Here is a 144,179-nt window from a genome sequence, read left to right as displayed (position 1 = left end):
AAATATATACAATATATATTTAAATATATACACATATACATTTTTTTCATTTTTATTTTATTAAAAAAAATTTTTTTGCATTTATTTTTATTATATACACATATACATTTAAATATATATATATTTAACTGAATATATATTCTTTTTCAGATTTTTTCCATTATAGGTTATTACAAGATAATGAATTTATTTCCCTGGCTATACAGTAAATCCTTGCTGTTTATCTTTTTTTCTGTTAACCCCATACTCTTAATTTATCTTTGGTAACCATAAGTTTGTTTTCTATGGCTATAAACCTGTTTCTGTTTTGGGAATAGGTTCATTTGTATTCGATAAAATTTATTTGTAAAAGAAAGAAGAGGATACAATGAAAGTTTCATTGCTTGCTAGAACCCTGGAATGTCAGTTTAGCCCTGCCACACATACCTGAATGACCTAGGGCACTTGAAGGTAAATATGGTATCCAGGTTGGCCCTGGTCCTAACAACCCAGCATCTCTGGGCTGGGACCTGGGGTTTGTGTTTTAAGCTGATAGGGTGAATGCTGAGAACTGTATTAGAAACAAGCCTCCTCCTCCACTTTGTCTCTTATAGATGAGAAGTCTGAGGACCCCCAGGAGGGTTCACAAGGACCCTCCTGCTTGAGTGGTATGAGCAGCAATCTCCTCCTTTAGCCCAAGGGTATTTCTTACCTTCAGTCCCAGCCCTTCTCCTCCTCTTTGCTCTGTCTGCCTAGAGCTGTTTCTTCCCTTTCTCCCTAATGGAGTGTCCCCTGTTCTTCATTAAGGAGACGCTGGGTATTTTTGTCTCTTTGAGTGCTGCGTTCTATTGCCAGCAAATAACTTCAAATAGAAAAAATGTGCCCCAAATTAAACTGGAAAACAGAAAATAAATAGGAAGTGAGGTGGGTTGAGTATTAGACTGTTTTCTCAGGGAATAGGAAGCGGCGATCCCAGCATCCACTGTTAGGGAGGGTGCCGAGGTGGAAGAAGGATGGTAACAGGACTGGGTCGTGAAAGGACTGGGTGCTGTGGAGACTGGATGACAATGCATGTGATGCACTTTGCACAGAACATCTCTGTTCATGACGTCCAAAGCTACTAGGCAGACCTGATGCTGTGGATTTTTCAATGATCGTGTGGAGAAAGTGTCAAGAGACCCAAAGTCCTCCAGTGATACATCCCAGGCAAGAGCTGTTTGAAAACATGCCATCTGATGTCACTTGTCAATAGGTGCAACTTCAACAGTATCTTTCTATGGCCTTCCCTACTCTGATCCAGCTGTTCACAGCTGAGAGTCACCTTCCAAAAGCTTAACTCAGATCATATGATTCTCCAACTCCAAAACTTTCCAAAGCTCCCCACTGTCTACAAAACATAGTTCAAACCTTCAGCCTTGGAGCCCCCCAGGATAGAGGGCAGAGAGGGTTTTAAAGTTCATTTTCCTCTCCCTTCCTCCCACCCTCTGGTCTCTAGCCACACAGAGCTGCCCCTGGTCCCACCCCCCCAGAAAAGACCTTCTCTTCCTTTCCCCTCAACTGGAAGTCAGGTTCTGAGAGTTAAGTTAATCACATGCCTTCACTCCAGTCACACTTTGTTACTGGTCAGAGTGAGACTTTCCCTTGTTCTATTATTTGCCCCTTTCACGCCCGAGTCCTGTTAACCATCCTTCTTCCACTTCGGCACCCTCTCTAACGCATCTGGTGTATGTCTTTAAATATGCACGTGTCCTTGGAGAATATACAATGTTGTTGTCTATGTGCATGTTTTTAATTTACATAAATGCTATTAATATCATTTCTTACCTTTCCCCCTCAACACTGTTTTAAGGTCTAGGCTCTGTGTGTGTGTGCAACCATCATTTCTAACCCCTGCATGGTCTATCACGGTGGGCATCCTCCATACCTTACCTGCAGATTCCCTGATGTCGGAGGCTTAGGTTACCTCTGACTCCCCACAAGAAACCTCTGGACCCCTTGTCATGCAAGAAGAATTTACAGCTTCTGATTATTGCATAAGCCCTTCATTGTCTAATAAAAGTGGCAGGTACCTAACCCAAGCTGATTTAAACAAAGGACGGGGTGTAGATTTAAATATTCATTACCAGCTGCTGCTAATTAAATGCTACTTTTCATCTTAGAATTTCCACACCCCCACCCTCCCACCTCTAGCGACTCCAAGGGAAGGAGGGCTCCTACAAAGTGGCAGCAGGTAACTGCCAGGACCACAGCCTATGCCCACCTCCTTGTCAGCGGGGCCTGGTTTTGTCCTGTCTTCAGCTCCCTCCCCAGACGCACATGTTTCAGAGAGGTAGACTTCAGGCTCAGGAAGTGCATCTTTCTCTAAGGCAGTGTTTCTCAATCATTTTTTCCCACTATTATCCACCTATACAGACTTCTTAGACATTCTTTCTCCTAATTGTGCCCCCGTGAAATGTTATTACCACAGATGATATATCTGTTTATATAGTATGGCCCTTTGGAGAGCCACAAACCATTGTAATAACTAAGATTTTTTCATCACCCTCCCCTGAACAAATTCTCACCTCAAAGGAGATATTGCTTCAATTGCATGTGTGCAAGCATGCTCAGTTGCTAAGTCATCGCTGACTCTTTGTGACCCTGTAGACTGTAGCCCTCCAGGCTCCTCTATCTGTGGGATTTCCCAGGCAAGAATACTGGAGTAGGTTGCCATTTCCTTCTTCAGGGATCTTCCTAACCCAGGGGTTGAACCCATGTCTCCTGATTTGGCAGATGGGTTTTTTACCACTGAGTCACCAAGGAAGCCATTTGTCCCTATTGAGACTGCATTAACAGAGGCAATTGCCCTGGCCTGTGATTGATTAGAACATGGGCTGGTGAGGCCAATGTAGACAATAAATGTGAAAACCTCAAAAGAAGAAACAGTTTCTTTTCAACCTTTGGTCTTTATCATGGCTGAATGTGATGCCTGGATCTGCAGCAGCCATCTTGTGACTGTAAGGACGAGGTTGATGTGCTTCTGGTGGACAGAAATAGGAGACAGAACCTAGGACATTAATCATATTGTTCAGCTAAAGTAACCATTCCTGAAGGTGCCCTGACCATAAAACTCCCATTATATGAAATAATACATTTTCTCTTTTTAAGCCCATTCAGCTGTTTTGTTGCTATCTGTAATTACAGTTGGAGGCAACCTAACAGATTTTCTTCTCTTTCCTAAACACTCTAGTAAATGTCCTAAGCAGAGGTTCACTGGCATTGGTTGGTCTGGTTAGGCCAAGAGCCCACCTTCAAACCAATCATGTGCCCACCTACCCTTGTGTCTTAGGGGTGCAAAGGAGTCAAATCCCCCAAGGACTGAGAATGGGGACTACTCCTCAGAGGAGGACCAGGAAGGTTTTCCCCAGAGGGATCCTGAATGCTGGGAAGGCAGAAATGATAGCTGGGTTCCACACTCACATTGTTCCTTCTGCGTGAAGCATCTTGCCATCCTCTCCCACTCCCACCCCCACCCCTCACCACCCTACACACTCATTCTAGTGCAACTCACAGCTTCCTTCACTAGAAGCTCTCCCCAGAGCCCATTTGAAGTTATTCCTTCTCCTTTGTTGGTGCCGCATGGGGCATGTATGGTCTACGCATGGTCCTGAGTGGCCAGTCTTCATGGCACATAACCACCTACCCACTTATCATTAATTAGCAATTTCTGTGGCCACCCCTGACCTTGGGGTACCAAGAAAGAGGGAGACATGTTTCCCATCCTCGAGGATGTCAGTCCAGAGAGAGAAGCAAGCCTCATAGGTGATCGTTCAATACACAGTTTTTAGAGCCTTCTCCAAGCCAGTTCCCAGGGTACAGAGGTAAGTAAAATATTCCTTATCCTCAGAGAAAGAGGGAACTCTCCAGTTAGTGGGACAAACAGACTCAGAATAAATTAGTAAAATGTTTAATGGGATGACAGAAGCTACTTCCCATCACTCTGACTAGGAAGAACAATGAGATTCCCTAGACTGCACTGACTTAGATGTCAGACAAGTTGGCACCGTTTCCAGGGGTTGGTGCAGTGGGTGCCTTTGTGCCCTGACCAAGGTGACCCTTCGCCTTACTCCTAGATTGGCCAAGCTCATGTTTGTGTAAAGAGACATGGATCTGATGGGAAGGAGAGGTGGAGAAAGCAACACCTGACCTCCAGGAATCAGGACTAGTGCTGGGTGGGCAGAGGTGGTCTATGCAGGCAGAGGCTAAGATTTTGGAGTAGAAGATGATTTTTTTTGAAGAGTCATCATCTATGGAAGGAAAGAGGAGGAAGCAGGGCAGAGCAGCAGGTCCAGCAGAGCCCTCAGCAACCTGGTGAGGAAATTGGGAGCAAGAATGGCCCTTCAAACTGCCCCAAAGAGGTCCAGGTGTCTGGACCTTTACCCCAGATGCAAGCTGTCCCAGCAAGACTTGACTTCCGTCCAAGAAGCCACCCTGATGGGATTGACACCAAGGCACTCTGCCTTCTTTGGGCCTTTAGCTTCAGTGGCCACTATTAAGAGGGGGAGGTCAGAATGGCCAAAACTAAGGTCTAGAGAGTAGGAGCCCTTGAAAAAATGTTGTTTTGCGTGGATAGTTCTTTGAAATGTGAAGCTAAGTCTTTAAGTTTGAGACTGCCTGAGGGACCTTTGATAGAAAACTCCATAGACAAGGAAAGCACATAATGATTGCTGATGCTCCAGTGCAGTCAAAAAGAATGAGGAGACACTGTGTGTGCTCATGTGACATTTTTTGGTCACGTGGCAAAGGGATGGGTACCGGAAAAACTGAGAAATTAGGAACAACAATATAATCTACCACAACATATTTTTGGTGAATGACAACCCCTCCAACTTCAACTCATGACCCTTCCTCACTGGCCCACCATGCTCAAGATCAACTGCTCTAACCTTCAGCCCTTCACAGCCTTTCAGCCTTTTCAACACACTGAACATTTTACCTGAAATACTCTTTCTTCCCCCGCCCCACTCAGATCTCAACTGAGGAGTTGCTTCCTTAAAGAGTTATTGGATCTGTGCCAAGAGATTTGCATGGACACCAGCCTTGACTCTGGGAACAGGCATGGTTAGGTGAGGCCAGGAATCTACATGTAGCCTGATCTCTCCTTTTCATTCCTGGGAAATCCTGTCTCCTTTTCATTCCTCCATTTTCCCTTCTGCTGAAAACAGATAAAAATACTTTACTGTATCAGGTAAGAATGCTCTCAGCTGCAAACATCAGAAACCCCAAGTAACAGTTGCTTAAACGATACCTGACAAACAAAAAGCCCAAAAGCAGGAAGCTCCAGGGTCAGTTACCCCACACAGTGCTGTGATTAAGGACCCAAGTGCTCATTCACACTCTTTCCACTCTTCTCTCCCCTTCTCACTCTTTCCATTCTATTTCCACTCCATCATCTATCAACCATTTGCCTTTTGTCCACAAGCTGTTGCCTCATGGTGGCAAGATGACTGCCATGGCTCCAAACATTTAGAAGAAAGCTTTGAAAGGAGGACTGGCATCTATGAATTCTGTTCATATGCTTGTCTGTTTTATCAGGAAACAAAATAGCCTTCCCAGAACCCACTCAGCAGCTTACCCTTACAACCCACTGGGCAGACACGGACCACATGGCCACTCTAGTAGGTAAGGAAAGTGGGTATGCCAGCATTAGACTTTTATCTTCAGCCTCCCTAGTGGGAGGCAGCAAAGGAAGAGGAAGTTAGAAATGGTTCCTATAATCAGTCCACAATATATATCTTTCTACTTCAGAGTTTTTGTGAAAACTTAGGTTTGCTGGTAGCACTCTGAAGAGCAGAGTTTACTTTAAAAAAAAAAAACAAAAAACTTTTTGGTCATGCCACACAGCATGTGGCATCTTAGTTCCCTGACCAGGGATTGAATTTGCACCCCTCACAGTGGAAGCTTGGAGTCTTAACCACTGGACTGCCAGAGAAGTCCTGAGGGCACAATCTACATTTGTTGCTATTCCTAACCTCTTAAGAGAAATCAGTAATGGAAGAGAACAATAATACTTTGCATTTGTTCAACAACAGACTTTTCAAAGATGAAGAGAAAAGCTGATATACTAAGCACACCCTTCCCGAGTGGTGCTAGTGGTAAAGACTCTGCCTGCCAACGCAGAAGACTCAAGAGACATGGGTTTGATCCCTGAGTTGGGAAGATCTCCTGCAGGAGGAAAATGACAACCCACTCCAGTATTCTTGCCTGAAAAATTCCATAGACAAACATGGTGGGCTACAGTCCAGGGGGTTGTAAGGAGTTGGACACGAGTAAGCAACCGAACATACACACAAGCAAAGCCCAGGTCCCCAAGACCATGCTGAGTGCCTGACCTGAGAGCCCATCTCCCCTGGTGACCTTTTCAATTAGGCCAAAACAGCCTCTGCTAAACCACCCAGGGTCGCCATGCTGCCAAATCCCACGCTCATTTTCCTGCTGTTACATTTATTTGAACCCACCTCAGCATTCATGTTATTTCATTGACCAGTTGATTGCTCTCTCCTTGATATATGATCCCACCCAGGCTTCTGTAGTCTGTCAGGCCTGGCTGCTTCTCCTCCACCTGCCTTCTAAATGCAGACTGACTCAGGACTCACATGTGAGCTCTTCTCCTTTTACCCCCACCTCCACCCAATCCCCACCCCCTGTGTCCCAGGGCTTCTTAAATCTAGCTTGAATCAGCCTCACCTGGTGGGTTTGTTAACACAGGTCACTGGGTCTCTCTCCTCACAGATTCTATGTGGTCTGGGGTGAAACCTGAGTGTTTGTATTTCTAATTGAGTTCCAGGTGATGGTGATGATGCTGATCCTGGGACCATACCTGGAGAGTCACTTTGTGTCAGCCAGTGTTCAGAGCCTTGGTGCTCATCCTTGGCTGCATATTGGAATCACCTGCGGAGCCTGAAAATACTGCTGCCAGGGTCCCAACCCCACAGAGATTCTGACTTTAGTGGACTGTATTATATCTTGGGCATCTGGAGTGTGTAAATCTCCTTGGGTGCACCCAAATTTGAGAACTGTTGATCTGAATACTACCTAAATGCGGATGACTCCCAGGTTCATTTCCCTTTCCCAGACTTATCCTTGAGTTTCAGCCCAACCAACACAATTACTCATGCAAAATCTCCACTTGGTTGAGTCACAGATGTCTTAGCGTAACACATCCAAAGTGGAAGTCTGAATCTTTACTTCCAAACCTGCTACTTTTCTGTTTCATCCATCTCCGCAGATGGCAACTGTATCTCTCTAATTGCTCAGGCTAAAAATCTTGAAGTTATCCTTAATATCTCTTTCCCCTTCAGGTCCCTGAGTGCAATCTTTCAGCATACCCTGCTGGTTTTACCTTTCATCTTCAGTTCTCCTCTTGCCCCACCTGACTCCTAACACCTTGGTCAGGATGCTATCAGCTCTTCCCTGAGTGGTCTTTGCAGCATCCTACTTCTCTTTACTCCCTCACCAATGCACTCTCCCCATAGCAATCAGAATAATCTCTGAAACTCATAAACTAGACCACGACACATTCCCTATTTAAAGTCCTACAAAATTTCCCTTTCCTTTGACATAAAATACCAGCTCCTGTACCCTTCTCAACCATTCTTTCCCTGGCTTAGGGATTCCAACTATACTGGCCTTCCTTCTCTTCCTTAAACACATGCAGTCATTTCTTGCATTTGTGGTTCCATTCACTTGGAGTTGGATTTTCCTGGGGCTCTGTTTGGCCAGCTTCTCATTATTCAGGGCTAGGCATCATGTCTCCAGAAAGAATAGCCCTGACCCATCAGTTATTCTTTTCCTTTTTAAAGTCTTTTTGGCTTTACTGAGGTATAACTGACAAAAACTGTATATTTAAGGTGCGCAATGTGAGGGTTTCATATAAATATATATTGTGACATGATCACCACAATCAAGTTAATTGTCATTCATTACCACACATAATTGCCTTTTCCCCTCTTTTAATCCTCCCTCTGTACTCCCCCTGACAATCCCATTTGTCCTCTATATCTGTGAGTCTATTTCTGTTTTGTTGTGTTTGTTCAATTGTTTTGCTTTTTAGATTTCACCTATATATGAACTCAAACAGTATTTGTCTTTCTTTGTGTTATTTGTTAGCATAATACCTCAGGGTCCATCTATTTTGTCGCAAACAGCAAGATTTCATTATTTTTTATGGCTGATAATATTACCTTGTGTATATATACTGCATCTTTATCCATTCATCTGTTGATGGACACTTAGATTGTTTCCCTATCTTGGCCATTGTAAATGCTGCTACAATGAACACAGGGGTGCATATATCTTTTGGAATTAATGTTTTGGTTTTCTTTGGGAAAATATCCAAAAGTGGAATTACTAAATCATATGGTAGTTCTATTTTTAATTTTTTTTAATTAAATGCCAAAGTGTTTTCCAGAGTGGCTGTACCCATTTACATTCCCACTAACAGTTCACAAGTGTTCCCTTTTTTCCACCTGCTCACCAACATATATTTGTTTTCCTTTTGGTAACAGTCATTCCGACAGGTGTGAGATGATGTCTCACTGTGGTTTTGACTTGCATTTCCTTGATGATTAGTAATGGTGAGCAGTTTTTCATGTGCTGTTGGTTATCTGTATGTCTTCTTTGAGAAAATGTCCGCTGCCCATTTTTTAAATTTAATTTTTATTTTATATTATATTTTATTTTATATTATAAATTTTATTTTATATTTATTTTATATTTTATATTATATTATATTATCTCTCACAGAGAGTCTGACACAACTGAGTGACTTCACTTTCACTTTTTTAATACAAATATCCATCCTTTTTCAGATTCTTTTCCCATATAGGTCATTACAAAATATTTAGTAGAGTTTCTTGTGCTATACAATAGGTCTTTAGTAAGCTCTCTGCCCCTTTCTCTTTTCCTTATAGGGTCCCTATAATGCAAATATTGTCCTAGAGGTCTCTTAAACTAATCTCATTTTTCTCTTTTTCATTTTTTCTGTTCAGCCTGGTTTTTCTCCACAACTTTGTCTTCCAGGTTGCTGATCTCTTCCTCTGTATTATCTAATCCACTATTGATCTAGTGCATTTTAAAATTTCAATTATTGTATTCTCCAGCTCTGTTTGATTCTTATATTTTATTGCTCTCTATTAAACTTCTCATGGTGTTCATTCATTCTTCTCCTGAGTTCATTAAACAGCTTTATGATAATTAGCTTGAAATGTTAGTCACTCAGTCATGCCCGACTCTTTGCGACCCCATGGACTGCAGCCCACCAGGCTCCTCTGTCCATGGGATTTTCCAAGTAAGAATACTGGAGTGGGTTGCCATTTGCTTCTCCAGGGAATCTTCCTGACCCAGGGATCAAACCTGGGTCTCCTGCACTACAGGCAGATTCTTAACCGACTGAACTACAAGGGAAGTCCTAATTAACTTGAACTCTTTATCAAATAGACTGCTTAGGCACACTTTGCTTTGCTCTTCTCCTGGGATTTTATCCTGTTTCTTCATTTGAAACATATTCTTCTATTGCCTCATCTTTCCTTTTTCTCTAGTTTTATTTCGATGCCTTAGGTAGGTTGGTTACATTTCCCAGTCATGCAGGAGTGGCCTTGTTTGGAGACCTCTTATGCAGCCCAGCAGCATTCTCCGCCTAGTCACCGGAGCTGGATGCTGTGGAGATGCCCCAACATGAGCTGCATGGGCCCTTCTGTTATGGCAGGGCTGACTACTGTGGTCGTGGTGTAGGTAGGGCTATCGTTGGCCTGGTTGGCTGCCAGGCCCTGCCTCATGTGGAGGCTACTGGCCTACTGGTGGGCAGGGCCAAGTCCCTGGGTGGTTGGCTGGGTTACCTGTGGGGTCTCTGCGGCTGTTGTTAGGGAGTTATAAACAGGGCAGTGTCCCTGCATGGCTGGCTGGTCAGAGTGGTGAGCAGGTAAGCCCCTGGCACCAGTAGGCTAGAGAGAGGACTTCAAAATGGTGCTTCCAAGCACCAGGGTCCTCATGGTAGAACGAGCTCCCCAAAATGCCTGCCACCAGTGTCAGTGTCCCCAGGGGGGAGTCTCAGATGCTTCCTGCCTCTCCAGGTGAGACTCTAAGATCAGCCAGTGAGTCTGGTCCAGGCTACTTTCAAATTACTGCCTCTGTACTGGGTCTCAGAGCAGGTGAGATTTTGCATGCACCCTCTCAGAGTGGAGTCCCTGTTTCCTAAAGCCCCGTGACTTCCCTATACACAATCTTTGCATGCGTGCATATCAAGTCACTTCAGTCGTGTCCGACTCTGTGTGACCCTATGGATTATAGCCCACCAGGCTCCTCTGTCCATGGGGATTCTCCAGGCAAGAATACTGGAATGGGTTGCCATGCCCTCCTCCAGGGGATCTTCCTGGTTTGATCCTCCAGGGAGCAAACCAGCATCTCTTAGGTTTCCTGCTTTGGCGGGCAGGTTCTTTACCACTAATGCAATCTGGGAAGTCCCCCACAAGCCCTACTGGCCTTCAAATCAAGACATTATGGGGGGCTCATCTTCCCAGTGCATGGCCTCCAAGTCGGGAGCCCCATAAGGGGCTTGGACCCCTTGCTCCTTTGGGAAAGCACTGCAACTGTGATTATCCTCCTAGTTTTGAGTTGCCTACCAAGAATTGTGGGTCTTAACCATACCAGATCTCTGCCTCTCCCACCTGTCTTGTTGTGGTTCCTTTCTCATATCTTTAGCTATGGGGAATCTTTTCTGCAGGCCTCTAGGTCATTCTCATCGATGGTTACTCTGTAAATATTGGTGCATCTGTTGAAGGAGGTAAGCTCAGGGTCTTCCTACTCCACCTACTTGGCCATACCTTCCCCATCATGCTTTATATCCTTCTTAGGTCCTGTAAGTCTGCACTTGTTTGATTTGTAAATTTACTGGTTCATAGTTTTTCCAACTAGTTTATGAGCTCCATGAGGGCAGGAACCATGTCTGTGTTGTTCAAGACTAAAGCCTCAGTGTCCAGAAGAGGAAATGACACTTAGTGGCTGCTCAAAAAATATTTGGGAAAGGAATACTGAAGGGGAAGATGGGAGGGCAGAGAGAGAGAAATGAGGGGAAGGAGAAAGGAAGGTCTGGCAATTCTCAGAGCCCATGAACTACCCAGGACCATTTCCCATGCTTCCACCCAAGAAATGATCTGAATCAGAGATTATCTCAAGTCTCCATCTTGGTAGCTCAGAATTACTTTTACTAAAGAAACAAAATATACAAGCAAAATGTATAAATGACTGTAAGTTCCTTGAGAGCAGTATCCATAGTTTATATACTCTTTCCACTGGCGTTCTGATGCGTGCACAGACACTGACTCTGAGTGGGAATTCAATACATTTTCCAAGAATGATTTGAAGGCTTCCCTGGTAGCCCAGATGGTAAAGAAGCTGCCTACAATGCAGGAAACCCAGGTTTGATCCCTGGGTTGGGAAGATCCCCTCGAGAAAGGAATGGCAACCCACTCCAGTATTCTTGCATAGAGTATTCCATGGACAGAGGAGCCTGGCAGGCTACAGTCCATGGGTCTGCAAAGAGTTGGACACAACTGAGACTAACACTTACTTACCTAAAGGTACTCTGAGATTGCCTTGTCTTGGTCTCCCCATTGACTGAAGTAAGCAGTTCTGATATCCCCTTCCATAGGACTGCTGCCAATCTTAGAAATTCATCCTGGAAGAAAGAACTGGCAGTCACTTCCCATTGATGGGGATCCTCATCTGCCCTGGCTCCATCTGCAGCCCTGCTGTTCCTAGGTGACTCCAGTTGCACCAGCCTGTCCCAGTAGCTTGAGTGTATCCATAGTTACAAGCACTCTGCAGGAAGATGTCTAACTGCCTTTGCTAGCACATAGTTAATCCCCCGGGGGGCTTCCTCTAATTAAAAAAAAAACCGCAATTGTAGCTGGGCTAAAGCATATGCACATGGTGCTGCTTAAAAGGGACAGATTTACAAGGTGTCAACAACTCCAGAGGGCAGCCCTGCCCCAGCACCAGGTGCTGCAAATCATCAAAATTGGAACCAAATGAGTTGCTGGGGCTCAAGAGACAATACCCAGTAGGTCTGCTGGGTGATTCTGAGAAACTTATAGGAAATATTTGAAACACACTAAATATGCTCCTGCCACAGGGCCTTTGCACTTATGATTTATACTTATGTTGTGGATTTAAGTATTTGCTGTTGCTATTGTTGTTCAGTTGCTCAGTCGTATCCAACTCCTTATGACCCCATGGACTGCAACACACCAGCCTTCTCGGTCCTTCACCATCTCCCAGAAATTGCTCAAACTCATGTCCATTGAGTCGATGATGCCATCCAACCATCTCATAGTCTGTCCTCCCTTTCTCATCCTGCCTTCAATCTTTCCCAGCATCAGGGTCTTTTCCAATGAGTCGGCTCTTTGCATCAGGTGGCCAAAAGCTTGGAGCTTCAGCTTCAGCATCAGCCCTTCCGGTAAATATTCCAGGTTTATTTCCTTTAGGATTGACTGGTTTGATCTCTTTGCTGTCCAAGGGACTCTCAAGAATCTTCTCCAGCACCACAGTTGAAAAGCATCTATTTCTTCAGCACTCACCCTTCTTTATGGTTCAGCTTTCGTATCTATACGTGACTACTGGAAAAACCATAGCTTTGACTATATGGACCTTTGTCCCTATAGCAAAGTAATGTCTCTGCTTTTTAAAACGCTGTCTAGGTTTGTCATAGCTTTTCTTCCAAGGAGAGACCATCTTTTAATTTCAAGGCTGCAGTCACAGTATGGTTTATGATTTTCAATCCATTATATTTTTATCCTAATTGACCCTTAGATTGTCTTATTTTTGGTCATTAGGAACCTCTTCAAGTTGGTTCTTGGGTCATTTGGACATATCTTCATTAGTCTTATATGTAGTAAAACTTCTATGTGTATGACAAAATATTCCAGGCTTTTCTTGTCCTCATTTCTGACCTCAGACCTAGAACAGCCATCTTGCCAAAGAGTCCTGGTTCCTTTTCATGGAAAATGATAGTTTAAAATCTCAGTCAGAATGCTAGGAATGTTCAATACTACTGGGCTGGTCGTTATTTCTAGAACTTGTCAGTGGACAGAGCTATGATATATGTATTAATATGTATAGTAGCTCATGAGTTCATACTGGACCTTTCAATTCTAACTTAAAACTCAGGTTGTTTATTTAACTTCTTTATAATATATTTGTATCTTTTTTTTTTTATGCACTGAGAATGCTAGCTCTTAATGTCACAGAAGATGATAGCAATAGTCCATAATTAGTCATTTTCTTGATCCCATGCTATACACACAACAATCTTAGATTAACAATACTAACACTATTACCATTAATTATAATTACTGGGAAGAGATTTAAAATTTTTGCATAGATGATCTCATTCCCTTTCTCATTTTTAAGTTTACATTGTATAATAAATCTTTTAATAATGTATTCTCCCCTTTTTAACCATCACCTAATCTTGGTTCTGCAAAAAAGTGTATTTTAATGCTCACCACCAGTCTTTATTTTGACATCTCTTTACCATAATAATTTTTATTTCCATATCAAAGTTTCTTATATTTAAAGAAAAGAGAACCAGGATTGCAAAGACAAGGCCTTAAGGAAATTGGCTACTAAAAAGTTAAAAAGAAAACTTAATCATTCAAGAAATGGTTAACCAGCTAAGTCTTGCAATGGTATGGGGAAATGGGCAGTCTCATACCTTGTTAATAGGAATGAAAACTGTTATAGCATCTCTGAAGAAAAATGTGGCAGTACATTATCAGTATTTGCACTTGCATACCCTTTGACTCAGCAATTCTCCAGGAATCAAAGGGAAAAGAAGACTTTAGGCATACACAGATAGCATGTTCATTTTTGCTGTCTGAAGTTCATTGTCTAATAGATTCTTCAGGAAGGACTCATGGAAACAACATCCCCCAAGCTCCTGTGTGTTGATAACAGTTTGTGTCTTTTGTATTTGGAAATCAGTTTTGATGGATATAAAAACCTTATTTATCATTTTCTTTCCTCTTTTTTATCATATCTTAAATATGTTGCTCTATTTCATTTGACCATAAAGTAGTATTTAAAAAAATTATGATGACAAGCCTATGTTCTTTCTTTATGTAATGACTCCTTTTTTTTTTTGCATAGGTATTCAACTTTTCTTTACTTTTCTTTAAAGTCTAGGAATCTTCATGGAACATGTCTTGGTCAGTTGAGGTCAATATTGTCAAGTATTTATGTTCTCTTTCAATACACAATTTCAAAAAACATTTTTTAACTTCAAGAAAGTTTCTTTGAATTTCATGACTGTTTTGAGAGCCCCTTATCAGCCTGTTTCAAAACCAGATGGGGAGAAATCTCCAAATGAAACGGGTAAGAGATGAGAGCAGGGTGACATAAGTAACTTTTTTTCCCAGTGAAGTTTGCGCCCACACTGCAAATTAGTCTCATGTCACTTACTTTTCTTAGATACAGGTAATGGCCCATTGAATCAAACCCAGAAAGGGCAAGCAATCCAGCCAAGGTCACACCGAGAGTTGAGGAGAGCTGCCCTCCCCTCCCCCCCACTGCATCCAAGTCACAGATCAGAGTCATCACATAAAATGAATCAGCGTCAAAATATGAATTCTAGAAGAGCGCTTTGGCAGGGTCATCCTAGACAGATCTGTGACCTTATGATGTTTGTTTCAAACAATCCCTACTTTGCCAAGTTCATCATCCCACTGAACTGCCCAGATGTGCCTTCTGCCACAGTGGGACACAATTCTGAGGTTTTCTATCACCATGGTATGGTTTTGGCTAGATCTACAATATCTACACTTTCATTGACTCCATATTTTTCTTTAGATTACACTTTTCTTTGTGTAAATAAATATCTTAAAATACACGTAAGAAGATATATTTAAAAATTTTTAAATTACATCACAACTATAAATAGAAAAGCAAGCATCTATCCCTTGTTACGTTTCCCTGTTGGCTCAGATGGTAAAGAATCCATCTGCAATGCAGGAGACCCGGTTTGATCCCTGCGTCGGGAAGATCCCCTGGAGAAGGAAATGGCAACCCATTCCAGTATTCTTGCCTGGCGAATTCCATGGACAGAGGAACCTGGTAGGCTACAGTCCATGGGGTCACAAAGAGTGGGACATGACTGAGCAACTAACACTTCCAATTTCATCTCTTGTTAAGACTAGAAAGTATCTATAAAAGTAAACACTCTAACAACTGAATAATGTATTAAATTCTTGCTAGATATTCTTGTCTACCTGAAAAATGTGAACCTGAGACATGTTCTCTCTTTGTTTAAAAAATGATCAGCAAGTGTCAGAGAGGTGCTGGAGACATACTGCCTCCTGAGACTTTCTTTTTTAAAGATATCGGAAGGACTAATGAAGACTTAGAAATGGAATAACACTCCCCCTGTGTGATTCGATGCTTCAGAGTTCTGCCTGAATCCTGCCTAGATCCCCTTGGGTACACCCATGGTGTTGCATCCACACTTGAATGGGAACTGACACAGTGGGGAAAGAACTGGAGAAGGAATTCACTGGTGCCATTAACTCCTTTCCCTGTTTCAGCCAGCTGTTGGTATATAACACCCACCCCAAACCTCAGTTGCTTGAATGACTGATTACTGTAGCTCATGCATTTGTTACATAGCTTAATGTAGAGTTACCTCTTTTGTAGGAGGAAAGACAAATGGCATAAATACAGGGAGAGGTTAGGGACTGGGACCAATAATGCCACCTTCCACAGTAATGAAATTGCTTGCATTATTTTTGTCACTTTTGCCACTTGGAAGATAATGATGTTGTCAGACTATAGTTATCAACTCTTCAGCCTTTTCACCCCGAGGGACTCTTTTTTTTTTTTTTTTTTCTCTACAGGTCCAAATCCTGAAAAATGTTTATGTCTTAATTAAACTGAATTTAATAAGATTAAAGATCTTTTCAGCTTTTTTAAATAGTACTATCTTCTGGGACCTCAATTTTGAAATCACTAGATTAGATTCCCTTTACATATCTAACATTTTCAGTTTTTCCAAGATTCTACAAATTTATTAAGCAATTATTCTATGATTGTATGCTTTAAATTGTCAAGAATCTAGTATTTTGTTGTTGTTACATGCTTCTGGGTTCAAAAACTAGTCAATGAAACTTTATTTTCAAAGAGTCTGTGTTTGTATTTCTAAGATTCAAAGACTTTACGTGCCAGCACATCTTAAAACAATAACTGAAGGGTTTCCCATGCATTTTATATTCTTTGTCCTGTTTCCTCATGCAGGATAAAGTCTGCTTTAGGGAAAGTTCCATATGCACTTGAAAAGAATATGCATTTGTTACTGCTGTTGTGTAAAGTAGTCTATAAAAGCCAGTTAATTATAGTTATTTAATGGTGTTCATTATATACTCTTGTTGATTTTATGTTTACAAATTCTATAGATTACTGACAGAGCTGTGTTGAAGCCTTCAACAATAATTATGCATTTGTCTATTTCATCTTTCAGTTCTGTCTGTATGCTTTCTATATTTTAAAGCTCTTTTTCTGGATACATACATGCACACTTTAGGATTTTTTGTCCTTCTTAGTGAATAGATCTATTTATCATTATTTAATGTTTCTTTTTACCCCTAGTGATTTTCTTGGCTCAGGAATTCACTTTGATATTAATGTAGTCACTCTGTAACTAGTGCTAGTATGGTATATAATTTTCATCCTTTCAATTTTAACCTGCCTATGTAATCATATTTAAAGTAGATTTCTTTTAGACAACATATAGTTGGGTCATTTTTTAAAATCCATTTTGACCATTTTTGATTTTTGATTATTAATAGTAAATTTAGACCACTTATATTTAATGTACTTGTTATTGATATGTTTGGGTTTAAGTTGTTTTATTGTTTTCTGGTTGTTTCCTCTATTTTTCATACCACTGTTCTTCCTTTCCTATTTTTGAGGTGTTATTTGAACATGTTTTAGTATTCCACTTTAATTTACCTATTGTGGTGTGTGTTTACTATCTCTCATTGCATAATTAAGTTTAGAGGCTGCTCCACTGATTGCAGCTGACGTTGATACTTGTCACAATCATTTGGAGTTAATGTTTTATGACTTCAAGGGAAATGTAGACACTTTACCTTCAGATATGTCCACTCTCCTCTCTTTATGTTATAATTGTCTTGTGTATTACATCTACATATATTGAAATTTCCATCAGATAGCGTTCAGGCAAATTTTCACCTATAACTTTCAAATGTATTTTAAAGAATGCAAGAGAAAAAGAATAGTCCCTTATTTTTTACTGATATATTTGCATTTTATGACCCATTATTACCAGTTATGTTGCTCCTTCTTCATTTCTGATCTTCCAAGTTCCCTTCTATCGGGAGAACGTCCTTTAGCAATTCTCTTAGAGTAGGTGGCTTGCTGGCTATGAGTTATCTTTATTTTCTTTCACCTGAGACTGACTTTTTAATTTCACTTTCATTCCTAAAGGGTATTTTTGCTATATACAGAATTCTGAGTTGACAGTTCTTTTCTTTCAGCATTTTAAATATGTTACCCACTTCCTTCTCATTCTCTTGGCTTCTGCTATAAAAATCTTCTCCAAAAATGAAGGGGGAAAGTATTATAGGGGATATCAGACAGTTAATAAAGATGAGTGAGTTAGTGAAAGGCGCTCAGTTGTGTCCAACTCTTTGCGACACCATGGACTACACAGTCCATGGAATTCTCCAGACCAGAATACTAGAGTGGGTAGCTGTTCCCTTCCCCAGGGGCATCTTCCCAAGCCAGGGATCGAACCTAGATCTTCCACATTGCAAGTGGATTCTTCACCATCTAAGCTACCAGGGAAGCCCATAGTGTGCTATTTTTCTTGATCTCGTATTGCTTGTGGTATTTGTCAGCTTTTCAAGTTTTGTGCTTTATTTTCATTTTCTTCTCTCATTCTAAATACACATTTATACCTAAATGTATATTCATAATTTTCTTTTCTTTTTCTTAAAGAGGGTCATCCAAAATGGCATAAACTTCAGACTTCACAAAAACTAGATCCTGTCCTGCTTCCACCCTCTACATTTGCCTTCAATCCCTTCAAGGAAATGTCAAGGTGAGAAAAAAACAACAACAACAGAAAGACACTGTCTGAGTCCCCAGCTAGATTCCTCCTTCTTGGCCCAGTTCAGGAGCTGAAAATTTCTGCATGAGGTGCCTAGGTAGACACCTCTGAGTAACCTCCTGCAGATTTCTGCAGGTCAGAGAACCCAGGTGAGTCAGACACCTGATGGTGGCAGCTGTGAGGCAACAAAAGCCAATAGGCTCAGCTGAAAATCAAAATGAGGAAGGCATAGCAGGAGCAAGCAGCTAGTCCTGACTGCAGGATTAGATATACGAGATGCTCCCTCCATCCAGGGATTGTGTGATGCTCTGTAGATCTAGACATAACCCAGCAGGGAAGAAGAATATTAAATGGAGATTTTAACCTCTGTCTCTGCTCCTCCTCCTTTCTCCTACCTCTGCCCAGCCATCCAGTTTGCCCCACTGTTTCTCCCAGGACAGGCCAAGCACACTCCAGTCCAGCCTCAGGGCCTTTGCACTCCCCATTCCCTCACCCAGATGGACCCTTCTCCTCTGAGTCTTCATAAACCTCACTCCCTCACATCTTCCAGGTCTCTGAATGAAGGTCACCTCATCAGGACACTTTCTCTGACCACCCTCGATAAAATAACACTCCTTCTCCATCATTACTTTTCCTTCCCTCTGCAGAATTTTTCATCAGAGCACTTAATACCACTTATGACATTCTGTCATATATTTGTGTTTTTTGTTTTGTTTTTCATCTCTCTCTCCCACTGGAATGTAGATGAAACTTCATGGTATAAGAAGTTTTTATCTGATATATCATGGCTATATTCTCACCCTGTTTAAAAAAAGAAAATACCTAGTACATAGAGGCCCCTGATAAACATTTGTTGAATAAATAATAATTAATTCTCTCCCACATGTATGAATGGAAGCTATTAATAATAAATTAAGTTTGTGCAAGGAAAAATAAAGTTGTAGTTTCTGGAATTTGTACCTGACTTTTCTATCCTTGGTGTTAAGATAGATTGACTTTTAAGAGTTTTGTTGGGTATAAGATTCTATAATCTGCCCTGGTTTCTAAGTCTCTGTTATAGAGACTGTGATTCTCTGTGTCTGTATCAAAGATCTTGGAAATCCTGGCCTTGGTGGCTCTGGACAGCTCACCCTGAAATATAAAGCTGGATCTTAATGACTCCAAGATGTACAGGATAAACCAAGGGCACCCAGCTTGATTTCACATAGCGGTTCCAGCTTGGAGGGATAATTGGAAAGATTATCACCAGGAAATTGTTTACAGGACAGGCAAACTCCAGACACAGCCATCACCACCCCCAGCCCCTGCCTGGTTTTTATTTCACATAAATGGTTTTCTGAGCAGACAAAAGGGCAGAACCCTGCCTGGTTGGTGGATTTATGAGACAAAAAGGGAATGCCCACAGAGGTCAGGGATGTCCCAGCCATCAGAAGAAGGGTAAAGGTCCTGAGATGATGGCAGTGCTCCCCCTCCCCCAACCAAGGCAATAGGATAGTTCAGTCCCAGGGCCAGCATACGCACAAGCTTTCTGGGACCAGGCAAATGACCTAAACAAGCAAATAGAGCCAGGCAGAGGCCAAGGTAGACAGGATACCTATACCTCTTCTCAAGAGGGCAACTCTGACCAATTTTTTCCCATCAGGCATGTCAGTGTGGCCAGATTTTCTGAGTTCCCTTTAAAAGCCAAAATCCCAAGTTTGTACGTGAAATCTTCCTATTTTAAATGGTGGTAATGGAATCAAAAAAATTTTTAAAGTACCATTTTCTAGTTAATATTTCCACGTAACAAGTAATTCCAAATTGAGTGACGTAAAGCCACCATTTTATTACTTTCATGGATTCTGTGTGTCAAAAGTCTAGACAGGGCACTGTGGGGACAGCTTGACTCTGCTCCACGGTGTCTGTGGCTTCAGCTGGGAAGATTCAAACGGCCAGGGCTACAATCATCTGGAGGCTTCTCTGCTGCTGCCTGGGCAAGGGTGACTCAAAGGCTGGGACTGTCCACTGGAGCAAATGCCTACACGTGGCTTCTCCATGTGGCCCAGGCTTCTCACAGCATGCGCTTGAGTTCCCAGACAGAGTATCCAGAGAGTGAGATCTGCCTGAGATCCAGGTGGAAGCTGCCTTGCATGGTACACTTTAGCCTCACAAAGTTCTCTCTCCTGTAAGAGGATTATACCTTCTGTGCCACTGACATCAGGCCTGGCCACATGACTTACTTTGGCCAAAGATCTGTGAGCTTGAGTGATGTCAAGGCACTTCCGAGCAGGCGCTTTAAGAACCACTGCATGTTTCTACCATAGGTTTTCCCCCCCTCCACCAGGTATCCCAGTAGGATCACCGGGTCCCAGAAAGGACCCAGCTGGGTCCTAGAAGGAAGATGATGTGGAGAGAGCTGCAGCCAATCCTGGGTGTAGGATGCACAAGAAATAAACATTGGTTGTTGTAAACCAGTGAGATGTGACATTTGTTACTGCAGCATAACTTAGAGAAGCTGACTGATACAGAAACATAACCAATGAATTGATAAAAAATTTTCATTCTTTGTTAGAGTATAAATTTTATAAGTAGCATACTTACCTTTTATAAGTAGTATATTGATGCTTTACATTAGTTTCTCATTGTTCTAATAAACAGAAGTATTTCCCCCCAAAATATTTACAAGGATTTATATTTTTAAACAAGCCTGGTAAATATTTCTTGCATCTTCTCCATTCTTTTTCTGAGATTCTGGATCATCTTTGTGTGTGCTTGTGTGCTAAGTCGCTTCAGTAGTGTCTGACTCTTTGTGACCCTACGGACTATAGCCCAGCAGGCTCCTCTGTCCACGGGATTCTCCAGGCAAGAATACTGGGGTGGGTTGCTATTTCCTCCTCCAGGGGATCTCCTCAACCCAGGGACTGAACCTGCACCCCTTATATCTCCTGCATCGACAGGCAGGTTCTTTACCACTGGTGCTATCTTCACCATCATTATTTTGAATTCTTTTTCTGGAAAGTTGCCTATCTCCACTTCCTCTAGTTGTTTTTCTGGAGTTTTATCTTTTTCCTTCACCTGGCAGATAACTCTCTCTGCCTGCTCATTTTGATTAAGTTTCTGTGATCGTGGTTTTTGTTCTGGAGGCTGTGGGATTGTAGTTCTTGCTTTTTCAGTCTGCCCTCTGGTGGATGAGGCTAAGAGGCTAGTGTAAGCTTCCTGATGGGAGAGACTGGCTATGAGAAAAACTGGGTCTTGCTCTGGAGAGCAGGGCAGTGCTCAGTAAAGCATTAATTCAATTGTCTGCTAATGGGTGGGGCTGCACTCCCTCCCTGTTAATTGTTTGGCCTGAGGCAACCCAGTCCTGGAGTCCAAGGCTCTTGTTGTTCAGTTGCTCTTGTTGTTCAGACTCTTTGTGACCCCATGGACTGCAGCAAGCCAGGCTTTCCTGTCCTTCACCACCTCCCAGAGCTTGCTCAAACCCATGTCCACTGAGTCGGTGATGCCATCCAACCATCTCATCTTCTGTCGTTCCCTTCTCCTCCTGCCTTCAACCTTTCCCAGCATCAGGGCCTTTTCTAATGAGTTCAGTTACGGTAGGGCTGATAGCCTGACACTGAAAATGGTGGAGTAGAAGGATGTGCACTCATCTTCTCCTGCAAGACCTTCAAAATTACAGCTCGCTGCTGAACAACAGGAGAATGGTGGATCCCACCTAAAAAAGAAACCCCCACGTCCAAGGGAAAAGGAGAAGCCCCAACAAGATGGTAGGAAGGGCAAAATCAAACTGGGAATCAAACCCCATACCCGTCAGAGACACTTGGAGGGCTCGATTAAAACCTTATGTGCACCAGGAGAACCCACAGACTGAGCCAGACCTGCCTTTGAGTTGCCTCAGTTTGAGTGTCTCTTGCAGAGGTATGGGTCAGCAGTGGCCTGCCACAGGGCAGGGGCTCTGGGGGCAGCAGACCTGGTTATGGCATAAGCCCTCTTGGTGGAGGTTGCTGCTTACCTCACCATGGAGCTGCCAGAACTTACACATGGCCGGGGAAACAGACTCTTGGAGGGCACAAAACCAGGACCCAGGAGAAAGGAGCAGTGACCACACAAGAGACTGACTCAGACTTGCCCATTAGTGTCCAGGAGTCTCCAGCGGAGGCGTGGGTCAGCGGTGGCCTACTGCAGGGTCAGGGGCACTGAGTGGGGCAGTGCACAGGACATTTTGAAGGAGGTCACCATTGTCTTCATTACCTCCACCATAGTTTGGCCTCAGGTCAAACAACAGGAAGGGAATACAGCCCCACCCATCAACAGAAAACTGGATTAAAGATTTACTGAGCATGGCCCTGCCCATCAGAGCAAGACCCAGTTCCCCCCTCAGTCAGTCTCTCCCATCAGGAAGCTTTCATAAGCCTCTTATCCTTCTCCATCAGAGGACAGACAGAATGAAAACCACAATCACAGAAAACTAACCAATCTGATCACAAGGACCACAGCCTTGTCTAACTCAATGAAACTATGAGACATGCTGTGTAGGGACACCCAAGACAGACGGGTCATGGTGGAGAGTTCTGACAAAACGTGGTCCACTGGAGAAGGGAATGACAAACCACTTCAGTATTCTTACCTTGAAACAGTAAAAAAAAAAAAAAAAAAAAGGCAAAAAGATAGGAAACTGAAAGATGATTTCCCAAGTTGGTAGGTGTCCAATATGCTACTGGAGAACAGTGGAGAAATAACTCCAGAAAGAATGAAGACACAGAGTCAAAGCAAAAACAGCATCCAGTTGTGGACATGACTGGTGATGGAAGTAAAGTCCAATGCTATAAAGAACTACATTGCATAGGAACCTAGAATGTTAGGTTCATGAATCAGGGTAAATTGGAAGTGGTCAAACAGGGGATTGCAAGAGTGAACACTGACATTTTAGGAATCAGCAAACTAAAATGGACTAGAATGGGTGAATTTAACTCAGATGACCATTATAATTACTACTGTGGGCAAGAATCCCTTAGAAGAAATGGAGTAGCCCTCATAGTCAACAAAAGTCAACTGAAATGCAGTCCTTGGGTGCAATCTCAAAAATGACAGAATGATCTCTCTTTGTTTCCAAGGCAAACCATTCAATATCACAGTAATCTAACTCTATGCCCCAACCAGTAATGCTGAAAAAGCTGAAGTTGAACGGTTCTATGAAGACATACAAGACCTTCTAGAACTAACACCCAAAAAAAATGTCCTTTTCATTATAGGGGACTGGAATGCAAAAGTAGGAAGTCAAGAGATACCTGGAGTAACAAGCAAATTGGAACTGGGAGTACAAAATGAAGCAGGGCAAAGAATAACAGTTTTGCCAAGAGAACGCACTGGTCATAGCAAACACCCTGTTATAACAACATAAGCGACAGCTCTACACATGGACATCACCAGATGGTCAATACTGAAATCAGATTGATTATATTATTTGCAGCCAAAGATGGAGAAGTTCTATATAGTACAGTCAGCAAAAACAAGACCAGGAGGTGACTGTGGCTCAGATCATGAACTCCTTATTGCCAAATTCAGACTTAAACTGAAGAAAGTAGGGAAAACCACTAGACCATTCAGGTATGACCTAAATCAAATCCCTTATGATTATTCAGTGGAAGTGACAAAGAGACTCAGGGGATTAGATCTGATAAAGTGTGTGAAGAACTATAGACAGAGGTTCATGACATTGTACAGGAGGCAGGGATCAAGACCATCCCCAGAGAAAAGAAATGTAGAAAGGCAAAATAGTTGTCTGAGGAGGACTTACAAATAGCTGAGAAAAGAAGAGAAGCTAAAGACAAAGGAGACAAGGAAAGATATATCCTTCTGAATGCAGAGTTCCAAAGAATAGCAAGGAGAAAGCCTTCCTCAGTGATCAGTGCAAAGAAATAGAGGAAAACAATAGAATGGTAAAGACTAGAGATCTCTTCAAGAAAATTAGAGATACCAAGGGAACATTTCATGTAAAGACGGGTACACTAAAGGATAGAAATGGTATGGATCTAACAGAAGCAGAAGATATTAAGAATAGGTGGCAAGAATACACAGAAGAACCATACAAAAAAGATCTTCATGACCCAAATAACCACAATGGTGTGATCACTCACCTAGAGCCAGACATCCTGGAATGCAAAGTCAAGTGGGCCTTAGGAAACATAACTAAGAACAAAGCTAGTGAAGGTGATGGAATTCCAGTTGAGCTATTTCAAATCCTAAGAGATGATGCTGTGAAAGTGCTGCACTCAATATGCCAGCAAATTTGGAAGACTCAGCAGTGGCCACAGGACTGGAAAAGGTCAGTTTTCATTCTAATCCCAAAGAAAGATAATGCCAAAGAATGTTCAGCCTACCACACAATTGCACTCATCTCACATGCTGGAAAAATAATGCTCAAAATTCTGCAAGCCAGGCATCAACAGTACGTGAACCCTGAACTTCCAGATGTTCAAGTTGGATTAAGAAAAGGCAGAGGAACCAGATGTCAAATTGCCAACATCCACTGGATCATCAAAAAAGCAAGATAATTCCAGAAAAATATCTACTTCTGCTTTATTGACTATACCAAAGCCTTTGACTGTGTGAATCATAACAAACTGTGGAAAATTCTTAAAGAGATGGGAATATCAGACCACCTGACCTGCCTATTGATAAATCTGTATGCAGGTCAAGAAGCAACAGTTAGAACTGGACATGGAACAACAGACTGGTTCCAAATCGGGAAAGGAATACGTTAAGGCTGTATACTGACACCCTCCTAATTTAACTTATATGCAGAGTACATCATGTTAAATGCCGGGCTGGATGAAGCACAAGCTGGAATCAAGATTGCCGGGAGAAATATCAATAACCTCAGATACGCAGATGACACCACCCTTATGGCAGAAAGCAAAGAAGAACTAAAGAGCCTCTTGATGAAAGTGAAAGAGGAGTGTGAAAAATTTGGCTTAAAGCTCAACATTCAGAAAACTAAGATCATGACATCTGGTCCCATCACTTAATGTCAAATAAATGGGGAAACAGTTGAAACAGTGAGGACTTTATTTTTTTGGGCTCCAAAATCACTACAGATGGTGACTGCAGCCATGACATTAAAAGATGCTTGCTCTTTGAAAGAAAAGCTATGACAAAACCTTTTGCCAGCATATTAAGCTAGACAACATATTAAGAAGCAGAGACATTATTTTGCCAACAAAGGTCCGTTTAGTCAGGGCTATTGTTTTTCCTGTAGTCATGTATGGATGTGAGAGTTGGACCATAAAGAAGGCTAAGCACTGAAGAATTGATGCTTTTGAACTGTGGTGTTGGAGAAGACTCTTGAGAGTCCCTTGGACTGCAAAGAGATCTAACCAGCCCATCCTAAAGGAAATCAGTCCTGAATATTCATTGAAAGGACTGATGCTGAAGCTGAAACTCCAATACTTTGGCCACTTGATGCAAAGAACTGACTCACTGGAAAAGACCCTGATGCTGGGAAAGATTGAAGGCAGGAGGAGAAGGAGACAACATAGGATGAGATGGTTGGATTGCATCACCAACTCGACGGACATGAGTTTTAGCAAGCTCTGAGAGTTGGTGACAGACGGGGAGGCCTGGCGTGCTGCAGTCCATAGGGTAACCAAGAGTCAGACACGACTGAGGGACTGAACTGACTGATGGGAGGGCTAATGGCGACCTCCAAGTGGGCTCTCACCAAGGGGCAGGACTGCGGCTGCCATTGCCCTTGTCTCTGTAGTTAACCACCGTGACCCCACGCCTCCGCAGGAGTCCCTCTAATACACACATGTAGGTCTGGTTCATCACCTGAGGGGCCATTGCTCCTTTCCCCTGGGTCCTAGTGCACGAGAGATTTTGTCTGTGCCCTCCAAGAGTGGGGTCTCTATATCTCCCAGTCCTGGGAAGTCCTGCAGGCAAATCTCGCTGGCCTTCAAGGTCAGATTCCCTGGGGATTTCTGTCACTTTGCCAGATCCCCAGGCTGGAAAGCCTGACGTGGGGCTCAGAACTTTCACAGCAGTGGGAGAACTTCTTTGGTATTATTTTTGTCCAGTTTGTGGATCATCCACCTGGCGGGTTTGGGGTTTGATTTTATCGTGATTGCGCCCCTTCTACCGTCTTATTGTGGCTTCTCCTTTGTCTTTGGACATGGGGAATCTTTTTTGGTGGGTTCCAGCATCCTCCTGCTGTTGATGGCTCTTCACTAGCTGCGATTTCAGTGCTCTCACCAGAGATGAGTGTACATCCTTCTACTCCACCATCTTGAACCAATCTTTTATTTTTAAACAAGTTTGAAGAAATGTCATTGTCTTCCACAATGGCCCATCCCTCATTTTAGGATACTAAAGACTGTAAAGTCCCACAATAAGGAAAACTTCATTAACTCAGTGTTTCCCAAAATCACTTTGTGATAGAACCTGCGATTTAATGTGTCATGAGAGTCTGGGACACAGGTTATTCTCAAATTACTTTTTTTCTGTTTGCTATTAGGTAGTAAGCACAAGGTGCTTTACATGTATGATATGATTTAAATGCTATAACAGCCTCTTTGAGAGAGGCAACATTATTCCCACTTTACAGCTGAGAAAGCAAAGGCTTAGAGAGACAAATTGACTTGCTCAGAGGAACCACAGTTAAAAAAAATAGTGGAAGCAGGGCTAGGTATCTAGGTCGGGAAACAAAGACTGAGCTCTTAACCCACCTAACTTCTTCCTGGTCCCAAACTCGGCTCCCAGCTCTAGAGCTATTTGTTGTTGCTTCAGTATCCACTGAATCCTGTCCTCTCCAATTTACTACTGACCATGCCCCTTCATGCTCCTCATAGCCTTCCATCTCCTCACCATCTTTAAGTCTTCTTTGAGGCTTAGCTCATGATCCATCCTCCAGAAATCCTTCCTTGACTACTTTTCTTCATAGTGAACTCTCTCTGACTTTATATGAATAGTTAGTGGAGTAGAACATTTCCGTAAGATGTAAAGTCTCACACACCCTTAGACATCCTGAATCAAAGACTCCAGGGACAGGGTCCACCTGTCTGGGTTTCAGCAAGTCTTCCTAGTAAGATACAGATGTATTTTCAAGTGTAAGAACCACTAATCTAAGTTGACAACTTTGGTTCCTTTCTCCTGACCAGTATTTAGTGTAGGAGGATACATTGGACAAAATTCTGGAGATGTGAGATGAATCTGCTAGGGAGGGGGCTTCCGGGAAATTTCATCACCCTTAATAGGATGAAAGACTCTACTCATTAAGATGTTTTTGGTTTCAAGCCACAGAAAATCCAGCTAACAGGAGCTTAAGTAAACAGGAGTTTTATTACTCTCACTTTCAAAAAATCTAGAGCTAAGTAGTGGCTAGCCTTGGCTTGATAGCTTAGCAATGTCTGTGATTCTCTTGGCCTTTGCCTCTGAACACAGAATGACTGCCACAGATTAGGTGTCACATCATATTCCAGGCAGGAGGAAGAAGTGGGGAAGGCTGCTGCAAGCCATGTCTGTCCCTCCTCTAGGGGAAAGTAGAGATTTCCTAGAAGCCCCCAGGAGGCTTCCATATAGGTCTCACTGGTCAGAATAGGTCATGGAGACACCTCTGGCAGCAAGGGAGATTGGCTAAGTGGGTATTTGGGTTTTCCAACTAAAGAGCCTCTTGATGAAAGTGAAAGAGGAGGGTGAAAAAGTTGGCTTAAAGCTCAATATTCAGAAAACTAAGATCATGGCATCTGGTCCCATCACTTCATGGCAAATAGATGGGGAAATAGTGGCTGACTTTATTTTTCTGGGCTTCAAAATCACTGCAGATGGTGACTGCAGCCATGAAATTAAAAGATGCTTACTCCTTGGAAGGAAAGTTATGACCAACCTAGACAGCATATTAAAAAGCAGAGACATTACTTTGTCAGCAAAGGTCTGTCTAGTCAAGGCTATGGTTTTTCCAGTGGTCATGTATGGATGTGAGAGTTGGACTATAAAGAAAGCTGAGTGCTGAAGAATTGATGCTTTTGAACTGTGGTGTTGGAGAAGACTCTTGAGAGTCCCTTGTACTGCAAGGAGATCCAACCAGTCCATCCTAAAGGAGATCAGTCTTGGGTGTTCATTGGTAGGACTGATGCTGAAGCTGAAACTCCAATACTTTGGCTACCTGATGTGAAGAGCTGACTCACTGGAAGAGACCCTGATGCTGGGAAAGATTGAGAGCAGGAGAAGAAGGGGACGACAGGGGGTGAGATGGTTGGATGGCATCATCGACTCAATGGACATGAGTTTGGATAGACTCTGACAGTTGGTGATGGACAGGAAGGCCTGGCGTGCTGTGGTTCATGGGGTCTCAGAGTCGGACACAACTGAGCGACTGAACTGAACTGAACTGAACCTCCACAGTGAAGGCACGAAATGAAGGGTTGGGGATGATGTGGGATGAGCAAACCTGCAGTGTCCTCCTCACTGAAGTGAGATCTAGCTACTCCGAGCTGAAAAACTTTCTGACAGAAAGTAGTACCAGTTAAGGCAAGGGATTAGACAAAATTCTGGAGATGTGAGATGACTCTGATAGGGAGGGGGCTTCTGGGAAATTTCATCATCCTTAATAAAATGGTCATCCTATTAAAATGGTGAGGAAATCAGGCCCAGGGTCAGTGCACAAACTAATGAGGCTCCACCACATATTTCTCCTGTCTTACTGCCTTTGTTTTCCACAGAATCATTCCTCCTAGAATATCAGAGGAATGCACCCTCGGAACTTACCAAAAGATGCAGACAGGGTAGAGGAATTTGGGTTCTGAGGTAGGAAAGTGAAAGTGAAAATCATTCAGTCATGTCCGACTCTTTGCAACCCCATGGACTATACAGTCCATGGAATTCTCCAGGCCAGAATACTGGAGTGGGTAGTCCTTCCCTTCTCCAAGGGATCTTCCCAACCCAGGGATCGAACCCAGGTCTCCCACACTGCAGGTAGATTCTTTACCAGCTGAGCCACAAGGTGGGAAAGACCTAGGGCTAATTTCTGGCCTGTCATTTCTATGCTGTGTGACCTTAGACAGGTGGCTCCACCTCTCTGTCACTTTCTTCATCTTTAAAATGGAGCTAATGAGAGCCCCTGCCTCCCCTCAGTGAGGTATGAGGATTAAATGAGATCAATGGCATATTAATAAAACAACAAGCTCCATTCCTAGTACTAAGGTAGGTGCTCAGTGAACTGATTTCTATTGTCACTATTACAGATTATTTTAGCACAATCCTGCTGTTGTGGAGTTGAAGACGTTGCTTTTTAAACATCAGGCCACAGAAAATTAGTGGACAGGATTCTTATTACACCTCCTTTGAGGAATGCTTTAATGAAATGCAGAATGAAATTTTTATTAGCATATCAGTCATTCTGTGTAAATGACCATTCATCCTAAGCATGACAGTTGTACCCTTGAGTATAGGGGGAAGGAGGTGCCTACCCCCTCAGCCCCTTTATCAGAAGCTCAAGTCCAGTGTGGGGAGGGGAGGTCAGTGACTATCCCCCTCCCAGGATGGAGGTGGCCAGCATCCTGAACTGCCCTCCACACTTCCTGACATTTGTGGTTTAATCAAGCCCCATTAATCCCTCCAAGTATCAAAGCCCAGCACAGGAACCACAAACTCCCACAGCCTCTGACGGGAATTGTGTGGCTAAAGCCAAGGGGAACTCTTTGAAAGGTAATTAGTGTCCTTTGAATTCAGGGCCCTTTGATTTTGCTTCCTGGCTTTAAATGGTCACAGGAGATTTTGCAGCAAGGAGGAAAAACAAAAAAGCAGCAGCAAAAGCTCCTTCCACTGGGCCTTCTGCCTCCTCTCAAGTTGTGCTGTGGCTTGGGAGAGGATATTTGTGAATATGGTCAGAGGTGGATGAGTTGTCGAAGGGCTGTTTACTCATTCATTCATTCAGGCTCATGCTCTGTGCCAGGCACCATTGCTAAGCATGGGATGTGCAAATTTCATTGGTCATTCATTCATTTTTGATATCTCCATGTCAGACACCAAGCTGGGCCCCATAGTCCTAAGCTTGTTATTCAGTGGAGGGGGCACATCATAAACAGGTAAATAAATAAAAATAATGACTTTGAGAATAGAGTGTGTGCAAGTTCAGTCGCTCAGCCATATCTTACTCTTTTACGACCCCATGGGCTGTTAGCCCACCAGGCTCCTCTGTCCATGGGATTTCTCAGCCAAGATTACTGGAGTGGGTTGCCATTCCCTTCTCCAGGGGATCTTCCTGACCCAGGGATCAAACCTGGGTCTCCAGCATTGGCAGGCAAATTCTTCACCACTGAGCCACCTGGGAAGCCTGAGAATAGAGTACCAACAACTAAATAATGTTCATTCAATGAAGAATGGAAGAAATGTCTTTGCTGTGGGGAGTTAGGTAAGGCCACCTTGAGGAGAGACTTCCCTGGTATCACAAAGAGTCAGTCCCTCTAATTCTTAAACTGGGACACCTTCTTAATACATCTTTTCTTTTGCCATCTTTTAATACATATGTCAGGTGAGTGTATGCTCCTCGGTTTGTCTCATCACAACAAAGATTTGGAGTGATGGACATTAAAGCCCCCTCAGCGTGTCACAGCTCTCGGGTCTTGGACAGACCATATTATAGCTCTCAGGTCTCGAACGGACCGTGTTATAGCTCTTAGATAAATCAGTGTTACAGCTCAGTGTTACAGCTCTATTTATTTAGATAATAGCAGGAAAATCCATCTTTGAGGCGTGAGGGTACATCGATCCAAAGACGCGAAGAGAAGAGCGCTCCATCGCGCGGGAGAAAGAGAGAGAGAGCTTTGGTTCCTCTTTTTATATGTTTCTCTGTCCCTGGGACTGTCCTATGTAAATTGGGCCAGCCAGGAGTGTTGTTTGTTTTAACTGAGGTTCTCACTCCAGTCCTCGGACCTTCTTTTGTTCTATTTTCGTGGGCTTTTCCCTTCCAGGTTTTTTAGCCACCGCCATTCTGGACTCCTTTTCCCTATCTTAACTACCTAACACATATAAGGTTGAAGAGAAGTCTTTATTTCCAGGAAGGAAACAGTCAAAGGGCAATCATTAATTAAAATTTAATTTCCCTGTCAGGGATTAATAAAGAATAGAGGGGAACGTGACAAACTTGAAAGAATCACATTTTATGCCAAGAGAGCAGTTGTCAGTCACTGCTATCCTATTGTTTCATGTGGAAATGTAGGATACTTCAGGTATTTTATGAAATCTTCAAATTTAAAAATATCCATGTAAAGTGTAGTACAAGCCTAAGAAACTAATTTGTAGATCAAAATATTCATGGGAGCATGCATCTGCATCCTCCATACAATAGCCAACCTCTAAGATGACCCCAGTGGTCCCGCCTTCTGGTATTTATTCTCTTGTGTCATCTTTCCTACATTGAATCAGGGCTGGCCTCTACAATCAGTAGAAAATGGTAGACCTGATAGCGTGTGGTTTCTGAAGCTAGCTCACAAAAGCACTGAGATTCCATCTTGTCCTCTTGAATCAATCACTCTGGGGACAGCAGCCAAGCCATGAGGACACTCAAGCCATCCTCTGGAAAGAGGTACTGAGGCTCTCAGCCTATAGCCAGCACCAACTGGACAGCCACATAAGTAAAACTACTTGGAAGAGAGTCCTTCAGCCCTAGTCTAGCTTCTGGTGAGTGAAGCTCCTGCCAATACCTAACTGGACCCTCATGAAAGACCCTAAGACAGAGCTGGCTGGATTGCTCCCAAATTCCTGACCCACAGAAACCATGAGAGATCATAGATGATTATTGTTGTGACTATTGTTGTGTAACCCAAGGGTTGACAAACTTTATCTATAAAGGGCCAGGTAATCCTTCCCGTGTGGCTCAGCTGGTAAAGAATCCGCCTGCAATGCGGGAGGCCTGGTTTTGATCCCTGGATTGGGAAGATCCCCTGGAGGAGGGAAAGGCTACGCACTCCAGTATTCTGGCCTGGAGAATTCCATGGACTGTATAGTTCATGGAGTTGCAAAGAGTCGAACATGACTCCGCAACTTTCACTTTCACTAGTGCAGGAGACCTGGGTTCGATCCCTGGGTCAGGAAGATCCCCCGGAGAAGGGAATGGCAACCCACTCCAGTATTCTTGCCTAGAGAATTCCATGGACAGAGGAAAAACTGGCAGGCTGCAGTCCATGGGGTCACAAAGAGTCAGACATGACTGAGTGACTAACACTTTCACTTTCACAGTAAATATTTCAATCTGTACAGACCGTATAATCTCTGTTAAAACTATTCAAATCTGAAAAAAATAGCCCTAGGTCATACATAAATGAATGAGTGTGGCTGTGTTCCAATAAAACTTGATTTACCAAAACAAGCAGTGGGCCAGATTTGGCCTGAGGACCATGGTTAGTAAATCTTTACTTTAAGCCACTTTGTTTTGCAATTGGTTATGTGGCAGTATACAACTAATCCACTACCTCAATTTGTGAAGTGACCTGAACACCTCGCATTTCGGGAAAAGCACACTGTTGGTGCTTTGGAGGCCAGATTAGAAGCTGCGGGCAGCACAAGCATCGAGGGACAATGGTCCTAGGAAGAGACGACGAGCCCAGGCTCGGACGAGGAGATGACACAGATGGCCTTTGTTCTTCCTGCCAGTCAACATCACAAGAATGATATTATAACCATAATGGAGACCATGCCCTTTCATGCTCCCGGCTCTCTGGTGCTGACCTTGAACTGTCTCAAGAAAAAACAAAGGGCAATGTATGACAAAACCCACTGCAATGTTGTGAAGTAATTAGCCTCCAACTAATAAAAATAATTGAAAAAAAGAAAAAACAAAGGGAACAGATAGGGAAGAAGACTTCTCCCTCCCCAAGTGCTGTGAAGAGTATGCAGAGCTGGCATAGGGCAAGCTCCTAAGCTGGTAATAAGGCTGAACCTTGAACCCAGGACAAAGAAACTCTCATGGAGGGTTCTAGGAACACTGCCTCTTGCCCAGTCTCTCTGCACCTTCCATGTGCCCTCTGCAGCCTGTTCCTCATAGCCTCTCTGAGGACCCAGTTCCCTGCTGGAGTCAAAGCTGGAGCTGGGCACAACCTGGGACCGACCTGAGTCCGAAACGCAAAGGTCTCCATGTGTGGTATGTGGGGCAGTAGCTGGCGCAAGGTGCTCAGGAGCTGGGGAGGCGGGAGAAGAGAGGCAGAGGGCAGGACGATAAAGAAGGGGAGGAGAAAATGGAGAAAAGCGCAGGGGAGAAAGAATCGAATCATCCAGAAGAGGCTGGATAGAAGGCTCAAACAGTGTCACCAGAATCTTGCCTCTCTCTTGATCTGTCTGTGTGAATTCCACTCTCTAGCAACCCAGGCAGCTCCAACTTGTGGATTCTCCAGCCGCACAAAGCAGTGACAGTAGCAATCCCAGCAGCGGTTTGGAATCCACTATAATCGGCTCTCAAGTCACATGCCCGCATACTGTAACCAATCACTGTGTCCAGGAAATGTCCAAGTCAGATTGGCTTGGGTCCAATGCTCCACCCCCAGCCCTCCTGGACTGGAAGAAGAGGAAACCAAAGAAGAAAGGGGAAGTTTTAGGTTCAAGGCAGGATAGAGTCCCAAACCATAATGTCTCTTTTAGAGTTTACTGATTGAAAATTTCCTTTCCATTTCCTTGCTTGTACCAAAGGGGCGATCGTACTGTGAGAGAAGGATGTGCCTGTGGTCACACAACTTGTCAGTGGTGCACTGAATGTTTTGCATATGCCTCTGAAATTCATATGTTGAAGCCCTAATCCCCAGTGTGACAGTATTTGAAGGCGGGGCCTTTGGGAGGAGGTAGGTTTAGGTGAGGTCATGATGGGAGAGACTGCGGGAAGGGAACAGCGCTCTTGTAAGAAGAGAAAGAGACCAGGACACCTCACCACCCCACCGCGTGAAAGTACAGCAAGAAGGCAGCCGTCTGCAAGCCTAGAGCAGAGCCCGCACCACACGCCAAATCTGCTGGTACCTTGATCTTGAACTTTCCAGCTTCCAGAACTGTGAGAGATACAGTAGCCGCCCAGTCTGTGGGGTTTTGTTACTGGAGCCCAAGTGGATTGAGACAGTGGCAAAAGCCAGGCATGATTCAGGGCCTTGGTCTCTGGCAACTGTCTCCTCAGGGGCAAGGCCAAATGAGCCAGGTACGGAGGGAGCCAATGGGGCTCTGAGGCTACCCGGGAAGATTTAAGGCAGGGCTGGGGGTGGGGGTGTTCAGGTCTTTCAGCAAGGGCTTGTAGAATGGTCAGGGTTTCTGTGCAAGACCAGAGAAGAGGACCAGGCTTCCCCCAAAAGGGGTTTTCTCTTTCTCTTCCTCTGGGGACCTAACCATCTGATGGGGAAATGCTGTAGCTCGGGGGACCAGCTGTAGCTACAGAGTGTTACCAGGACATTGTAGGAGAAAGCATTATAGGGAGTGTGGGAGTCCCAGCACTGGCCTCCGTCCAGAAGGCGGAGGTCAAGGAGGCTTCCTGATAGCAGGGATGTTTGAGCTGAATTTTGACAGAAGAACATAAGTTAGCTGCTGCTACAGCTATGTCGCTTCAGTCGTGTCCGACTCTGTGAGACCCCATAGACGGCAGCCCACCAGGCTCCTCTATCCCTGGGATTCTCTAGGCAAGAATACTGGAGTGGCTTGCCATTTCCTTCTCCAAATAAGTTAGCTAGAAAGGCTTTCCCAGTGATGGAATGTCATGTGCAAAGCATAGAAGTACAATTGCTCACCATGTGATTTTTGGTGGTAGTTTAGTCACTAAATCGTGTCTGACCCTTGTGACCCCATGAACTGTAGCATGTCAGGCTCCTCTGGGACTTCCCAGGTAAGAAGGCTGGAGTGGGTTGCCATTCCCTTCTCCAAGGGATCCTCCCAACCCAGGGATCAAACCTGCGTCTCCTGGTGGATTCTTTACCGCTGAGCCACCAGGGAAGCCCCTCACAATGTGGTTGCAGAACAGTAAATAGCTCTGCATGCTGGATGTGCCAGAGAAAGGTAAGTGATGAGGTTGGGGGGGGGGGTATCTGCAGGCCCTGATGGCACAGCCCCATGTCTGAAACTGACCAGAGCCCTGCCTTTATTTCTCTAGCTCTGGGGAGCTGAGGGAGAACATGGGAGGATGTAAGATGGGCAGTGACAACTTGTAAAGAAGCAAGTGACCCTGATCTCAAGAGGGATGGAGGTGGCACAGGTTGTAGGGGCAGAAGGTGGCAAATTCAAACCACCTTGACCCAAAAAGCAGTTCAGGAAGGATCTTGGGGTGACTCATTCTATCAAGTTTTGTGAAACATCTATGGGGAGGTAACCATAAAACTTGTTGTTTTCTTTCTTGAAGACAGCTGGGCAATACGAGTAAAAGTCTAAAACATGCATATTCTTTAACTGGGAAGTTCTACTTCTACGGATTTATCCTAAGAAAATCAGTAAAGGTGAGGGCAAAGATTGAGCTTCAAGGATGTTTATTGCAACACTCTTTAGATAGGAAATAACTGGAAATGAACTGAATATCCAAAAATAGGAGGGTGGTATATCTAATGACTGGAAGTCTGATGATGGATACTTCTTTAGTCATTCGACTTGCTGCTGTGGTAAAGATCAACATTTGCCAGACATCTGTCTGTGAACCAAGGCTGCTCTGTGAAAAAGTAGTTACTAGTCTATGGCAAAATCAGAAAAACAGAGACAACAACAAGATGTTCATTAAACTTTTTTTGTGTGTGTAACATTATCTCCATTCTATTTCTTTGGCTTAATGATGAGAAGGGATATTAACTTTTTTCTTTCTAGGCTGCACATAACAAAAAAATCCAATTAACAGAGGCATAAACATGTAGGGGCGTTGTTGTTTTTTTTATTTGAAAAAGAAATCTAAAAGTAGCAACCACCGGGGAAGTGCTTACCAACACTGGGCAAGTAGGGGTCTCTGTGATTCTCTTACCCTTTCCCTCATGATTCCAAGAAGGCTGCAGTACTCTTGGCAAGGTATTCATGTTTAAAGGTAGGAAGAGTTGGGTATGAGATGGTGTTGTGACATTTTCCCTTCTACACGAAAGCATAAATTTTCCTAGAAGTCTCCAGCATTCGTGTGTGTTCTAAGTTGCTTTAGTCATGTCCAGTTCTTTGAGACCCTATGGACTATAGCCTGCAAGGCTCCTCTGTCCATGGGATTCTCCAGGCAAGAATACTGGAGTGGGTTGCCGTGCCCTCCTCCAAGGGAATCTTCCCAACCCAGGGATTGAACCCACATCTCCTACATCTCCTGTATTGGCAGATGGGTTCTTTACCACTAGTACCACGTGGGAAGCCCCAGAAGACTTCCTCTTATGTTTCATTAGCTCAATTAGGTCCTAGGGTCACCCTTAGTTGCAAGAGGATCTAGGAAATCAAGAATCTGGCAAAAGGAAACGGAATTCCATGTTGGACTTACTAATGATGATTAACTGCCAGGACAGGGTACACAGCCCCCTTAAAGAAAACCAAGAAAAAGGGGGGTTGGGTGGTAGGAAATGACTGCTGAGAGCTAGCCATGCCTGCTGCACTTGATGGAAAGAAAGTTGGCAACCTGAGATCAGGCTTCCCTAATTTTTCAAAGGTGAGATTTACTAGTTCACTAAACACTGAAGACTAGGAACCATGGGAATAGTTTTCAAATCAGATTATCCTGTGTTGCCCAGAATTATTTAGGGGCTTCTGTTAGGGTGAGAAGGTGGGGAGAAGGGTGGAATTGCTAGTCCACAATCATCCTTCAGCCCAGTCATTTCCACTTTTGTCTGAATATTACCGTGAGTATCCACATGAAATTCTACTAGATGTATGTGGAGGTATGTGTGTTTCTTGTGCATAGGTGTGTATGTGTAAATATTGTATATCTTCATATATCTACATATTTATTCATAATCCTACAACTCTGCCACCTTGACCCTTCCCTCCCATCTACATATTTATACATACATACATACATATATATATATATATTTTTTTTTTTTTTGAGAGAGAAAGATCTAGAAAGATACACAACAGGAGTTCTAAACTGGTGACTCCTTAAGCCTCAGTCAGTATTTAAAAATCTCTTTGACTTTTGAGTGTCCTCAGACTGGCTGCATACTCTCGATTACTCCATAGATTCAAACATTGCTAATATTCTTAACATCACAATTCACATATTTATGTGAACTTTCTTTTTTGTTTTTAGGCCACCTGTGCAATATGTGGGATCTTAGTTCCCTGACCAGGGATTGAACCCATGTGCACTGCACTGGGAGCATAGAATCTTAACCACTGGACCACCAGGGAAATCCTTATATTAATTCGCATATAAATTGATTTCACCCTCATATCTTTATACTGATTTTAATACCACTTGATTCAAACATATCTATTCATTTTAATACCCTATGATTCACATTTACATTAACTGCCTGGCCCCTGTGCATTTATTTTGTGACCCCTGAATATACCAGGGCATGAACAATGGCTCTCTCTAGGTCATAGGTTGTTTTTCATTTTTTTCTCTTTTCCTGGTCTGGCCTGTCTAATTTTGCTAAAATAAACAAACACAGCTTTTGTAATAAGGGGAAAAGACGCCATTTTAATTAAAAAGTAATAACAATGTGGCCTGTGATCCTGTGGGCTGTTGGGCCATGCTCCATCAGCCCCTGTGGAGTCTGGCTCCTCTCTGCTGCCCCTGCCTCCCAGCCTGCTTCAAATGTGCTGCCAAGTGAGTGACTGGGGTCCCAGCCTTGCCCTCTGAGTCTCCCCAGAGGTGTGATGGGAGATGGGGGCTGACAGCCTCTGAAGAACAGGCTCTTCCTGGAACAGTTCAGACAACCTATTTGGGGTCTGAGGCTCTTCCAAACATGGAACTCAAGTGTGGGGGACACGGTCCTTGCAAATGCCAACTGCTTTGCTCTTGACTGGGGCTGTTGATAGATATATGGCTTCAAGCTAATGTGGTATTATCACAGCACAGCTCCATTCTCGGCTACTGCGAGTCACCAGGACAACATCTGGTTTGAATCTTTGCTCGTTATGACCTAAAAAAATAAAAGCTGAAATCTAAGCCACCCCTTTAACACTCTGTATCTCGTCTTCCTCATTCCTCTCCTTTTCTCCCCCGCCCCTTCTCCTTTTTCTTGCACTCCAGAAACTTCAAGCCAGGTGTCAGGATTTTGAAATTACCCAATCTGAGTGCCTTTCTCTCCTTTCTTTAGAGATGGAGACATTGAGGCCCAGGAAGGAGCAGTGACAACATCACAAACATTTTCACTGACCTGCTAAGTAGCCTGTGACAAGTAGTTTGAGTCCCTCCGTTTCCTTTTCTTCAAGGCAGGACGGTACTGACACCTCCCAACCCATCCTTTCCAAAGAACCCCCTGCAAGGAGCAGACAGAACGAGCAGGAAACACTGGGTGATCAGCAATATAGTGGCCCCTTCACTCAGGGGCTTATAGTTAGCTAGTGGTTGAATTACGGTTTTCTAGACCTCAAGTCTCCTGATTTCTAATTGCAGCAGCCTCTATAATTTATTTGGGAAGAAGGACTAGGAAGATAGTAACAATAATACCTTTCAAGTGAAGTCGCTTGACTCTTTGTGACCCCATGGACTGTATCCTACCAGGCTCCTCCGTCCATGGAATTTTCCAGGCAAGAGTACTGGAGTGGGTTGCCATTTCCTTCTCCAGGGGATCTTCCCGACCCAGGGATTGAACCCGGGTCTCCCCTACTGCAGGCAGACGCTTTAGCATCTGAGCTACCAGGGAAGCCCTTTTAACATGTTAGTTGTTGCCTCCAGTGCTGTAGGAACAGCACAACATCACTGCAGAGAACAACATTCTGCAGTCAGGTTATGGCCTTGAGCAAGCACATCACTCTATCTCAGTTTCCACATGGGATCGATGGGGTGATAATAGTGCTGACCTCATCAGTTTGATATGAGGATGAAACAAGAGCATGTGTGCAGGTTGTTAGACTACCACGGGGAGCATATACACACAAACGATGGAGTCTTTGCTTTCTCTAACTGATCTCTTTGCCGCTCTGGACATTTGACAGCAGCCCACCTTGCAGTGCCTCGTGTGTGTGTGTGTGTGTGTGTGTGTGTGTGTGTGTGTGTGTGTGTGTGTGTGTGTGTGTGTGTGTGTGTGTGTGTGTGTGTGTGTGTGTGTGTGTGTGTGTGTGGTGTGAATAAAAGAAGCTCCCAGGAATCTTGCTTCCTCTCTCTACTTCTTTCTCCCTGACTTCTCTCTCTTCCCTGATCTTCCTTCCTAGGCAGAAAGGTCATCCCTAAACAACTTATCTAAGATGGTCAAGATCCATCTTCCTACCCATCAGGTCAAGGTTAGGCTTTTCGTGTATTGATGAAACCTAGGAATTCAGAACAACTTGCTTCTCTCTTAATAACTCGGGCTTTCAAGACTCTCCTCTCTTTAAGAGGGAATCTATTTCTGTTTTGAGGGAGAGAATTCCTATTTTGAGAGTCCCAGGCTGAACATCAACATTTTCCCTTGAGCTTCTGCTGTTACAATTCTGACCCCTGAAGGCAAACGAATGCCTCTGTCTGCCTGTGGGGAAGTTTTGGTATAGCGAAAGGAAAAGGGGAAAAGTACTTGGAAATATTTCAACATTTTAATCCTTAAGACACTTTGGCACTTCCTCAGTGCCTGGCTGAATAGAGTTCAATAGTCTTGGCCAATTTATTACTACTGTTATAATTTATTCCCCATAATATCAGGTACTATCATTATACCCACTTTTGAAAATAAGCCCTTTTATTCAAGTATAACTTACATACAGTACGACACATACAAAGTGAACGTACCATGTAACCAACTGTCATCCCTCCCAGTCATTCTCCCTTCCCTGCTCCAAACAGTATCCTTCATCATAACTTCGAACAACATGGATTTGCTTTGCCTGGTTTATATTTATACATAGAATCATGCAGCATGTATCTATTGTGTCTCTCTTCTCTCCTTAAAAATTATGTTGTGAGACTCATCCATCTTGTCACATGAAGTAAAAGCTATTCATTTTTATAGCCCTTTAGCTTTCTACTTAAAAACATACCACAATTTATATATTCATTCCACTGGCAACGGACGTTGAATTGTTCCCAGTTTGGGGCTATTACAGATAATTATACAAACGTTTTTTTGCATATTTTCTGGTGCTCATTTGGACTAATTTCTATAGGGTATAAACCTGAGAGTGAAATTGCTGGCCATAGTGTGTGCATATATCTGGCTTACTAGACACTGTCAGTTTTCAAAAGTGGCTGTACTGATTTTAAACCAATATGTGTAAAAGTTTCAGTTGTTCCACACCCTTGTCTGTACTTGATAGTGTCAGATCTTTTCTTTTTAAACATCTTGGTGAGTGTGTAGAGGTATCTCACCGAGGCTGAAAATTTTGCTTCCCTGATAACCAGTGAGCTTAAGCATCTTCTCATGTGCCTTATTTACCACTTGAATATTCTCTTGTGAAGTGCTTGTTTGTGTGTGCTGTCCTTTTTAAAGCTGATTTTTTTCCTGTGCATTTGCACAGCTCTGGGCATGCACACAGTCTACACATTCACATGACCATCTAGATTCCCTGGAGTATGTCAAAGCTTTTCATAGCCCCTACGGACATTTCATTCTCCAGCTTTCCCTTTAAGGGCTTTTGGTTAGCTGATTGTTTTCCCCAAATGCTATCCATAACCTCAGGCAGCTCCAGAGTTAAACAATTGCCTATAAATATTTTTGAAAAATGCCTCCAAAGAAAAGACTTTTTTGTGTTGGGTGAGCTCCTAGTCAATTCAAATAAAAACAGTCTTGCAAGTGGGGTCTTCCAGGGAAACCCCAGACAGGCCAACTAATGACAATAGCCTGGAATGAGGCTTTGAAAAGAAGTTCCCTGTATTCTGTTCTGTCTAGCGGCTGCTAGGCTGCTGGATTTCAAGTCGACCACAGAGTTCAGTTCAGTTCAGTCACTCAGTCGTGTCCGACTCTTTGCGATCCCATGAACCGCAGCACGCCAGGCCTCCCTGTCCATCACCAACTGTCGGAGTCCACCCAATCCCATGTCCATTGAGTCAGTGATGCTATCCAACCATTTCATCCTCTGTCATCCCCTTCTCCTCCTGCCCTCAATCTTTCCCAGCATCAGGGTCTGTTCCAGTGAGTCAGCTCTTCGCATCAGGTGGCCAAAGTATTGGAGTTTCAGCTTCAACATCAGTCCTACCAGTGAACACCCAGGACTGATCTCCTTTAGGATGGACTGGTTGGATCTCCTTGCAGTCCAAGGGACTCTCAAGAGTCTTCTCCAACTCCACAGTTCAAAAGCATCAATTCTTTGGTGCTCAACTTTCTTCACAGTCCAACTCTCACTTCCATACATGACCACTGGAAAAACCATAGCCTTGACTAGACAGACCTTTGTTGACAAAGTAATGTCTCTGCTTTTTAATATGCTGTCTAGGTTGGTCATAACTTTCCTTCCAAGGAGTAAGCGTCTTTTAATTTCATGGCTGCAATCACCATCTGCAGTGATTTTGGAGCCCAAGAAAATAAAGTCAGCCACTGTTTCCACTGTTTCCCATGTATTTGCCATGAAGTGATGGGACCAGATGCCATGATCTTAGTTTTTTGAATATTGAGCTTTAAGCCAACTTTTTCACTCTCCTCTTTCACTTTCATCAAGAGGCTCTTTAGTTCTTCTTCACTTTCTGCCATAAGGGTGTTGTCATCTGCATATGTGAGTTTATTGATATTTCTCCTGGCAATCTTGATTCCAGCTTGTGCTTCCTCTAGCCCAGCGTTTCTCATGATGTACTCTGCAAATAAATTAAATAAGTAGGGTGACAATATACAGCCTTGACGTACTCCTTTTCCTATTTGGAACCAGTCTGTTGTTCCATGTCCAGTTCTAACTGTTGCTTCCTGACCTGCATACAGATTTCTCAAGAGGCAGGTCAGCTGGTCTGGTATTCCCATCTCTTGAAGAATTTCCCACACTTTATTGTGATCCACACAGTCAAAGGTTTTGGCATAGTCAAGGAAAAATGGGAATAGGGCAGGTTAAAATGCCACAAGTGTCAGTGTTTTTGATAAGATTTTGCCCTATTTTGAATAAATTATTTCTTGATTGCTGCAGGTATTTAGTTTCAGGAATTCTGGAAAACATTGATTTTGACCATTTTTTGGCCTCCTTTTATAGAAGAATTTTTGAAAGCCCTATTCCATCATTTTCACTTTTCTAAACCTTTGGCAGATATCGCCTTATCTTTTGCCCCAATCCTAAAAGGCAGGTATTGTTATCATCATTACCTCCGTTTTACAAATGAGAAATCTGAGGCAGAGAGAGGTAGTCATTGGCCCCAGGCCACACAGACAACTGGCCACTCTCTCACCTCCTTCAGGTCTGTGCTCAAATATCCCTTGTCAGTGAGACTTTCCCTGTCCTCTGTAGCTAAAATATGCCAGCCTCACTCTTATCCAACTTTCCCCCTCCCCATTTCACTATTTTTCCCCCCTTGGGACAGATGATTTTGTTAAATAAGCCAAGAAATTGTTTTGTTTTGGGTTTTTTTTTTGTCTCAACTAATTTGAGTTTTCCTTCCTTGGCAAATTAAGCATTCCTAAGCATTACAGCCTTTGATGAAGACTTGACAACTGAACTCTTCAAAGGTAAGGGCCCCTCCCTTAGCCCCACCAAAACACTTGGTATAGAGTCCAATGAACTGGAGCCATGATCCAAAGCAGGACAACCTGCCTTGTGGCTGCAGTTGACACAAAGATGCTCTAAGATGACAGCTGTGTGCAGGATGGCCACAGGGCCATGGATAAGGCAGAGGGAACACCCTCATTCAGATTGGAAATGACCTCTGCCCCATCTTTCCCATCTTTGCCATCCTGGGGTTTAACCCAGCCATTGGGAAATATCTTTTCTTTTTTCCTTGTTAAGCTGGGCCAGCCCTTTCCACCAGGCCTTGTGAGCAAGGTGGAAACTATGGTGCTTCCGGATAGGCTGAGGTTTGTGGCTGGAGTCTGGACCTCATCCTTGTCATGTCCCTGACAGCCAGTCTCTCTGACCTGCCACACCCACGCCACCTGCCCACCAGGCCAGTCCCGGACTTGCTCTGGCCTGGCCAGCTCAGCAGCTGTGGAGTGCTCCAGACAGTGGAGGGAATGTGAGATGTCATTCAGAGGTCAGCTGATGCAACTGTCCTGGAGAGATGGGTGGATTGAGGCCAGCAAGGGGAGGAGACCCACCCAGGGTCCCATGGACATTCAACAAAACCCCAGGGCTTGGGAGACCAGAGTAACCTGGGTTTTAACCCAGTCTTCGCTTAATTTCAGGGTGATTTGGGGCCAGGACCAACACCTTTGTGGTTCCGTAACCAAAGGTTAGAATGGTTTCTCTTGTATTGGGTTGTGAGTAGGATGAAATGAGGAGCACAACAAACAGCAGGGGTTTGACCCAAACAGTCCCTCAGGTGGTAACTGACCCTGAGAACAGCTCTGGAGCCCTTGTTGTTCAGTCGCTACATCATGTCTGACTCTTTGCAATGAACTGCAGCACGCCAGGCTTCCCTGTCCTTTACTATCTTCCAGACTTTGCTCAAACTCATGCCCATTGAGTCAGTGATGCCATCCTACCATCTCATCCTCTGTTGCCCCATTCTCCTCCTGCCTTCAATCTTTCCCAGCATCAGTCTTTTCCAATGAGTTGGTTCTTCACACCAGGTGGACAAAGTATTGGAACTTCAGCTTCAGCACTAGTCCTTCCAATGAATATTCAGGGTTGATTTTTGTTATGATTGACTGGTTTGATCCCCTTGCTGTCCAAGGGACTCTCAAGAGTCTTCTTCAACACCACAATTCAAAAGCATCAATTCTTCAGCACTCAGGCTTTTTTACAGTCTAACTCTCACATCCATACATGACTACTAGAAAAACCATAGCTTTGACTATATGGACCTTTGTTGCAAAGTGATGTCTCTGCTTTTTAATATGCTCTCTAGGTTTGTCGTAGCTATTTTTCCCAAGGACTTGGAGCCCTAATAAGAGGTAAAGGCTTGCTGTATGTGAGGCTCCACTCTAACTGCTCTACTCCACCAGTTCATTTCACCTTCACAACAACCCTGGGATGTAATACAATTAGTAGCCCATTTTCCAGATGAGGACACTGAAGCCCCAAAAAGTTGAGATGTGATGCACTTCCTAGGATGAGAAGTCTGGACTGTTCCCACCAGGATGGGTTATAGAGGAAACCAGAGCACACCGTTGCTATCTGATTCTAGCCCTGTTCACTGTCACTGAGTCATTTTGCAACTTTGCAAAGTGTAGGTAACTAATGAATGGGCAAACTCTGCCTTGTCTGGTAGAACTGACTTACCTCTGCTTTGTGGAAAAACTAACTTTGCCTCCATTTATAATTCAGTTCTTTTGCTTCATATAAATTTGTGTTTTTTGACTTATCCTTTGTGCCAGTTATAACATCCATCTAGTTCTCTTATCATTTAATGAGTAACATAAAACGTTTAACATGTCATTTTTAGATTTGTATGACAGTCATAACTGTACGTTTTTCTGAAGGTTATCTTTTAACAAGGCCTAAGAAATCAATGCCTGATCCTTATGGAATAGTCCTGGAAATCACCTCTCCTATTCTCCCTTGCTCATCTCCAGTGCTCTAGACTTAGCCCTTTCAAGTGTATTTTCTAGATAATCGTCATACAGGATGCTACTTGTCACTCTTCAGTTTATGAATGAGGAAATTAGGGCTCAGACAGGCAAAGCAATTTAGCCAAGGTTTCACAGCCAAGGGCTTCCCTGGTGCAGGAGACCCAGGTTTGATCCCTGAGTCAGAAAGATCCCCTGGAGAAAGGAATGGCAACCCACTTCAGTATTCTTGCCTGGAGAATCCTATGGACAGAGGAGCCTGGCGGGCTACAGTCCATGGAGTCACAAAGAGTCGGACATGACTGAGCAACTAACACTTTCACTTTTCACTTCGCATGGCTAAGGTCAACAATTTCTCCTTCTAGAGCTGTCTGTGTGTCCTGCCTCCTTGGCTAGACTGTGAATCCAGCTCCAGGTAGAGTCCAAGAGATATATTTGGAAATGGTCTGGTGCATGCGACAGGGGCCAGGTGGTGCTGTGGAAACAGGGCAGCTCCCAGAGCCTGTGGCAGGTCACTCGGTCTCAAGGGAACGAGGCTGAAGTACTACAGCTGGCTGTGCCTTTGGCCCCTCCAGATCCTGAAGAACAACCCTAGCCTATGTGGAGGCCCACTCTGTCCCTTCCTACATCTCCCCTCTGAGAAGACCGCCCATGGTCAAACAGTTTGCAACTGCTTGAGCCTGGACTTGAATCCAGGAAGTCCAACTTTGCATGCTGCAGGCTTCATGCTAGGTCTCCAAGACCTAGACTCAAGCACAAGGTTTTCTTCTCAACCAGTGTGTGACCGTGGGCAAGTTATTTAACCTCTCTCTGAGCTAGTTAACCTCTCATGAAGTAGTTAAGATAATTAGATAATGTAAGCCAAGTGCCAGACACATGGTAAATCCTCAATAAATAGTGCTATTTCCCAAGGCTTCATTATCTCAAATAATGAGTCATCACTTAGAAGCCCCTGCCATGTGCAAGGCACTGTGGGAGGCGCTTTGGTGACATCATCTCCAGGAATCCTCCCAACAACCATTGGGGAGAGACCACTGTACCCACTATCTGACAATTTGAGAAGTCATTTGCCCAAAGTTGCATAGAGTAAGTGGTGAGGTTCAGATATAAACCAAGTTACCTGATTCTAAGACCTGGATACTTTTCCCTACTCTATGCATTCATTAATTCATTCAATTCAACAAGTAGGGAATCTACTATGTATGCAAGGTACCGTTCTAGGAGGTAGAGATACAGCAGGGAACCAAATAGAAACAAATCCCTGTGCTCCCAAAACTGATGTTCTAGCTACAGAAATATAAAGAAAAGCTCTGGCCTTTCAGGGTGAGGCTGGTCACCCATCCCCACCGGCCTGACCAAGGTGGGGCAAGTACCTGAAGGGACTCTGGGGCTGGAGCTGGACATGGCTGGGTAGTGGGTAGGGAGAAGGATCAGGACCAAATTTATGGAAAGATGAATGCGAAGATGTATGCTAAGAGAAGTAGGGAATTGCTTCAGAAACAGCAGAGCAGACCCTCTGTGCCCCCAGGGCTTGGATCCCTGAGGACTATGTCTCTCTGAGGTCAACAATGCCCACAGCTAAAAGCATGTATTTCCATGTATGAAAAATCTGACTATACTGTGGACAAAGCCTGCTTTGGTGTCTCCGATCTAGGGCTCTTCTGAACCTTCAAATAGAAAGAATCAGGATGAAGATGTACACCTTACTCTGCATGGCTGTCTTTGGTGGACCTTTGGGTAGGCCCAGGCGCCCTCTTGTGGCTTCCCTTGTCTGTGCATGGACCCTCCATGTGTTCCTGTGGTTGGAGGGCCTAGGCCATTTCTCTGCTCCTAGTTTGAACCCCTTTACCCTATTCTCAGCCTTTCCTGCCTCCAGCTGAGGCCTGAAAAGCTTAGTCACAGTTTTCTCACACTTTACTGTGTAGACCTTGGAACACAAACTTGGGTGCTTGCAAGCCCTTGTGATGCTATCCGCAGGCACAGCCATGTGCTGGTGTAGTGTGCAGACATACCTTTTGGTGCAAATCCTGACTGTGTCCATGCTTAGAAGCAACTGTACAAACTTGTGCCTTGTGCGTGTGTATTCAATTGCTTCAGTTGTGTCTGTTTGTGACTCTATGGACTGTAGCCCGCCAGGCTCCTCTGTCCACGGGATTCTCCAGGCAAGAATACTGGAGTGGGTTGCCATGCCCTCCTCCAGAGGATCTTCCCAACCTGGGGATTGAACGTATGCGCCTCCTGCATCTACTGCATTGCAGGTGGATTCTTTACCCACTGAACCACCAGGGAAGACCTGCTTAGCCTTACTTTTCTTTTTAAAAATCATAATAGTTTCTACCTTAAAGAGCTATGAGAATTAAATGAGATAATACTCATTGGCCAATTTATCTGTTAAAGCCTCAGTACCATTCCTGTTCTACACACACTCACACACACACACACAAAAATTCTGTGATGACTTGCCATCAGAGTTCTAGGTTAGCTTCAGACAATGAGAGGCAGCAAAGGCACGTTACTGCTTCTCCAGCAGCAGCAGCAGAATCAAGAGTTTTAGGATTTGATTTTGCAGATACCTCTGCAGGCTTTTCTCTGAACACAGCTTCAAGACAGGAGGCAGCTGTGATCACTGCTAGTGGTTTCCTGCGGTTTCTGCTACTTCCAGACTCATTGAAAGCTGTCTCCAGCCTGATCTTTACATTTCAATGCATCCAACAGCTTTGTAAGCCCCCAGTTTTTCATATCAAATCCATTCCCCTGGATGTGGAGTAACTAGGGCCCTCATTCACGGTCCTTGGAGTCAAATATAGCATGGCTACCTTGGAAATCCATTTGGCAGTTTCTTATAACATACACTACTACCATATGACCCAGCAATCGCACTCTAGCAATGTACCCAAGACTAATGAAAACATATGTCCACACCAAGACCTGTGTTGTTGTTGCTGTTCAGTCACTAAGTTGTGTCTGACTCTTTCTGACCCCATGGACTGAAGGACACCAGGCCTCCCTGTCCCTTACTATCTCCCAGAGTTTCCCCAAGTACATGAACATTAATAGGAGCATTATTCACAATTACCCGGAAATGGAAATAACTCAAATGTCCATCACTCAGATAAACTGGTACAGCCATAGAGCAGAATATTATTCAGAAGTAAAAAGGAAGGAACTGACACACAGAACAACAAGATGAACCTCAGACACTACGATGACAGATAAAAACCAGGCAAAAAAGAGTGTATGGAAGGGTGCCATGGAAGGGTGCCAGTCTCTCTCCAGGAAAGAAATTGCCAATCACCTGTGAAGAGTGAAGTTCTCCAGCAGCCCATAGCTGTAGCACCTTTGGGATAATGCTGAGGCCACTCTCTTCATGCAGTTCTCCCAGTGTCAGGTCGCTGAGGGAGTGCAAAGGGGTGCTTGACTGTTTCTGCCCGATGTAGGACTTTATGGGAATCTTTGTTCTGAGCCGGCTGAGATTTACTCAGACCTGCACCAAAGCCTGAGGCTCCTCTTGCATAATTTTCATTTCTTCCCCCTCTTCTTTCACAGGTGTCAGACCTGCATCAAGGAATGAAAATCCTTCTCAGCTACTCCTGCTTTTGCTCCCCTTTCTCTTTCATAAGCCTTCTCTGCAATAAATCTCTAGCACTACTAACTCCATCCTGAGATCTGCTTCCCAGGAACCCTAACTGACATTCTTTTTGATGAAAATTTGAGAGGGGTCAAATTAATCTGTAGAGATAGAAAACAGATCAGTAGTCAAATGAGCAAGAAGTTGGAGAGATCAGTTGCAGAGGGGCATGAGCAAACTTTCTGGAGTAACATGAATGTGCTATATCTTGACTATCATGGTGGTTACACTGGTTTATACATTTTTCAAAACCTATTGAAGTGTACAATTGAATCGGTAATTTTATTGTAGGCAAATTATACTTTCATAAAGATGTTTTTTTTTTAAAAAATCTCTGCATTCTAGAACTATCTAGACCATGTGGTGGTTACAGGATTGTATACATTTGTCAAAACATAGAACTATACACTAAAAAGAAGGATTTGTACTATGGTAAGTTTTGTGGTTGTTGTTGTTTAGTTGCTAAGTTGTGTGCCACTCTTTTGCGAACCCATTGACTGTAGCCACCAGGTTCCTCTGTCCACGGCGTTTTCCAGGCAAGAATACTGGAGAGGGTGGCCATTTCCTTCTCCAGGGGATCTTCCCAAACCAGGGATCAAACCCATATCTCTTGCATTGCAGGTAATTCTTTACCACTGAGCTACCAGAGAAGACCTGTTAGATACAAGTTATACTTTCATGAAAAAAAGAATGAATCAGGAAAGTAATTTTTACTGGTTACCTCCAGTGATTATTACTTTAATGCTTCACTGGAGAACTCACACTTCTGATTTCAAAAATTACTACAAAGCTACTACAGTAATCAAAAGAGTGTAGTACTGGTATAAAGGACAGACACATAGACCAATGGAGCAGAAATAAGAGCCCAGAAATTAACCCTTGCATATATAGTTAAATGACTTTTGACAAGGGTGCCAAGACCATTCACAGGGAAAGGACACTCATTACAACAAATGATGGTGCTAGGAAAATTGGATATCCATATGCAGAATAATGAAGATGAATCCCTATCTCACAACAAACACCAAACTTAACTCAAAATGGACCAAAGCCCTAAATGTGAGATCTAAAACTATAAAACTCTTAGAATAAAACAGGGTAAAAGCTACATGATATTAAATTTGGCAGTGATTTCCTGGATCTGATACCAAAAGCACAGGCAACAGCAAAAAATAAATAAACAAATTGGGCTTCATGAAAATTAAAACTTTGGTACATCTTAAAACTCAATCAACAGAGTAAAAAGCAACCCACAGAATGAAAAATATTTGCAAATTATATATCTGATAAGAGATTATTACCCAAAATACATAAAGAACTTTTCAAACTCTACCAGACATACACACACAAACACACACCACACACACACAAACACACACCACACACACAAAATCTCAATTCAAGATCTATGTGAGGGAAACTACAAACAACTCTGATGAAAGAAATCGAAGAACTAAATAGCGAGATATTCCATATTCACAGATTAGGAAGACTCAATAGTATTAAGATGCCAGGTCTTTCAAACTTGATCTATGGATTCAATGCAGTCCCAATCAAAACCACAACAAGTTATTTCGTGGATATCAACTTATTCCAAAGTTTACGTAGCGAGGCAAAAAACCCAGAATAGTGAACACTATATTGAAGAAGATCAATTACCTGACTTCAAGACTTACTATAAAGCTACGGTAATCAGGACAATGTGGTACTGGTGAAAGAACTGACAAAGAGATCAATGGCACATAGCAGAGAGCCTAGAAATGAACCCAAATATAGTCAGCTGATCTTTCACAAAGGAGTAAAGGTGATATAACGGAAGAATGATAGTCTTTTAACAAACAGTGCTGGAACAGCTAGATACACACATGCAAACAAATGAAAGAATCTGGCACAGGCCTTACATCCTTCACAAAAATTAACTCAAAAGGAATCACAGACCTAAACATAAAATGCAAAACTATAAAACTTCTAGAAGACAATGTAGGAGGTGTTATGTAGATAACCTAGGGTCTGGTGATGACTTTTTAGGTACAACACCAAAGGCACAATTCATGAAAGAAAGAACGAATAAGCGAACTTCATTAAAATTTTAGAAGTCTGCTCTGCTAAACACACAATCAAGAGAATAAAATGACAAGCCATAAACTGGGAAAAAATTTGCAAAAGTCATATCTGACAAAGGACTTTAATCCAAAATAAACCGAATTCTTAACAACAATGAGTTGTTCAACAATAAGAAAACAACCAACGTAATTAAAAATTGGGCCAAAGACCTGAACAGACACCTCATCATAGAAGATATACAAATGGCAAATAAGCATATGGAAAGATACTACACATCATACGTGATCAGGGAAATGCAAATGAAAACAATGAGCTATCACTACACACCTATTAGAATGGCCAAAATTCCAAACACGGACAACGTAAATGCTGGTGAGAATATGAAGCAACACGAACTCATTGCTGGTGGGGATGCGAAATGGTACAGCTATTTTGGAAGACAGTTTGGCAGCTTCTTACAAAACTGAACATACTCTTATCATGCAATCCAGGAATTATGATCCATGGTATTTACCCAAAGAAGCTGAAAACTTACAATCACACAAATGCCTGCACATGTATGTTTATAGAAGCTTTACTTACATTTGCTTAAACTCGGAAACAACCAAGATGTCCTTCAGTAAGTGAATGGGTAAACAGGCGCATCCAGATAGTGGAATGTTATATGTGTGTGCTCAGTTGTTCAGTCACGTCTGACTCTTTGCAACTCTTTACAGACTTTACCCATCAGGCTCCTCTGTCCATAAGATTTTCCCAGCAAGGATACTGGAGTGGGTTGCCATTTATCTAGGAGTGGGATGTAATGCAATGCTAAGAACAAAAACAGACAAACAAACAAACAAACAAACAAACAAAAAAAAAAACCCACAAGCTATCAAGCCATGAAAATACATGGAAGAATTGTAAATGTGTATTACTAAGTGAAAGAGGCCAGTCTGAAAAGACTACATACTGTATGTGTAACATTTTGGAAAAGGCAAACTATGAAGAAGTAAAAAGAATGGTGGTTACCAAGGATTAAGAGGGAGGAAGGGATAAATAGGTGGAGGGAAAAGGATTTTTTTTTTTTTTTTAAACCAAGGCAGTGAAATTACTCTGTACGAATCCATGATGGCAGAAACATGTCATTATATGTTTGTTCAAACCTACAGAATGTACAGCACCAAGAACGAACCCTGATGTCAACTAAGAACTGTGGTGATAATGTGTCAATGTAAGTTCACCAACTGTAAAAAATGTACCATTCTTTGGGGGATACTGATAAAGGGAGGGGGTGTGCATGTGTTGAGGGAGAGAGTATATAGGAAATTTCTATAACTTCCTTTCAATTTCTGATGTGAATCTGAAACTGCTCTAAACAATAAAGTCTAGCCCAAAACAACCTAATTCAAAAATGGGCAAAGGACTTGCACAGACAGTTCTTCAAAGAAAATATACAAATGGCCTATAAGCAGATGAATTGATGCTCAACATCGCTAATCATTAGGGAAATGCAAATCAAAACCATAAAGAGATATCAGTTCATACCCATTAGCATGGCCACTATCAAAAACAAAACAGAAAATAACAAATGTTGGCAAAAATGTGGAGAAATGTGAACCCTTGTGTAATGTAACACTGAGGAATGTAAAATGTTACAGCCCCAGTGGAAAACAGTATGATGATTCCTCATAAAACTAGAAATAAAATTACTGTTGGTTCAAGAATTCTACTTCTGGGTATATATTCAAAACAACTGAAATCAAGGTCTTGAAGAAATATTTGTACACACGTGTTCATGGAAGCATGGTTCATAATAGCCAAAAGGTGGACGCAACCCAAATGTCCACCAACAGAGGAGTGGATAAGCAAAATGTAATAGACATTCCATTGTATAGATAGATAGATATGTGAACATATATATAGATATATATCTGTCATTTGTTGTTGTTTAGTTGCTAACTTGTGTCCGATTCTTTGCAACCCCACAGACTGTAGGCCACCAGGCTCCTCTGTCCGTGGGATTTTCCAGGCAAGAATATTAGAGCAGGTTGCCATTTATTTCTCCAGGGGATTTTCCCAACCCAGGGACTGAATTTGCATCTCCTACTTGGCAGGCAGATTCTTTACCACTAAGTCACCTGGGAAGCCCATGTATGTGATATATTATATATAATATAATTATATATATTTTACAATAATTATATATTATCTAATAATTATATATTAATATACAAATATTATATAATATAATAATATATTGTACATGTTATATATAAATATCATTATATATTATATATAAACATTATATATAATATATAATAGTATGTATGTAAATATATAAATATATAATATATATATCATATGAATATATTATTTAATTCCTATATAATATTTATATATTATATATGAATATAATATTTGAATGAATTATGAGTTCATTATGAATGAATATAATAATTTATTATGTAATTAGAATTATATCATTATATATATGTATATAACATATATTATATATATAAATTATATATATAATACATTATATATATAATTATATCATTATAATAATGAATTATGAATTATGAATGAATATAATTCATTATATAATTCATTATATATGAATATTATATAATATATGTATTATATGTATAATATATAATTAAATATAAATACATAATACATATATATTTATATATAATATATAAATATATTATATATAAATATATTAATATATTATATATTACTACATTATTGTATATTATTATATAATATATAATGCTATATATATTATATAAATACATATATATGGAATTTTATTCGAGCTTTAAAAGGAAGGAAATTCTGATACATGCTACAATACGGATCAATCTTGATGACATTTAGCTGTGAAATAAGCCAGTTACAAAAAGACAATACTATATGATTCCACTTAAATGAGATATCTAGAGTAGTCAAATTCTTAGAGACAGAAAGTAGAATGGCTATTACCAGGGACTGGGAAGAGGGGAAGATGGGGAGTTAATGTTTAGTGGGTACAAAGTTTTAGTTTTGCAAAATGAAATGAGTTCTGAAGAGGAATGTTGGTGATTGCACAACCGTAGGTAAGTATTTAATACCACTGAACCATATACTTCTAAATCATTAAGATAACTAAATTTTGTTATATATATTTTACCACAATAAAAAACTTTCAAAAACTAACAGTTATATTAAAATTATATAATATATATATTCTTTAAAAATTATCCCCTCTGGGTGTCAAATATGCTGGGCACCCCATTGACAAGGCAAATGGGAAGTTCAGATACTACTGAATAGTATCAATCATGGAGGGCTTCCTGGAGGAGGTGTAGTGGTTAGACTGATGTTAGGCCAAAGGGGCAGGATTCCAGTGGTGAATGATCCCACCTCACTGTTCATCTGGATCCTGCTTCTCAGCTCACTTTTTCAGTTTCCAGGGAGATAGTTTCCAAGGAACTTGGAATACGCATATTGCTGTCACTTGGCAACCAAGAACTGGTGAGTGCAACAACTTGCCATGTTCTTCCATCATCCTGGGCCCTGATCTCTGGCATGGACTCTGAACAGCCCAGGCAGCGGGGGCCCAGCCAGGGAGGCACCTTCTACCAGCCTCCCTTCTCAGCCACTCACAAACCTCAGAGAGACAACTGAGACTCTTGCTGATGGCGGTAAGTCCACAGAATGCTAGATGGACTAGGGGCAGGGCACAGACATCCTTCAGCCCCAGAGGATTCCCCGATTTGCTCCCATTCATGGAGGACCCTGGAGGACATCAGGATCCAGTTGTGAATGGAAGACAGTCCTGGTCTCAAGGGATTCCCAGCCCAGTGTAAGAGACAGAGCTGACTTCATTCTTTCAATACTCAGATGCTAGTGCCTACTCCATGCTGGCTGCTGGGTCACAGACTTTGAACTGTGGCAGACCGGAGTGAGTGAACAAAACACCCTGGGTGCCTCGCCTTCGACTGGAACAACTCTGACACATGTCCTACACTGCTTCCCAGAGTTGCCTGGCAGGACTGAGCTTCAGGTGCCCACAGGTAGCATCTTGGCATGAGCACATAACATACATTGGCTCCCTCCCATTCCCCGTCTCACTTCTCTACTCCCTTACTGTTACTTCCTGGAATCAGCTCCCCAATAAACCACTCAAATCCTCATCTCAAGCTGACTTCTGCGGGAACCCAAGCTAACAGGGATGATGTATCACAAGAAAGCAAAGTTCTGTGAGCTGTAACCAATTGTATGCAAAGCAATGGCCAAACCAAGGCGGGCCATCTGCCCAGGTTCAGGCAATGGTGGAGGTGGTGGGGACTTTGCCTTAAAACACTTAAAAGCAGTAATATAATGGACCAACAACCAGTCTACTTTTCTTATCACCATGAACCAGTCATTCTAACCAACTTCAGTGATAAAATTCTCCTCCCCACTGAACATGATAGATCTCACTGTCCATGCCCACCCTTTGGCACCCCACTGAGGCTGCCTGTACTAACAGAGGGTAATTGACTGTGAGCAGAGGAGATGGGGGAAGGTCTTACTCATGCAACAGTGACCTGCCAATCACACAGTACCAGCTGCCTGGTACAGTCCTCCAAGTGCCCCTCTGCCATGGCAGTTTTCACACTGGGTTATCTCTGTCATTTTTTTTAACCACTAGACAGTGAGCTCCATAAAGGAAGGAACTATGGCTTGGTCATCTGGACCTGACTCATAGCAGACACTTAGGAATGGGGCTGCTACTTTTGTGCAGTGCACAGCTTGCATCACTATTCATGGCTATCCAGCTTACTGAGTTTTCGTGAATTAGTGAATGAATGAATAGGTGAGAATTTTCAATAATGGGGAAGGACAGTGCAGAAGGGACACAATAGGCAAAAGTAGGAAGCTTGCAAGTGCAAAATTTCTCAGTGCAAAGGGCAAGTAGCTTTATGTCACTGGCAGCACCACCAATACACGTCAGGAGTTCCGTGGTCACCAACTTTAGCACCACCCAACGTGTGGTTGACCTACCTGCACTCTGCCTCAGATATGCTCAACCAGAATCTCTGCAAATGGGATTCAAGAACCTGGGCATCCCAGGGGAACACCAAGAACACACAATCTGGAGAAGTACTGGGCCAGCTTACAAAGTGAGTAGTGGATTTCAAAAGGGTGAAATTGGCCCCATTGGGCTGAGCCCAGGCCAATATTTCATTCATTTACCATTCATTCATTCGATAAGTATATATTGAACCAGTGAAGCATTAAAGTACACCTATGCACTAGACAGACATGGTCCCTTCTTCCTTGTCACAGTTTAGTGGTAAGCCAGTCATCAAATTATTAAACAAATAAATATTTAGCATAGTGTCAGGTTATGATTAATGCTTTGCAGGAAAGAAAGCAAGGTGAGGGATTAAGACAAAGCTATGACAAAGCTAGACAGCATATTAAAAAGCAGAAACATTACTTTGCTGACAAAGGTCTGTATAGTCAAAGCTATGGTTCTTCCAGTAGTCATGAATGGATGTGAGAGTTGGACCATAAAGATGGCTGAGTGCCGAACAATCGATGTTTTCCAACTGTGGTATTGAAAAGACTTAAATGTCCCTTGGACTGCAAGGAGATCAAACCAGTCAATTCTAAAGGAAATCAACCCTGAATATTCATTGGAAGAACTGATGCTGAAGCTGAAGCTCCAATATTTTGGTCACCTGACGTGAAGAACTGACTCATTGGAAAAGACCTTGATGCTGGAAAAGATAGAAGGCAGGAGGAGAAGGGAACAACAGAGGATGAGATGGTTGGACGGCATTACCAACTCAATGGACAAGAGTTTCAGCAAGTCCAAGAGATGGTGATAGACAGGGAAGCCTGTCTTGCTGCAGTCCATGGGGTCGCAAAGAGTCAGACATGACTTGGTGACTGAACAATAAAGGGGTTAAGATAGGATGTTATTTAGCTGGGATGTCAGGGAAGCCCTCTGATGAGGCTGAGAGGAGGTGAGGGAAGGAGTCACCTAAAATGAAGGAGTAAACCATGCAGCTCTTTGGGGAAAGAGCAGTCCAGAGGGAGGCAGTGGAGGTGGGAGGAAGTGATTAGATTCAGAATACATTCTGAGGGTAAAGTTGGATCAGATGTGGGTGTGAAAGGCGAGGGAAGTCAAGGTTACTACAGTCAGGAGTGCAGAGGATGAGAGGGGAGTTGAAGGAGTTAATGTCTTAGAGAGAGGTGAGGGTGGGGAACACAGATCAGATGATGGTTCCTGCGGAACAAGGGGAAGGGCTTATTTTTCTTCTGAGTGTGATGGGAATCCTGGGAGGTTTCAAGCAGGGGAGAGATGTGATCTGGTGTGTGTTCTAATAGGATCTGTAGTTGCAGAGTGTAGAACAGACTTTCAGGAGTCACAGATGGAGTAAGGCAATTTAGTGGTTGGTGCAGACATTCAAGTGGGAGATGATGGTGACTTGCAGGAGGGTGCTAACTAGGATCAGAAAACTAAATTTATTTGAGTAAAAACAGTAAGTGGTAAAAATCAGGATGAAGACAGTGAAATAAATGACTGACATTTGGAAGTAGATCAGTTCTGCAGTCAGTAGATGTGTCTTCTTGGGGGAAGCAGCTTCCATTCTCCAAGTGAAAAATGAAAGTGTTAGCCTCTCAGTTGTTTCCAACTCTTTGAGACCCCCATGGACTGTATCTCACCAGGCTCCTCTGTCCATGGGATTTTTCAGGCAGGAACACTGGAGTGGGTTGCCATTCCCTTCTCCAGGCGAACTTCCCGACCCAGGGATGGAACCCAGGCCTCCCACTTTGCAGGCAGCTTCTTTTCCATCTGAGCTAAATCTGCAAAATGGGAATGACAATGGAACATATTTCATAAAACATTCGATAAAGTGATATGAAGTTTTTCACCCAGGATCCAGCACACAATAAACATTTAATAAGTGTTATCCAACAAGCCAGACTGCTAGATTGCAGTACCATCTCTACTGTTCACTCAACTTGGTCAGATACAGCCCTCTGTGTGTGTTTGTTGCTGTTGTGTAGTCACTAAATCATGTCCTACTCTTTTGCGAACCCATGGACTGTAGCCCATCAGACACCTGTGCCCATGGGATTTCCCAGGCAAGAATCCTGGAGTGGGTTACCATTTCCTTCTCCAGGGAATATTCCGGACCCAGGGATAGAACCCGCCTCTCCTGCTTGGTAGGCAGATTCTTTATCACTGAGCCACCTGGGAAGCCCCGTGTGTCTGTTTTCCCATCTGCAAAATGGAGCTATCAAATACCAACTTTGCAGGGTCGAGCCTTGAGGATTAAATAAATTAATACAAGTAAAACATTTACAACAACGTTCCATGGAGCAAGCACTGCATTGAGTGCCAACTATTACTACGAATATGTTTTAACCTTATTTCGTAATCTCTTCTCCCACCAGCATACGCCCACCCTATTTTGCAGAAATCTGTGACTCAAAACAAAGTTTAGCCTCTCTTCAACGATGCCACAACCTACGTGTAGCACACCTACCACCTACAAAGAAGATGGAGATTCCAGATTTGAAGGACCTCGCTCCCAGGGGTCCTGCCCTGCCCACCCTAGAACAGGGGTCCTGTTCTGCCAGGCGGAACCTTTGAGTCTTCCTTCTGTTTCCAGCCGGGAGCTCTCGCGCGAGAGCGCGCGAGTTAGAAGTTACTTCCGGTGGCCACACCCCCCCCTCCCCCGCCCCCCCCCCCACCCCTGGGCGTCTCCATTTTGGTCACGCAGGTTGACACTAGACTACAATCTGCGGAGTAGCGGAGGGGAGTCAGCAGTATTGTGAGGGCCCAGTCGGCTCACCGCACTTTCTCCCTCCTTTCCTCCGCCCGCAGAAGCCAGGGTCGCCCATGGCTGGCTTGGAGGTACTGTTCGCGTCGGTGGCGCCGGCCATCACGTGCGCGCAGGACGCGCTCGTCTGCTTTCTGCACTGGGAGGTGGTCACGCACGGCTACTACGGCTTGGGTGCCGGCGACCAGGTACGCCACGGAGCCAGGGTGGCGTGGGACCAGGGTGGAGGCGGGAGGCGTCTTCTGCCCGAATCCAGAGACCAGGGGCCTGGTCCAGACTGCTCGACCTTCCCCTTTCCCAGATCCGGGCCCTGAGGCTTATGACACCTTTGGTACCTGTAGTCTGCGGCTCAGGGAGGTTCTCTACTGTTCCATTCTAGCTGGCACAACATGATTTGAAAACCCAGGGTCAGAAACTCGCTCCAGCACCGGCTGGCGTTCTCCCAGGCAGGCATTGTGCCCTCTGGCACTGAGACGGGGGTAATAAGCTGCCTTGAGCACTCCTCACCTACCCGAACTCCACCGAACTCCTTCACAAGCCGCTGGGTAGGGTGAGGGCTGTATTCAGTACCGCCCTCCTACCGTACCGGAGCGTTCACCTGGATCCAAGCACCGGTATAGAGGGACACCAGCATAGGGGAGCGTTTGGACTCAGCTCCAGTCAACAGCCGAGAGGGCTCGACATCCTTCACTCTATACTGCAGGGCCCCGTGCTGCCCACTCACCGTTGTCATCTTGAACTCAGGCTTCGGGCCAACAACCGTCTCCCCAACATGTACACACATGCATCCTGCGTGTGAAACCTTCCTTCACCAAAGCTGTCCCTACCGTAGCAGCCCCTCCTGCTCTCCCATCCTCAGACTGCCTCCTAGAGCCGGGGGCCTTGTTGCCAGTCCCCACAGAGCCCCAGGACTTCCGGGCCCGGCCTGCCTCACTTGATTCTTTGCTGTAGCATTCTCCCACCTTCCCAGCCCCTTCCCTGTGACTCTCCCCCGCAGGGTCATTGTACATTTCAGCTTCCTGTGAGCACTGACCTGGACCCCTTCCTGCTCAAATCCTGTCAGCAACTCTGTCGAAGACACTTTTGACAGCCTAGAGACATCAATTCGCGTAGATCATTGCCTCCTCCTAACTGCCACCATTCCCGTGTCATGTACTCCAGGCTTCCAAGTTTTAAGAAAGAACACGATTTGGTCTAAAAAAAGATTGCCGACTGAATCTCAGAGGTACACTCTGTTTACCGTGCCACATGTTGAGTTCATGGAAAACAGAAAAAGCTACTGACTCCAGACCTCTTGGGGGAGACCCCAGGAGAGTGCAGATGGGGGTTTGGAAAGCACTGTCCACTGTCCACCCCAGTGCTAGGTCAAGCATGTGCCCCTGGGGGATGGGTGTTTGTGTTGCGCACTAGAGGGTGGTGTATTTTTGCTTCTCTCTGCCCTTAAATGCTTCTGGGCCTCAGGTTGTGCTTGTCCTCCTCTCACTTTCTGCGTTTACTTTCTTTCAGAGTAGAAGCATTTTGGGAGGCGTATCTTTCCTATTAGTTTATTCAAGAGAGGTTTTAGTTTTCCAGCATGGGGCCAGCAGACTCAGCTGAGACCAGCAGTGTTTGCAAAGTTCAGAGAATGTTTGTCTGAAGCAGCCTCCTCCTGCTTCCCACCCTTCTAGGGTTGATAAGAGAGAGAGGAAGGTCCTGAAATTGTGTACTTGATCATTTAATATGTTGACAGTTAAATAGAAAGCTAAATTGTCTCCTTTTCTCTCTGGTTCTGTATCCTCTGGTTCAGGAAAATTGTGTACATAAAACTTGGTTAGAAGAACAATGCATTTTCAATCAAAAATTCAGTATTGAATTTGGATTTCTCTCCTGAAGCCAGCACCACACCTCGTAAGAACTTGACAGCTATGTTAGGTGGTTTAGGTGGCAAGGGAATAGAGATGGCCATAGGCTTGAATTCGAGGATTTTGTTTTCTGTTGTAGGAATCTAAGGATTATGACAAAAAAGAAAAATGCCTGAAATGATCTTTTGGGGACGCATTTTAGCCCAGGGATATTGGGATGCACTCACGGCCATTAAAAGACTTCCAACCCCAGGATTTTGCCTAAGGGGACAGCTGTCTTTACTTCGTGGGGTGGGGTTCTTTAGCCATAACATGGGCAATGAGGAACTCTGAATGCCAAACCCAGTTCTGCACCTGACTTACCATGACCTTGGCAATTCTCAGCTCCCTCTTATTGTTTAGTTGTTAAGTCATGTCCGACTCTGCTACCCCATGGACTGTAGCCTGCTGGGCCCCTCTGTCCATGGGATAACCCAGGCAAGAATATTGGAGTGGGTTGCCACAGCCCCCTCTTAGCTCTTAGATTTTTTTCATCCAAGCAAGTTAAACTCCCCAACCATGTGCTTTGGCTGCTTTCCAGTTGTAGCTCTTTGGGAGGTCTGATATTGATGTCCTGGTCTAGAAGGCAGTTGAATGCCATGTTTGGCTTGTTATCACCAAGGCCAGTCTCAGGCCCACCTGTCTTCCCGTATCAGGGCAGGCACTGAGCTGGGGAACGCCGGTTCTGCTGCAGTGAGAGGTATCAGCCCCGCCAGACCCCAGCACTGACTCTTGCCCAAAGCCAGATGTTACGGGACAGTGAGCAGGCCCAGTTACTTACATTCCAAGAAGAAATTCTGGTGGGTTGAATGCTGTACATGGAGAGTATAAATATAAATTCAGAGGCCCTTGATACAACAAAGACAAGTCATACTATCAAGTTCTTGGCTTCCAAAGTAAACCATAAATCCAGGACACTATGCATGTTACAGGAAATTTACCCAGCTAGGGATGAAGAGATAGTTTCTCTTTCTTAAGCAGAGTTGGCTGATAAGTTTCACTTCTGTTTTCTATCACTTTCATTTCCCTGCTTCAGGCCTGTGAGCTTCCTTGTCATTTAGCCAGGTTTGAAACCAGGCCAGTTGCAACATCTTGAATTTTATTTGGCACCACTTTCCTCATTTGATTCCTGAGGCCCAGAGGTGCCAAAGAGGAGAGGCCCACAGTCTCTATTCTTGGCTTCCCGTTGTCCTTGGTATCTGTGAGGTTTGTGTTCCTAGACCTTTTGTTGTTGTTTTTCGTCTTTGGTCCCACTCCTTTCCACTATAGTCTCATGAATACAGATCTTCCCAGTCCACTTGCTCTGTGTTTAGCTGCAGACATATGCATCCATGAAAATAATACAGAAGTTTTTTTATGTGTTTTAATTATTCTTTTTACATAAATGGTACCCAGCTGTAAATCTCATTTTTAAAAAAAGTTTCTTTGTCAAGTTGTTTATTTTTACCTGTAATACTGCAGTTAGACCTAGTTGTTTCTTCTCACTGCTGTACTGTAGGCATATTGTGCAATTTTCCCCCCCCTTCTTTGGTGCCCCCAACACGCCCTTGTCATAATCCCTGTTCCTCTGTGTACAGAATTTCTTTTAGGAGTGGAGGTTTGGGCTCATGGGGTATTGGCTTATCTGATGGCACTAAATATTACCAAATTGCTCTCCAAAGGGGGTTGTATGAGTGTGAACAGCCTCCAGCAGTACTTAGAGGTTGCCATTCTCCTTACACCCACACAAACACCTGGCAAAAAATAGAGAAACGGATAATAGCGGTCGGATGGGTGGATGCTGGTATCTCTGAATGCTAGTAAAGTTGAACAACCCTTTATGCAGAGTTAGCTGCTCTTATCTTCTGCCAGTCTTTCAAGTGGATTACCAGTTTTTATTGTTCATTTTTCAGGCTTTCCCTTTTTGTACTAGTTATTAATTCTTTCTCATTTGCAGCCATGGCACATAGCTCATCCTAGCCTGTGGCTGCCTGTTCACTTTGTTAGTAGTAGCGGTTGTTGATCGCAAGCTTTAAATCATAAGCAGTGTCAAAGATAGCTTTTTTTTCTTTTGTGGACCTTGTTTAAGAAATCTTTTCCCACCTGAAAATCAGGTTTGGGGTTTTTCTATAGAAATAGTTTGAGAACTATGTCACAAACATTAGTGTGTAAAAGGAAAGTCCTCGGGTTTGTTTGTTTTTCTTTTAAGAAAGGAGGGCATCACAACTCCCAGTGATGCATTTTTACATCCATTTGGTTGGCAAAAATATTTTAAGTTGGACAGTAGCGATGTTGCCGACCACTTGAAACAAGAACTTTGATACATTGCTCATGAGAGTGTAAATCCATACTTTGAGAAACAATTTGACTTTATCTTATAAATTTAAAGGTTCTTCCCCTAGACATATTTTATAGAAGTTCATTTCTGTGTACCTAGGAGATGTATGAGCTACCCTGTGTACAAGAATGTTCATAGCAGCCTTATTTATAATAGCGTAACAGATAAGTCGGAAACACCCCACATATCCATCACGTGAGTGTAACTTGCTGCATATTCATACAATGACGCATTATATGGCTGTGAACTATGTAGCAATGGGACGCACTGTGCATCAGCTATAGTTATGGATAACTCTCAAAACAATATTGAATGAAAATGGCAAAAGTGATGCCATTTATATAAAACTCAAAAACATTTGAAACAACTTATTTTTAGGATTTGTGTATAGTAACACAACTATAAGGAAAAATAAGGAAATGTTTAAAAATACAGACTGGTGAGTACCCACAAGGGAAGAGGAGGGGGATTCATTAGGGGTACACCACTCAGCCATGTTCTTTGTTGTAAGCTGGCTGTAGATACCTAGTTGTCCATTTTATTCTTTTTTATCTTGTACATATGCTGTATTTTGTGTTTGTTTGAAAGTTGTTCATAACTTTTGTTAAACAACTACAGTAGTCTAGAGAGGTGTCATTAGAATCTGTATTTTTAGTCACTACTTTCATGATGTCTTTGCAGTTGGCCGAAATTCCAAACTTTGAGAAACACTGTCTTTAGAATTTCACAGTATTCCTTGAGATGACTGGCCTTATTCTTGGCAGGGAGATGGAGAGGAGCTTATTCAACCAAGACTGTAGCTTCTTGACAGGTTCCAGTTTGCTGTGTCACAAAGGCAGTCAGGAGTGAGGGAGGAACGCTGGAGCTGGAGTCCAGAGACCACAGATCCTGTCACTTGCTGTTGGACCTTCAACGTTTTACTTCTCCCGACCTCCATGTCCTCGTCTGTAAAGTGAGGGAACAGGATTAGATTATCTGTAATTTCCTTTTTTCAGATCTGAAGTCATGATCTTTCTCCTCTCTGGTGTCCTCTCAGCCAGGTCCCAATGATAAGAAATCAGAGCTGCTGCCAGTGGAATGGAACAGTAATAAAGACCTGTATGTCCTCCGATATGAGTCCAAGGATGGGTCCAGAAAGCTCCTCGTGAAGGCTGTCACCGTGGAGAACAGCATGATCATCAATGTGCTGGTGAGTCTGTAATCATAAAGAGTCTGATGTTGGGAATGGACCTTGGGATCGCCTTTTTGAAACCCGTTTAAGAGCCCTCGGTGTATGTGAAGCCTTTACCTAGTGATCCTACTTCTGGAACTTTATTCTGAGGCCAGGACCCTAAATGTAGAAATGATTTGTGTTCAAAGATGTCTACTCCTTATTATTGTAAAAGGAAGTGCTTGCCATCACAAAGGAATAGTGAAGTAAATTAAGGTAGATTCATTCAGGGACAATTTGGGAGAAAACAAAAAACGCTTATTGTAGCCCTAGGGGACTGCTTTTAGTTCTTTAGACATGCATGGCTCACAGCTTTCTGCTGCCTTGAAGCCTTTATCCTTCTCGTTTTTTCCCTCCTGGAAAGCTCTTTCTCTCCACCTTTGCTGCCTCACACAGGTACAGTCCTTTAGCCTGACCAACTCCCTCTTGTTTTCTTTTCAGTTACTCACAAAGTTCAGTCAGTCCTGACTGCTTCCTCTAGTCTCTCAGAAAGATCTAAATTATGCCTCTGCTTCATCATTTTATTTTCCTTCCTGGTACTTGACACGGTTTGCAATTCATTAATTACATTTATGCTTTGGTATAGTGTTTTGTATTCTGCCACTATAGCAGAGTGTTCTGTAGTCTGTATAACACAGACTCCAAGCACCCTGAGGGCAGTGACTTTCTTAAGTTTGGCCTGGTTGTCTGGATTTGTATAAAGATATCATGCAGTCTGTAGTGTTCTGCACTTTGCATTTTTACCTTGATGTGTTTTGGAGGTCTTTACATGACAATGCAAATGACTATGCCTTACTCATTTTAACTACTTGTAGTATTCCATAATACAATAATTTATTTACCCTTCTTCTTTTTGATGATCACTTATATATTATATCACTCAAGGTTCTTAGTTTGAAACAACAAAATCCCCTTAGGTTCATTTAAATAGGCAGGTTTATTAAAAGAACTGGGATAACTGAGTTTTCGGAAGAACTGGAAAAGCAGTTTGAAGGCTAAGCTTCCAGGGCATCGCTCCAAACCATGCTATGGAAACCAGTGCTGCTGCCGTCAGCCCAGAGCATTAGGTACTGGCTGGCTGCCAACCCAGGGGCCCCCTTCTCATGAGCCACTGATGTTGTAGCCCCTGTGCCTCTGCTGCTGCCCGTAATGGCAAGGTGTCTGCTCCTTACTCAGCCTGTTTATCCATGTTCCTCACCGCCAAGTTGAAGTTGTGCATCTATTTGGCACCCCATTCACATGTTTGCTTTCAAGCTGCAAAAGGCACTGGGAGGACCCTGAGGAGTCGGGTGGGGAGGGAGGTGGGAGGGGGGATCGGGATGGGGAATACATGTAACTATATGGCTGATTCATGTCAATGTATGACAAAACCCACTGAAATGTTGTAAAGTGATTGGCCTCCAACTAATAAAATAATATTTAAAAAAAAAAAAAAAAAAAAAAAAAAAAAGAGCTTGGGAAGTAGGCTTTTCTGGGCTCTGCCTCAGAAAGGCATTATTCCTAAATCGAGAGTTGTCCCCAAATGCTCAATGTGTATTTCATCTGTTACAAACAGTCCTTGTATATGTCTCTTGGTGCCCATGTGTATTTCTTTAGGTTGGATATAAAATTGTTGTTCTCCCCCCAGTCGCCCACTTACTCACTCATTAGACCAGACATACCCCAGTCTCTCATTTTCTGTTTTCATTTTTCTAGGAACATGGCTCACAGCAAGTGTCAGATTTGACCCTGAACTTGAATGATTATATCGATTCAGAACATCTGGTTGACTTCCACAGGTATTTCAAAGCAATGGCTTTTGCCTAGGAAAAAAGAAGAGAGAACCAATGGCCAGACAGACATAAGGAATGGACTTGAGGTGTTAGAGAATGGAAGAAGGTTAACAGAAGGATCTTTCTCTCCTGGGCACTCAGTTCTTTCTGTTTTTAATTTATTTGAAGAGAAGATTCATGTGGGAAATGCCCTGTGAAATAAAACGATGCAACCAAGAGACTATACTCTGCAGGGTAGAGATGGGGCCAGGCCAGTGAGCTCTTAGGATAAAGTGTAGCTACTCTGGTACACTCCATTCCCCTGTTTTTTTAATGAACTTTATTTTTTACAGCAGTTTTAGGTTCACAATAAAATTGAGTAGTAAGTGTAGCGAATTCCCTGGGACCTCCCTCTTGCCCTGCACTCTCACGGTCCTGCAACAGAGTGGTGTGTTTGTTATAGTTCATGAACCTGTGCTGACACACATTATCACCCAGATTCCATTCTTGGTGGTGTTGGGGTATGTTTACTTTTGTAAGAAACTGCTACACTGTCTTCCTCAGTAGCTATACTATTCTAATTTCCCACCAGCAGTAAAGGAGAGTTCCTATTGATCTGCATCCTTGTCAGTGTTTCAGATTTTAGCCGTTCTAACAGCTGTGTAGTGGTATCTCATTTTTGTTTTCATTTGCAGTTCCCTGATGACATATGATGTTGAGTATCTTTTCATATGCTTTTCTGTTGTCTGTGCATTTTCTTTGGTGAGGTATCTGTTCAGGTCTTTGATTCGTTTTTTAATCGAGTTGCTTTCTTAAGGTTGAGTTTTAGGAGTTCTTTGTATATTTTGGATAACAGTTATTAATCACATTAAACATTAATGTGATTAATGTAATTAAACATTAGTCATTAAACACATTAATATATGTGTTTTGCAAATATTTGCTTGGAGTTTGACTTGTCTTCTCATTATCTTGACTTTTTATTTTGAAATTTGCAACCCCTCAGAAAAGAGAGTTTGCAAAAATAATACAATGAACACCCATATACCCACCACCTAGGTTCACCAGTTTTTAATGTTTTGCTGCATTTACTTACTTTTTCTGTATGCTTTTTTGTTCTTGAGCCATCTGAGAATTATGTCCAGACTTTATGAACCTTAAACCCTAAATATTTTAGCATGTATATCCTCGTTCTTACGTAGACGTCTTCCTGTATAACCTTAAGGCAGTTACCACACTCAGGAAGCTTAGCTTTGATACATTAATGTCATTTAGTACACAGTCAGTGTTCAGTCTACAGTTCTACAGTCATCCAAGGAGTGTCCTTTCTGGGTAGTCTAGTAGTTTTCAATTTGAGGTTTTTGTGTTTTTTTAACCCAGCCAAATATCACACATTGTGTTTATTTTCATGTCTTTTCAATTACCTTTAATCTAGAAGTTTCCTAGACTTCTATTTTTCTTAGCATTGCTATTTTTAAAGACTTGAGGTCAGTTGTATAGAACATTCAGATTATTTCCTTATCATTTGATTCAGGTTGGACATTTTCAACAAGAACTCTATGTAAGTGAGGCTATGTTCTTCTAAGTGTTTCATGTCAGGCACATGACATCTGTCTTGTTGATTTTGTTCAATTTGATCACTTGATTATGACAGTATTTGCCACCTCTCTCTCCAGTAAAGACATCTGTTTTCCTTCAGGTTTTGATTTACATTTATGAGGTTTGCTTTTTTTTCTTTATTTTTTATTGAAGTATAGTTGATTTACAGTATTGTGTTGATTACTGCTGTATAGCAGAGTAACTCAGTTATATAATGTAGGCATTTTATATCATAGTCTTTTCCGTTATGGTTTATCACAAGGTATTGCATGTAGTTCCCTGTGCTACACAATAGGACCTTCTTGTTTATTCATTCTGTATATACCAGTTTGCATCTGCTAATCCCAAACTCCCAGTGCAGTCCTCTTCCACTTCCTCCCATTGGCAACCACCAGTCTATTTTCTGTGTCCCTGGTTTATAAGATTTGTTTTTTGACTCAGGATATGACTCATTTTAAAATGACAGATTTTTAGGAACTCCATAGAGTTCCTGCTCACTCCCTGCTACCTCAGTCTGCCTTAACACTTCAGCGATAGCTCACATTGTTTTTCTCTCACAGACAGAGAAAAAGAGGCCTAGAGCAGCCTTCCAAGGGCCTCTGAGTTAGTGGCAGAATTGGACATTAAGCCCCAGAGCCCCGCTTGCTTGGGCCAGGAACCTGGTTATCCTTCCCATGGAGCCTTTGCCTTCCATGACTCTTCCCATGACATGTGATGAACACACAATGAGGCTGAGCGCAGGGTGGGGTGGGCTGGGCCCAGAGGAGTCAAGGCCCTGTGCCCCTGCACCCTCACCTCTTTCTAATGGGGTGGTAAACGAGAAGGGGCAACTCAGATGCCTAAGAAGCTTAGGCCCAAATCTCGGAGACAACGCCGGGCTATTGCCCCCCTTACCCAGGGCCGCCGGGCGGCCTGTTCCCACCCTTGCGAGCAGTCCAAACGCTATCAGGGCCATCACCGCCATTGTCCCCGCCGCCGCCGCCGCCGCCACCACCACCACCAGAATACTGTGCGCAGGGCTACCAACCAGCTGAAAGCCGCTGACGCCTCGTCTCCTTTCTTCAGGGTCTACAAGAACAGCGAGGAGCTTCGGTCTCGCATTGTGTCTGGGATTATTACACCTATTCATGAGCAGTGGGAAAAGGCCAATCTAAGTCCCCACCGGGAGTTTCCCCCTGCCACTGCCAGAGAGGTGGACCCACTCCAGATTCACCCACAACACCCACACACCAGCCGACAGCCTACCTGGTGAGTACGCAGCCCGCAGAGGGCAGCCCCAGCTTCTCCAGACGGATTCTGTCCGTGACCGTCCTGCTTGACCCCTCTCTGGACCCCCCACATCTCTGCAGCAGAATTGTCGAGAGTCTTGGTATTCAGAGACAGGAAGTGGAGATCTGAGTGGAGCAGTGGATTCTTGTACTGCTGCTGGTCACAATAAGGTTGCCTGCATCTTTTTTAGAGGCTGCACAGAGCCTCTGACTTGCCCAAGAGTCAGTGCCTCTGAGGCGTGCGTGTAGTACTCCATAGTTGCTGCCTAGCTGGCTCAGTTACTCATTCCAGAGCTGTTTGTACAGGACTGAGTCAGGCTTTTGGGGAAAATGCAAAGATGCAGAAATACTGGAGGTTCCTGGAGGGGATGTCGTCTCAGTGTTCCCTTTCTTTGCATTTCACTTCATTGTAACCCCCGATCTCTTTGACATCGTGAAAACTTTTCCAAAACAGCATGAGGTCTGAGCGAGTCACATCTAAGACCTTTGCAGATTGGGTTGGTGCTATTTAGGACTGGAGACTTCTGCTCTGAGGGAAGCCTAGGAGCAGGGACACCTTAGTCTCTAGCTGAGAGGGCGCTTTCCAGTTTGGAGCCCACAGTGCGGTGGTAATGGTGGGCTTGGCAGGGTTAGGAGGGAGGGCTCACTGTGCAGCCATAATAAGCACTCAATAAGTGTTAAGTGCCATTGTTAACACTCTGTGTTGCAGTTGTATACTTTTCATTAATAAATGGGAGATTTATTACTATAATAAGTAATAATTGGCAAGTCTCTTTGACAATTTTTGGAAATACTGGTTTCTGTGGGAAAAGTGGAAATTGATAAAAAAGTTTTGAAAGGTTGGGAGCAACTTGTCTGATCTAAACCCCTTATTTAAGATGACTGGCCTATTAACTTGCCAGCCAGTTAATAGAGAGACAGAGCAGGAGCTACGGGTTCAAGTGTCCTCACTGTAGCCCAGTGCTCTGCTGTGATGTAACCAGAATATGTTGACAAGGTTTAAGGATAAGCCCTAGAGAGCAGTCAAATTGGGGAAGACTTTTAGATCTTATTAAGTGGATAGTAATTCTCAGCTCTCTCAGATTTACTTCCCATATCAAAACAAATATTCTCTGAAATCTCCTTTACTCTCTGAAAATGAAGTTCATAGATAATCTAACTTACCAAATGCACAATTGCAAAAAGGGTAAAGTATAATATAAATGAGAAATAAACAGTAAATAATGATAAGATAACGTTTGTTTCATTGTGTAGATGCCTGAGCGTAATTACACTAGAAAAGATATATGTACTTGTTATCTTGAATTTAACAGCATTTACAAATCGCATGTCTGACAAGAGACTTGTAACATAGATACATAGAGAACTTTCACATCTCAGTAATAAAAAGGCAACCCAATTTCAAAAATGTTAAAGGATTTGAATAGACATTTCCCCAAGGAAGGTGTACAGGTGGCCCATAAACAGAAAAAAACAGAAATCCAAATTACAATGATAAACTACTTGTTTGTGCACATCTTCATGTACAGCTTTTGTACAAGAATGTTCATAGCAGCATTACTTATAATAGCCTAAAAGTGGAAACAGCCTAAATGTCCATCAACTGATGAATGGATAAATGTGATATGTGTATACAGTGAGTATTTCAGCAATAAAAAAATGAAGTACTGATACACATCACAGCATGTATGAACCTTGAAAACATTCTGCTAAGTGAAAAAAAGCCATTTATGTGAAATGTCAAGAATAGGCAGATCCACAGAAACAGAAAGTAGATTATTTGGTTGCCAGGAGGTGAGATGGAAGGATTAAAGAGCATGAATGGGGAATGACTGCTGATGAGTACAGGGTGTTTTTTTAGGGTGCAGAAAATATTCTAAGAATTAGAGTAGTTGCACTTTCTGTAAACATCTAAAAACCACTATGTTAACTGGCTGAATTTTGTGATACATAAAATATCTCAGTAAAGCTGCAAAAAAATTTTAAAAGGTCCTAGCTTTGTCTTATTTGGAAACATGAATATATAACAATTGAAATAAGGCTCCTAGGATCAGACTATAAGAGAACTGATAGTAATTGCCCATGTTTGAGATTTTGTATTTTCCCTTCAACTGGAGAGTGGTTTGGTAATAACCTAAACAATATTTTATGAGACCAACATTATACTAGCAAAAGGAATTTATTTAAAATTAGTTATTGAAGTCTTTCCCCCTAAGAAACAAGGCAAGGATATCCACTCTCACAAGTCTTACTCAGCATAGTACTGAAAATTTTGCCACCACATTAAGACAAGAAAAAGAAAAGGCATACAGATAAGAAAGGAAGAAATAAAAGTTTACATTCATAGTTGACATAATGGTCTACATGGAAAATCTCAAGGAATCTACCAGAAAAAGAATATTATGAGCCTAGTAAGGTTGTAGGATGCCAGCTCAACATCCAAAAGTCAACTGTGTTTCACTGTATTAGCAATAAACACACGGAAATAGACATTTAAGATACAATATAATAGCTTTTAGCTCAGCTGGTAAAGAATCCACCTACAGTGTGGAAGACCTGGGTTTGATCCCTAGGTTTAGAAGATTCCCTGGAGGAGGGCATGGCAACCCACTCCAGTACTCTTACCTGGAGAATCCCCATGTACAGAGGAGCCTGGCAGGCTGCAGTCCGTGGGGTCGCAGAGTCGGACACAACTGAACAACTTAAGCACAGCACAGGCCACCATTTGGAATTACTGAAAAAAGTACTTAGGTGTAAATCTAACAAAACATTTCAGACTTTTATGCTGAAAACTGTAATCAAAGAAGACCTAAATAAATGGAGAAGCATCACATGTTCATGAATGGAAGACTCAACATAGTAAAAATGTCAAATACTCCACAAATTGATACCCTCTGTGTGTTAGTGGCTCAGTCGTGTCCGACTCTGCCACCCCATGGATTGTAGCCCTCCAGTCTCTTCCGTCTATGGAATTTTCCAGGCAAGAATACCGTAGTGGGTTGCCATTTTCTACTCCAGAGGATCTTCTCAACCCAGGGGTTGAACCTGCATCTCTTGTGTCTCCTGCATTTGCAGGCGGATTCTTTCCCCCTGCACCAAAGATGTTAAGTACTCCACAAATTGATACAGTAGTTTAATGCAATTCCTATCAAAATCCCAACAAAAACTTCTGAAGATAGAGCAAGATTATTCCATAATTTATATGGAAAGGCAAAGGAGTTTGGAGTAGCTAAAAATAATTTTGAAAATAAAGAAGGAGAAATCACTATACCCAGTATTCAGGCTTATTATATAGCTACATTAGATGGACAGACTCATAGGTCAATAGAACAATGTTGTTGTTCAGTCACTGAGTTCTGTCTGACTCTTTGCGACCCCATGGACTGAAGCACGCCAGGCCTCCCAGTCCATCATGAACTCCCAGAGTTTACCCAAACTCATCTCCGTTGAGTCCGTGATGCCATCCAGCCATCTCATGCTCTGTCGTCCCTTCTCCCGCCTTCAATCTTTCCCAGCATCAGGGTCTTTTCCAGTGGGTCAACTCTTCGCATCAGGTGGCCAAAGTATTGGAATTTCAGCTTCAGCATCAGTCCTTCCAATGAATATTTAGGACTGATTTCCTTTCAGATGGACTGGTTGGATCTCCTTGCAGTCCAAGGGACTCTCAGGAGTCTTCTCCAACAGCACAGTTCAAAAGAATCAATTCTTCTGTGCTCAGCTTTCTTTATAGTCCAACTCACATCCATCCATGACTACTGGAAAAACCGTAGCTTTGACTAGATGGACCTTTGTTGGCAAAGTAACGTCTCTGCTTTTTAATAAACAGTCTAGGTTAGTCATAACTTTCTTCCAAGGAGCAGGCGTCTTTTAATTTCATGGCTGAGGTCACCATCTGCAGTGATGTTGGAGCCCACAAAACTAAAGTCTGTCCTTGTTTTCAGTTTCCCCATCTATTTGCCATGAAGTGATAGGACCAGATGCCATGATCTTAGTTTTCTGAATGTTGAGTTATAAGCCAACTTTTTCACTCTCCTCTTTCACTTTCATTAAGAGGCTCTTTAGTTCTTCTTCACTTTCTGCCTTAAGGGTGGTGTCATCTGCATATCCGAGGTTATTTTTATTTCTCCCGGCAGTCTTGATTCCAGCTTGTGCTTCATCCAGCCCAGCATTTCTCATGATGTACTCTGCATATAAGTTAAATAAACAGGGTGATAATATACAGCCTTGACGTACTCCTTTCCCAATTTGGAACCAGTCTTGTTCCATGTCCAGTTCTAACTGTTGCTTCTTGACCTGCATACAGATTTATCAAAAGGCAGGTCAGGTGGTCTGGTATTCCCATCTCTTTTACAAATTTTTCAGTTTGTTGTGATCCACACAGTCAAAGGCTTTGGCATAATCAATAAAGCAGAAATAGATGTTTTTCTGGAACTCTCTTGCTTTTTCAATGATCAAGCCGATTTTGGCAATTTGATCTCTGTTTCCTCTGCCTTTTCTAAAACCAGTTTGAACATTTGGAAGTTCTTGGTTCATGTACTGTTGAAGCCTGTCTTGGAGAATTTTGAGCATTACTTTGCTAGCATGTGAGATCAGTGCAGTTGTGTGGTAGTTTGAGCATTCTTTGGCATTGCTTTTCTTTGGGATTGTATTGAAAACTGACCTTTTCAGTCCTGTGGCCACTGCTGAGTTTTCCAAATTTGCTGGCATATTGAGTACAGCACTTTCACAGCATCATCTTTTAGGATTTGAAGTAGGTCCACTGGAATTCCATCACCTCCACTAGCTTTGTTTGTAGTGATGCTTCCTAAGGCCCACTCGACTTCACATTCCAGGATGTTGGCTCTAGGTGAGTGATCATACCATCTTGATTATCTGGGTCGTGAAGATCTCTTTTGTATAGTTCTTCTGTGTATTCTTGCTACCTCTTCTTAATATCTTCTGCTTCTGTTAGATCCGTACCATGTGGTTATTTTTCTCTAATTCCAAGATTATTGGTGTTTTTCAAGTGCGTATCCCCTTTACCCTGCTTTTTCACCCCTTTGTATCTCTATCACCTGGACCTATATCTTCACATTTTTGATGAATTCTCTATCCAGCAAATGTTTTGCTCTGGGTTCAGGGATCCCTGGGCCTGCGCCTGTACTTTGGAGGCATGTGCTGTCCCTCTAGTATGGGAGACAGGTGAGTAAATAAGAGTTTATATAACTGCCAGGTTATCAGGGATTATCACAGAGATCCTCCATCAGTGGCCTAGGAAAGGCTTCTTGGGGGTTGCTGCCTGAGCTGTGTATTTGTGGGGAAGAGGAGAAGTGTTCCTCAGGCTCCTTTTCTTTTTACCTTTTCATATGTCTGAATTATTTTCTCAGATTCCTTTCTGGGGAGGTTGTTCCAGGCTGTGAGACCAGCAGACCAGTGGCATCAAGGTCTGAAAGCATGGGGTTATCTCTGAATTTTGGTTTGAGAAAGAGTTCATGTCAGAATCCTGGGATATAGTAGCTCTGAAGGATAAGACTAGATTTTGCAAGCCTCGTGATGCCAGGCATACCTGATGTACCTGAATCTCCCCAATGGACAGTTGGAAATCATTGAAGAATACTAACAGATGGCGGTGGTGTCTTTGCTAAGGATCCTGGTGGATTGGAAGGGGTGAGGCAGAGGGCCAAGGCTTATCACTCCTGTGTACCACTTTTAGCAGAAGGGACTTCTTTCCCTTTTTTCTGCCACCTCACCCACCTCCCATGTCAAGGAGAGAGTATCATATGGCAGTTAGGAGTACAGGCTTTGCAGGTTGATCAGCTGGGTTCAAACCCTGGCCCTGTAGCTTTGCCTGTCTCAGTGAGCACAGTTAGCCTTGGTTTTCTCATGGGCAGCTTGGGAATTATTGTACCTATCTCAGGAATATGATGATAGATGTCATCTTGAGCTCATTGCTCAGAATATAGTAGATGTTCAGGAAATACTTCATGAATCTTAACTCAGGTAGCAGGCAGAGATAAGAACAACACTGAAGGTGTAATGACTAGATGGTCCCCTGGAAGAGAGAACCTTCTTTTATTTTTTTAAAATAACATAGCCTATTCCTCTGAGAAAAGGATTTGATGCTGTGGAGCCACTTAGGTGTGAGAGTATCGACCCAGAGGGTATGCTGGGCAACTGCATTTAGCCCAGGACCTCTATGGACATTGTTTCCATCGTGAGGACATGTTCCTCACAATGGCCACCACTTAACGTAGGGTAGGAAAAAATGCTATTTCTTGGCTGTCCACCATGTGTTGACTGCCATCCCGTGTTTTCATTTATGGTTGCTCATCTTCCAGACAGTCCTACATGGAGAACAGCGGCATCCCTGCTTTTACCGAGAGGAAGACAATGGTTAAGGGGAGGCAGCATAACTTCCCAAAATTATCTAACTGAGATGGTGAGAACTGGGCTTTTGCCCCTACATGGGACTCAGAAGCTTATGCTTTCCCCATTGCACTCTTCAGTTTTAATTCATGTAATCGGTTTGTGTACAAGTTCAGTGTAGTGAGTGCACACTGATTTGGAGAAAAATGTATCCCCTACCTCTCCCTCCAGTGAGATCTTTCTCAAGCAAGCTAATTGTCTAGGACTAGGACACTGAACTGGAAGAAGAGGCGGAATGTTTAGGAGGCTTTTTGTCAGCCACAGACGAATTGATGGGTCTTGGCCTCTGTCGTCCCCTTCTCCCTCCACACCCACCCATTGCGAGCCACCTTCCCCTGTCAGCACAGATGGCTATAAAGACAACTTCTTTATGAGAGCCCCATCACTGCCTTGTTTTTGGGCAAGTAGGCACTCTCACTGTCACCTTTTTGTTTTTTCCACCAATGCCAGTTTTAAGGGTAGGGCCTGAGGGCAGGAAGAAGGGAAAGAATGGGTCAGCAGAGGACCCATTGGACTGCTGCGGGTTGTTAATTAACCCTATCACTAAACAGCCTTGGGTTCTGTTCTGAGCAGGAAACAACAGCCTCTGCCCCACTGCATAGCACACTGTTCTGTGTCTCACCCGCACTTCCATACCACGTTGCCTGTCCCACACCTGGAAACCGCCAAATGCAAACTGAAGTTGAGATGTCTTGCTTCAGTAAGTGTGTGGTGACATGTGTGTCCAGAGCTTGTCAGAGGGTACTGGTTTGCTGGTGTGATGCTGGCATAGAGGGAGAGGACATTCCATTACAATGGAGAATTGAAGATGCAAAGTAGGTCTGTTCTGCTGAGATCTCTCGGAAGAATTACTGAAAACAGCCCATCTGTGAGGGAAATTTTTTTTAATCTAAGCCTAACTTTTTTTGTTGTCATTTTGATTCTAACCCCTGTCCCTTTGCTCAGTTGTGTCCTCAGTCAGGAAACTGTATGCCCCAAATCTTATTCTCTGTTTTGAAAATTCAATTTTTCCTGTGTTTAGCCAGCTTTACTAAAACTAAATCCTTGCATGTAAAGCTCTTATGTCATTCAAAATTCATTTTTTAATCCCAATCAGTCTGTATCTTTACATATTTTTAAAATATTCCCAATATTTGTGTTCCACATTTTTTTTTAATTTTATGTTTTATTTACTAAAGTGATAAATGTATTTTTTTTAGTATCTGATATTTTATTCTACTGATGATACATGCTATAATTTGCCTAGTCTCCATTGGGTATTTCAAGAATGTTCAATTTTTCATTTGAAATAGTATACTATGAACATCTGTGTAATAAAATTTTTATTTCCTGAAGTTACATTTCCTATGCTGGCAGATCTCAAACTTTTTTGTCTCAGAAACTCCCGTGCATGCCCCTGTTAGGTAGTTAGAATAGGGATAAGGAGTCCAGAATGGCGGTGGCTAAAAGACGTGGAAGGGAAAAGCCCACAAAAATAGAACAAAGGAAGGTCGGAGGACCAAGTGAGAGCCTCAGGTAAAACAAACACTCCTGGCTGGCCCAGTTTACATAAGACAGGCCCAGGGACAGAGAAACATATAAAAAGAGGAGCCAAAGCCCTCTTCTCTCTCTCTCTCCCCCCAGCGTGATGGGGCGCTCTTCTCTTCGCGTCTTTGGAGCGACGTGCCCTCATGCCTCGAAGATGGATTTTCCTGCTATTATCTAAATAAAATAGAGCTGTAACACTGAGCTGTAACACTGATTTATTTAAGAGCTGTAACACAGTCCGTCTTCCGAGAGCTGTGACCTGCTAAGGGGGCTTTAATGTTCGTCACTCCAAATTTTTGTTGTGACGGGACAAAGAACCAAGGAGCATACACTCGCCTGACACCCCCAAGTTACTTAGGAACCCAAAAGATGTGTTTTGAGTTATATCTGTCAGTTTTTACTGTATTATAAATTATAGCCAAAATATTTTAATTATAAATTAAAATTTAAATATACATTTATTCATTAAAAAATAATAAACCTCTTGTGTGTTAACCTAAATAACAAATTTTATGAAAATATTTTCCAAATCAAAAACTTAATGAGAAGAGTGACATTGTTTTCATTGTTTCAGATCTTCTTAATATCTGGCATAGAAATCAGCTAGATTCTCATTTCTGCTTCTGTATTAAGTCTGTAGCTGATAATGTTTATCTTTAAGCCTTAACATAGATAAGTTGTTGGAAAAGAGAGGAGTAGTTTAGTAATTTTCAAATAATTGTGCATTTTCTATTTTGTATTACACTAAAACTTGATAAATGATAAGTTTCTTTAAGGTGTGAACCTAAAACAATAAGTGAAAGTGTTAATTGCTCAGTTGTGTCCGACTTTTTGTGACCCCATGAACTGTAGTCTGCCACGCTTTGCTGTCCATGGAATTCTCCAGGCAAGAATACTGGAGTGGGTAGTCATTCCTGTCTTCAGGGGAATCTTCCTGACACAGGGATCGAAACTAGGTCTCCTGCTTTGAAGGCAAATTCTTTACTGCTGAGCCACCTGGAAGACCCATTTAGAGAGAATAAGGGTGGAGTCATCTACATATCTGAGGTTATTGATATTTCTCCCGGCAGTCTTGATTCCAGCTTGTGCTTCATCCAGCCCAGCATTTCTCATGATGTACTCTGCGTATAAGTTAAGTAAGCAGAGTGACAACATACAGCCTTGATGTACTCCTTTTCCTATTTGGAACCAGTATATTTCTCCATGTCCAGTTCTAACTGTTGCTTCTTGACTGCATACAGATTTCTCAGGAGGCAGGTCAGGTGGTCTGGTATTCCCATCTCTTTAAGAATTTTCCACAGTTTGTTGTGATCCACACAGTCAAAGGCTTTGGCATAATCAGTAAAGCAGAAATAGATGTTTTTCTGGAACTCTCTTGCTTTTTTGATGATCCATGAGATGTTGGCAATTTGATCTCTGGTTCTCTGTCTTTTCTAAAACCAGCTTGAACATTTGGAAGTTCATGGTTCACATATTCTCCAAGCCAGGCTTGGAGAATTTTCAGCATTACTTTACTAGTGTGTGCGATGAGTGCAATCGTGTGGTAGTTTGCGCATTCTTTGTCATTGCCTTTCTTAGGTATTGGAATGAAAACTGACCTTTTCCAGTCCTGTGACCACTGCTGAGTTTTCCAAATTTGCTGGCATATTGAGTGCAGCACTTTCACAGCATCATCTTTTAGGATTTGAAGTAGGTCCACTGGAATTTCATCACCTCCCCTACCTTTGTTTGAAGTGATGCTTCCTAAGGCTCTCTTGACTTCACATTCCAGGATGTCTGGCTCTAGGTGAGTGATCACACCATTGTGATTATCTGGGTCATGAAGATCTTTTTTGTACAGTTCTTCTGTGTATTCTTGCTACCTGTCTTACTATCTTCTGCTTCTGTTAGGTCCATACCATTTCTGTCCTTTATTGTGCCCATCTTTGCATGAAATGGTCCCTTGGTATCTCTAATTTTCTTGCTTTGTCCCATTTCTTGCTAATTCCCATTCTTTTCTTCCATTTCCTTGCACTGATCACTGAGGAAGGCTTTCTTATCTCTCCTTGCTATTTTTTGGAACTCTGCATTCAAATGGGTATATCTTTCCTTTTCTCTTTTGCTGTTGGTGTCTCTTCTTTTCACAGTTTTTTGTAAGGCCTCCTCAGACAGCCATTTTTCTTCTTTGCATTTCTTTTTGGGGATGATCTTGATCCCTGTCTCCTGTACAATGTCACGAACCACCATCCATAGTTCATCAGGCACTCTGTCTATCAGATCTAGTCCCTTAAATCTATTTGTCACTTCCTTGGGGCTGTTATAAATCAGAAGTCTGTTGGAAGAAACTGGGAGCTTATAGTATAATGGCTTTTCATTGACCAAGTTGTGGTACTCTCTCATTACCGGAGCTGTTACCAGCAAGGAGAAAATCTCTCTTCCTCCACTGAAAGTAGTAAAATAGTATTACTTCCTGCAGGAATGGAAGATATTCTCTTCTTACTGGAGTCTGTGTTGATGTCCAGTGATACCTGCTTGATAGGTCCAGTGATACCTATCCCTTCTGGCCTCCTCATTCTATTTTAGTTAGGTTTCTCTCTCCATTAATTTTCACAAAGGGTTAGTTCCAGTGTAAAATTTGAATTCATATCAGTGAACTTTTTGTACTTTATTACATTCAAATCCACTGGTCTATCATGTCCTTTTAATGGATCTTTTACCAGTGCTTGCTGTTGGAAGATCATGTATTAGTTGTTTGGAAAATGCTGGTTCACTGGTATGTGCTGATTCATGAAACATTGACAAATTTTATTACACAATATCTAAAAAATCATATTCATCAGTATTACTAATCTCATCAGCATCTGTATCGGGAACCCATCAAGTTAGTGATGAATGGTGGTGGTGATTTAGTCGCTAAGTTGTGTCCGACTCTTGGCACCCCACGAACTATAGCCTGCCAGACTCCTCTATCCATGGGATTTTCCAGGCAAGAACATTGGAGTGGATTGCCATTTCCTTCTCCTAGTGGTGAATACAAATTTCCAAATTGCTAATTTTCTTGAAAACTTGAATTTTATCATTGGGAACATATGCTGTCAGTTATTTTCCTTGAAGTAACAGGTTCTATGGTTTTCTAGAAAGTGTCTACTGTGTAGCCCAATCTGAATAGCCTTGGTTTGTCATTTTATGTAAAAATAGTTTTCCATGAAGAAATGGCTACTTTAGCTAGCAGCTTAGCTGCACAAAACAGCCATTGTATTTCTACATGCAGCAAAAGTGCTTTATGAATATTTCCTATTTCATCACACAGGATATTAAAAAGAAGTGTAGTCAACGATTGAGACTTTAGAACACTTGGTAATTTTTACTACCTTCTTTAAGGACATTTTGATGGGAAAATGGATGGGGGGGCTGGATAGTTGGAGTGGCTGGTGAGTCAGATTACCGTGACTGCTAGTTACTCACTGATGCTTTTGTTTTTGTTTTTTTTTAAATGTTATTTTTGTCTGCACTGGGTTTTAGTTGCTGCAAGTGGGCTTTTCTCTAGTTGTGCCAAGGTCTGCTCTTCCTTGCTATGCACAGGCTTCTCGATGCAGTGGTGTCTCTTGTTGCAGAGTACGGGCTCTAGAGTGTACGGGCTTCAGTAGGTGTGACATACAGGCTCAGCAGTTGCAGCATATGAGTTTAGTTGCTCTGAGGCATGTGGAATCTTTCTGGATCAGGGATCAAACCCCTGTCCCCTGCACAGGCATGTGGATTCTCAACCACTGGACCACCAGGGAAGTCCTCATCATTGCTTTTGTACCATCAGTGAAAATATCAACACAGTGAAGAAAGCAAATAGTTTTTAAGATGAAATAGTTTCGACCTCGTGGACCCTCTGAAGTGAGTCTCAGGAACCCACCAGGGGTCCATGGACCACATTTTGAATATCTTTTTTTTTGTTTTTAACGTTTACAATCCCATTTGAATTTACTCTTTTGTGAAGAGTCTATTCAAATCTTTTGCTTGTTTTTCTGTTGGGTTGTCTTGTCTTCTTATGATTTGTAGACATGGTTCATATAGTCTGGATTTAGTCCTTTGTCAGACATATTACAATGTGTATTACAGTGTCTTCCCTCTGTAGCTTGCCTTTACACTCTTGTAAGGGTGTTTTTTTCATTAAAACATTCTTAATATTTTATGTAATTCCATTTATCAATACCTTCCCTTTATATGGGGTGCTTTTTTGACCTGTTTGAGAAAATTTTGCCCTATCCTATGGTCATGTAGAATTTCTCATGTACTCTAGAAGCTCTGTTGTTTTACCTTTTATATTAAGATAATCCATTTGAAATTAATTTTATGTGTGTTGTGAGATAGATACATGTTTTACCATATTGATATCCAGTTGATCTAGCACCGTATTTGGAAAAGAATTATCCCCTACCTGTGCCACCTTAATAATTTTCATTTTTCATTACTTGTAATACAATGATAGTTGCCCTCATTCTTTTCATTGTAATGGAAGTAATCTTGATCCTTTTGATTTTTTCCCCCCATGGATGGCAAAGCTGATTCAGTAATATTTATATGACTGCTATATAGAGTGCCAACTATTGCAGAAATTGCTTGACATTTCATCCATATTCTCTTATGTAATTCTCTCAACCCCATGAGGTTAGTAAGGGCTACCCCCCTTTTATGGTTTACATGAAACTGATGTTAATGTACAAGTAACTTGACCACAGTCATTCATGAGCAGAAGTTGTGTTATAGTAATAGAATATTGGATAGGGACTCAACCTTCAAGGAGTTCACAGTTGGTTAGAGCCGTTTACCCTTTTTATTCCAGACCATAAGTGTTTCTAAAACAGTTAAAGAAGTTTGTCTCAGGTCTGTTGAAGCTCACAGAAGGGTGATTACTCTGAAGGGTTGAGTTGGGACAGGATATAGAAGGAAGGGCTTCACTGAGATAATGCATGATGGACTAAATTTTAAGTGGCTAATAAAAGTTCTGTAGTATTGGGAGTAGTTGGTATTTGTGGCCAAGAGAAAAATGGATACAAATGGGGCTGTGAAATCATCTTGTCATCTCATGTGTGTGTGTGTAGGCAGGGGACGGATCAAGAGGTTGTATATTACTTGTACTGGTGTGTTAACGGAGAATAGGTGAATGTGGGAGCCACATCACAAGGGATCTTATGTACTAAGGAACTGACTTTGATCCTGGGGTAATGGGAGCCATCAAAATGTTTTGGATAGAGAGTGATTCAGTTGGGACCTTTTTCATCATTTCCCCCCCCAAGGAATCCCACTTAGAATGTCAACTTACATAGTTAATATTTGTTGAGCCTTTACTGTGTGCCAAGCTATTATTACACTAAGTATAGAATATAGTCTCTCTTAAGCAAGAGAATGAGAGGTACCTGCTCTTGTTATCCCACTTTTTGGAAAACTGAGACATAGAGTGGTTAATCAACTTGCCCAAAGAAATAGCTCATAAAAGTTGGTGTGGCATTTAGCCCTTAGTATTTTCTCCTTTTGACACTTACAACAGCCATTGCTTTAGAAGAAGCTATCTTGACTTGCATTATTCCAAGAACAAAGAGAAAGCTGGTATAGTTGGAACATGGTGAGACATGGTGATAGGAGATGACTCTGTAGGGGTAAGCACAGGACAGTTTGTGTAGAGCCTTGATAGGAGATGACTCTGTAGGGGTAAGCACAGGACAGTTTGTGTAGAGCCTTGGGGTCAGTGTCAGGAGAAGTGGGAAGCCACTAGGTGTGTTTAACAAGAGGGAAACTTGATATCATTTCCTTTTTTTTTTTTAATTCCTCTGGCTCCTTTGTAGAGAATGGATTAGAGAGGGACAAGAGTAGAAAAAATAAGATCAGGTAAAGAGCTGACACAGGCACTCTGGCAAGAAATAATGGTGGTAGATGGTGGCAGATACGAGGATAACCTGGGATATATTTGGATGTACACTTTACAGGACTTGCTTATGGGTTGGCTTAATGACGGGAAGAAAAAACCAGGATGATGCAAGGAGGCTTTTTTTAGCCTAAGTCATTTCTAATTTGAGACTACCATAGCTTCAGGGAACATGCTTTTCATGCAACTTAGAGCACAGCTCTGAATTTTCTTAGCGTGCATTCCCAGCAGTAGAATTAACTACATTAAGGACTAAGCTGTAAAGAGCAATACTGCATAGGAACCTGGAATGTTAGGTCCATGAATCAAGGCAAATTGGAAGTGGTCAAACAGGATATGGCAAGAATGAACATTGACATTTTAGGAATCAGTGAATTAAAATGGACTGGAATGGGAGAACTTAATTCAGATGACCACTGTATCTACTACTGTGGTCAGGAATCCCTTAGAAGAAATGGAGTATCCCTCATTATCAACAAAAGAGTCCAAAATTCAGTACTTGGGTGCAATTTCAGAAACGATAGAATGATCTCTTGTTCATTTCCAAGGCAAACCATTCAATATCACAGTAATCCAAGTCTATGCCCCAACCAGTAATGCTAAAGAAGCTGAAGTTGAATGGTTCTATGAAGACCTACAAGACCTTCTGGAACTAATACCCAAAAAAGCTGTCCTTTTCATCATAGGGGACTGGAATGCAAAAGTAGGAAGTCAAGAGATGCCTGGAATAAGAGGCAAATTTGGCCTTGGAGTACAGAATGAAGCAGGTCAAAGGCTAACAAGAGTTTTGCCAAGAGAACGCACTGGTCATAGAAAACACCCTCTTCCAACAACACAAGAGACGACTCTACACATGGACATCACCAGATGGTCAATACCGAAATCAGATTGATTCTGTCCTTTGCAGCCAAAGATGGAGAAACTCTATACAGTCAGGAAAAACAAGACCAGGAGCTGACTATTGCTTAGATTATGAACTCCTTATTGCCAAATTCAGACTGAAACTGAAGAAAGTAGGGAAGACCACTAGACCATTCAGGCATGACCTAAATCACATCCCTTACGATTATACAGTGGAAGTGACAATAGATTAGATCTGATAGACAAACTGACTGAAGAACTATGGACGGAGGTTCATGGCATTGGACAGGAGACAGGAATCAAGACCATCCCCAAGAAAAAGAAATGCAGAAAGGCAAAATGGTTATTTGAGGAGGCCTTACAAATAGCTGAGAAAAGAAGAGAAGCAAAAGGAGAAAAGTAAAGATACACCCATCTGAATGCAGAGTTCCAAAGAATAGCAAGGAGACCTAAGAAAGCCTTCCTCAGTGATCAGTGCAAAGAAATAGAGGAAAACAATAGATAGGGAAAGACTAGAGATCTCTTCAAGAAAATTAAAGATTTCAAGGGAACATTTTATGCAGTTCAGTTCAGTCACTCAGTCGTGTCCAACTCTTTGCAACCCTCTGAATCGCAGCACGCCAGGCCTCCCTGTCCATCACCAACTCCCGGAGTTTACTCAAACTCATGCCCATCGAGTCGGTGATGCCATCCAGCCATCTCATCCTCTGTCATCCCCTTCGCCTCCTGCCCCCAATCCGTCCAAGCATCAGGGTCTTTTCCAATGAGTCAACTCTTTGCATGAGGTGGCCAAAGTATTGGAGTTTCAGCTTCAACATCAGTCTTTCCAATGAACACCCAGGACTGATCCTTTAGGATGAACTGGTTGGATCTCATTGCAGTCCAAAGGACTATTAAGAGTCTTCTCCAACACCACAGTTCAAAAGCATCAATTCTTCAGCACTTAGCTTTCTTTATAGTCCAACTCTCAAATCCATACATAACCACTGGAAAAACCATAGCCTTGACTAGACAGACCTTTGTTGACAAAGTAATGTCTCTACTTTTTAATATGCTGTCTAGGTTGGTCATAACTTTCTTTCCAAAGAGTAAGCGTCTTTTAATTTCATGGCTGCAGTCACCATCTGCAGTGATTTTGGAGCTCAAAAAAATAAAGTCAGCCACTGTTTCCACTGTCTCCCCATCTATTTGCCATGAAGTGATGGGACCAGATGCCATGATCTTAATTTGCTGAATGTCGCGCTTTAAGCCAACTTCTTCACTCTCCTCTTTCACTTTCATCAAGAGGCTTTTAGTTCATCTTCACTTTCTGCCATAAGGGTGTTGTCATCTGCATATCTGAGGTTATTGATATTTCTCCCGGCAGTCTTGATTCCAGCTTGTGCTTCTTCCAGCCCAGCATTTCTCATGATGTACTCTGCATATAAGTTAAATAAGCAGGGTGACAATATACAGCCTTGACGTACTCCTTTTCCTATTTGGAACTAGTCTGTTGTTCCATGTCCAGTTCTAACTGTTGCTTCCTGACCTGCATACAGGTTTCTCAAGAGTCAGGTCAGTTGGTCTGGTATTCCTATCTCTTTCAGAACTTTCCACAGTTTATTGTGATCCTCACAGTTGAAGGCTTTGGCGTAGTCAATAAAGCAGAAATAGATGCTTTTCTGGAACTCTCTTGCTTTTTCGATGATCCAGTGGATGTTGGTAATTTGATCTCTGGTTCCTCTGCCTTTTCTAAAACCTGCTTGAACATCTGGAAGTTCACGGTTCACATATTGCTGAAGCCTGACTTGGAGAATTTTGAGCATTACTTTACTAGCACGTGAGATGAGTGCAATTGTACCGTAGTTTGAGCATTCTTTGGCATTGCGTTTCTTTGAGCATTCTTTGGCTGAACACTGACCTTTTCCAGTCCTGTGGCCACTGCTGAGTTTTCCAAATTTGCTGGCATATTGAGTGCAGCACTTTCACAGCATCATCTTTCAGGATTTGAAATAGCTCATCTGGAGTTCCATCACATCCACTACATCGGAACATCTTTTTTGTACAGTTCTTCTGTGTATTCTTGCCACCTCCTCTTAATATCTTCTGCTTCTGTTAGGTCCATACCATTTCTGTCCTTTATCAAACCCATCTTTGCGTGAAATGTTCCCTTGGTATCTCTAATTTTCCTGAAGAGATCTCTAGTCTTTCCCATTCTGTTGTTTTCCTCTATTTCTTTGCATTGATCACTGAGGAAGGCTTTCTTATCTCTCTTGGCTATTCTTTGGAACTCTGCATTCAAATGGGAATATCTTTCCTTTTCTCCTTTGCTTTTTGCTTCTCTTCTTTGCACAGCTATTTGTAAGACCTTTTCAGACAACCATTTTGCCTTTTTGCATTTCTTTTCCATGGGGATGGTCTTGATCACTGTCTCCTGTACAATGTCACGAACCTCCGCCCATAGTTCATCAGGCTCTCTGTCTTATCAGATCTAGTTCCTTAAATCTATTTTATTCAGAGATGGACACAATAAAAGACAGAAATGGTATGGACCTAGCAGAAACAGAAGATATTAAGAAGAGGTGGCAAGAATACACAGAAAGTTATAGTGAAGTCGCTCAGTCATGTCCAACTCTTTGCAACCCTATGGACTGTAGCCTCCCAGCTCCTCCATCCATGGGATTTTCCAGGTAAGAGTACTGGAGTGGGCTGCCATTCCCTTCTCCAGGGGATCTTCCCGACCCAGGGATCAAACCCGGGTCTCCCGCGTTGTAGGCAGATGCTTTACCATCTCAGCTACCAGGAAAGTCCCAGAATTCACAGAAGAACTATACAAAAAAGATCTTCATAACCAAGATAACCACAATGGTGTGATCACTCACCTAGAGCCAGACATCCTGGAATGTGATGTCAAGTGGGCCTTCGGAAACATCACTATGAACAAAGCTAGTGGAGGTGATGGAATTCCGGTTGAACTATTTCAAATCCTAAAACATGGTTCTCTGAAAGTGCTGCACTCAATTATGCCAGCAAATTTGTAAAACTCAGCAGCGGCCTCAGGACTGGAAAAGGTCAGTTTTCATCCCAAAGAAAGGCAATGTCAAAGAATGTTCAACCTGCCACACAATTGCACTCATTTCACATGCTAGCCAAGTAATGCTCAAAATTCTCCAAGCCAGGCTTCAAACAGTACATGAACCTTGAACTTCCATATGTTCAAGATGGATTTAGAAAAGGCAGAGGAACCAGATCAAATTGCCAACATCCGTTGGATCATTGAAAAAGCAAGAGAATTCCAGAAAAACATCTACTTCTGCTTTATCAACTATGCCAAAGCCTTCGACTGTGTGGATTATAACAAACTGTGGAAAATTCTTCAAGAGATGGAAATTCCAGACCACCTGACCTGCCTCCTGAGAAATCTGTATGCAGGTCAACAAGCAACAGTTAGAACTGGACATGGAATAGCAGACTGGTTCCAAATCGTGAAAGGAGTACATCAAGGCTGTATATTGTCACCTTGTTTATTTAGCTTATATGCAGAGTACCTCATGAGAAATGCTGGGCTGGATCATGTACAAGCTGGACTCAAAATTGCCGGAAGAAATATCAATAACCTCAGATATGCAGATGACACCGCCCTTATGGCAGAAAGTGAAAAAGAACTAAAGAGTCTCTTGATGAAAGTGAAAGAGGAGCGTGAAAAAGTTGGCTTAAAGCTCAGCATTCAAAAAACTAAGATCATGGCATCTGGTCCCATCACTTCATGTCAAATAGATTGGGAAACAATGGAAACAGTGTCAGACTTTATTTTTTTGAGCTCCAAAATCACTGCAGATGGTGACTGCAGCCATGAAATAAAAAGATGCTTGCTCCTTGGAAGAAAAACTATGACCAACCTAGACAGCATATTAAAAAGCAGAGACATCACTTTGCCAACAAAGGTCTGTCTAGTCAAAGCTGTGGTTTTTCCAGTAGTCACGTATGGATGTGAGAGTTGGACTATAAGGAAAGCTGAGCGCCGAAGAATTGATACTTTTGAACTGTGGTGTTGTAAAAGACTCTTTAGAGTCCCTTGGATTGCAAGGGGGTCAAACCAGTCAATCCTAAAGGAAATCAGTCCTGAATATTCATTGGAAGGAAAGATGCTGAAGTTGAAACTCCAATACTTTGGCCACCTGATGTGAAAAACTGACTCATTTGAAAAGATCTTGATGCTAGGAAAGACTGAAGGCAGGAGGCAAAGGGGATGACAGAGGATGAGATGGTTGGATGGCATCACCAATTAGATGGACATGAGTTTGAGCAAATTCCGGGAGATGGTGATGGCCAAGGAAGCCTGGTGTGCTGCAGTCCTTGGGGTTGCAAAGAGTCAGACACAACTGAATGACTGAACTCAACTGAACTGAAGGACTAAACCTCTTTTTAAAGATTTTGATACACATTGCCCAGTTGCCTTCCTCCACAGTGGTATTAATTAGCATACTGCCTCTATTTTGATGTCATTTGCCTATCCTTTTCATTGCTAGAGTTAGTCTCCTTTTTCTTTTAAATTATTTAGAAAGGCATCATTCTTATAACATTTGTAAGCTTAACTGAACCCAAATTCAGTTTCTTGTTACCCCATTCCTTGCCGGCTGTTGGCTGGAGGCCTCTCTCTCATCTCCTTAAACTTCTTGCATTTCTCCTCACGTGGCTGCCTCCATATGTAAAGCCAGCAGCAGTGTGTCAGGTTCTTCTCATGCTTCAAGTCTTCCCTTCCACCTTTTCTTCTGCCAACAGGCAGAGAAAGTTCTCTGCTTTTAAAGGTCCGTATGATTAGATGAGCTGACCTAGATAATCCCCCATTTCTGAGGTCCTCTGTGCCATAAAACATAAATGTAAGAGTGATTTCTTACCACACTCACAGATTCTGGGGGATTAAGAAGTATGGAAGATTGACAAGGGGCCATTTTTACCAAAGGCAAAATACATTTACCCTTCCCTAGAGTTCTGAGGATTCTTGTGCAGTTACTGTGTCAGCTCAGCCTGAAAATATTGTCTAAATCTCTCTAATGTCAGCTTAAAGGACCCAGATCTCACCTTCTGAATCATCTGAATCAAGCATAGTGGAAGCTTCTGAGTACAACTGCTTTCTGTCTCTTGTCCAGAGAAATGGATTGTCTGTTTTCATCATACACTGGTCAGATGGGTGAAGGATAACAGTTTACTTTTTTCTAACACGGAAAAACAACATGAACATGAAAGTTACTAATTACAGCATTATTTATAATTACACACCAGAAGCAATACCAATACCTACATTAGAAGAATTTTAAAGATTTTCTTCACTTCAGTGAATATTATTTGGTCATTAAAAATTTTAATAGCAAGGACAAACAACATAAGAAATGTAGGACACAAATGGAGGAAAACAGATCTAATTGTACTTACAATTTTCATATAAGCATATAAAAATATGCTCATAAAAAGACTAAAAAGAAATAGCAAAAATAATTATTGTGTATAGAGTTGGATGATGGGCAACATTTTTCTTACTGTTTTTTAGTATGAAATATGCATATTTTTCTTTTAAAAATCATTGTTCACAGCCTAAATGCAGTATTTTCCAACCATTCTCAATCTCTCATTCACCTTTGAACTCATAGGATATCCTTGGGATTAGGAAAGGGAAAGGTGTGGTGCCCTGCTTGCTCAGAACACATAGCTGGTGCTCTACTTGTACACACATTCTTGTCTACAGTTAGCATCTGCATTTCCCAGTCCTGAATTTCCACATTTGGCAGGACAAAGTACAAAAACCTAGATCACCATGATTCCCCAGCTGAACTTGTATCCTCACTGGGAAACACCCTAGCCATTTGAGGTCCCCAGACCAGCAATGTCAGATCACATGGGAGCTTTTACAAAATGAAGCATCTCAGATCCCATTCCTGATCTTCTGAATTAAAACCTGCATTTTAGTAAGATTCACCCTCCGATTCATGTGCACATAACAACTTGAACAGAACTGGCCTAGGTGGTTCAAACAATGCCATGAAAACCGAATCAGGGGTCAGGGTCGAGAAATCTTCAGGTAACTACAAAATGAAGCATCTCAGATCCCATTCCTGATCTTCTGAATTAAAACCTGCATTTTAGTAAGATTCACCCTCCGATTCATGTGCACATAACAACTTGAACAGAACTGGCCTAGGTGGTTCAAACAATGCCATGAAAACCGAATCAGGGGTCAGGGTCGAGAAATCTTCAGGTAACTACTGTGTTACTTCAGGTAACACAGCCAGTGCTCCCAAAGACGTGTGATGTGCAGATGGAGAGTTTTGTGTTCACTCCTGGTGGTCACCAATGAGTGCAGACCAGCAGCTGTGTTTAAAGCAGACATATTGGTATTGTGTACCAGTTAAAAGCCTAAGTTTGGAAACTTCTAGTTCTGGAGTAAGCACATTCCATCCTGACTTTCCCATTGATTGCAGCTATACAGAATGCATGGAGCAGTTATTTGAGGATGCTGAAAAATAGTAGCAGGTACATTGGGAGAGAAGACCAAAGGCCAAAATACCAATGAATTGGCCTCTGGTATGAACTCAAGGAAGCCCAAAACGAAGAATTAGATCTTGGCATGGAAAGAGAGCACTCCAGGAGGGAGAGTCCTCCATTCTGGCTAAAGTACTGAGAATGGGGTCTAGTGCTTAGGGAGAGTGGGAAGAAAATCTCCCATGTATTTTCTTCCTTTCCTCCAAAAATTCCCAGCATGTGACAGTCCAAAAACACTTAAAACTGAGGGAAAAGACCCTTCCTTTCCAGTAAGAGTTGTTTCAAGAGTGTGAAGTGAACCCCTGCTGCTTTTTATCCTCTTTGTTCTCCCTCCACTTGATACAGGCATGTGGTCATAGGCACTGTCAGCGGAAGTACATGGCAGAGCACAGTAAGCAGTGCCCCAGCTTTCTGGCCAGAGGACCAAAAGAGAAGCCCCAAGGACCTAGAAGGTACCAAGGAGATTTGTTAGTCACTCAGTCGTGTCCGACTCTTTGCAACCCCAGGGACTCCTCTGTCCATGGAATTCTCCAAGCAGGAATACTGGAGTGGGTTGCCATTTCCTTCTCCACCAAGGAGATAGATCAGAAATGGAAGAGTTCAGAAAGCAGCTCTATAAAGTTTGTGGACTCCAGGCCTTATCTGCACAATGTACATAAGTGGATCTGATTCTAAATAGCACACCAAAAACTTTGGGAACAGAACTATAGTATCGCCCACTGCCAGGTCTCAGACTGACCACTGGGTAGCACATATGTGGTACAGAACTAGATTGCACTACAAAGGCTTTCAAACAGAACTGACGTTGAAACCCGAGCTTGAAACCCAAACCCAGCCGGGTTGATTGCCTGTTAAGACAACAATATCAGGATTCTCCTGAAACCTCATAATAAAATATTAAAAATTGGGGGGAATACAAAGAATCAAGAAAATTTCAGCTCACAAAAAGACAAAACATATGCCAGTATTCCAAGGTGACACAAATGTTGGAATAATTAGCTGACAGACAGATAAAGCAACTGTTAAGAAAATGCTCAGAGAAGTAAGGGCAAATAGTCTTGAAACAAATGGAGTGGTAGAAAATCTCAACTTAGAAATAAGATACAAAGAATAACCAAATGGGAATTTTAGAAATGAAAAAATACAATAATCAAAATAACTTCTCTGGATGAATCAGTAGCAGAATAAGAGAAAACAGAGGAAATATTAAGTACTTGAAATAGATAAATAGAAATTATCCTATCTGAACAACAGAGACAAAAAATATTTTAAAATAAACAGTTTCGGGAACCTGGGACAATTATAAAAGATTATAAATTATACAATTATAATTATAAAAAACACTGGGACCATGAAGGAGAAGAAGAAAGGAAGGAAAAAAGAAAGAGTGTAGTATAGGAAAAATACTTGAAGAAAATCGTGGCTAAAAACTTCTCAGATTTGGCAAAAGACATAAACATACAGATTTTAAAATCTCAGCAAATCTTAAACAGGATAAACCCAAAGAAGTCTATGCTCATACATAATCACATTGCTAAAAATGAAAAAAAAAAAAAAAGTCATGAAAGCAACTAGAGAAAAACATGTGTTGCTTATAGTGGAATAAGAATTTTAATGATTGTGAATTTCTCATCAGAAAACCAGAAATAAGTTGATCACTATTCTTAAAGTATGGAGAAAAAAAGAATTGTCAGAACCAGAATTCTATATTCAACAAATACATCATCTTATTTCTGAAGGATTTTAAGATATTCTTAGTGTAAAAGATACTAAGAGAATTCATAGTCAACAGATTTTCTCAGAAGAAATTGCTAATGAAAGTTCTTCAGACAGAAGGGAAGGGAAATCAAATAGAAACTTAGAACATCAGGAATAAAGGAAGAGCAATAAAAATGGTCAATATTTAGATAACTATAATAGGCCATTCTCTAATTCAAGAGAATTAGAATATGTTTAATTTGTTGTTGTTCAGTCACTAAGTTGTGTCCAACTCTTTGCAACCCAATGTACTGCACCCCGCCAGACTCCTATGTCCTCGACTATCTCCTGGGGTTTGCTCAAACTCTTGTGCATTGAATCAGTGATGCCATCCAACCATTTCATCCTCTGTCCCCATCTTCAATCTTTCCCAGCATTAGAGTTTTTTCCAAAGAGCCGACTCTTCACATCAGATAGTCAAAGTATTGGAGCTTCAACTTCAGTATCTGTCCTTCCAGTGAATATTCAGGGTTGATTTCCTTTAAGATTGACTGTTTTGATCTCCTTGCAGTTCAAGGGTTCTCCAGAGTCTTCTCGGACACCACAATTCACAAGCATAAATTCTTTGGTGCTTAGCCTTTATGGTCCACCTCTCACATCTGTTCATGACTAATGGAAAAACCGTAATTTTAACTCTATGGATCTTTGTGAGTAAAGTATTGTCTCTGCTTTTTAATACACTGTCTAGGTTTTCATAGCTTTCCTTCCAAGGAGCAAGTGTCTTTTAATTTCATGACTGCAGTCACCATCCGCAATGATTTTAGAGCCCAAGAAAATAAAGTCTGTCACTGTTTCCACTCTTTATCCCTTCTGTTGAATTATGAAGAGAGAAAACAGAAGAAAGAAAAAAGCAAACAATTGGAAAAGCAATGGTAAAATGGCAAACCTAAATCTAAACATATCACATTAAATGTAAATGGTGTCCATATCCTGGCCATCAGCAGATGAATGGATAAGAAAGCTGTGGTACATATACACAATGGAATATTATTCAGCCATTAAAAAGAATACATTTGAATCAGTTCTAATGAGATGGATGAAACTGGAGCCCATTATACAGAGTGAAGTAAGCCAGAAAGATAAACACCAATACAGTATACTAACGCATATATATGGAATTTAAAAAGATGGTAATGATAACCCTACATGCAAGACAGAAAAAGAGACACAGATGTATAGAACAGACTTTTGGACTCTTCTATGGGAGAAGGCGAGGGTGGGATGATCTGAGAGAACAGCATCGAAACATGTATATTATCAAGTGTGAAACAGATCACCAGTCCAGGTTGGGTGCATGAGACAAGTGCTCGGGGCTGGTGCACTGGGATGACCCAGAGGGATGGGGAGGGAGGTGGGAAGGGGGTTCAGGATGGGGAACACATGTAAATCCATGGCTGATTCATGTCAATGTATGGCAAAATCCAGTATAATAATATAAAGTATTTAGCCTCCAACTAATAAAAATAAATGGAAAAAAAAGTGTAAATGTTCTCAACACACCAACTAAAGGAACATGGCTTTTGAAGTTGGGCAAACCTGGTGTAAATTCATTCTTGGCTGCTTACACTTATCTGACTTGTGTAAGAATACTTGCTTCTTTGAGCATCAGTTTCCTCATTTGTAAAATAAGTATAAAAGTCATATGGTCTCATAGGGCTATTACAAAGATGAAATAAGGTAATGTATATAAAGAACTCTGCACATCTATCTGTTTAAAAAGTAGAGGAGATGCATATTTGCTCATATATGCAAAGTATCTTTGGAAGGACATACAAGCAGCTGGTGTTAGTAGTTGTCTATGGGAAGACCTGGTAGGCTGGAGGACAGGACTAAGAGGGAGAATTTTTTTTTACTTGTACAGGTCCAGAATCCTTTATCTACAACTCTGAAATCAAAAGAGCACTGAAAAAAAAGTGTTGTTGTTTTCTTTTTTTTTTTTTTTCCCATAAGATTGGCACCAAACCTTTTTTGGTAGCAAAACGTGACCTGAAGTGGCATGAAGCTCCTAAAGTGGCATAGAATTCATTTTATGTGAATTCTCATTCATTTTGCAGGAATACTAGGGTTTTGTTTACAGGGTGCTACACAGTAGTATGTTTGGTATACTCATATTTCTAAAATATGAAAAATTCTGAATTCCAAAACACATTCAGCACAAGATTATGGATCTATGTAGCCTTTGAATTTTGAATTCAGTCTGTGTATTATCTTGAATTTTGAACCTGGTGAAGGCATTACCTATTCACAAAATTAAATTTTAAAAACTAAATTTAGCATGGTGCCTGACACTAAGCATGCTGTCAGTAAATATCGGCAGCTGCTGTTATTCCATTCTTCCAGGCTTTTCCTGTCAACAAATCTGTTCATGTCCAATACTACGTTTCACCATCACAGCAGACCCTGTGACTGTTACTGCTTAGATTTTACATTTTTAAAGACTGAGGTGCAAAGATTCTGTGACAGATGCCTGCCATCCAGCCAGGCAGCCCCCCACCTAGAGTCCCAAGGTTTTTTCTGTTCACCAGACCACCTCAGCCAGAATGGCGTCAGCAGGATTTGTTTGCCCAAGAGAGCCAAGTTGTTTTTCATCTAAGAGCAAAGGAGAGAATGAGGAAATTACGTGTGGTCAGGATCACCCTGAAACCCCATTAGACAGTCTAGTGGGCCCAGCCAGGCAGATGTGCCTATAGCATTTAGTGTACGAGCATTCTCCTTCGGGGCTTCCCAGGCAACTCAGCTTTAAGAACCTGCCTGCCAGTGTAAGAGACGTGGGTTCAGTCCCTGGGTTGGGAAGACCCCTAGAAGAGGGCATGCAACCCACTCCAGTATTCCTGCCTGGAGAATCCCAAGGACAGAGGAGCCTGGCAGGCTATAGCAAAGAGTCAGATGTGACTGAGGTGACTTAGCATGCTCACACTCTCCTTCAGTTGATTAACAGATGAAGTTTTAGGGACTTGATTCTAGAGACTGTACAAAAATTAACTTCTTTTTTTTAATCCTGAGAGCCTCATTCAGCACATTCGGGACTGAGACTATTTTATGATAGGTTCTGGGTGTGTATCTGTGTATATGAGGAGCTCACAGAAGGGTGCATGTGTTGCAGTTAGACTGGGTTGAGTATGAGCCCTAAGGGATATGCCATGACCATTTGAAGTACCCAAGTTGTTCGGGTGGGCCTGGCAACTGCCTTTCTTACCTCTGTTGTTCTTTATTTCTTCTCTCCTCCTCACACTCTGTGGCCTAGGAGAGAAAAGTAGAGATGGCTCCATGTTTCAGGAGCCATCAAGGCTCTGTTCTCCAGGTCATTGTTATAGTTGGTTCTGTTTGCTGCTCTGTAGGAGACAGATAAAATGCTTCCTGCCCTCCGCACCATGTGGTCTGTCCAGTGAGGCAAGTTGTTGGGAGGCCACCAGAAAGTTTGACTGCCAGCTCCATGAACCATGGCTTGGAAACAATAACCTCGATCAGAAAAAATTGCTTCCCTTGGAAACCATGTCCACCTAATCACAGTGTCTTTTCCAGCTCATTGGTAGAACTGACTGGAGAAGCACCTACTTTTGGATTTCTTCCCAGTTCTTTAATTAATGGCTTCTTACCTGTAAACTTCGATTAACTACTATTTATATTTTTACTATTATTATTTAGTAATTATTACTATTAATTACTATTTTCTGAGGTCTGCCATGCCCCAGAACTGTCAGGTTTGTATTGCTTGCCAGGGCTCCAAGTAGATTCCAAAGCACACTTTTTCAAATACCAGATCTTTTTTGTTTCATTATATCCATAGCCAAATCCTTTATAGAAAAAGTAGGAAAGTATAAAGAAGAAATGTCACCCAGGTATAATTGTCACTGTTTTTATTTTCAGTTATACTTCTTTCTAGTTTTATTTATATGCACACACATACACACATTTTAAACATTCTAAGAACATTTGTTTCCATGGCTGCATTACCATGATCTACCTAACTGGTCCCCATTTGTGACCAATCCAGTTCCCTTCGTTAAAGTCTTTATGATGATATTTGAATTTCTTTAAGATGATTTGTTGTTGTTTAGTCACTAAGTCATGTGTGACTCTTTTGTGACCCCATGGCCTGTAGCTCACCAGGCTCCTCTGTCCTGGGATTTCTCAGACAAGAATACTGGAGTGGGTTGCCCTTTCCTTCTCCAGGGGATCCTCCGCATCCTCCTACATTGGCAGCAGATTCTTGACCATTGAACCACATGGAAGCCCTGATGATGGATACCTAGGCATAAAATTATCAGACCACGAGATGTAAAGATACAAAAAGCTTTTGAGAGGCAGTTACATTGTGTGTGTGTGTGTGTGTGTGTGTGTGTGTGTATTAGTATAAACTTGGTTTCCACAAAGTATGCACTAATTTATGCTTCTGGCTCCTGCAGTCTCAGTGTGGGCAAAAATTGGTTCTTGGTGGGGGGTGGAAAAAACCTTAGAAATTCTGTGGCTATCCAGTGGTTTCCAGTGCATAAACTGATGTACAGTATATGCTTTTAACATTTCACGCGGAGGCCATAATGAGAAAAAGATTGAGAAACACAGTTCTAGCTATATGTGAGCACCCATCTCACTCCACCCTTGGAAGCTTTTAAATTTGAGCTTTTGGTTTGGGATTTTAGAATAGTATTTTTCTGGTCTAAATGTTCTTGATTCTTTGTACAGACTTTAGGAACCTGAGAAAGGTTTGAATAAAATAAAATGTATCTGTTTCCCACTGTTCTTATTTTTATCTTTCTACATTATTAGGAATCCTCCATGTTTCTAGCTTTGTGTCCAGCCCTTTTCACGTTACTGTGATTGTAATATTTTCAGTGTTAGTCTGTGCCAAGGACCATGTTGAAATATCCCTTGTTGTTAGGGTCTTAGGCAGGGACTCCCGCTGCCTCCATGCCTGGGAGTACATGTGTGTCCCCACAGGCATCAGCTTTGGACCTCTGGGAGCCCAGGCGCCAAGCTGCTCTGGGACTTTCAGTAATCGTCCCTTGTTTGTTTCAGGTGTGATCCCCTGGGCCCGTTTGCTGTCGGGGGAGAGGACCTAGACCCCTTTGGGTGAGTACTGCTGGGGAGGTGGCAGCAGCACGACTTGGTCTCGTGGCCTTTCAGCCCCAGCTCATCTTCTAATTTTAGAACTTTTCATCAGTCTTCCTTTGGGGTGAAGGAGGCATTTGTTGCCGAGTGGCTGAGGAAGCACTGCCACTGTTCTGCTCTGCCGTGCCTGGAGCAGTGCAAGAGGGCTCTGAATGTTGGGGAGCAACTGAGCAAGCCCAGTGGGCAGTTCCTCTGTTGTTTTCTGGCCATGCTTTCCCTGGTGGAACAGTACCCCCAGGGGGGTCTGTCAGATGAAGACTGAAAAACACACAAGTGGGTTACAGACCTGAGGTCAGTTGAGGGCTTTTCAGAGGTCATGACCTCACTTGATAAGGGAGGGTCACTGATCCCCATTAGACCCTGGGGTAGTTCTTGTGAAATCCTCAACAGAGTTATAGCCTCAGCTATGCACTGCACTGTCTTTGCCCAATGCTTCTAGATTTTAAGCTCTGCTGCAAAGGGTGTCCCCAACTTGAGTGTTTCATTTTTAGACAGTGGGGAAAGAGTCTGAAGTTAAGCTTGAACAATTTAGCTTTACTTAATTTTTTAACTTAATAGTTTTCTTGAGCTGAAGTTAAGCTCAAACAAACTTTGACCTCAAAGTCTGGGCTAACATCGCCTTCGTATTCATCCTAGTTTGAGCCATAAGGTCAGATCCATAGAACTCCATGAGTGTCAAGAGTCGGACTTGGACAATCAAGTCATAGAATGCCCAGAGACCCTTCAAAGAAACCACGAAAAACCCCAAATAAAAGCTTGGATTGTAAATTGTCTCAATCCATTAGCCCTTAGACCTAAAGCTGTGCCTGGAGGAGCCTTGTTCTGGTTCTGCATTCACCTTGACAAGTTCTGGCACATGTTCTTGATCAAATCGCGCCCCCCTCCTTGGCTGCAGGACATGGCAGGGATCTCAGTGTTGTGGAGTCCTGGAACTTGTAGAGCTGAAAGTGCAGGCCATGATGGCCAAGAAAGGTGTGCTTTTTGTGTTCTTGCTCTTGCTCACTTCCTGCTGGCACTCAGGCAACCATCCACGCATCCAGAGTTGATGTCCCAATCATTTTTACCTACTTTCTCATCACCTTCACTTCTTCTCCAGCAGCTGCTTGCCACATCTGCTTACCTCTCATTCCTTCTTGCCTCAGGTGTCGGAGAGGTGGCATGATTGTGGATCCCCTGAGATCCGGCTTCCCAAGAGCACTTATTGACCCGTCATCAGGACTCCCAAACCGGCTTCCTCCAGGCGCTGTGCCCCCAGGAGCACGCTTTGACCCCTTTGGACCCATTGGGACCAGCCCGTCTGGGTAGGTATTCACTCGGGGATGCTGAGAGGTAGGACCTGATGGCGGCTCAGCTCAGCATTGCAGGGATAAAGGCATCTGACACCAAGTGCAGAATTGCCAGGAGTCCCAGGCCTTGCTGCCAAGAGAGTGGAGCCTCCTCCAGGCCCTGCCTGGTACTCCTTGAAGCCTTCCATGAACTTCCCATTCCTCAGTGGCTCCCTTCCCCAGCTTCCCTCCAGGAGGACTCAGAGGAGAGGTTGCTACTCACATTTACTGGACTTCTTGTATGTGCCAGGAACTCAGTGGATTCTTATGTCAACACTTGTGGATATTTCACAGAGGCAGAAATCAGGGTCCTGAGTGATGAAGGAACTTGTCCAAGGTGGGAAAATCAGAATTCAGACCAACTCTAGAGCACATGGTCTTTAACTCCACAAACCACCACATCACTCTGGAGGCAGGCTCCCTCCATTCAGGACCCTGTCTGCCTGTGTGCCCCTGACTCTTCATCACCCCAACTCACCAGCCCCTCTTTCCATTCCAGACCTAACCCAGACCATCTGCCCCCGCCGGGCTACGATGACATGTACCTGTGAAGGCCTCAAGAATGTAACATCCCAGCCTTCCCTCCACTCTCCTGGAGCTGCCACCGTGGGCCCCACCAGCACCCATTTTCTTGTGGGCTGGGGTCAGAGGACTCTGTCCATGTGTTTGCAGGCCGGCTGGGATTGCCTCCCCATCCCCTACCAGAGCCAGGGCACCTGCTGCAGTTCTCCACCTGGCTGCATATAGGTCCCAAAGAGAAATCAGTCTGTGTCTCACCACCAGCTCCTCTCCACTTCCCAGGGGAGACTCCGGCAACATATGCCCTTGACCTGATGCAGTTCCAGCTGCATCGCTATAAGAACAGAACCCATTTTGGATGTTATTATTAAGAACCAAATGTCAATACAAAAATCATGTTGCCGGTCTCCAACTCTTCTTTACTGCACAGCTCCTTCCATGTATGAGACTTGAGAGTTTGAATCTTTAAGGGGCTAAAGGACTCTCTTAGGCATCTTCCTTTCATGAAATGCTCTCGCTCCTGATACCACTAAGATGGTCTGGCTGCATGGATGAAAATGAGTGACTGGAACCCCCATAAGCCGCAGGGATGACTTCCACAAAGCCAGGCGCATTGCAGAACGACTACATCACTCTGAAAAGGGCAAGACGTTCCAGTTCTGCTTGTCTGAGCCTGTCCTCTGGGTCTGTCTGTACCTGGGCAATGGCCGCCTACAAACAGAGGAATAAACAGAGCAGACCTGAAGGCTAATCTCTTTTTTGCCACTAACTTAACTGAATGATGCTATGCAAGTCCCTTCCCCTCCCAGGGCCATTGTGCCCACCTGTGAAATCCAAGGTGCCTTTCTTGCTCTAAAACAGCCTGGTGTCGGCCTCTGTGCATGATGATCCCTAGTAACTGGGGCAAAAGGTAAAGAATGAAGGTTCGAGGCTTTGTGTGGTGCCTACCTACAGAGTCTGCACCTCTGTGCCTCTCGCCCGCCGTGAGGCCCCGACATGAACATAGCAGCACAGTGCTAGACTTAGGGACAAGCAGGGAGCCTGGCCTCTGGAAGCCAGTGTGTGAGAAGGGTGAACGGAGGAGTTGGTGATACGAGAAACAACCCAGGAAGGCATTCCACCCCCAGGGAGCTCCAGCCTCTGGAAGCCTGTGCCCTGTGTCCTGTGCCCTGACCTTTGGTGTTCTCCAGATCCTTTTCAGCCTGAGGCCTGACAGATGTGGTCAGTGATGAACCCCTGTGCTGGAGTGGAAAGAGCACCCTAGAGCACCAGACTCAGAGGCAAGAGATGAAGGCACTAGTCACTTTCACTCCACCGCTAGGATTTCAGCCATGGGTGGTGCCTTTCATTTCTCAGCTCCTTGGATTCCTTTCTCTAAATTAGGAGATAGTATTTATCTGTGGGCAGGGGGCTACCGGAGCCTTCCTAAGGCATCTGCTCACGTGCTATACAGCCTGGAAGTGCCTGTCTGCTGTTCCCAAGAGTGGGTTACAAGTAAACTAGACGGGCATATATGCCCAGGGTCAATCCAAGATGCCACCTGGGCGTAGGTGGGGAGGCTAGGGCTTCCTGGGCATTTCTGGCCGGCCACATGTCAAGCAGTGATTTAGTGAAGCTTTTAGAACAGCTCTGCTCTGGAAAAAGACCCAGAGGTTAGGCAGAGCTGCAAATGCAGTCATCAATAGACCTCTTCCCCAAGACCCAGCAAATGGGTGAGATGTTTGGAAGCTGGATCATACCTTCTACCAAAAGAACTTGAGGCAATTTGCTTATAAAAGCTCCTTTATTATAAAAAGAGGCATTTAAAGGAACATCAGACAAGCAGGGGAAGTAGATAACTTTTAGGACCCTGATTCAGGGGAAGGACAAGAGTGAAACAATAAATTCAGCACTTAGATTTTCTAATAGTGAAAGTGGAAAGGATAGTCATAAGCATAATACTGTTTTCTGAAAACAGAAACTTCAGTGATTCATCTGTAGAATCAGTCATTTTTTGAGTGGGACTCCTTGCATCAAGGACACTGAGGAATGCAGACTGTGTCTTAGTTGTTAATGTGTGGGGAGGTGAATGGGATCTTTAGGAACTTCCAAGTCAGACTGTCAATACATGTTGTGTATCTAGGCCACTTCCCTCCTTCCAGCCATGAGTAACCACCAAGCAGCCAGAGGGAGTGATTCAGGTGTATGTTTTGTGGAACCTAGAAGTGTTAGAGCCTTAACAATAAATATCAGCACTTAATAACCTGTTCTTCCTTTTTAAAAATAACAGCTTTATTGAGATACAGTTCACATACGCATAAAGTTCATGTTTTTTAAAGTGTACAATTCAGTGTTTTTAGTACATTCACAGTGTTGTGCACCCATCACCATATCTGAGTTCTGCACGTTTCATCATCCCAAAAAGAAACCTCATACCCATTAACAGTCACCCTCCATTCCCTTCTCCCAGCCCCAAGTAACCACTCGTCTGTTTTCTGTCTCTAAAGATACGCCTATTCTGGACAGTTCTTACTCGTGGAATCACACAATATGTGGTCTTTCATGTTTGCTTTCTTTCAGTTAACGTTTGCAGGGTCCATCCATGCTGTAGTGTGTATCAGTAATTCATTTATTTTAATGGCTGAATAATATTCCACATTTTCTTTATCCATTTATCAGTTGATGGACAGGTTGTTCCAACTTCTTGGCTATTATGAATAAGGCTGCTATGAACATTTATGTACAAGTTTTTGTTTGGTCATATGTTTTCCGTTCTCTTGGAGTGGAATTGTGGGATTATATGGTAACTCTATGTTTAATTTTTGAGGAACTGCCAGACTGTTTCCCAAAGTGATCATGCCATTTGACATTCCCATTAGAGTATGAGGGCCCTGGTTCCTCCCATCTCCTCACCAGTACTTGTTAGTCTTCTTGTGTATAGGTATCCTAGTGGGTGTAAAGTGGTATCTCATTGTGGTTTTGTCCTCTATTTTAAAAAAAAAAAGGAATTCTGACCTAGGTCAAACAAGACAGAGACCGAAGACAGTGGCTTTGGTAATAGCCACCTTGGGATGACTGGTGAGACACAGAGGAGTTCAAGTTTGACTTTTGGGGAAGTTTCAGGGCTGGCTGTGATTTAGGAGAAAGGTACTGTCTGTAGGGAAGTTACCATGACCTTTCCGGGTCTTGTGAGACCTGGGAACAAGCACTTTTGCTTGTTTTGAAATATTTGTGTTGACCCAGTGGCTTACAAGGAAAATAAACATCTAGTTCTAAATGTTTGTCTTTTGAAGTGACATAGACCACATGTACCATTTCTGGCAGTCTCCTCATCTCCAATTCCTCTTCCTTGCCTTGTGTCTTTCCTGATTCTTAGAGCTGGATGTGTTTTTCATTGCATTGCATTTGTCTGCTCATCGTGAGCTGTCAGCCTCCATGGTGAAGTCACTGGTCTCAAGACCCTGACTCCAAGCAGGTATTTTGTTCAAAACAGATTTTATATTCCTGTGCTGGATGGCTAGTACCTGTTGACATGCAGTTAGAAATCGGGTAGCAAGCCCTATAACAACCTCATTCTTTGAAATCCAGATTCCTTCCTAGTTTCCCTTTCTACTCATTAATGACATTCTATTACTGATCCTTGCCTCTTCACAGAAGAAAAATTAGAGTCTGTGGAGCAGTTACTGTCTGTCACCTTGTAATCTTGTCTACTTTGGGCAGTTCCAGTGAGACAGGTCCCACCACCAAGGAGATGAAAGATCCCTCACATGCATATCCTCAGCTTTGTCTGATATAAAACTTACATTCTTAAGTAAGTGCTTTTGTGCTGTTGACTTTTTGCACCAAAAGAGAGATTCAAGAGTGGGCATCCAAGCCCCCAGCCCCTATTTGTCCTTGGGATACCCTAAGTCTCCAGCTCTGCCGAGCCCTGAGCCTCACCCAGAGGGCAGGTCACAAGTAGGAGTGGCAGGCAGTGAGGATGGTGGCTATAGAGGAGTGCAAGACCCAGGTGACCAAGGATACTAGGGTGCAGAGAGCAGCAGTGACATGGGGTTTGAACATGAGGTTTGCCCCACTAGTGGCAGGGCTAGGTGGCAGGTACAAAGTGGAAGGCCCAGCCTCAGACTTTGGATGACCGTGGGAAAGGCCAGGTTCCATACTAGCCACATAAGGTGAGTGTTGTGTGACAGGGTTCTGAAAGAGGAGAGACAGGGAGGGCTGCAGGAAACAGAAACTACTTTAGCTTTTTGAAACAAGAAGGTTTGAATGAAGGCAGCAGCAAGATCACATCATCATTGTCTTGATCTGGGGATCAGGAAACTCCAGAGCCACACAGCAACTGCCTGGATCTGTGCCCCTTGTGCTGCCACCTTGGCCACCCCCCCCCCCCAACTTCCTCTCACCTCAGTTCCAAGTGCAAGGCTTGGCTGCCTGCATCTGATAGCTGGAACCTACATCAACTCTTAAACCATAGCTGCAAAGGAGCCTGGTAATTGGTCTTTTCCCCCTTTTCCTGCTTGTCCCAGGAAGGCACGTTTGGGACAGAGGTCTGACAAGCCAGTCTCCTGTGTATTAACATCCTTATAGCATGGGCCTTGATAGAGATGAGCACCACAGCCAGGCTTCTCCAGCTTGCCCAAGCCTCTCAGTCTCTCCTGAAATGCTTGAAGGACACAGTACATCTTGGTCCCCAACCCAGACCTGGATCCAAATCACTAGGGAAGGGCCCTTAAGTCCATTTTTTTATAAGTTCCTCAGGTGAGTCATCTGACAGACCAGTTTGAGAATTCCTGAGAAGCGAAGGGAAGGCTATACACATCCTTGCTACTCAAACCAGCAGCATCACCTAGAAACTTGTTAGAAATGCGGACTCTCGGGCCCCACCCAGGCCTATTAAATGAGAATCTGCACTTTATCAAGTTGTCCAAGTGGTTTGTGTGCACTTTAAAGTCTGAAGCTCTCTAGTGTACAAACCTTATATCTTCTCTGTTTACCCGGGTAGCAGGTGAAAAGAATCGTCAGTCTTGGTTGATGACTTACTGTGACTAATGCAAGAACCTCCTCATTTTAACTGTTTTCTGTTTTACCCCCTGTAACCTCTCCATTCCTTTCTCCCATACCACTCAGTGTGTTTGTTTCATATGTTTTTAAATATGGATGTACCCTTGTAAAATAGCATATATCATATCTAATATAAGGAAATACTATCCCCATTTTTTCCAGGACAGAAAAAGAGGGTTTGGAAAGTTTCAGTAATTTGCTCAAGAAGGCAAGCAGGGTTCTTGGAATCAAGCAGGAGTAGTTATGACTCCCAGCTCTCCCTTTGCTGGTGTGTAACTTTATCTGCAAAATGAGATTCACATCTACCTTCAGGATTGCTGCAGGACCCAACCAAATAATGTGTCTTACAGACAGATAGCAGGAGCCCCGTGGGTACCAACTATCATTACTGAAGCCATATGGGTAAATAAGACTGGAGGTTCATGGACAAGAGGGCTTCCCTGGTGGCTCAGATGGTAAAGAATTCACCTGCAATGCAAGAGACCTGGATTCGATCCCTAGGTTGGGAAGATCCCCTGGAGAAGGGAGCGGCTACCCACTCCAGTATTTTGGCCTGGAAAATTCCAAGGACAGAGGAGCCTGGTGGGCCACAGTCCATGGGGTTGCAAAGAGTCAGACATGACTGAGTGACTTTCACTTCATGAACAAGAGGAAGGAAACCTTGGGCTGCTATTCAATGAAGAGAATAACTGTATCTGATGCCCTCACTGTGCCAAACTCCTAGTCTCGTGTAGTACACCTAGCTATTCCCGAGGTAAACATTGTTAGCAGCCTAGTTGAAGTGGTGCTGGGTTTGTTCCTTGAGGAGTGACAGAGCCGTGATGAGGACCCAAGTCAGCCTGGTTCTAAAACTGGTGCTCTTTTTAGTAAAACTGCTATACCTAGATCCCACATCTTGTCCAGAGGAGAAGCATGGGCAAAATCCATTCCTGAAGCCGGAAAACAAGTCAGGACTGATACGAGAAAGGAACAATGCTGCATAATTCCCAAGATGGCCCAGGACTCTGAAGTCAGTCCTATTGCAAAGTGTATCTCATGTTTCTGAGCACTTCCACCTACAGCCACAGCACCCAAGCACCCAGGTTAGGCGCACCTGAAACCACCCAGACCAACCCCTATCCCACAGAGGAAGGAACAGGCCACAAAGCCTATCAGGGTGACCTCCTGAGAGGCATCACTGACCTAGACATGGCCTTGGGCCCCGTGCAGGGCCCTGTCATCTGACCCCAAATGATGCTTACCCCAGTCTTCTGACTTTGGTAGGATGGGAGCTACTCTCCCCATTAAACAGATGAAAAAGCGTATCCAGAGCAGTTGAGTGACCCTCCCTCTGCCACAAAGACCACAAAGAAATCCTAGCCAAAAACGTGTGTATAAAACATTACCCATAACAGTCATGTTGGTCTCTGAGTGACGAAAATATGACCCAAAAAAATCGTCCCTCCCTCTTCTTTTTCTCCCCTCAGCCAGGCTGTAAGAGGATGGGGCCATGCAGGTTCAGCACCCTGGTCAGCTCCCACCTAGGTGCAGCTGCCGAGAAAGCCTTTGGGCCAGAGTAGGCCAGTGTTGACTGCTCCCCAGTCCAGGGTGGCCCTCCTCTGGGACAGGCAGGCATCCCTAAGAAGGATGAACCTAGGTATTCTGCCTACAAGACAGAGCCCTGCCCACCCGCCCTCCAGATTAGAACCACAGGAGCTCAGCAGCATCCTCTAGGCTTCTTGATGTCTATGACATAAATTCACATGAGAAGCCTAAAAAGAAGAGAGGGGGTTTGAGCCATGGGGCCCCTGGGCAAGTCCCACCTCTCCCCTTGGTTTTCCCCAGTAGTAAAATGGGGATAAAGGTGGACTTGACCTTCCAAGGATTCTCAAAGATCCCGCTGACCTATGAGATTCCATGATTTAAGTAGGACATGGGCCTGTCCAAGTTTGTGCTGCCCCAACTGTCCCTATTACCCCCCACAGAGCTTCCCACTTGACATCTATACCACAAGCCTCAGTGGCAGCCTACAGCCCAGATCTGCAAACATGCCCTGACCAGCCTGCAGGCTATTATAGTTGAGTCTGCTATTTACTAGTGTGACCTTGGGAAAGTCACTTTGCCTGCCTGTGCCTCAGCTTACTCATCTGTAAAAGGGAGTTAATGATAGCACCCACTCTCCAAGATGGTTGTGAGGTTTAAGTGAACTAGCAGATGCAAAGATTAGTGCTTGGCACAGAAAGAACACTGTATTTCATTTAAAATTAGATCGTCTAATGTGTGTAATACATAATGGGTTCACTGAAATGTAGAAACATGAAGTGTTGTGTTTTATCCAACTAACCTCTATGTCAGATCCCCCTTTCTCATCTCAGCATCTAGGATTCAACCAAAAACTGAATGGTCACTTTGATTTTCAAACTCAGTCCAGTCCAGTTTAAACTTAAATCCAGTTCCAAGAGGTCTCTCCTCTGACCTCTTTTGAACACTTGCTGCTCCTCTGTGGTGGGATGGGAGGAGAAAGGAAGAAAAATGAACGAGTCTCTTCATTAGTCTGGTGATAGGGTGGGGGGTAGGGGGTACTCTTACTCTAATTCACACTGGGGGTTTTTTGTTTTTTGATGCTCGAGTCTTTGGTAGACAACATGCAAAATTGGGGGGCACTGTTGAGAACTTCACCCAGGACTCTCAGTAGTGAGGGTCTCTCTCAGTCCATAAGAGGTTCTCAGCCCATCTGCTCCTTGAGGTAATATACTGGGCTGCATAGCCACCTGCACCATCCCACAGCTCCAGCCTCCCCTCACCTGCCTACATCAACTCTTAGAGCCCTGGAACACTTGGGTCCTCCACCTACCTTCAAGAGCCTCAGAACACTGGGAGGGACTGCAGGACTGCCCTTCTTGCTCCCTGAGTCCCACCATCCTTCAAACTAGCGTGGGCTATTCCCATGGGCCTCCCACATCAGAAATTCTCCAGGTCAGAAGCAGACCTCATCTCCATGTTCACACTAATTCTGAGCTCCAGAATATACTTGTCAAGCCCACTCAAGAATACTTTCCTTACCTCGTTCATCTGTTTGGTGCTATACCTCAAAACCTGGCACAGAATGGTATATAAGTCCTTTGTGAAAGAATGAAGGATCTTAGAAACACTCAGGTGGTCTGCAGCCACTGTAGTTCAGTGAGCCTCCAACTGGGAGACAGTCTAGTCTGCTTCTTGAGGGTGCCCCCATCTCTATGAGTAACTTGGTAAGCCCTGGGCCAGGGAGGGGGTGGATGTCTGACCCTAGCAGGTGGAATCTCATTAGACACTCCTTTGTCCTCAGTTCTGGCCTGTCACAATTCTCAGGCAGTGGGATAATCCTTTTTACCCATGCAAATGTCCAGATGTCCAGCTGCTCTTGAAAAATCGGGAGCTCTGACAACCCTGAGCCCATCCACCAGGGCAACAGCCAATCAGCTGAAGGAGACACCCCTTTAATCCTGCCACTGCTCTCGATTGTCACCTGCTTCATCAGTGAATGTCACCTGCCAAACTCTATGGGCATTTGCATTTGGGCCCTGGCTTTCCTCTTTGCTAGAGGAGGGAAGACACTGTCAAGAGGAGAGTCAGATGGCTGGCAGGTGAGTCAGCAATAGTAGCAACACACCTGTGGGTGTAACCCCCAGGAGTGGCTTTAGTGAAAGGAGGTGTAAACACAGAAGAATTTAAAAAAAAAAAAAGAGGAGGATATAGAGAGATGGGATGAAATGAAGAATCAGGAAGGGAGACAGATGGCCTTTCCTGAGCACCCTTTACCCTAAGTCATTATTGGCTCAGATGCCTGCCACCCCAGAAGAGGTTGGCATGGCAGGCGCCTTCTTCCCCTGTCCTCTCTGCTCCCCTGGGGGGAGCTTTCCTGCCAGAGGATCCTTCCACTGACTAACCTTCCCCCAGACCCAGGAGATTAAGTTGGCTTGACCTCAATTTAATCAGATCCCTCCTCTGTGCCGACACTCTCCACCCCTGGCCACACATACACAGCTCCCTGTGCCCTGTCCTGTTTCTCCAGACAGTCTGTGACCAGCTCAAGGGCAGGCCCACGTGTCCCCATAGGACCTCCCCCAGGGAAGAATACAGATTAGGTGTGAATGAACAAGCAAATGAATAGTTAACATTATTGAGTGAATTACAAAGTGCCAGGCACTATGCCCAGTGCTTTATGGGTATCTCATTTACTGCTCACTATGCCTTATGGGGAAGATGCTTTCATTTAACAGATGAGGAAACTGTGGCTCAAGGGTATTAGGCATCGGCTCAGCATCTAGGCAGGCTTCCCCGGTGGCTCAGCGGTAAAAGAATCCACCTGCAATGCAGGAGACATGGTTTGAGCCCTGGGTCAGGAAGATCTCATGGAGCAGGAAATGGAAACCCACTCCAGTATTCTTGCCTGGCTACAGACCATGGGTTCACCAAGAGCTGGACAAGACTGAGCGACCAAGCACAGATGCACACAAGCATCCAGGCAGTCAGACTCCAGAGCCAGTGCCCTTATATTCAAGTGATGCGTGGTCCTCGGTGAACTCCCTCCATAAGGGCTTCTGCCCCCAATCTCTCTAAGACTGGAGTAGGGAGAAAGCTCAGAAGTACTTGGTCCCCTGGGAGGAGGAAGGCAGTAATCCTGCCACCCTCTGTACCACACATATCTCTTGGGCCTGCCCAACTGCTCCAGGACAACCCAACCCAGGAAGAGGGTTAATCTGGGGGAGAGGGTGTTGGGACCAAAGAAAAGAGGATACAGCAAGACCAACATTGCTATTGTCTTTAGCCAGGCTCTGGCCACTGGGGCACAGGTTCTCCTCCAAGAAGGGGTTGGAAGCCTCCAGACTAAATCCTACCCAAATTCCACTATGTTTCTCCCTGAAGACACCCAACACCTGACCAGTAAATGCTAACATACCTCCACTGACAAGGAGCTCCCTACCATTCCAACCCAGACAAGATCTCAACAAGCTTCTCCTTCCCTTAGCTGAAACTCACCTCCTTAGGGATATCAGGAGGAACCCAGTCTTTTGGGAGAAACCAACAGACCCAACCTGAGGGCATCTCCTTGACTCTGTCAGTGCCAGTGACGCTCCCCTTCCCTCTAAGACAGATCCCTTAGATGGAACCTGCCTCCTGCGGCTTCATAATGCCTCCTTTTCTTTCCCTCTTCTTGTCCCTCCAAAACTCTCTAGACTCAGCACCACTGTCTTAACTTTGGAAAGCCCTCTTCTTGGGTTCCTGATTCCCTCAGTCCCCAGAGAAGGCGGAGACTGGTTGGGAATGTTTCCCATCTCTCTCTGGAGCACCAGAGAGGTGGGATGATTTACCCAAAGGCCCACAGGGAAGGGTTGCCTTCCAGGCAGAAGGAGCAGCAAGTGCAAAGGCCCTGAGGTAGGCATGTGCCCACAGGAAGTGGCTGCAATGGAGTGAGCAGAGGCTAGGATGGGGCAGAAGGTCAGAGCAGCACTGGGGCCAGACTGTGTGGCGCTTTCATAGGCCACCATGAGGGACAGACCTGAAGCCTATGAAATTTAGGGAGCCATCCTTTTTGGAAAAATCAGAATTACAAATAAGTGTGACTTAGGGCCTTGGAAGGAGCTTGCACAAGTGAGGGGCCTTGTAAATGCAACCTTGACTGGCGAGAATGGTAGATTTTGCCTGGAGTATGAGGGAGCCATAGGACAGTTTGGAGCAGAGGAGCAACCTGACCTAATTAATCTTTGAATAGGATCCTCAAAGGAGACCAAACCAGTTAATCCTAAAGGAGATCAACCCTGAATATTCACTGGAAGGACTGATGTTGAAGCTGAAGCTCCAATACTCTGGCCACTTGATGCAAAGAGCCAACTCATTGGAAAAGACCCTGATGCTGGGAAAGATTGAAGGCAGGAGGAGAAGGGGATGACAGAGGATGAGATGGTCGGATGGCATCACCGACTCAACAGACATGAGTCTGAGCAAACTCCAGGAGATGGTGAAGGACAGGGAAGCCTGGCGTGCTGCAGTCCATGGGGTTGCAAAGAGTTGGACACAACTGAGAGACTGAACAACAACAAGGATCCTCCTGGCTGCAGAGTGGAGCAAGAGCTGAGGTGGAGGGTGGGCTGGAGAGGAATTAGGACTCAAATGAGCAACCCGGACTGGGCAGTTGACTGAAGAGTCAGATTCCAGAGATGGAACCAATGAGATCTGCTGATCAGTAGGGTGGGAGGCGAGAGAAGAAAGTCAGAAGGGTTGACCCTGAAGTTTTAGGCCTAATCCAGTTATTTCCAACCAGGGTGAGGAAGGAGAATGATCATGCAGATGACCTCATACACTCAGGCCTGCAGCTTATCTCTGATTTTTCCCAACCTCCCTCTCTCTGAAAGGAGGCTGAGGATGAACTTTCATTCCTCCCACTTCACAAAGAAAACAATACTCAGGATACTCAGAGAGGTACAACACCTTGCTCAAGGTCACACAGCTAGGAAATGGCAGACTCTGAAGCCCAGGTTTTACCAACTCCAAAATCAGTATCTGTTCTCATATACCAGGAAAAGCAAGGTTTGGGGACCCTAGTAGCCTTTCAAGTATGAGATGCAGTTCCTACAGATGGGCACCTTCCAGCCACCACAGGGTCCCCTAGGGCCACTTCACAGCTACACCCCCCCAAAAAGAAACCTGCGAAGAAAATTCTCAGCATCCTACGCCCTACTCCCTCCTGACCCTGTTTCTGATCCACTGACTGGGCCATCTCAGCTGCAATCCTGGGGAAATGTTTTTGGCATCACTTAAATTTTCTTAACTCATCGACAAAGAAATGACTGCCTCCATCCATTTTACACATTTTCTAAAGGGTGCATTAGGATGCAAAGCAGGCTTCTCTGATTTAGAGAAAACCTGAGATTCCTGGAATTTAACCTTCTAACAGATTTACCCCCTAAACACAATTCATGGCATTTAAACTGATAGGAATTGCTGGTCCTGGATGCATCCGCTCAACAGGTTTAGTCTCCAAATGAGTCCCCCACTGTCACAATAATCCATTTGGCTGGGGTTGATATTTTTATTATTATCATTATGGATTTGAAAGGCCTGAGCTCGTCATTTGGGATGTTCAGTTCTACCTAGAGTGGCTCCTGACACTTGGTGCATCCACTCCTCGCTTGGAGCCTTGACTTGTGAATCTTTCACTATCTCGAGGCTTTGTCCTTTTCAAAACACACCTCTTCAACAGCAGAAACAGAATCTGACAGGCCAAGATGCATAGCCTTTGTCCTCTCTAGCCCTCCCTCAGCCCCCTGCTCCTGGAAAATCCTGCCAGCAGAAGCAGATATTTGATCCGGCATAGAAGTGATAATGTTACACCGTCGAGATGTTCAACTCACTGGACTGAGGGCTCAGGTTACAAACAGTCAGGGCTGCTCTAGCCTCATGCCCACCCCACTCTCCCACCCCCAAGAATCAGGATCAGTGACCCACATGGCCAACTGAGACAGAGTACACAGAACCTGCAAGGGTTCGGGGGCTCACTGAAATGACCCCATTAGAGTCTTCAAACCAGTGACCTAGAAGGCAGGTATTCTCAACGCCCTCTAGAGCCTTTCAGAATGGATGATGCCCTCCCCCAGTCCTCAAACACCTTTATCTCCTTGCCCACTAGGACCCACTTCCTTTCCTTGTCAGTAGTTTAAAGAGAGTCTGGATGGAGCCTAGAAAACACTTGACTAAGAGAAACAGAACAAATGGTGATCAATGTGGCTAGAATTTCCAGGCCACCAGAATGTATGCCTGATTTCTTCCCCAAATAAACCGGGGCTGCACTTTGCTGCTTAGGGGGGTTGGGAAAGAAAGGTTACAAATTCAACATAAAAAAAAATTTTTTTTTCTTTCCTGTTCCCAGAATAAGGTTATGCCTAAGAGACATACTATTGGGGAAGGGAAGGTAATGAAGGCCCACACTGTGTCCACAGAAATATAGCAAAACCCTCACCCTTTCTTATTTGAAAGACCCCCTGCCCCTTGTCCAGGGAGTTAATGAAAACTGAGTACATGACTGTAAAACTTGTGCTAGTCACTGCAGGTAATTCGATCCCAAGACCGAAACCAGGCTGTCGCAAACTGTATTTAGCCCAGCCTAACCTGACGACTTAAGGGCTCCTGTAGCAGGACTGTGGGAGATGCTGGCTGAGTGAGTGGTGGCAACCCTGGTCAGAAAATGGCACGGAGAATGGTCAGCACCTGCTGACACTCTCCTCCCCTGAAGGAGTGGCTGCGTGCAGATACCAGGCTCCTGTTCCATACGGAAATTCCTAGGGCAGAACTGGGGGGGCCACCCCTCTCACATCACAGTCAGGGGGACTGAGGCCTGGAGAGGAGAGGTCCTCCCAGGGATGACTTCTCCCCTCATCATGAAGCCACCTCCCACCTTCGACGGTCAGGGCTGCAAGGGGTCCTTCCAAGGTCACCCAACACCCATAGGTGGCTGATGAGGACAGCAGAGATCCCGGAATTCCCCAAGGCACGGGGAACAGGATGGGCAGCCTTTCAAACAGCTCTCAATCCACAGAAATGCCAAGAAACCTCATCCTCCAAGGGCAGCGGTTTCCAGACTTTTGTATTTTTAGCAGCAGAAGCCATCCTTCAAACAAAACCTTATGCAAAACCTCAAGCTACAAAACAGACGGAGGGGCCGCTCTCCTAAGCGAAGCCTGGACCAGGCCCCAAGCTCCCCCTCCTGCACCCACGACTCCTTCCACAGGGCCCTCGGTGGAGCTTGGTCCAGAACCCCAGCCTTGGGGGCCTGGTCACCCCGAAGCTGAAGCAGCCAGACAGGGTGGGCTCTTACTTAAGTCCCCTGGAGGGCATGGCTGGTCTCTGAGACCTGGACGACTTCGTTCTCCACCAGGGCCTGGCCCCCGTCCCCATGGAGCTGTCTCATGCGCAGGTTGATAGAGCCGTAGGTCTTCCTGGAGCCCCTGCCCGGGACGAAGGTGGGCCGGCGGTACAGCTCGCCCTTGCACAGGGAGACCATCAGCAGCACGGACAAGAGCATGCCGCCCACCGTGAGCAGCCCCAGGCCCGCGATGATGCACTTGTCCAGGTGCGAGCCCAGGCGTGCATAGTACATCTCCAGCCGTTCCATCTCCCGCGCTGACACCGTGTCCGGGTTGACGCGAGCCTCGCGGGGGATGGCGTACGCAGTCACCACCAGGAGGATCCCGCTCACCAGGAAAACCAGAGCAGAAACGAAGCCGTAATCCACCGGGCGGCTCACAGGCTCCAGGCCTGGCCCCTCTTCTGAATGCAGGGACACATCGTCTCTCTGTGATCGGGGCCGGGAGGGGCCAAGGCCCCCAGGAGGGCTGGGGGAGCGGCCTGGTCTGGCGTCCCCAGGGTTCTGGAAATGGGTCTCGTGCTCCTCGGAAGAGAAGCAGGCATTCTCCACACCCTCCCTGGGTGGGGCTGCTGGACCCAGAGATGCTGGTCTCCTTGGGGCCTGGGGCCCATTGCTCAGTGTCTTCAGTTCCAGACCAGGGGGAGATGCCATTGGGAAGGCGGACCCCAGCTCATCCCTTGGCCCCTTGGTAGCTAGAAGAGAAAACAGAAAAGTGGAATTTAGCAAACATCTACTACAGACAGCCTGCTGGCACCAGACATCACACAAGGCCTGCTGCTAGGCATGTGGGTTTTGGGCAATGCCCGTATCCTCTCTGGGCCTCAGCTTCCCTGTTTATTGAATGACAGCAATACTACTACTTCCTACTTAAAAGGGCTGATGTGAGCATTGAGATAATCCACATAAAGTCCTCAGAATAGTAAATTCTCAGTAAGTACTGGCAATGAGCTATTATTATGATGGAGGGAATTTAAATAGGGTAGATATCAGGTTCTAATCCCAGCATCACCACTTGAGCTTGGGCAAGTGAGATGATCTTTCCAGACTCAATTTTATGATCTGTTAAGTGGGAATAAGCAAAATGCTTCCCTCGTAGGGTTGATGTGAAGATTCTATTTCATGAAATAAGGTACGTAAGGCCCCCATCAGTTCAATTAACGGACACAGTTGTGATGAAATGAGGATAGCCGGGGGCAGGGGAAGGGGAGATGAAGATGGTTGTAAGAACAAAGAGGAGAAAGTTAGGGTAGCTTCTAGGAGTTGGTGGCATTTGAGCCAAATCTCAGAGGATAAGCGGGAAATCCCCCAGCAGCAAGAGGGGACAAGGGCATTTTGGAGAGGAAGAGGGGTTGCCTTGGAGGTCAGCTGGGACTAGCTCTCTAAATTCTCTGAAAACCAAGCCAAGGAGCCCGGGAGGCAAGGCCTGGGTTTTGGAAAGCTCTCTCTGGCTGCTGCATGGAGGATAGTCAGGATGGGAAAGACAGTGGAGGCCAGGGGACCAGAGAGGAACCCAGTGTAGTCAGGGGAAGCATAGAGGCTGACAGGGCAAAGAGGAAGGAAGAGCAAATTTGAGAGCCATGACTGAGGTCAAGGCCAAACGCCCTTATATAAATAGAAGATAGAAGGACCTGGATGAGGGTGACAGAAGGGGAGCTGGGAACGGACAGGGAAGGGGGGCTCTCTGCTCAAAGAGCAGACACCCCACCCAAGTACCTGAGCACCTGCCAACACAGACAGACAGCACATGCGCCAAAAGATAACAGCTTACAGCCCATGGGCCATGTTTAGCTCATAGGAGTTTTGCTTTTTCATGCTTCTGGCCTGTTTTTTTTTTTTTTTTTTTTTTTTTTTTTTAAGCAGTTGCCAATATATAAAAAGCAAAAGATTCTACACTTTAAACCTTAGATGCCTGGCTTCTCTTGAAAAATGGATGAGCCTGACGACCCTAGCCCCCTTTCCCTCACAGCCATACAGCGGGAGCTGATGATGGAGTCTCCCTCAAGCAGATCTTATGTGCCCCCAGCAGGCCCCCCCGGCATGTAGTACTCCTGACCACATGTGCCCATGCACACCCACACCCTGTGTGTACAAGACACCCCAGACCCAAGTCCACACACAACACAAAGACCCCCAGGTGCAGAGCGCCTTACATGCCCTAGGGTGTCTATACACACATACACAGGATTCTAGACCTTTCTCTGCCTCCCTGTGCCTGAGTTTATTCTCCAAAGCTCCCTGCTTCAGTATGTGTGTATGTGGGAAACAGAGAGGATACAAGCAAATGAACGAAGTGAAAATGAATAAAATGAATGAATGAATGAAATTCAAAGTGCCTCTGAGGGAAGGCACGTTTTTCTATCTTTCTGATCTTCCATCCAACATGGACTTGCATCAGACACCTCCTCTTAGCACACACAGGGCCTTTCATCTGAGTACAAAGCCTGTTTCTACTTACAACCCATCTCGATCACCACGTCCCTTCTGCCTGAGTTCCAATTTAAAAAATGTTTACTGAGCACCTACACTCTCTAGTGGGCCCCAGTGTGGACACTTCACTCAGGAGTACCTTGCATAACCCTCTCAAGCCCCATGAGCAGGTGTTACTATCTCCATTTTACAAAATGTAGCCAAGATCCCATGGCATACATGTGGGGGTCAGGAGCTGAATACAGGTTCCCCAAGAATTGTTATCACCTAAAAGCCTAAAAACCCACACGCTATCATGCCAGTGGCATCATCTGGCCCTCCTTCCCTGGTCTTCCAGGCCACACTTGTAGACTCTCTACTTTATGCCACTGTCGAACAGCAACCACGAGCAGCTTGAGGGCAGGGATACATCTGGGCCCACAGCCCCCTGCACAAGGCTTGGAACACAGCCAGTCCTCAGGAATGGTTTCACAACCTGCTCAGGCAGACAATCCTTCCCACACAATAGGATGGGGAGTCCTATTCCCGGCCAGGCTCTGGCCAAACTGCTCCCACTTTCCAGTAAACCAAGAGGAGAGGCATGTTCATTGGCTTTTCTTTTTTTTACTTTTGGCACCAAATGCATTTTCCTGAGTGCCCAGCCAGTAACAGGGACCAGCAGTGACCACTCCTGCCCAGTTGGTGTCCAGAAGTGGTCCCCCACCCAGGTCTTCAGCATCTTCTCTAGAACTCAGCCCCTGGAGGGGCCCAGGAACCCTCTTCCCAGACCAGCACACTGATGCCTCCATATCTCAGAAGAAACCCAGGACACTCAGATTCTCAGAGCAGGGCTCTTTCACCTGGCAGGAAGCCAAAACTTTTTCCTTAGGATGCCAGCAGAGTTAGGAAGAGGGTGGAGGAAAAGAAGATTCCTTCTTACACAGAGTTGCTATGTCTCTGACACACAGGTTCAGAGACACCTACGAGTTACAAGGGCATGCCCAGTCAATTACTCGAAACATAAGCAGAAATAGACAAGCTGACAATGAGGCTGGCTGTTCACTGCTCACACCCCGCAGCTGTACCAGTTACACTCCAAATGTCATTTGCAGTCCAACATGACTGCAAAGGCACACCTTGGTCCCACACTCAGACCCCCAGGGGTCTTTTCCATATGCAGCATCCACAGACACTGGAAGCCACACAATACAACCAGAAGTCCATACACCACATTGGTATCCACGCCCCAAGAAAGGACAGAGCTGGTCACACACACAAACACACATGCGCGCGCACCCCAAGAAAGGATAGAGTTCGTCACACACACACAGTTTACTACTCTCAGGACTGCTAAGATCCACCAAGATCCGCCCAAGTCCAGCACCTCACGCAGTGGTGTGCACTAACACGCGGGGAAAACAGACGCACAGCGGGCGTGGGTAAGCTTCACAAAACCCAGACACACGCACGAGTTGGACACAAAGCCTCGGGCGCTCAGATACTGTGATACCCAAAGTTCCGAACAGAAAGATCCAGCACCCCGGCTGCCCGCTGCACCCACGCGCCCGCCACCCCGCAGCTCACACCCGCCACCCCCCCACCCCCCCTGCTCCTGCCCTTGACCACAAACGCCGTTGGGCCGGGCCAGGCCGGACGGGGCCGAGCGGCGCCGGGAGCCAGGCGGCCAGGCGGCCAAGGGAGGCCGGGATCTGCGAGGACCCGCGTGCGCCCAGGTTCCCTCGCCGCGTGTCCTTCGGCCGGGCCGCGAGGTCAGGCTAGCTCTCTTCGGCCGCCCCTCTCTGCCTCGAGTCCTCGGCCTCCCGCCGCCCGCAGTAGTTCCCTCTTGGCGTGCGTACCTGTGCCGAGCCTCCCTCCTCACCTCCCCACCTCCCCACGCGGGAGGCGAGGGCGCCGAGCCGCCGCCGGGCAACGGGGAGGGCGCGTCCTCCCTGGGCGCCCCCCCCGCCTTCTTCCCGCAGCCGGCGTTGGTGCTGCGACGCAGCCCAGGGGGAGAGCGGGCCCGGCCGCCGCCTCCTCTTCTCCCCCCCTCCGCTCCCGCCCCCTTCCCAGCCGGGCCCGGCCCGGAGCCGCGACCGAGGCGCACGTACCTGCTCGCGCCGCTCGGGGCCGTACGGCGGCGCCCGGGACCGCCAGGGAGGCTCCGGGGAGGGAGGAACGGGGAAGGGGCGGGAGTCGGGGATCGCCGAACGCCGCGGCTCGAGCTCCGCCCGCGGCCGGCGAGGGCGCCGGGAGTCAGCTCCGGGAGGCACTGGGAGGCGGGTAACAGATTGGGACGAGGGTGGGGGGACGCGGCTCCATCCTCCTCCGCTTCCCCTTGGGGCAGCTCTGGTTCCCCAGCACCTGGGTATTCAGAACCGAAGCCTTCAGCCGGCCCGGGCGCAGGGGCGGGGCGCAGGGTGGGTGCTGAAGAAGACCCCTCCCTCGGCCGCTGGCCTCGCCCCTCGTCTGGGGAGCCCCTACCGCGCCGGGTCCCCACGCTTACTCCGCTTCTCAGCCCCTCCCACACACGCAGCCCGCAGAAGAGACTCGGGGTCCTCTCCGAGGTCCTCAGGGCGGGATGCTCTTCTCCGGCGCGTGCGGCTCCGTGACTCGTGGGCGCCACCTGAAGGCGGAAAGAAAGCCTCTGATGAACCAGCCCTGTGGTGCCCCCTCCCCTGGGAAGCCCACCCGGCAAACCCACCCGGCAAACCCACCGGCGCCCTCGCCCCCGGGGCCCTTCCAGCTGTGCTCTCTTGGCCTGCATTACTGTCCTTATCTCTGAGAGTTGTGGTTTTCAGTGAGTGCCAGCCTCCTTCCTCAGACTGGCAGGTCCTGGAGGACAGGGCCCCTGACCGACGCTCCCAGAACCCAGCGTGGGAGTGGTAGGACAGGTGGTAGTGGGACACATTTCACCGTTTCTTTCCTTCTGGGGCTCAGACTAAGGTGAATTAAATTTCACTTCACTTCAATTAAGTGAAATGCCTAGTGCCCTAAAGTTAAGGAGACGCTCTCCCTTTGGGAGCCCAGGCCAAGCCCAGAGAGGAGTTGGAGCTGAAGATCACCGGCTTTCTGGAAATCTCTGTGACCAGCTCACTCTGGTGGCCTGAGGTGGAATCCTCCCACCTCTCTGAGCCTCAGTATTTGCCTCTGCCAATGGGATCATGAGAATGCAGACTCCAGGAGCTTTGGAGGAGTCAGCAGAGGTAAACCATCCGGAAGTAGAGGCACTGTCCTGAGTCCTCAGCCACGTCATGGTAGAGCCTGACCTGTCCTGCTCCAAAGGCCTGTGCCTGTTATGCCCGATGTCCGAATCCCCGAATGGGAAGAGAGAAGGCTTCCAAGACAATGCAACTCGCAGGAAGGGAAGTTTATTACTGACTCGAGACAGGACTCCCTGCCGCAACCAATGCAGTGGTGCGGGTCAGAGAGCCCCGAGCCCAAGCTGTTACACAAATTTATAGAGTGAGAAGCGGATTGGTTACACGTTTGCAAAACAATTTCATTGGTCAATACTTTCGCGCGGGCGGGACTTTCCTGGGGGTTTCCGCCCCCGTTCCTAATTTCCTAATTGGCAAACATCGGTGAAAGCTAATTGGTCCTAATTGGCAAACAGTGGTCATTGTTAAGCAAAAGCTACCTGATAGTAGGAAGGCCTACTCCTAATCTAAGTTGGGTTACTTCTGCTCGCCTCACAGTGCCATCCTTGACAAGTTGGACCGCAGAGTCCTACTGAAGTGTTAGTGTTAGTTGCTCAGTCCTGTCTGACTCTTTGTGACCCCATAGACTGTAGCCCACCAGGCTCCTCTGTCCATGGAATTCTCTAGGCAAGAAGCCTAGAAGCCCAGAAGCCAGGTGCCCAAGGCTTTGAGGCTAGGGTGATGGAATCCTGGGCAGCACTTCCAGTGCTGGGAGGAGTGGGAGGGTTTCAGTCTCTTCCTGCCTTCCAGAGGCCTGGCCTATTGTTGTTGTTTAGTCGCTCAGTAAAATCCGACTCTTTGCAACCCCAAGGACGGTAGCTTTGGGATTTTCCCAGCAAGAATACCTGAGTGGTTGCTATTCCCTTCTCCAGGGGATCTTCCTGACCCAGGGATTGAACCTGGGTCTCCTGCATTGCAGGTAGATTCTTTACCATCTGAACCACCAGAAAAGGCCGATTGTTGGGAGACTTCAGAAGAGAGCTGTCTGAAGCACCAGACTCCCAAGGGAATCCCAGCTCCACCACTCTTGTGCAAAGGGGCCCCTCTTGGAGCTATTTCCTCATCTGTGAAATGGACTCAGTAAGGGTAATGGGACTAGATGAAGTACTCCCTATAAAGTGCTCACAGTTCCCTTCCTCAGCCTTTGCCTCTGCTGTTCCTTCTGCCTGGGACACTTTTCTTCCTGAGACCCCCCAGAACGTGCCCTCATATCCTTCACATCTTTGTCAAATGTCACCTTCTCAGAGACACCTTCCCACGGCATCTTTCTAAGACTAGCAGTACCTCAGCACCCTTTACTCCTTAATTTTGAATTTTTCTCCACAGCATTTATCAGCTTCTGACATTTGCTTATTTCTTTCTTTATTGTCATCACCACTAAAATATAACTGTTAGGAGACAGAGGCTTGGCCTTATTCCCTCTTGCTGTATCCCCAGATGCTAGAAAAAGAGCCAACACAAAGGAGGCCTTTGATAAATGTTTAATGAATAAAGAATGGAGAAAATGAGCATTTATTGAGCTCCTATTATGTACTGATTAATCAAGACGACTCCATCCCCACCTTACCCTCTAGAAGTTCGTATTCTAGTGGGAGGAAAGGATAAGCAAAGGTAACATTGCCACAAAGCAAAGGTACCCTGCAAGCTTTCAGCAAGGTGCAGACCTTGTTTGGGAGACAGGATGGCTCCAGGTTCTCCTGCAGAATTGAGGGCTGAGCTGAGACTGGAAAGATGAATAGGAGGCAGCCAGGTAAAAGACAGCAAGGAAGCGAAGCCCAGCAGAGGGGCTGGCGTGGGGAAAGGCTCTGGGGTAGAAGGGAGTGTGGTGAGTGTAAGGCTTATTGGAGGACACGATGGTTGCCCTGAAGGGCTCAATAAGGAACGTGGGAGATGAAGCTAGACTATCAGTAAGCCAGGTCACTGCAAATACTTATAACCCAAGCAGTTGGTTCTTTGTCCCCAAAGCAGTGGGGAGTCACTGATCAGAGTGAATAAAGGGTTAACAAAAACTTTTCCTCTTCTGTGTGAGAATTTGACCTTTGGTTAACTGTCTAGCTCTGTTCCCTTGGAAACAGATAAACATATGTCACTATGTTACCTGGCAACATTGCAATGATAAAAAATGACCCTGAGGAGGAGCCTCCAATGATCCATGTGGTAATGGATTTGAGTTGGAGATATTAGTATAAATTCATGTTTAGCATAATATTGATACAGGTGATTACATATTTATGATACATTTTATATACAACTGTAATTGGGTACACACAAGTTAGTATACACTGTATTTCCTTTCTCTATCAGCTAAGAGGACCTGGCTGCAAGATATTGCATAGTAACAACACACCTACTGCCCAGATCTTGGTTTCTAATACCACTCTCCAATAAAAGGAACCAAGGAAAATTGGTTGATGCTAGGACTGGAGCAGAAAATACAAGACAAGCCTGGAGCATCTAGTAGTGCCATAAAATAAAGAAGGAACCAACAACACACACACACACACAAAATGATGGGGGTATGTCAAAAGACATAGAAGTTGACTGAAAGAGCTCCTAATAGCCAAACTTGGAAAAATCTGATCAAAAATAAATAAGTAAAGTAATATTGAATTGTAACCTAAAATATGATGAATGCAAAAATGGGGGAAAATATAAATCTCTGATGAAGAATTCCAAATACTCCATCCTCAAGGAAAAGCAACATAACCCCCAATTCTTTTTTTTAAGAATTCTGTGTAGAGATTTTTAAAATAAAATTTGTAAACATTACTTTTCCATTTATAGTTATTAAGAAATATTGACTATATTCCCCCAGTTTGTACAGTACATCCTTATAGCCTATCTTGCACACAGAAGTGTGTATCTCCCAGTCCCTACTCCTGTATTGCCCCTCCCCTTCCCGATAACCACTAGTTTGTTCTCTATTATCTATGTGTAACACCCCAATCCTTAAATGTGGTCTGGGCAGAGTGACTTTCCGAGAGTACAATGTGGAAGTGGGGGTGGAGAATAACTTTGAAAGGGAGAAACTGACAAACCTGATTACCTTGGCCAAGTGAACAAGGTCAGCCTCAGCAGTCAAATTATGTTGATCGTAGGTATCCTGGATATGATGTGATGAGAATGGCACTTTAGTTTTGTGATCTCTCACCCCAAACCCATAACCCCCGTCTAACCATGAGATAAACATCAGACAAGTCCCAACTGAGGGACATTTTACAAAGTACCTGGCCTCAAAACTGTCAAGGTCATCAAAAACACAGAGAGTCTTGAGAAACTGTCACAGCCTAGAGGAGCCTTAAAGAGGTATGATGACTAAACATAATATGGTGTCCTGGATGAGATCCTGGAACAGAAAAAAAGAGCATTAGGCAAATACTAAGGAAATCTGAATAAAATATGGACTTCAGCTAGTAATAACACATCAATATCAGTTCATTAATTGTAACAAACTTATCATACTAAATAAGATGTTAATAATAGAAATTGGCACAATGTCACTTCTGCTGCATTCTGTTGCTTTAGGGAAGCTCACAGGCCAGCCCAGAGTTAAGGGTAGGGAGGTCTACATAAGTGTATGAATACTGAGAGGCATGGATCACTGGTGCTATTATTATCTCTATTTTAAGATGAGGAAGTGGAGATAAAAATGAGTGATAACTTGCCCAAGGTCACACAACAAGCTTACGATGTTTCTGGGGTTCAAATCCAGACCCCAACTCAGTGCTGATAACCACAATGCTGACTTTTGTCATAATTTTCAAAGCATGTGCAAAATTCCTGAGCTATTCCCCCTGGCCTTTTTTTTTTTTTTTCCTTTCTGGTTGTACCTCATGGTTTGCAGGGTCTTAGTTCCCTGACCAGGGGCTGAACTCAGGACACCACGGTGAAAGCACCAAGTCCTAATCGCTAAACAGCCAGGGGAATCCTAATCCCCTTTTTTATGTCTAAGAAAATTGAGTGCCAAAGACAGAAGAGAGTGTTATGTGGCCACCCTGAGGGATAGTATTAATAGAAGAACAACCAGAGCCAAGGGTCTCTGACTTCCAGATGGATTTGAGGAACTCAAAGTCCCAAGGTTGACTGACTGTATGCCTATTCTTCCCACCACTTTCAGTTTTACCTCCTACTCATCCACTGGAGGAGGGAATTGGGGTTAAAATCAATTGGGCAACTTGCCTCAGAGTTACACTCAAAGCTAGTTGGGGCCAAGAAATTACACTTTTCCCGCCATTCCACTCTGCTTTCTCAGTCTCCACCACCTCATCAGGATCAAAGGCCTTGCTTCCCTGACATAAGTGGACACGGAGCTGTGTCCTGGGTACCTGGGCATGCGACAGGTGTGTGTAGGACACATGTACCCAGGGGGCCTGTGTGCAGAGCAGGAGGGCTAGGACATTCACATATTCTGTACAGGACGCTCACGCACAGAAGAGGTACACACGACTCATATACAGGGCACACATAGATGAGACCTGTCGTAGGTTGAGTTCCCCCAGAAGCAAACCCAAGACAAGAATTTTAGGGCAAGTGGTCTATCTGGGAGGTGGTCCAGGAAGCACAGTAGAGGAGGGAGTTAGACACGGAAGGGAAGGCTTCCAATGTACTGATGAGCACATGGCTGCCGCTGACACTGGGGACTCAGTCCTGCTGGACTGTCTTGTTCCACCCGGGAGCCAAGGGAGGCGAGATATTTATCTACAACACCTATTTGCCGGCACTGTCCTCTGCCCAGGTCAAGCACGTTTCTTAAGCAGAGTCAGATGTGCTTTGCAGTTGGAAGCTCTGGGCACATATGGAGAAGAAGAATATCAGGGGTATATGGCGGGGCCCTGGAAGCATTTGCTACAGGACTCAAGAGGTGCAGGACGTGTGTTCGGGACCCATGAATACACAGATAAGGGCACAGGGATAAGACAAATGCTTGGATTACCAGCCTTGCTGTCTGGGTTGAAGGGAAAGCCTGCTGGAAGGTGATAAACAACACAGAAGAAGAGGTGGTGTTGGGACTCCCCAAGTCAACTGGTCCTCCAACCCTGTGCTCCTGCTAGCCGCTATAATGGCATCTGCTTGCGTGGCAGGAAAGGTGGGTTTAAGAGCTCTCACAATTTGGAAGCTTCTCTCTGCTAAACTTCCACCTCATCTGTATTTCACAAAGTGGGGATGAGGGCTAAGGTGCCCAGGATAAATGAGGGACCACCCTCAAGGGTTCGTAGGGCCTTAGATTTGGAGTCAGACATAGAGGCAGAGCTCAGTGACATCACCTAGCCCATTTGCCCCATTGAAGAGATGGAAATAACTTTGCCCATGTGTCTCAGCTACTGCTCTTGCATCTTGGGTTCCCTGTCTGCCTAGCGAGCATCACGGAAATCCTCTCCCTGCTAAGGACTTCACAGAGCTGTTGTGAGGAGTAGATCAGGTCATGAACAAGAAAACACTTGGAAGAGAATAAAATATATAGGAAGGACCTGAATAGGGAAAATCAAGGAAACTGCCTTCTCTCACTAGCTCTGCTGCTGTATTTTTAGGATATTGGTTTGACTCCTATAATAAGAAGACCCAAAATGATAATACCTGCAAAAAAAAAACAGAGCTCATTTCTCTTTCATTTAAAAGTATTCTCGGCAGTTAAGGCTGACACAGTGGCTTCACAGTCACTAGAGACCCTGGTTCTTTTTATGTTGTTGCAATACCATCCTCCACCTGATGGTCCAAGATGACTGCTCCACCTCCAGGCCTTACGACTATATTCCAGTTAGCAGTAGGAGAAACAGGGGGAGGGGCAGGAATCCTCCTCCCTCCTTTACAGGGCACAGCCCAGAAATTTCACACATCATTTCCATTCATATCCCACTGACCAGGAGTTAGTCATCTGACCACACTTCCCTGCAAGGGAGTCTAGGAATAGTCTTTTGCCATGTGTGAAAGGATATAGAGGAACAACTTGCAATTTTGCCCTAGCTGCTGACTTGCTTGGGTAACTCACATCTCCATCTGAGCCATGGTTTCTTCATCTGCACACTTTTTCGTTCATTCATTCACATATATATGCCAAGCTTGTGGTATAATGTATAACTTTTGAACCACTTGATTGCTAATGACTTCTCTTGCTAGCTGGATCATGAGCCCTGTGAGGTCAGATGTGAGGTCTTACTTACTCTTATGCTCCTGGCGTACAGGCCAGGGTCTGGCACATGGAAGCCATGTTACGAGCTGCCCATGGGTGACGTGTGGATGCCCATTCTGGCCTTGATAACTGGTGAGGACAGTTTTCCTTGCTGAGGAGTTGAAGTTCTTTCCTTTCTAGGCCTCCTGGCTCCACATCCCTTTCTCCCCATGTGCCAAGCCTTTCCAAACCTGTGAAATAAAATGTCTTCTGAGCCAGGATCGTGAGAGGGGGATTAAAAATAAGTGAAAGTGCATCAAAGCAAGTTACCCACAAGACATGGCTTCCCAGGGTAATTCGGTGTTGGCACTAGAAGTCAAGGACAAAGCATTAGAGGCTCTAACTGCCAAGCACTCCTATCAACACCACTCCTGTGTTGGGCAGAGAGCCCCCAGCATGGCAGCAGTGCCTAACCCAAGCCCCCATTGACTTCCACCCCTGCAAAGCAACAGACAAGACCCTCCCACATAGATCAAGGAGAATGAGTTCCAATTCCAACCCTGCTGCCTACTTGCCAGAGTAACCCTAGGAAAATCTATGCCTCTTGGAGCTTTAGTTTCCTCACCTGTAAAACAGGTTAATAATAGGTTCTTAATCAACTATAAAATGCAGATAACAAGGGTACCTACCTTGTAGGCAGAGGTTCCCAAATGTTCTCAGCTCACGGCATCATTCGCATCTCTGTAATCTTTTCACAGTGCCCCAGGCCAAGAGAAATGTCTAATGGTTGTTTGTTAAATTAGGTTCACACAACTTAATAATAGTAGTTTGTCCAATATCCAACATATTTTATTGTGCTTCCCTCACATTTTTAAAATATTTTGCAGTGTCTCTGAGCTTTCTGCCGTGCCTCTGGGTGCCCTGGCACTCAGTTTGGAAAGGTTTTGAGGATGAAATGGGGTTGTGTTGTCAAGGGCTCATCACAATGTTTGGTCTAGAGTCAGATGTCAATAAACGTTGCTTGTCCTCAATCACCCTTCAAGTCTCAGTCCTCTCTGGTCTCCTGCTGCTGCCACCTCATGGTTTCTGCTTGCCACCTTCCCTCCGGGCCCCTTGGGGCCTGTGGCCCCTCTTCTGAACTAACTTCCTTCTAGAAGAGAATCCCAGCCCCACTTCTTTCCTCCCTAACTCCACCACACATGTGGCACGATCTCTTCATAGGTGGAATATACTCTTAATTTGGAGCTTGGCCGTGTGACTCACTTTGCTTACATGGCAAAAGTGACAGTGTGATTTTCAGAGCCCAAGTCTTAAGAGGCCTCACACGATTCCACCTGCTCTCTTATCCTCTGCCATTGCCAAGAGAAGAACTTGCCCCAGTAGCCCGATAATTCCAGGAGGAGGAGAAGAGGCACGCGGCACAGGCTCAGGTCTGCAGATCTGAATCCCAGTGCAGACCACCCCAGCCACACAAAAACCTCAAGAGCAAAAATAGACAAGTGTTGTTTCAAGGTATGGAGTTTTGGAGAGTTTTGTTACATAATATTCTTGTGAGACAACCCAACCCCTCTTACTGTATCAAATACAGATTCTCTGAGAGAAGGCCTGATTGGATCGTGTGGTCACCACCCAGAACATGACTGCTTTTACGCCATCACCCATGAGCCAAGGATCTCCCCCCCATCCAGTCCACAGGTAAATGCCTTGGTTTGGGACACCCATTTCTAATCCAGGCAGTTGTCCCATAATTGCAGGGTCCAGTGCCACAAAGCCTGGTGACCTGCCTGGAAGCAATCATTTCTGGCCTCTGTGTTCAGAAGGGGTGTGAATGTGGCAAACAAGAGTTTCTTGTATCCTCTTGGGTTCTAAAGAGTAACAGCTCAACTAGGAGAAATTATCCATAAAATTTTCTCTGTGTGTGTCAGTCAGAATGCATCTCAAGCTGTAAACCACAGGGTATGAGAAATGGGATGTTTCTTACAACTCATTTTTTAACTATTTTGAGCCTCCGTATGCTTACGATGGAAACTGTGAGGCTCAAGCTCACATAGAAAATTTGATAGAACCGGGCTTAGAACCCAGGTGTCCTGGTTTTGGCCCCCTTCCCTGCCCAATCAGCATCACACTTCAGGTCTCATCTCAAGCCAGCGGAGCCCCTTTCCAGGTTCCTTGATTGTCTGGGCTATGCTTTCACCTGCCACTGACTGAGGGCCCACTTCTTGGAAGAATTCTTAGCAACCCTTTCCTCCTATTGAGTCTCAGTCTGCCTCCCTATGTTCTGTACTCCCACCCTAACTATCTTGTGGAACTACACTTAAATAAACACGATTTTTCTTTAACTTATAAACAGTTCCTGTAATTTTTACTTCTATTAATTCTATTTAGGTTTTTTAAAAATACCCCTTTTGAAATAGTACCTTTTTTCTTAGGTTTTTAAAATCTTTTGTATGGTTTTCATTCTTTTCAAAATACTGTTTTGTTATCTCCTCTGAAGTTCTTGGGGAAGTGAGGTCTAATCCTGCTACTGAAGGTGTCTGCTGACTCTCACTTATGGTGGATAATTTCCTTGTGTGTTTGTAATCTGCGGCTATGCATTCATCTTCAGTGGAGTTTTATCTATGAACAGCTTGTGTAGCCCAGGTGGAGGGCGAGTCCCTCCAAAATGGGTTGGTTTGTTTCTCTGGTCACCTCAGTGTCTTATATGTGATCACTATGTTAATTCTTAGTTTGGAGTTCCTAGTTCAAGCGGATAGAATAAAATTAAAGCCTGTGTGAGACTAAATCCTATTCATTGGTATCATAATATTAACTTGATCTTGGTTGTTTCCATTGATTAGGATGTCAGTTCCGGGTAATAACAGCCTTTTTCTCTCTGATTTTGGGCTCTGTTCCTCTACCTACTTACAGCAGGATTTGGCACACAGTAGGCACTCAGGAGGACTTCCCTGGTGGCTCAGTGGTAAAGAATCTGCCTGTGATGCAGGAGACCTGGGTTCAATCCCTGAGTGAGGAAGATCCCCTGGAGAAGGGAATGCAACCCACTCTAGTACTCTTGCCTAGAGAATCCCATGGACCAAAAAAAAAAAAAAAAAAGAATCCCATGGACAGAGGAGCCTGGCAGGCTGCAGTCCATGGGGTCGCACAGAGTCAGACACGACTGAAGCAACTCAGCTGCAGCAGCAGCAGAAGGCACTCATAAGTATATGTTGAAAGGGAAAATTAAAGAATACCCACTTCATGGGTGTCCATTAGGACTGTGTTGGCCCAATTAAAAATTGGATTTCTTGTCTCATAAAACAAGCAGATGCTTCTGGTGAGTCTGTGACTGAGTGATTTCAGTGCCTCTGCAGTTTTCTGAGCCTTTATCTAAGGGTTGCAAGATGGTTACTGTAGCTCCAGTCATCGCATCCACATTCAAGGCAGAAGGAAGTAGAATAAAATAAGAATAGAGCAGGAGGACCATTGGCATTTTTCCTTATCAAGTAAGTAACTAACATTTTTCTAGACATCTAACAGCACACTTCTGTTTTGATCTCATTTGCTAGAAATGGGGTGTGTGGGCATCCAGAGGAAAGGGGGCTTTCTTTCTTCTGGAAAATGAGCTTTTCCCTTATCTATGGACTCAACAGACAGGAAAGGGAGGGAGGAAGGGGACTGGGGACACAGATGTGGTATTCCCGCCCCCTACAAATGAGGTTTTATTTTTCTGTGTATGTATGTAAATGTGTGTGTGTATATATATATATATATATGTGTGTGTGTGTGTGTGTATAATTTAGAACAAAACAGGCCCTCGGAAAACAATATGGCCAAAAAGTATGGACACCTATTTCCATAATAATTATTAATTTTGTCACTTAAAGCTTCTGTGGTCCTGTGGGCATCAGATTTGGATTCTGGAGCCCACAGGCAATGAGACACCCATAGCTCAATGATCTCCCTCCTCCTCCCTCCCTCCTTGTTCTGTTCAAAGTACTGAAGCCCTTTAAAAAAAAAAAAACCTACATTTTTCAATGTGAGCCACTTCCTGCTCTCATTAACTCCATCCTCAGTGACTTAGCCAGACCCCGATCCTGGTCTGAAGAAGGGAGCCGGACTGTCCAAGTCTAAGGTCCCTCAGGTCCATAAGCAGAGCAGTTCGGCATCAAGCTTTCTCCCGAGGACGCTGAGATGAAAACAACAGAAGAGCCAACCTCGGGTCTTGGGCAGACCCTGGAGTGGCTGAGAAAGGAGCTGGTAAGGTTTTGTATTTCTTTTTACCTTACACCTTCACCCCATATCGTCCAAGGTCCCCTGGTTCCTGCCTCCCAGGTGCTCCCTGGGCTGGGGCAGAGCTGCAGGCTGGGGTGTAGGCCCCACAGGCTCCCATCTGGGATCAGCCACACCGCGCACAGGTGACACCCCAGGTGCTGGGATAAGTAGGTCGTGGCCTACATAGGCGGCTCTGGGCGCAGGCTTGCCAGACTGGTTTTAGAATTCCACTGAGTCCTGGTATGTGCCCAGCTCTGTGGCTTGTGGCCTCTAGCAAATGGCTTTGAACTTCAGTCTCCTGATTGTAAAAGGGGCATGACAATAGTACTAACATCACAAGGGTTGTTGTGAGAGTTTGGTGAGAAGATAGTATAATTCACTTAGTGCTTGCTTGGCACATCTACACTGGCTCTTAACAGTCCTGGCCCAGCTGGAAATGGAGTACAACAGGGCTGTCTTAGCCAGGGCCTTCTAGAAAGCAGACTCTTGCACAAACACTGGGGTATTCCTGCTTATTTGGAGGTGCAAGCCCAGAGGGGTGAGAGTGAGGGGAAGAGGTGTGGGGGCAAAGGCTAGTACTATTCCAGCAGATGCCTTGTGTTACCCAACCAGATGCCACTTACGAAGGAGCCCTAAAGAGGCCAGCAGCCCTCTTGGCAGCCGGTTCTCCCCACTGTGGGCCTTTCTGCCTGGAGGAGGATCTGCACCCTGCCCGAGAGAAGTTTATCCACCCTGCTCACTCCTGTCTCCCATTTCCTGTCTGTAAATGTCCACTCCGTGGGGCACTAACTCCCCTGAACTTATGAACAGTGTTACTTGGCCCCTCAGTAACTGCTCAGGAAGCCAGGTCTTACACCTCTCCTTGTGATGTTTCTTCTGAGTCCAAAAATAGAAGGATGCCCCCATAGTATGTGGGGACACTAGCCGAGAGAGAGAAGGGAGTGGTTTGGGGGAACCCCAGAGGGCACCCAAGGTTTGGATCTCAATATGCCAATTTCAACCCTGGGAGAATTTATCATCCCGAAGAGGAAGGAGAGGGCCATTAAAAATAGACTGATCAATTCAACAACTTAAAAAAACTTTAAAAAAAAAAAAAAGAAAAGAAAGAAACAAAAAACGTGAGCTTCTACTTCTGGCTGGGGGGCGGGGGGGGGGGTGCAGAGGGGATGTGGGAACAGAAAGGATTGTCCAAGAAGGACCTGCCTGGGTTGCCAGGCAACGGACCAGCTGGGACCCAACCCTGTCCTCACCTTGGTGGGAGGGGCTGACCCAGTAGGGATTCTCGTGGGTCCAGGGGACTCCAATAGCAGGAGCCACAGCTTATTATAGGCTGTGTGCTGCTCCCTCCTTGTGCTCCCCTAAACACTGGGCCTCCGCATTAAGACTGCTTAGTATCTGAACTCAAAGCGCTGATTTTCATTTGATAAAGTACTTCTCTCCTACCCATGAGGAGGAAGAACAGGTGGGGGTAGGGGGGATGACCTGTAGGTAGAGGGGCCTCCCAGGCCCAAATGCACCCCCACCTCCACTTGATGCCAAGAGATGAGTTTTGAGTCTCCACTTACTGGTCCCTGACTGGTAAGTTTCCCAGTCAAGCCTGCTTTAACCTCTATCACTGGGAATTTGCATGACTCCACAAGGACTCCCCTCTGGAGCCCAGCCAAGGAGCCCCAGTTGACTATCAGGGAAGCATGTCCATCACTCTACGCAACTGAGAGAACAAATCAGTAACATCAACAGCTACCATGGACGAAAGTCTGGTGCTCTTCCTCCAGTTCTGGAATCATAAAGCCCCCAAAGTCCTGCTGTTCTAAAACAAGGGAGAGATCCTTGGAAGGCAAGTAATTTGCTTTCCACTTTGCAGATGAAGAAACGGAGGCTTCGGTGAAAACATGGCTTCTGTGAGGCTGTGGGCTTGTCTCCAATGAGACAGTGAAGGAGATGTCTTCCCGGGACATGTCCAGTTCTCTGGCTGCTGCCTTGCATGCTTCTTCTCTCTCCTAGGCTGAGATGCAGGACCAAGACCAGAGACTCCTGCTTACACTGAGGCACCTTCGCAGCGTCCTGGAGGAGCTCCGCGCAGAGAGTGTCCACTGGGAGGATGCCAGGTCGAGTGGTGGGACCTCCCCCATCAGAGCTCGAGCAGGCTCTGAAGGCAGGGGCCGCCAACCCTTTCCCTCCAGGGGCCTAGCCCACCTCCTTCCAGGGGTAGACAGCAGACGAAGTTCCCTCCCTTAACAGGCCGGAGGTGACTTGACTTTAACCCTCCCCTGACCAGTCTAAACTTTGACTGTGATGCTGTTGAAAGAGAGCACTGGACTGGGAGTCGGGAAGTCTGGGCTCTGGATTTACCCCTGCCCTCGTTCACTCGGTGTCCCTGGAACTGTCACTCAGCTTCTCTATGTCACTCTTTCCTCTGCTGTCACTTAGCGGTATTTCACAAATAAGCTAAGAGATGTGGATACATTTGGGAAACAGAAACGTTATGTGGCTTCCAGCCAGCACCATGGTTGTAATCCTATTCTTGGGAATTTCTCACAAGGTGATTATTAAAACAAAGAAAGAACTCTGTGTGCCAGGGAGTTTATCCAGTGTTGCCATGGTGAAAAACAGAACCCCATGTAGTGACTTGATGGTTGTTTTCAGGCCTTTTATTTCCCTTTATCTGAAAGCAACAGGCCCTACAACTACTCTGGCCATAGGGATCAGCATGTGACCAGGCTTGGCCAATTACAGTTCATCATCATCCTAAAAGCATGACTGGCCCAATGGGTGGCCCGTGTGACTTGACAGAGCCAGTCACGAACCTTCTCTGGCATTACCCTCTTGATACTTGTTCTACTGCAGTTGCAAAGCTGGGGCTGCCAGTGGCCAGGATTACTGTGAGGTGACAGAGACATGCCTGCATTAGGAAAGAAAGATGCTGATCAAAGAGAAGCAGAGAAGGGGTCATACAAGATGCGGGCATGCCAGAAGGGTGCTGGGTCTCTTTAGTCCCTGGTTTCAGACTCTAGTTCTGTGAGTTACTCTTATTGTCTTTCCAGAGCAAAAAACCAGAAAATTCCACCACTACCACCAATGAACTCAGGCACCAGTTTGTTTTTGCTTAAGCTGATTTGAGTAGGCTTCCCCTCATTTGCAACCAAAACCATCCAGATGGTCAAAGAAGCAAAGAAGAAAAATCAAGAAAAAAATGGTTTTTCCCTCACTCAGGGTTAGCAACAACAACCCTGTTTGGCAGGCAACAAGATGTATGATGTGGCAGAACCATCAATTGTATGGGATGGAGTCATAACTTTGAAAAATTACATCTGCCTATAAGAAAGACTTTTAAATGGAACAGGTGAAAATAAAGTCCTGGTGTTAAGATGGCCCAATTATCATCAGGCTTTTTTTGTTTTTGAAAACCTTCTGGCATGTTGCTAGGATATTGTTTTTAATGGGTTTGAAAAAGTAAACCTATTGCATACAGAGGCAAAGGGTGGGGAGACGGTTGTATTATATATACAATGTCTATAGTCAGACTAACCTGGGGTGGTTTCTATACAGTATTTGATAGTATGAACAATTGTACTCTATCAATGGCTGAATGCATAAACGAAATGTGGCACATTTATACAATGGAACATTAGTCAGCCTTAAAAAGGAAGGAAATTTCAGCACTGCTATAACATAGGTGAAACTTGAAGACATAATGCTAAGTGAAATAAGCCAGACGCAAAAGGACAACTACAGTATGATTCCACTCACACGAGGTACCTAGAGTAGTCAAATTCATGGAGACAGGAGTTTGTCTCCTGTTTCTGGTTGTCAGGAGTTGGGGGGCAGGGAGTCATTTAAGGGTTGCCGTGCCTCAGTGTTACCAAATGACAGAAGTTCTGTGGATGGATGATGGCGATGGTGGTATAACAGTGTGAATGTACTTGATGCCACTATATACCTTAAAGTGGTTAAAATGATAATATTTATCCTATGTTATATTTCACCACAGTTAAACATAAATACTTTTAATTTAAAAATAACCTGCCCTGTGATGATGGGGCTGGAGCTGGTTGCTGCTGCTGCTGCTGCTTAGACTTTGCCAATAAGCAGGGTGAGCTAGAGCGACACTGCAGGGCTGGAGGAGGGAGAAAAGACTTGCTTCTTCATCTTTCTTCTCTTTAGCTTCTCCAGTGGCCTTCCTGCCCCCATGAGCATCACCCAGTAATGCTCCTTCACCTCACGGCAGCAATTCCTTCTGTGGCACCAGTCAGCAACCCCTTCTCAGGGTTCTAGGTTCAGGTCCACGGGGCACTTCCCCCAACCGCAGAGCTCCAGCCAGAATCTCCTCCCCTGAAGTCTGAGTTCCTGCCCTCCTGGTCCCGTCCTGCTTTCCAAGACTCTTGAGCCCCAGCTGAGCATACCTCCTTTCTCAGATACCTGAAGTAGAGTACTACAAGTCTTCTGCTTTATGTTTTTCCGTTTTGATAATCTCAGCCTCTTCTCTTTGTTCCCTCAGGCCTAGGATATGCTAGATGCTTCTGCAATGCTAGATGCATTCTATCTTAGAGATCTTTTTATAACCTTTTGGTCATCCAGTTAACAACTTTATACTCGGTTAGCAATTCTCTATATTAAATTCTCTCTGTTAAAATTAATAGGGTGGTTTCTGTCTCCTGCCTATCTCTGACTGACACAGTTTTCAACTTTGGGCTATCATTACTGATGCTGTTGTGATCACTTCTGTTCATGTACATAAGTACAGTGCCTCTAGGATATACAGGTTTCCCCCGCTATCCAAAAGTAGAGTGTTCCTATGAAACATCTCAAAGCTGAAACTGTGTAAAGTGAAGAAACAGTTACCTTAGGACAGATCTTGCTAACAGAGGCACAAAATGAGATAAACCGAGATAAAGCACAGACACAGGTCAAAGCCAAACCAAAGCTATGGTGGCCTGGTGCAGAGATGCTGAGTGCAGTTTCAGAGGAAATTCTTGGGGAAGGAATTTGGTGGCCCCAGTACCCCCTCACCCCGCTGCCCCTCACCAGGGTGTTCGCTGCATCTGTAACAGCTTGCCCCAGATCAAACACTGAGCATCATTTTCACTTTTCATTCATTTTTGTAAAAATGAAAATCAGCTTGGGCTTTCTTTCAATTCACAAGAACAGTTACAAATGTAGATCTCTCATAAAAGTGAAATGGCGTAAAGTGAACTTTAGAAAAGCGACAGATACCTGTATAGCAAGGAGTTGAATTAGAGGTATGTGAATACTCAAGTTTACAAGAAATGTATTTTCCAAAGTAGGGCATTCGCTTACACTCCCACAAGCTGTGTCCAAGAGCTCCTGTTGCTCCATATTCTCACCAACACTTGGTATTATCAATCTTCTTAATTTTTGCCAATATACTGAGTGCAAAATGGTGTTACATTGTGACCTTAACTTGCATATTCCTACTTACATAGTTATTAACCTGAGTTTATTTCCAACTCCACCATTTACTTACTTTTTGATCTTAGTGAGTTATGCAACCTCTCTGAGGCTCAGTTATCTCATTTAAAAAAGAAGGGATAAAAATAGTATCTCGCTCATGGTATTAATATACATATTGTATATTAGAATGCATAGAACCCAACTTACATAGCACTTGGCATTATAAAAGCTAGTAAATGATAACATTATTATTACTGTATAATTACAAATATATTGATTTGTGAAACTATGACTATTACAGACAAGCTTGTTAGCAACCATCATCAGGAGAAATATCTGCCTGACCATACAAAGTAACAATGACATTTGCTTCCCATGCCCATTGCCAACCACTAGCCCCTTTTACCTCTCCCAACTTCCCACAGCTGGGTCCTCAGACCAAAACCATCTGCCAATCCCCTCTCTACTAATCTGGGAAGATAAACCCGCCCCTCTGCTGGAGTATTTGTTGTTTTTGAGATCCCACCTCTGGAACCAATGTTCATTTTCTGATCCCAGGTCATAACAAACTCAGACTGAGCCCAGATGCTGGGGTACAAGGGGATTGGAGTGGAAATGACATCCTTAGTGTGGGTTCCCAGAGGGCAGGGTTACAGATCATGTTTGTGTAAGACAGCCAATGCACACCAGAGGAGGCCTGGGGATCATGATCACGAAGGAAAATCTAAGGGTTTTCTCTGCTGAGGCAGGAAAAACAGGACTATATACCCAAGCTTCGCATGCAAGGGTGAGGAGAGAAGGGGGCACAGACCGGAAAAGGACTGACGAGGTCAGAAGCTAAAAAATTAGGAGCAGAACAACAGTACAAGATGTGATACTTATTGTCAGGACAGGCAGTTCAGGGCTCACGCTGTGATTTAACCAGAAGGGTCAGAGGCTCGTCTTTACTTGCTGCTGGCATCCAGCCCTGGGCCAGGTGTGACAACCTTGCAGAGTGTGTTCTGACTCTATACTGGTGTGTAACAAAATTCTCCCAAACTTAAAACAACAACATTTTATTATTGCAACAACCATTCATCATTGCAGCAAATCACACTTCCCATGGTTCTGGGGATGGACTGGGATCAGGTGGGGAACTCTTGCTTTTGGTCTTTCAAGTGGCTGCAGTCAGATGGTGTCTGGCTTGATTCATCCCAAAGACTTATTCACACATCTGGCAGTGGATGCAGGCTGTTACCTGGAACCTTAGCTGAGGCTGTCAGCTGGAACACCTACCCATGAACACTCCATGTGGCCTGGGTTACCTCATAGCATAGTGGCTGGTGCCAAGAACAACAATCTGAAGAGAATCAAGAGGAAGCTGTATAGCCTTGATGATCCAGCCTTGGAGGTCACACAATGTATCACACATCCATTGTATCCTTTGCAGGAGAAGCCAGGCACCAAGCCCAGCTCACATGCAAGAGGAACAGAATTAGACCACCTCTTGATGGGAGAAGCATCAAAAACTTGCAGACGTGTTTTAAAGCCACCACACCGTGTAAGACAGGATAGGTTTCCAGTGTGGCATACCAGCTGCAAGGACTAGGTGGGGCTTATTATAAACTCAGGCAGAATGATAAGCAGAATTTCATCAAAATCCAACAGAAGGAACTCGAGGAGGTGAAGCGTAGGTCTGGGTCTACAAAAGTTCGCTTGTCACTCCGGCATTACTGCTTCATTCACTGTGTTCCTAAGAGGTGAATTCAGCTCTGCTGCTTTTACAAACCAACTTTGAGATCTCAAGACCCCAACCATGGTCCCTCCTTGGCTCATACTACATGTCCTACACTCTGTTGGGGGACAGGGGGTGTGTGTCAGGGAAGGTGCTCCTGCTCGGGGACCCAGCCACCATCTGCGATGTCATCAGATGCTACAGCAGGGAAGACACATTTGGAGAGTCACACGCTGTCTCGTCCACATCTTAACCAGGCGGTGACAAGTGTCCCTTTTGCCCATAGCCCACTGGCTAGAATTAGTCACATGGTCTGTCCCAGCCAAGGGAGGGGGTTGGCTGGGAAATGTGGGGTGTGGCTGACAGTCTGGCAACCATCACTGTGACAAACACACTCTCTATTCTCCCTCAACGACTGGCTTCCTCACCGCAGCGGAGTGGGTTCTCATCAGTCTCCACCATCCCCCAGAAGCTCCAGAGGTGCACTCTAGGAACGGGGACGCCCAGGCTCACCCAGGCCTGCTGAAAGGAGCCTCTGAGTTGGGATTGGGGAACTGAGTTTCCACTAACCCCACACCCTCAAGGGAAGGCCAAGAACTAAGGACCAGGGGCTGTTCTGCCATCTGTCCTACTTCCTGGCTTTGGCTTCCTTTAACTATGTTTGGGCTTTACTTTCTGGTCTTCTTTCTGCATTTTTTTGTTTATCCACTTCCATTGCTAAAGATTTCATGGTTCCGCTTTTTCTCTACGTTGAAGTCTATGGAAAGGGAATCTGTTGGATCAGCTCAACCTTTGAATCTGAGCACACCACAGCAGGTTAGTAAAAGGTAGGTTTTGTTCTCTCCTCCACCTCTTCTTCTTCTGCCTCTTCTCCTCATCATCATTGTCAATACAGCGGAAGTATAATGCAGTAACTGAGTAAGGGCCGTGACACCAGCATGCTTGGATTTGAATCCCAGGTCTGCTATATATTGGTTCTATGCCCTTAAGCAGACAACATAACTTTTCTCGCCTCCATTTGCTCTTCTGTATAGCGTGGACACAACAGTTAATTACCTCACATACCGATTGAGCAAATGCAGTGAATCAGCATGGTCCTGGCACATCAATCTCAGCTATTATAATGAATAATAACAGCTACCATTTTTTAGCTCAGGATAGTGTAGTGGCTATAAGTACAGCCTGGAGCCTCACTGCCAGTGCTCAAATCCCAACTCTCCATTTACTAATGATGTGCCTTTGGGCAAGTCATTAAATTCTCTGTGCTTCAGTTTCATCATGTACAGAATGGGAATGGATAATATACCTCATGTGAAAGTGAGCTAACACATGTAAAATGATTACAACTATGCCTGTCGCCTAATAAGGGCTGTGTGCGTGCCATGTAAGCTCTTCATTTTCATTATCAGTCATCTACTCTGACTACCAAAACCATATGAAACAGTAAAGATGTTCCACTGAACCCACTCAGCAGCTCTGCAAGGGTCATATTATATCTCCATTTTAGGAATGAAGGGCTTGGGCTTCAGTGGAACTCAGTTCAGTTCAGTTCAGTCGCTCAGTCGCGTCCGACTCTTTGCGACCCCATGAATCACAGCACGCCTAGGCCTCCCTGTCCATCACCAACTCCCAGAGTTTACTCAAACTCATGTCCATTGAGTCGGTGATGCCATCCAGCCATCTCATCCTCCGTCATCCCCTTCTTCTCCTGCCCCCAATCCCTCCCAGCATCAGGGTCTTTTCCAATGAGTCAACTCTTCGCATGAGGTGGCCAAAGTATTGGAGTTTCAGCTTCAGCATCAGTCCTTCCAAAGAACACCCAGGACTGATCTCCTTTAGGATGGACTGGTTGGATCTTCTTGCAGTCCAAGGGATTCTCAAGAGTCTTCTCCAACACCACAGTTCAAAAGCATCAATTTTTCGGCACTCAGCTTTCTTCACAGTCCAACTCTCACATCCATACATGACCACTGGAAAAACCATAGCCTTGACTAGACAGAACTTTGTTGGCAAAGTAATGTCTCTGCTCTTTATTATGCTGTCTAGATTGGTCATAACTTTCCTTCCAAGGACTAAGCGTCTTTTAATTTCATGGCTGCAATCACCATCTGCAGTGATTTTGGAGCCCCCCAAAATAAAAGTCTGACCCTGTTTCTACTGTTTCCCCATCTATTTCCCATGAAGTGATGGGGCCAGATGCCATGATCTTAGTTTTCTGAATGTTGAGCTTTAAGCCAACTTTTTGACTCTCCTCTTTCACTTTCATCAAAAGGCTTTTTAGTTCCTCTTCACTTTCTGCCATAAGGTTGGAGAAGGGAATGGCAATCCACTCCAGTATTCTTGCCTGGAGAATTCCATGGACAGAGAAGCCTAGTGGGCTAGTCTGTGAGGTTGCAAACAGTCAGACACGACTGAGTGACTAACACAGTCAGTGGAACTAAGTGGCCCAAATAACACACTGTGTAAATCTCAGATCCACTTTCTGCCTAAGCAGAGCTCTGACCCACAGCACAACGGTGTTCTTCCTATCAGACGAAGTAGAAGGAGGGGTTTCGTGAGAAAGAGGATGCAGAGATGTTGGGTTCATGTGTCCCCCACTCCCCTGCCCCTCCTTCTGGCAGAGTCTAGGGCAAGACAGTCTACGTGTGTGTGTGTGTGTGTGTGTGTGTGTGTGTGTGTGTGTGTGTGTGTATGTGTGTGAAAGGAACTCAAAGATATCTTTAGACAACACCCTCTGGAACCATGGTGATGGTTAGTGAGCAGACCCAGAGTCGGAGTGTGCCCTGGAGTGCAGCCCCTTCCTTGCTCCCAGCAAATCATGAACCCAGTTCATAAGATGGGAATTCTGCCCTTCCTCTGCCCCCTGGTCACAGTCCTGCTCCTGATTCACTGGACAAAAACCAAGATGTGTGCCAGGCTGCACTCCCTGTGGAAGCTCTGGGGGAGAATCTGTTCCCGATTCTGTCTGGCTTCTGATGGCTGCAGGCATTTTTGGGCTTGAAGCCACACCTCTGCCTTCTGCTCTGTGTGTGAACAATCTCCCTCTGCCTTCCCCTTACTGAGGATATGTGCGGTTACATTTAGCACTCAGCTGATAATCCAGGATAATCTCCCATCTCAAGATCCTTAAATTTAATCACATCTGCGAAGACACCCCCATGTAAACTAACATTCATGGGCTCCAGGGATTAAGACGTAGGGGCCACTTTTCCATCTAGCACAGTAGATGATCAACAAAAGGGCATTTCCTTCTCATTCCTACTGGAAATCATTCTCTGTCAATGTGCAGGGCTAAAAAGAATTTTGTACAGCCGGGGATTACCACGGGCTCTGTCGGAAGAAGGAAGACACATGCTTATTGGACATGGGCTATGCATGGGCACCATAGCATATCACCTAGCTAGGAAGTACCTGTTGATATTCCCATTTGACAAAAAGGAAACTGAGACCCAAAGAGAGGATGGTCAATGAAGGAAAAGCAGGGCAGTTCAGTTTAGTCGCTCAGTCGTGTCCGACTCTTTGTGACCCCATGAATTTCAGCATGCCAGGCCTCCCTGTCCATCACCAACTCCTGGAGTTTACTCAAACTCAAGTCCATCGAGTTGGTGATGCCATCCAGTCATCTCATCCTCTGTTGTCCCCTCCTCCTCTTGCCCCCAATCACTCCCAGCATCAGGGTCTTTTCCAGTGAGTCAACTCTTCGCATGAGGTAGCCAAAGTATTGGAGTTTCAGATTCAGCATCAGTCCTTCCAAAGAACACCCAGAGCTGCTCTCCTTTAGGATGGACTGGTTGGATCTCCTTGAAGTCCAAGGGATTCTCAAGAGTCTTCTCCAACACCACAGTTCAAAAGCATCAATTTTTTGGCGCTCAGCTTTCTTCACAGTCCAACTCTCACATCCATACATGACCACTGGAAAAACCATAGCCTTGACTAGATGGACCTTTGTTGGCAAAGTAATGTCTCTGCTTTTTAATATGCTATCTAGTTTGGTCATAACTTTCCTTCCAAGGAGTAAGCGTCTTTTAATTTCATGGCTGCAGTCACCATCCGCAGTGATTTTGGAGCCCCAAAAAATAAAGTCTGACACTGTTTCCACTGTCTCCCCATCTATTTCCCATGAGGTGATGGGACCAGATGCCATGATCTTAGTTTTCTGAATGTTGAGCTTTAAGCCAACTTTTCCACTCTCACTTTCATCAAGAGGTTTTTTAGTAACTCTTCACTCTCTGCCATAAGGGTGGTGTCATCTGCATATCTGAGGTTATTGGTATTTCTCCCGGCAATCTTGATTCCGGCTTGTGCTTCTTCCAGCCCAGCGTTTCTCATTAAAAGCAAATGGAACTGGTGGTTCAAACTTTGGTTTCTGATAAAGGTTTTTGTGTTCCTTATCAAGGACCGTCTAAGGGAATTACTCGGTGGATGGCGCCATCTGGTGTCCATGTGGAGTAACTCTTCTATTAAGCATCCTGCTCTGCATTGTGGGACTGGCTTCATTGTCTACTTTCTTACCGAGGAACGGGTTATACTGGGAGGGGACACCAAGGCTTTCTGGCCCTGAGATCCAGGTTCAGCTCCGCCACTGACTGAATGACCTGTGGCAAGTCACTTCTCCTCCTCTGAACCTTAACTCTGAAATGAAAATGACACCTGTCAGAGCTGTGGGAGAGATCTTGCAGAAGTGCTTTGTAAATGGAATAACTGAGACAACGAAAAGAAGCATTATCTGCAATAAAATGGGTAACAGGTCTGGACGCATTTAGAAAAATACTTACTGTACTTGGTAGAAACCAACACAATACTGTAAAGCAATTATACTTCAATTAAAAATAAGTAAGTTTAAGGGACTTCCCTGGTGGTCCAGTGGCTAAAACTTCGCACTCCCAATGCAGGGGGGCCTGGGTTCAATCCCTGGTCAGGGATCTAGATCTCACATGCCACAACTGAAGATGCCAAGTGTCACAGCTGAGACCCAGCACAGCCAAATAAATAAAGAAGTATTTTTTAAATAAATAAATGTAAAAAAAAGAAAAATACTTATGGTGCACCTGCTATGTGTCAGACACTGTTCTGGATGTGGGAATGTAGGAAAACAATTAAATTGGATAAAATTCATGTTTTCCTGTAGTTGACATTCTTGCATTCCAGTTTCATTCATTTATCTACAAGTAGTTTTCTGGTGTGCCAGGCACTTTCCCAAGGAGTGGGCATAGAAGGGATTCGATATATGGCTACATAACAGGGAGCAAGAACACAGGTCTGGGTAGGGACGGAGACAGGTTTTATGTGGCCAGAAGCTTATAAAATTTAGGGTATTCTTTGAGTAAAGAAAAAGAATAAAAATTCATAAGCACAGCAGTACATTAAAAGGGGGATTTTTCTTTTATAACTTTGGAAGAAATAACAGCAAATGATGAAATTTTAAAAACTGATACAAATTATAAAATCATAAACTCTGGAAGTATAGCATAATATTTTTATTAATTAGCTGCCATGGTATAGCTCTGTAATTTTTTTCTATATATTCTTTGACCATATAATCATAAGACAATGATTTCTTTCTATAAAAATATAAAGAATAATTCAGTCTTTACAAGATTGACTTTTTTGGTGGGTAGTTTAAACAATTTTCTCTAAGTTGTAAAGCTTAATGCCATGTAAGTTCTTAAGATTATTGTCAAATCTGAAAGAACTTCTAAATTTCTTTAACATTAATACATGAGCTATAACTCTTTAAAAAAATTTTTTGTTGAAGGATAATTGCTTTAAAATATTGTGCTGGTTCTGCCATATATCAACATGAATCAGTCACAGGTATACATATTTCGGGGCTTCCCTAGGTGGCCCTAGTGGTAAAGAACCTGCCTGCCAATGCAGGAGACAAGTAAGAGATGTAGGTCAATCCCTGGGTCAAGAAGATCCCCTGGAAGAATGCATGGCAACGTACTCCAGTATTCTTGCCAGAGAATCCCATGGAGGGAGAAGCCTGGCAGACTACGGTCCATAAGGGCTGCAAAGAGCTAGACACGACTGAAGCAACTTAGCATGCACATGTGCATGCATATGCCCCTTCCCTCTTGAACCTCCCTCCCATCTCCCACCCCACCCCACCCCTCTAGATTGTCACAGAGCATGGGTTAAGCTCCACGTGTCACACAGCAAATTCCCAGTGGCTATCTATTTTACATAAGGCAATGTACATATTTTCATGCTATTCTTGCAATTTGTCTCACCCTCTCCTTCCCACACTATGTCCGTAAATCTGTTCTCTATGTCTATGTCTCCACTACTGCCTTGCAGCTATAAAAATGAATGCATTCGAGTCAGTCCTAATGAGGTGGATGAGCCTAGAACCTACTGCAGAGAGTGAAGTAAGTCTGAGAGAGTCAAATACTGTATATTAACACATGTGTGTGGAATCTAGAAAGATAGTACTGCCATTTGCACGGCAGCAATGGAAACGCAGACATAAGTCTTTTTATATAGTGACTAAGCTTCAATACTTTTTGAGTTGGCATTCCATTAACTAGTTTTATTGTCAGCATCCCCATGTGGTGGCATAATATGAATTCCATGTTATCTTCATCCATATCAGTATTTCACGTCAAATAAGTGAGAAATTTGAATCTTCCCCCAAATGTATTTATATAATTCACTTTTTTTAAAATTGGTTGCGCTGGGTCTTCGGTGCTGTATTCAGGCTTTCTCTAGCTGTGGCAAGCAGGGGCTACTGTTTGTTGCCGCGCACAGGCTTCTCACTGCAGTGGCTCCTCTCATTGTGGAGCACAGGTTTTAGGCACGTGAGCTTCAGTAGTTGCAGTATATGTGGGCTCAGTCGTGCTGCACGGGCCTAGTTGCTTCTCAGCATGTGGAATCTTCCCGGGCAGGGATTGAGCCCATGTCCCCTGCATTGGCAGAGGCAGATTCCTATCCACTGTACCAACAGGGAAGTCCTATAATTCACTTCTTTTAATTAACTAGATTATCACAATCAAGTCTATTCATTACTTTGATTTAAAATGTATCTTTTCCTCTTAATGAATGACAGTTACTCTTTGGTATCTGCAGGAGAAATGATAACCCACTGGGAAATCCCATGGACAGAGGAGCCCAGCAGGCTACAGTCCATGGGGTCACAAAAGAGTTGGACACGACTTAGTGACTAAATAACAACAATCTGCAGGGCAATTATTCCCCTGAAGATACCAAAATCCACGGATGCTCAGGTTCTTTATGTAAAAGGACATAGTATTTGCATATAACCTACTCACACACACCCATATTTTAAATAATCTCTAGATTACTTATAACATCTAAAATGAAGTAAATGCTATGTAAATAGTTATCACCGTGTGGCTGTTGACTTTTGGAAATTTCTGGAATACTTTTCAAACATTTTGCTGAGGTTAGCTGAATCCACGGATGCAGAACCTATAGATACGGAGGGCCTCTCTACCACTTTTGTTATGATCTACAGGCCACTTCATTTGTAAGTCACTGCTAGGACAGAAATGCTAAGTGAGGCATAACCCAACACAATGAGATTAAAACACTCAAATTTCCTCATAGACATATTATACTTGCTGTTTACAATTCTCCATATCCCTACAAACATAAGACTTTGATATCTTTTAGTTTGTTCAATTTCTATTAGAAAGGAGGAAAAAACATGCAGTACATTTATAACTGTATAGACTGCACTGCCAAATATACTGCTTTTAACCAGGCTTTGCATGCATGTGTGTCTGCTCAGTCATGTCCGACTCTTTGGGAACCCCACCGGGCTCCTCTGTGCCTGGAATTTCCCAGGCACAATATATTATGACAGAGGGAAAGTTGAAAGACAGCGATCTTAAATGGTCCCAAGGGAGGCAAGTGACTCCTGGAGTGTGTTGCCATTTCCTAACCGGGCTTTGCTAAGAACCAAATCCTCTGCATATAGTTTAATACATCTGATGATCAACGGAGTTTTCTACGGACTAGCTCTGGTACTGTGTGTTTCAAATCTCTTCCCCACCCGTTTTGTACATACCCCTGATGCTGGCCACTGCTGTAACCTGTGGCCCTGCACCTTCCTGTCAGAGTTCAGGGCGAGTCAGCACAGTGGACAATAGGAGTGTTCCTGGAAGCCATTCCTGCACTGGGATGGACAGTGATGACACAACTGTAGACGAAAGGGACTGTGAAGCATATAAATGGTTCTTGTCTAAGTCTGTTTGAGCTGCTACAACAAACTGCCACAGACTGGGTTGCTAAACAACAAACATTTGTTTCTCTCAGTTCTGGAGGTTGGGAAGTCCAGGATCGAGTTGCCAGCAGATTTAGTGTCAGATGAGAACCTGTTTCCTGTTTCATAGACAGCTGTCTTCTCATTGTGCCCTCACATGGCAGAAAGGTTGAAAGGTCTCCTTTATAAGGGAACTAATTCCACATTATTAACCCATCAATGTGGAGCCCTCATGACCTAATTACCTCCCAAGCGCCCCATCTCTCAATACTATCACATTGGAGATTAGGACTTCAGCATATGAATTTAGGGGGACACAACATTCAGTCCATAACACCTCTGAATCTAAACTAATGTACCCCTAACTCGACTTTGTCTTAGCTGCATCCTTCCAGTACTGCATTGGAACAATATATTATGACAGAGGGAGAGTTGAAAGACAATGATTGTAAAGGATTATAGTTAAATATCTTACTTCTGCAATGTTTATAAAGACATATACCCTGCTGAACATATTGCTATGTTCTCCCAGGACCTTGGAGGAGCCTGGGCAAGCAAGGACCGTGAAACTGAAGATTCACTGTGGTCAGGATAAATCAATTCATAGAACATGAAGCTAGAATAATAAGTAAGGGGGTGATTAGGCAGGACCCTGTAGTTGTCAGGAAGGTGTTTGGTTTTATTCTAAGAGCAACAGGAAGATTTAAAGAG

The 144,179-nt window shown here is 44.2% G+C and overlaps 3 protein-coding genes across 4 annotated transcripts; 2 read left to right on the top strand and 1 right to left on the bottom strand.

The window, feature by feature from the left end:
• Positions 1 to 58,206: 58,206 nt before the first annotated feature.
• On the top strand, positions 58,207 to 98,979 carry PSMF1 (proteasome inhibitor subunit 1). Its single transcript, XM_065921762.1, has 7 exons — positions 58,207 to 58,484; positions 63,530 to 63,682; positions 65,399 to 65,481; positions 68,119 to 68,301; positions 96,298 to 96,351; positions 97,533 to 97,691; positions 98,215 to 98,979. The coding sequence occupies exons 1-7, from the start codon at positions 58,356 to 58,358 to the stop codon at positions 98,264 to 98,266; spliced, it is 813 nt and encodes a 270-aa protein (XP_065777834.1). The 5' UTR covers positions 58,207 to 58,355; the 3' UTR covers positions 98,267 to 98,979.
• A 13,047-nt stretch (positions 98,980 to 112,026) lies between these two features.
• Positions 112,027 to 116,747, bottom strand: TMEM74B (transmembrane protein 74B). 2 transcript variants are annotated; one of them, XM_065919718.1, is made up of 2 exons: positions 116,670 to 116,747; positions 112,027 to 112,847 (listed from the first exon to the last, which is right to left on the bottom strand). In XM_065919718.1, the coding sequence occupies exon 2, from the start codon at positions 112,804 to 112,806 to the stop codon at positions 112,105 to 112,107; it is 702 nt and encodes a 233-aa protein (XP_065775790.1). In that variant the 5' UTR covers positions 112,807 to 112,847; positions 116,670 to 116,747; the 3' UTR covers positions 112,027 to 112,104. The 2 variants fall into 2 exon arrangements, with proteins under 2 accessions (XP_065775790.1, XP_065775788.1); XM_065919716.1 differs by lacking the exon at positions 116,670 to 116,747 and adding an exon at positions 116,418 to 116,528.
• An 11,287-nt stretch (positions 116,748 to 128,034) lies between these two features.
• C2H20orf202 (chromosome 2 C20orf202 homolog) lies at positions 128,035 to 130,353 on the top strand. Its single transcript, XM_065920370.1, has 2 exons — positions 128,035 to 128,100; positions 130,120 to 130,353. The coding sequence occupies exons 1-2, from the start codon at positions 128,035 to 128,037 to the stop codon at positions 130,351 to 130,353; spliced, it is 300 nt and encodes a 99-aa protein (XP_065776442.1).
• Positions 130,354 to 144,179: the final 13,826 nt, after the last annotated feature.

This window comes from Muntiacus reevesi, chromosome 2 (assembly GCF_963930625.1).
Source record: "Muntiacus reevesi chromosome 2, mMunRee1.1, whole genome shotgun sequence".
Taxonomy (NCBI): domain Eukaryota; kingdom Metazoa; phylum Chordata; class Mammalia; order Artiodactyla; family Cervidae; genus Muntiacus; species Muntiacus reevesi.
Note: the sequence above shows the minus strand (reverse complement) of the source record. Positions and strands in the feature narration are given on the sequence as shown.

What these genes read in the sequence shown, in the direction of transcription:
- PSMF1 (XM_065921762.1), top strand. Translation starts at nt 58,356, where the DNA reads ATGGCTGGCTTGGAGGTACTGTTCGCGTCGGTGGCGCCGGCCATCACG. An exon ending in GCATGATCATCAATGTGCTG is followed by an intron (nt 63,683 to 65,398) that starts GTGAGTCTGTAA and finishes TCATTTTTCTAG; the next exon opens with GAACATGGCTCACAGCAAGT. An exon ending in GAGGACCTAGACCCCTTTGG is followed by an intron (nt 96,352 to 97,532) that starts GTGAGTACTGCT and finishes TTCTTGCCTCAG; the next exon opens with GTGTCGGAGAGGTGGCATGA.
- TMEM74B (XM_065919718.1), bottom strand. Translation starts at nt 112,806, where the DNA reads ATGGCATCTCCCCCTGGTCTGGAACTGAAGACACTGAGCAATGGGCCC.
- C2H20orf202 (XM_065920370.1), top strand. Translation starts at nt 128,035, where the DNA reads ATGAAAACAACAGAAGAGCCAACCTCGGGTCTTGGGCAGACCCTGGAG. An exon ending in AGTGGCTGAGAAAGGAGCTG is followed by an intron (nt 128,101 to 130,119) that starts GTAAGGTTTTGT and finishes TCTCTCTCCTAG; the next exon opens with GCTGAGATGCAGGACCAAGA.